Source organism: Mercenaria mercenaria, chromosome 13, assembly GCF_021730395.1.
Source record: "Mercenaria mercenaria strain notata chromosome 13, MADL_Memer_1, whole genome shotgun sequence".
Lineage (NCBI taxonomy): Eukaryota > Metazoa > Mollusca > Bivalvia > Venerida > Veneridae > Mercenaria > Mercenaria mercenaria.
The window spans coordinates 6,258,849-6,402,556 of record NC_069373.1 but is presented as its reverse complement, the minus strand read 5'-3'; the positions used below and the strand labels follow the sequence as shown (position 1 = coordinate 6,402,556).

The following is a 143,708-nucleotide window of genomic DNA, read 5'->3' as shown; positions in this document are numbered from 1 at the left end:
AATGAAACTGTCAATTCTTTGAAATACATGTATCTCAAGCTTTTGCAAAGAATTGAAACCTTTGCTAATTCATAGATAAATATCTTACGCGTCGATAAATACCAGCATGACCCTATGGTAACGAATACGCTTTTAGGAAAATGTGTTTTTCAGAGACATATGTGCCGATTACACTGTCCCACTATTCGATATATTACTGGCCCATTAATCGCAATTTTTAAAATCCGGACAGAACGCTTAGTCGAAAAACGGTATGCCTATTCAAAGAACTATAAAAATAATTTTATACTTCTTTGGCCTATTCAAAACTTCTTTTCATTCTTATATTTCAATGTTTTGACTTTGTTTTATGATAACCAAAAGTTAAAATATAATAGTTATAACTTCTTTCGTTTTCGTAACAGTCATGGACCAGTTTAAATGCTATTACTGCAGTTTCGATTCCACTTTTCGTTAGTGTTTATTAGTAAGCATTTATCAAAATAAATTGGTCTAGCACGGCGCAGCTGTGCGCCTAACTCAATTTGGTAAGTGCGTACTAATAAACTCTAACCTGCATAGTGTTTGAAATTGATTTTTGCAATAATGACTAGATTCGTTACACATAAATCACTAGCGCATAATTCATTTAATCGTTACGTGGCACAACTCAGTGTTTGATCAATTTTCGGCATCTCAGAGACTTGTTCGGACTTTACGACGGGAACTTTATCATCTCTCACAGAAAAAAACAGTTGCCGTCGGCGCGGTAACTGGTAATTTCTGTTTATTTTAATATCCGGCTCTAAAGAATCGCTGATATCATTCAAAATCAAGCAGATCGAAGCTAACACCCGGCCAGTTCTTTTTCGTTTTCATTCATAATTATTGAGTATTCGCTACAGAACAAACTGAAAATGACCTGGCTCCTAGTGATTACTTCAGTTGATCTACATGTATAAATAATATGAATAAAGCTACCACCGTCTTGAAAGATAGATGAGCGGGACTCTTTTCATTGCACACTTTGACTGTACAAAGCAACCAGGCAGACAGTGCGTGTGTCTGTAGGCGGAGCTTAAATTCAAAAAGTAATTTCAAACACTAAGTACAATACCTTGAGTGACATTGACCTTGGGTATAATGGACACAGGGACCCAGCAGAAAAAGGCTTTGTTTCTATGCTGCACAATGTTTACGCGAAGTTACAGTAAGGAATAAGCAAAAGTAAAAAAGATGTGACGAAAAAAAGGTTGCCTTAAGACTTTTAACCAAGAAAGCCAACGCCGAAGCCGGGGCGATTAGAATTGCACCCCTATTCCCGAATAGTCTAGCTGAAAATACAAAGAAAAAAATAAAGTGTCCTGTCACACTGAGTGAATAAATATATATTTTTTCTCGTATGTGAGCGGAAACACGTATAAACATTCATAGCGCGTGTGTCTGTATGCGTAGCTTAAATTAAAAAAAAATAATGTCAAACACTATGTGCAATACCTTGAGTGACATTGACCTTGGGTATAATGGACACAAGGACCCTGCATAAAAAGGCTTCGTTTGTATGCTGCACAATGTTTATGCGAAGATACAGTAAGGTTTAAGCAAAAGTAAAAAAGATGTGACAAAAAAGGTTGCCGAAAAAATTTAACCAAGAAAGCCAGCGCGGAAGCCGAGGCGAGTAGAATAGCACCCCTATTCCCGAACAGTCAAGCTAAAAAAAACAAAGAAAAAAAGAAAACAAACAAAGTGTCCGTCAAACTGAGCGAAATAAATATATATTTTTCTTGAATGTTAGCGGAAACACGTATAAAGATTTTATTTCTTGTCCAAGACAAGGACATCGTTGGTGAAACAGACTAATAAATACTGTTTCACAGTCGCAAGTAAAATACAATACAAAATTTATATTTCTAAATTCAAGGAGTACAGTGTATAGAGCCTGCAAGTCCAAACACTTCCGTCATTTCTTTACTGAATAGGCGTACAGTGTTTTGGCGAAAAGTGGAACAGTTTTTATATAAAGTTTTGCGACTAGGCGGCCAGTGCATAATTCAGATGTATGTTGAATTAAACAATATTTCAACTATTTAGAATTGTAAATTCATATTTGTAGGTATAAACTCATGTGCATGGATTGATAATGTAACATTCAGAAGCGGTTCTGACACGTATTTCCTTTGCACTTCCTAAATAACGGGCATTTTAGCCTGAATGCATCGTCTTTTGCTATGACCAGTTGTGTTTTTGGTGAAAATACTTTTTATTTTTATGTGTTAGTGTCTATTTAACGACAGTTTGTTGCAGAGACATTTATCATACATTGAAAAATATATACAAGAAGAATATTTATTTCAAATAGCCACAGAAAAACATAAAAATAATTACTACCGACAGCTTCCAACAATTTGAAAAACGAAAGTGAACGCCTAGTTATTGGTGACTTCCGTTTGGGCGTACAGAGAGTCTATACACTGTGAAGGTGTATATGTTTAAAGGTGTATAACCGGAACTTTTATGGCTAATTCCTGGAAATTATGTACATTGCCATAAGTTTCTTATTTGATAAAGTAGATCAAAGAGCTATAAAAATAATCATCACAAGCTCACCCACAAACTCTGTAAATTAGGTGTAAATCCAGAAACTCTAAATTGGATCAAGTCGTTTTTGCAAAACCGCTCGCAAAGAGTGACGGTTGATGGTCACACCTATCTGATGAACTTCCTGTACTATCGGATGTCCCACAGGGCTCTATTATTAGTCCTTGCCTTTTTCTTGCCTATGTTAATGACTTGCCTGAACCCATCAAAAGTAAGGCCCGACTATTTGCAGACGACACCATAGTATACTTGACAATTAGCTCCGAAACTGACGATCAGAACCTACAGACAGACCTACATAAACTTGAAACCTTGGAACGATACTGGAATCTGGAGTTTAACCCAGATAAATGTGAGGTACTAAGGATCACCAGGAAGAAAAACCCTGTTATTTTCCTTTACACACTGCATAACACCACACTTAAAACCACTGACTCAGCTAAATATCTAGGGATGACCATTTCTAAGGATTTAAACTGGAACCAGCACATAAACAACATCACAGCAAAAGCTAACAATTCACTCAGATTTATCAGGTCAAAGAAGCTGCTTACACTACATATGTGAGACCACAAAAAAACAAAGACAAGTATCAAACAGGGAATGTCACGCACCAAAAACGCAGCCTCCCCAAAACGAAACCCACAGCACGCAAACGTGCACACCACAAACACACACACGCAGGCACACCCGCGCGCGCGCACACACACACACACACACACACAAAGCCAACACATGAGGACAAAACGAACAAACAAAGGAACACAGTGGGGCACTGCCTTGGAACGGTCAGGGGCAAAAACACCACTGGGGAGCTTAAACCGGTTTGTGGTGCGCACCCAACCTCACTCTTACCCCCCCCCCCCCCCCCCCCCCCACCACCACCATGTTCCAAAGACACAGGACAGTGTAGTGAATAAAAGTAATCCCCTCCAGGTGAATCTCTAACACACGTAATGGAAACAAAAAGGCATGGCATGTAAAACACAAAAATGCTCGTGTATAAATATATAAAAAGCAAACCTTAAGAACATAAAACGTATGTACTCAACGCCTTTTCAGAAGACAGAGCAACAAGAGAAACACTCTTAAGGGCCCGACGAAACAGGCCAGAAGACAGATATCAAAACAGTACAGTCCTGGTAGGATTTAAAAACTGCTTATCATAGAGTCCTCCCCCTCTTCCGTCAGACATAATCAAAGAGGGAAGCGTAGTGTCCAACTGTAAACGGGTTGAACACTAAACATGTGGTATGTCTCAAAACAGGTTGAGTACTGCTCAGTTGTTCGGCACCCCTGGCAGAAACATCTTGCCTATAAGATCGAACGTGTCCAGAAAGCTGCGACAAGGTATGTTTGTAATAATTATGATTTCACCAGCAGTGTAACACAAATGATAAACAATCTCCACTGGAAAACTCTAGAACATCGAAGGGTCAATAACTCTCTCATATTTCTTTATAAAATTCAACACCAGCTTGTTTATGTTGACCATGATCACCTCACCCCGCTAGAAATTGGAACTTCCTCAGACCCCAGTCTTGAACTCAGTATCACCTAAACTCCTTCTTTCCTAGAACTAGACGTTACTGCAACAGTCTCCCTGGTCATATTCAGTCTAGTCCCAGCCTCAATATCATTACCCAGAGGCAGGTGACGGTCATTCCCTAGCTCATAACTTACTATTTTTATTTTTAACCTTTGCACTGTATTTTTATCTATTATATATGTTTCATTTATTTCTATTGAAACAAAGCCAATTCTTGCAAATCAACTTGATAGTTTTGTCAAGGAATAAACATGGCTTACATTTACAATTTTTGTGCCAAAAACGATCGTTATCGAGCAAAAATCCAAACTTTTGCGTTTTATCATCTGGTTTAACAGATGTGTGCTTTCGGAACACCTGTGTGAAGTTTCCGGGTTCTACATTATTCCTGAAAAAATATATTAGCCTTTAAATAGGCATGGTCGAAAAAAAAAAGGACTATCGAAAATGGCCGCTAGTGCTGTCGCTGAACTCGGATGTTAACATTTATAGACTATCCATTAAATCCGATGATATTGAATACCTTTGTGTATAAAAAGTATTACTGGCAGTGATTTGACGGAAACGTAATTATTTCATAAAGCGGCACTTTCATTTCAAGAGACTTTATGAATATATTCCTCTACACCCGGGCTGAATCGTAACCTAGTACACGCGTTCTTGCCATTTTTCAGCCATGCAAAGGCCAACCATATAGTTTTTTTTTGCAGTTACACCGAAACAATACAGTACATATTGCCACTTTGCCAGCTTTTGATGGTGGAGGAAAACCACTACAGGTGCCTCTGGGTTACTATAGAAAGTAATTTCACCCCGGGTTTTGCAAGTGCAAATGATTTCTTCTGGTCGTCAGTCCTTTGAATTTCGTTTGAAGAATTCAGTATCTTTAATGAATCTCAAATGCCCGTTCTTGTTTTGAAAAGTGTTCTTAGTGCAGTGCTAGATACGTGTATAATCTTATTTGCTTATACATAATTATTTAATTGCTCCTTAAGTTAATCTTCTATTTTGTTTTATTCATAAATACCTATTCAACAAATACCAGTTTATTCATAGTCTAAAACTGCAAGTTGTTGATGTATAGGCCTACGGGCAAACGGTTGTAAACGATCGTTTCAAATCTAAATAAGCAGTACTTTGCAAAATCTCACATGACTGTTTTAAAGAATAGTGTTCATTTATCAAATCAGTTATTTCTTAACATGCCAGCCACATGTAGCTTTAATCAACATTTAACAAGGTAGATCGGAACTCTTCTTTGCTTGTTTACGATCCAGGATCCAGAAATTTATGTCACAAGAGTTACTCCCCTTTTGTGCAGTTTACGCATTTGCTCTTTCTGTCAACAAGGTCTTGCACTGTTATTTTGTACAAAGCTAGATATTGTGCATTGTTTTACATACATAATGTCTTTTTATATAAAAATAGATGCTTTAGAGACCGGGCCCGAAAGTGCGACCTTAATGTTCAAGCAAGGGTGATGACTCTTGCATGTCTAAGATCATTTGGCTGTAGTAAACATTTGTGTAACAATCTCTCGGGGAATAATAAAGTCATACGCCGGACAAGAAATGTTGCTTTATAAATCTATGGAAAAACATGAATATATTTGAAATTTGGTCTATGCATGTAAAATTGCCAGTCCGACACAAAATACTTAAATATTGGAGGTGGTCATTCTTGATTGGGCCTCACATATACTTGTATTATATGTAGCACATGTTTGAAGTTTAAAAATCAGTGCTTAAAAATCAGTCCATGCATGTAGAATCACAGCCCGGACAAGACACTGCGGGCGGACAGACGGACGAAAGGAACTAAGAAACTTTTAGACCCTAAACCAAAAGGACAAAGATAATGAAATCAAGCAGAATTACTCGACATGGCAATAAGGACCATACATAAGTATAATATTATATAAACTGTTTACTGCTCCCAAACAAAAAAATCAAGTAACAAATGGTATCAAAATCGTGAATAAATGGTGAACAAATCGGGATTTGCCGATTTATTAACACCATTTGTTTACGATTCATTTAATGAATCGGAAGCAAATCGGGTTTAGCAGAGAAAGTCCCTCCCTAGTTCATTGCAACTAACTGATTTGTTTACCATTCATTAGAAACAGATATTTAGTGCAGTACCATTTATTACCGATTCGTTAAAAAGTAAAGTTGTGACTTTTTGGGCGGGAAACATGAGTATATTGTCAGCCATCTTTAATACATTTTGGCGGGATAACTGAAATACACAGAGACACTACATGCATCCTCTAAAATACTGGAATTTTAACTGTTATGGAGTAAGTGTAAATGTTTGATTGTCTAATATAGTTGTAAAAGGTCATGTTTAAGTGCATACATTAACTCTTTACACTATATTTGAAGCTGCTAAGTTTTTAGGAAATAATTACAAGATTGTCATATGTTTTCATGACAACTTTAAAGAAATTTTATAAATTAGATCTGATGCATATGTTCTAATATGTATCATATTTTTGAATTTTGCAATTGCTATACTGTAAATAGAATCTATATATTTCATGTTGTTTTTTCCTTACTAGAACATTTAGTTTGCCATTTTTATAGTTAATGCAAAGAACTATAAAATACACAGAATGGCAACTTGGGATAATCCCGCGTCATCTCGTGTTAGCGTGTTATCTTATTTCAAAGCGTTTGCCGACTTGATCAGTCATGATCAAATCAACAGACGCTTACTGAAGTATAAAACTGGTTGTACGCCCGGCACGTAATAAAGCAATTTGAGTCCTTTTTCAAACGAAAACTGTTGATTTCTCAGGCTTTCAATCATAAATTTATTCCTTCCCCGTGTAGAAAATACTAATAACATTAGAAATGCACCATTATCATGATAAACAAATGATCCGAAAGTAACCTTATTTCAAAGCGTTTGCTGACTTGATCAATCATGATCAACAGACGCTTACAACGAGATCTCATTCAGTTGTCACGGGATGTTGGCGAGATTTGCTCTATATGCCTTTCAAGTTGCCGATCTGTTTATTTTATAGCTCTTTGGTTAATGCAAAGAAGTATAAAATACACAGAATGGCAACTGGCTGTAATCTCGCGTGAGCTCGTGTCAGAGCGTGATTCGGCGTTATCTTACTAAAAACAAACATCGGCGAGCATGGAGTTACAATTTGTACCTTTAAAACTACATTTAAAATACATGTTAGCTTCTAAAACAAAATTAGTTTAATGAGAAATGGTCTTAAGACACGAAGTACAGGGGTTTTTTTACCATCGAAAGAAGCGTGGTCATACGGTGATAATTATTTTACCGATGAATAATTGCTTTCGCATACAAAATGGCGCGTGGAGAAAGCGCCACTTCCGGTAACGAGATCTCGTTTTTTTGTCACGGGAGGTTGGCGAGATTTGCTCTATATGCCTTTCAAGTTGCCAATCTATTTATTTTTATAGCTCTTTGGTTAATGCTACCATTTCTAGAGAATTACAATTCGTCCTCAAACTTTTTGTACCCATGCTTTCGTCCCTTAAAAATAATGTTGAGTTATTAGTACGATTCATTACCGATTCATTAGCACGATTTATTACCGAGTTATTAGTGCCACCGATTTCCAAATTCCTTTCATTTCAACTTCAGCATACCCGATTTGTTACCGATTCATTATTTAGCAAAACAATTTAAAGTCCTGATTTGTTACCGATTTATTAAACGATTTGTTTACCGATTCATTAGCTCATTTGCATACCATTTGAATCGTGATCAAATCGTGAACAAATCACCCGATTTGTTTACCATTTATTATACCGATTCATTCCAATCTTTTTTTTTGTTTGGGTGACTGCAAGTATACACTTTTTACACTAATGAAAGACGAAAGAAATGGCAAAACACGGATAGATAAAACAGATACAAAATATACATGAAGAAGAGACACTACGGGGCACACAACATGTCTACAAGACAGTTTTTTTTTTACTTTTAATAGCTGTTTTCTCGATAGCCGACAGTTGACTTCAACGACTGCCTATCGCAAAAACAGCGGCCGTTTTCGACAGTCTTTTTTTTTTCGACCATGCCTAGTTAACGGCTAATATATTTTTTCAGGAATAACGTAGAACCCGGAAACTTCACACAGGTGTTCCGAAAGGACACATCCGTTAAACCAGATGATAAAGGTTTTCACATGTTGTTCATAAACAAAACAATTTGCTCAAAACTTTGGATTTTTGCTCGATTTTTCAAACTAAAACAATTGTTGGCAAATATCTAAAAACATAACGATCGTTTTTGGCGCAGAAATTGTAAATGTAAGCCATGTTCATTCCTTGACAAAACTGTCAAGTTGATTTGCAAGAATTGACTTCTTTTCAATAAAAATAAATGAAAAACTTTACCTACCGATTTACAGCTGGGTTACATTTCCAGCGGATTTTTTTTTGTCCAGCGGGCGTCAGGTTAGCCGGTTATCCAGTGTGATAAATAGTCCTCCCCAATATCATTGTAAGAATCTAAGTTTGTTTCCAAGTTTATTATTAAATTCTCAGTATGTACATAGCATAAGCATGATATTCACATTCTGATAAATAATAATAATAATTAAGACACATGATCAATAGAGGACAACTCTTATTCAAACAAGAAATATCTTTAAAAAAGATGATCGGCGAATTGTAATAAGGAAAGAAGTTTATGAAATTTTCATCTAACATTTTTCAAATTGCAAAACTAAACACCGCGCCTTAACAATTTAAATGGTTCTCTTTTAATTTTTCACAGAGGTTTCGTAGGGTTGCAATTTTGTTTCGTTTCTCCTTAGACGAATAATTACAGCAGTAGTTTGATGAAGATTCATCAAGCGGTTCATGAGAAGAGGTCATTAAATGTGTTTATATTTTTAGCTAAATTGGTCCCTATCCCCATTTGTAACAAAATAGCAGGAGACCTTACGATATTGTTACACACCAAGTTTGATAAAAATCCATTACATTTTAGTGGTTAATGCGAAGAAAGGCATGTCTACTTTTAGCTACAGTGGTCCCTAATAGGGCCCAAGTTCCTATATAAATAAATTTGAAAGAGGACCTTGTAATGATGCTCCAGACCAAGTATGACAAAGATCCATCAAGCTGTTCATGAGTCGCTGTCTAAAGGCATTTCTAGTTTTAGCTCTAGCAGCCCCTAAAAGGGGTCAAATGTCACAAATGAACAAAGTTGGCTGCGGGCCTAATAAAAATGCTACAAATCAAGTTTGATGAGAATACATGAGAAAAAATCAAGTAAAGGAGTTTTTATTTTTAGCTTTAGCGGCCTCTAAAATAGGCCAACTGATCCCGCTTTAACAAATGCATATTCGCTATTCATGAATCTTTGGACAATGACGTCACACCTATAAAAAAGTGAAGGTCAAGGGACACCTGTATTTATTTCAATATTTCTGTTACATAAGCAAAGTTTGACCGTAGTCGTATCACGTAGACAAACTGTATGCAGCGTACCTTCATTTCAGTGTAATGAGATTCAGTCATTATATAGCATATATATAATAAAACAGATTTCAACCGAGTTCAGTATTTACATACCATACTAAAGAAAAATATTCATATATAATAAATCAGTTAAATAATTTATAACAAATATATCAAAGCAAACAAGTACTCATTATAATGCAATCTGAATAAGTCACAAAAACAAGAAACATTTTCATATACAGACGACAATTGTAACAACGAAAATCTTTTAAAAAGCACTTCTCTACATAGAACCCAGTAGGCATTTGACGTCGGTTAGACGTCGTATAGACGTCGGACCCCGACGTCGGATTAACGTTGGATTTTGGTCGGATTTGCAAACCGTTTAGACGTCGGATCCCGACGTTGGCTAGACGTCGCAATCTGACCATTTTCCAACCAAACTCTAACCACTTTCCAACCAAAATCTGACCAAATTTTCAACAAAATTTGCAATCAAACAAGTAATCAACACATGTATTTTATCATCTTTATTTCACATGATAGCGACATAAGTCTAATATCAAAAATTCAAAAAAGGTTATCCAGTAATTGAAACTTTCAAGTTTAGTCATGACACTCTGCATGATTCTTCAACTCCGCTAAAATTCCCATCTGAAATGTATAAAATTTGACAGTTTCATCATTTCATAAAATTTGAAAACTTATACAAGTATGCTAGAGCTATTACTAGAACATAATTGCTACGTGCAAAACAAACATGTTTTATTTTAAATTCTAAAAGAAATCTCTATAACCTCATAAAATGTAATGAAGTTTTATGTTAAACGCAATTGATTTTTAAAGTAATAAACATAATGCATCACACTAAAAAGAATAACTATAAACTAAGTACAATTTTCAAAAATCTGCTACTCACGTTGCGGATCCCTTTGTGTAAAGTATTTATAAACTTGCTCTATCTTATCCCACAAAATATCAAATTACCGGAAGACTTGTGTAAACCGATGCAGGCTTATCTCGCAAAGGGCATGTTCTATTCTCTGGCCTGGCCTGGCCCGGCCTGGCCTGGCCTGGCCTGGCCCGATGAGCCCAATTTTCGACTGGGCCGGGCCAGGCCAGGCCAGATTTTATTGTACATAGAGAAAATGAATGGCATAAAATCTAAATATACAATTACAGTAGCAGGCAGTATTAACCTTTATTGTTTACTTGCTGCAGGTCAAACAAAATGAGAAACCAGTCCTCTGGGGAATCATTAATTAGCCGTCATTCATCTTATTTGAAATACAGATTTGCACTGAAGAAAATGGTGTAACTAAATGATAACTACCCATTTTGTCTGTGATCAAATTATTTAAAGTCAACTTTAACACTTGTTTTTAAAACTAATCGCTAATTTCATTGATAAGTTTACCTGCTGCAATATAACTGAATATGTGTATGCAGTGAATGCATCTTTGGGAATTGTAATTACAGGTTGTGTCCCTACTATCCTTAGCTGACCTCTTAACTGTTCAGTTGAACTTTAATGTATGTTTGGTTTAATTACGCTGATGTTCAATTCATGGAAGAGTAATAAAAATAATATTCATTGTGGGACCTCTAACTCATTGTCAGGGTGTTGGCATTTTAGATTATTGATATTTTTCTTGCACACAAAATAATGGTGCATTGTGTTTATGTTATTTCTAAGTGATATATTTAACGCTAAAAGATGCTCTTGAGCCTGTTTCACAAAACTTTGTAGGATTTTTTTTCACATATTTAGGTCAATATAAAAACATTTTTATAAAAATATTCAGTATGTGTATAACCTAAACTACAAAATTTATTTATCGCTTCCCCGTATCATACTATCCCAGATCCTAGAACGGAGATAGCATATATTTTAGAAATTGAAAGTTGTTGCCCGTTAGTATTGACAGGTGCCACTCATTAATCTTCGCCAATATTCTCTGTCGTTTTCTTTATTTTACACTATATTTGTAACATGAAAATATCTAAATTGACCAAAATAACATAGATAGTTTACCAATGGCACAGTGGCGTAGTGATAAATTCTGCGACTTTCACGCATGTTACCGTGGGTTTTGATTTCAATTCAGATTGCTTTCATTAAATCAATATAATGTAATTTTATCGATACTGTTTTTATTCTTACAACATTTTATGGTAATAACTTGTATGTAGAAGAATGTTGAATAATGTGTATTTCTTTCAATAAATTACGATAAGTGACAATTTTCCTGCATTCTAAGTTTACAGATGAAATTTAAAAGAAAATGATAATGAAAATGGTCAAACAGGTGTCTCGGACTCGCAGTCCCGAGATTGGTAGCTGAACGTTTTGTCAGCACAACTATATCTGCATGTACGGACTAGCGGTAAAGAAATGTTTATATTTTATTTGGTTTTCAATATTTATATTTTTATTTATGTTTGGACTCCGAAACTTTATTTACGAAAGCATACGGAATATTCTTGAGTGCTAGTTCAATAATTTCGGACAATACTAAATAATCCTCAATAGACACAATAGTAATAATTAGTTAGGTTATTCAATTGGGGGAAAACCAAGCCACCAGTCAAGAGTCAATTGAGGTTGAGATCCCCTGATAATTGTCATAACAAGTAATCAGGCATCACCTTTAAATTAGACTTAATAGTTATGTTAGCTACAGGCTTATTCCCAGGTGTATAATTTTACAGAGTGGGAATTCAAAATGTATTTATATAATGTCTGAAATATCCAAACTTATTCCTCAATTAATAAGCTCAAAAGGCAGATTTTAAAGATGCTATAGAAATCGCTTTCACCTTTTACGAAATTGAAATCTATGGCCTGGCCTGGCCTGGCCTGGCCCGGCCCAGTCGAAAATTGGGCTCATCGGGCCAGGCCAGGCCAGGCCAGAGATTAGAACATGCCCTCGCAAAGGCATGACTAATAAACAACATGTGTAGAAGAAGATCCTTAGGTGAATTTAGAATAATTTATACATGTGTATAGAATGCAATTTTTTCCTGAACAGTTTTAAATTGGTAAAAAAGGAATCCGTTTCCGAAAATAGACAATCTCATGCGATTTTGTAACATAATTAATGATAATGTTTGATGTGTGAATGACCTATTATTTATAAGCGCATGTTCAGGCATAACTATCTTTAAACTATACTAGCAAAATTACACCAGTTAATTTAAGATTAAAAACAGATTTTCTAACCAACCTAATTCCAACGTCTCCTAGACGTCTAAGTCTGACGTCTATTAGACGTCGTGGTTATGACGTTGGTTAGATGTTGGATTCAGGTCGCCGACGTCGCGATCAAAATCCAACGTCTAACCAACGTCGGTACGACGTCAGGTGTTTACTGGGAAGACTCTTATCACATCCTTATTCATGTGATACGCAGACCGTTTTCAGCTCTTTCTTTAATTTGATATATGTTGGTATTTGAACAGGTTTTTATCATATTTATTAAACTTACTTATCATTTTGAGATATATCAATATTCTTGCTAAATATACTGAGCGAAAGTTAGCTTTAAAACTGTGAACAGCGTCGTTTAGGATAAACGCTTTGTCTACATTTCACTCAGCGTAGCACAATCAGCAGAGTGAAACAAATTGACACTCAGAGAGTTGCATAAATCTTTCATTTTGATAAATTATCTATAATGCGTTATCAAGTAGTGATTTGCAAACTGAAGTCACGTGGCATGGGTCTGTCAAGGTCACCAGTTCGTTCTTATAACGACATTCGCCGAAAAAGTGAAGGAATCTGAATAAATCGATACAGTAATTTACTACATCTTATCAAATTGAACACAGGCGCTTGAAGCTCTGTCAATAGATATATGCATTACCATATCCCATCCACCTAATATACTATGAAGAGATCTAACCTGCACATATATTTCATTGATAGAGCTTCAAACACCTGTGGTTTGAAGTAGACTATCAAAATTATAAGAAAATATTCATACTTGACATTCTGTTCCTAATGTACAAGTTAATAATTTGTCAGTAAAAATTATCCCCGTATATGGTATTAACAATTATAGGACTGGTATTTTAAAGAGGTGCGAAAGACTGACCAATTAATCAAAATGGTATACAGGTCTGTTTCCTCAAGAAAACCTTTTGAAGGTATACCTACTTATAAGGATTTTAATACTTTTATGTCAGTGACTTAGTCATCTTACTAAATATTAGGTTTTGAATTATGTAAATGTATAAAACTAGTGTATAGATCAAATTGTCTCTTATATTTCAGTATAGAAAGGCATACGTATTTTTGTACTGTTTATCATGCTATACATAGGAAGAGACATAAATAAACTATTCGACTTGGCTATAGATAAATAGTCAAACATATTCATGATATTGCATTTTATATTAATTTAAAAAGTTTACCCAACTTGAGCCTAAAGACCTAAAAAAGATTTCTAAACAATTATTTTAATATCTGCATTTTTTTCATGAATAACTGCAATAAATTATTACCAAACTAAACTAATTAAAGTTCAAAAGCGAAATACATATTAATTTAAAGAGGCAATATTCAGTCATAATTGCTTAGAAACCGAACATATGATGTCAAAAATTCTTATTCAACCATAGAATCAATTCCAGCAAATCACAATATTTCATAAGCAGTTCAACGTTAGTTTTTTTATTTGTGTAATAAGTTTATTTATAGTCGCCACCGGTAACCCATATGGGCCACCCCTCTGTCTTAGTGGGAGGATAGTGCAAGATACAGAAGACGCTCGAATTCCAGAAGCTTCCCTGGTTCTTTAGCGTGCAAGGTGTAAAGAACCCATACACGGGACGCTTATCCTAATGTTATTAATTTTTATTTGGAGGAGCGGGGGCTCGAACACCTGGTTTCGTAGTCAAACAGTGTTACCACTGCGTCCGCTCATAATGGAAATCCTGATCATGCTTTACCTAACACCATTAGCGTGAAGGGTGTTACACATTTCATTACCCATTACCAACTTTTAGTAACATCGATCTATCGGAAAATCGATAAATTTGCCTATATAAACAAAGAAGGAAAAAATTACTTAAACTTAAATAGAAAAAGTTCTATTTTGAAATCAAAAATTCGATACCCCACAAATCAAAGAATAATTTATTCCGGATATTATGAATATTTTTATAAAAAATATTTTAATATTTGGTTGGTCCTTTTTGACTTTAAATAGACTCACCTCAGTTCATATAGACTCTGTAGGAAACGGGTAAAAAACTGACTTTTTCAAATATAACAGATAAAATGAGATATTTTCCGCAAATAATCAAAAAATCGATACCCCTAAAAATGTTGAAAAATTATTCAGTTTCCGTTATGTGTAATTTGTTTTAAATTTAATAATTGCTTGTATGGTCCTTTTTGCACTTTAGTGTGTACAGTGAACATTTCTTAAAAAATCCGGCTTTTCCCGCCGTTATCCGTAAGTACTCGGAAGCTGTTACTGAAAATATTGTCGTCTGCTAGCATGACTTTGTCAGTACAAATAGTTATAAGTCAAATGGTTTATCGCGGCCAGAAATTTGTACAAACCGGACAGAAGTTGCGAAATTGTCATTTGTGCAGGAAAGAAACGTTTACCATAATGTCCAGTACTGGACAGGTATAGTGACCATGCACGGACACAGCCAATTTTCTCAGAGGGGGTCCGATCCCCTGCCCCCCTCCCCACCCTGGAAATTTTGAAATTTAGCACTTCATTTTTTGCATTCTGGGACAGTTTTATGGACTAACCTGTTAAATTTGGGAAAATGATAAAATCAAGCTTTCTTGAAGGTAAAATTCTTAGTTTCTTTTAGATAAATAATATGAATTATGTCGGGGTCGTATGTAGCAGCAGCCGCATATACTTTACATGCATTCCTATAATGTTGCCTTTTTCGAAAAACATTTTCTTTCCTTCTTGTCTTCTTACCTTTTTAAAGATTTTCCAGAGGGGGTCCGGACCCCCGCCCCCCCCCCCTTCTGGAGCCGCGCATGGTGACATATCATGCTTTCTGTTTATGCAGGTAAACTTGTGTTTGGTTAAATTTCAACAGAGCACAATTGTCTGAACAGTGTACAAACTCATTGCTGTTTTTTCAGGCAAGGGTGGAAAAAAGGTGGTAGACAATGAAAGCAGTAACATTTATTTAAAAATAAAATAAACAATGAGACAAACATTTCCAACATCTTTGGACGGCAATCTGATCACCTCGGCCTTTATGCTACGCGATAGACGGAAATACACGGAGTATACGGAAATGCCCGATGTTGCACGATTGCTTTGGACGGTTCAAAAATCCCATGTTAAACGTACGATAAAGCCCGAAACGCGTGAAAATGTTCCGAATGTAAATCGGGTGAAGTAGGCGCTCTATGTATAGAGTTTGATTATGCGTCTAGATTGTTTAAACTGGGCGAGTCTACTTACTTATTACTTGAGGATGAAAAAAACGTGTTTTTAAATGTTGCTCTTAAACAAGGGTGGCGGTTGAACTACTAAAAGTACAACAACAGTTAATTCACAACAAATCGTACGTTATGTTTTATAATCAGTAGAAGCTAGTCGTATTTACGCTTATGAGACCTGTTTCACCCATAAGTAAAGAATTCACAGGTCCATCATGAAATATCATATACTTTACCTATTCAATATGATCGCGGCCTCATCGGCGATCAATAACTCAAAGCCTATGAATTGTAGGCAACTTCACAACAACAACAACAACAAAAAAAGCAACAACTGAGATTGTAATTAGACAAATAAAAACAAATTAATGGTTGAACTCAGAAACGCCGAAACCTATATCCGCTGTTGTTTAAAATAACCCTATGGAGGATTGAGTGTTCAATTCGCATTAAATATACAAATGCTTTTAATTTTCATCGAACCGTATTCGAGAATTCTCCAGTAACAAGGATGTAAGAAGATGATGTTGAATGAACCCCTCAGAGGTCTTAACCCGAATAAAGCTTCTGTCCCAGAGTTTATTTAAAGAGCTTCACACTGAGGTTACACCTTTACCTACACTTATTTTCAGATCTCCGTTAAAACAGGTATGGGGCTTGCTGTATTGCACCGGTGTTCAAGAAAGGCTCTAAATGTAAACTAAGTAAATATAGGCCTCCCTAACATGTACTGCAACACATCTTTGTATAATCGATTATATCCTTTTGTGATGAACAGAACATTTTCAGCTCACAGCTTCACACGGTGTACATGTATGTTCATTACCAAATTTGCCGGAAGTTTTCGAAATTTAACGGACAAAGCATCTAAATTAGAGAAATAGTTATGAAAATTTGACGTCTTCAATTTGTATTGTTGCGTAATAACGCATTGAGGTGAAGAAGTTGTAATTCAGCGACGTCTGGTGGAACGCCAAACGTTACGCTTCGCAACGTCGCGTCATTACGTTCTATAAAGCTGGTTGAAACAAAATAGCGTCAAGCGATGGAGGGCGGTACACACAAAATAGCGTCAAGCGATGGAGGGCGGTACACCGGACGTTTTCGTTTTCATTCTCGGCTGGATAATCTTATGGTTAAGCACTATAATATACTGTGTATGTTATTCATATATATTTTGAAGACAGCTGATGTGTATAAATTTTATTTATCATTCAGACATTTTATATCATTTGCTGTATTACATACAACCATAGCAGTTACTAGTAGTATCAAGCGCATTGTCATAATAAACATGAAAAATTAAGAAAACCATTTGATGTGTCTGTTCTGTTTTGTATTGTAGGTAGTAATGATATACTGAACAAGAAATATCTTTAAAAATGATGGTCGGCGAATTGTAATAAGGAAAGAAGTTTATGAATTTTTCATCTAACATTCATCTTTCATCTAACATTTTGCAAAACTAAACACCGCACTTTAACAATTTAAATGGTCCTCTTTTAATTTTTCGCAAAGGTTTCGTAGGGTTGCAATATTTTGTTTCGTTTATCCTTAGACGAATAATTACAGCAGTAGTTTGATGAAGATTCATGAAGCGGTTCATGAGAAGAGGTCATTAAATGTGTTTATATTTTTAGCTAAATTGGTCCCTATCCCCATTTGTAACAAAATAGCAGGAGACCTTACGATATTGTTACACACCAAGTTTGATAAAAATCCATTACATTTTAGTGGTTAATGCGAAGAAAGGCATGTCTACTTTTAGCTACAGTGGTCCCTAATAGGGCCCAAGTTCCTATATAAATAAATTTGAAAGAGGACCTTATAATGATGCTCCAGACCAAGTATGACAAAGATCCACCAAGCTGTTCATGAGACGCTGTATAAAGGCATTTCTAGTTTTAGCTCTAGCAGCCCCTAAAAGGGGTTAAATGTCCCAACTGAACAAAGTTGGCTGCGGGCCTAATAAAGATGCTACAAATCAAGTTTGATTAGAATACATGAGAAAAAATCAATTCAAGGATTTTTTTATTTATTATTTTTATTTATTTCTAAAATAGACCAACTGATCCCACTTTAACAAATGCATATTCGCTATTCATGAATCTTTGGACAATGACGTCACACCTATAAAAAAGTGAAGGTCAAGGAAAACATACAATTGTAATCATTTCAATATTTCTGTTTCATAAGCAAAGTTTGACCGTAGTTATATCGCATAGATAAACTGTATGCAGCGTACCTCCATTTCAGTGTAATGAGATTCAGTCATTATATAGCATATATATAATAAAACAGATTTCAACTGAGTTCAATATTTGCATACCATACTAAAGAAAGATATTCATATATAATAAATCAGTTAAATAATTTATAAAAAATATATCAAAGCAAACAAGTACTCATTTTAATATGCAATCTGAATAAGGCACAAAAGCAAGAAACCTTTTCATATACAGACGACAATTGTAACAAGGACAATCTTTTAAAAAGCACTTCTCTACATAAAAGACCCTTATCACACCCTTATTCATGTGATACGCAGACCGTATTCAGCTCTTTCTTTAATTTGATATATGTTGGTATTTGAACAGGTTTTTATCATATTTATTAAACTTACTTATCATTTTGAGATATATCAATATTCTTGCTAAATATACTGAGCCAAAGTTAGCTTTAAAACTGTGAACAGCGTCGTTTAGGATAAACGCTTTGTCTACATTTCACTCAGCGTAGCACAATCAACAGAGTGAAAGAAATTGACACTCTCGTCCAATCAGGCAGAGTGTTGCATAAATCTTCCATTTTGATAAATTATCTATAATGCGTTATCAAGTAGTTTGATTTGCTAACTGAAGTCACGTGGCATAGGTAACGAAAACGAATTTAGACGGCGTCGGTTATTGTTTCCGAACTCTCTATCGGTATTAACTTGCTCAACATTTGTTACTGACAACATCTCAACAAGTACCAAAAGCGGGTACGTCCATTTGTCCCATGTTCAAAATCGAAAACTTTAGTCTGACTGGTTGAATCTTTCTATACAACTGTCTGAGTTTGTTTAGATGCAATAGTTCCAAAAGATAAATTCAAGCAAAATATTATTACAAGTAATTGGTGTCGCTAAACCCCGAATATGTTACAACTTCACACGCTGCATATTATTCCTACATGGTTTAATGTCTCTATTATTTTTAAGATATATGCAACAAGAATCTTGAAGCATTTAATCAGATACATGCGACGCAAACTTTTATGTATATTTTCGACTACGTCAAGGACCATAACACTGGTCTGACTGTGTGAGATCAAATTAAAACATTTTATCACATGCTTGACGTCGCGGGAGTGTAATGAAGCCATTAAATAAAAATGATAATACACTAGTGTAATAAAGCTTTGACGTGGACGTCATTTATAGTATTTGAAACGTCGGTCAAATTTACTTGTTTATATAGTAAAAGAAAGTAGAATTTTTGATGTTTCGACAGGAAAGGCTAACATGTGATAAAAAGAATATATATTACATTTGTGACATTCCGCACTGAATTTATTAAACTCGTTGAATAAAATTGATAAAATGCTCGACAGAGCCTCGCATATTATTATTTTATTCATTTCGTTTAATAAATTCAATATGAAAAGACACTCATGTAATATCCTCTATATATACTCAAATGGAAATGCTGATAACAATCCTGCGAGGTTTGATAACTCTGGGTCAATACTCGACACTAATTCGGACGTACGGACCGGCGAGGGCAACACTAATTGCGAAAAAAAAAACAACAACAAAAAACGGCTTTCCTTTTACCGCGGGATACAATGAAAATTCAGATTATTTCCGACTGAATATTTGTATATGTACATGTGTATGCACTTGCTTATTTGTACTTTGTCTCGCAATTGTACAATCTTTTGAGTAGGTTACTTGAACATAACCACATACATTGACGTGATAAAGACAACTATGAAATATAATGATTTGTAAATACAAGAATGAAAATATGTTTCTAAAAGTATTAGATTTTTAAAAACGGAATGGCTAAATATCTATTTGGAAACAGCATACGCCGTTTTATATAGTAATAAGACGTTTGCGTAACGTCAGAAAAAAGCGGGAAAATACGCAACGTCAAACGCCGCCCATAGCGCCATTTGAGACTTTATCATTTTTTGCGACTTCGTAGCTCGAAAACGAAGTCGGTAGTCAAGGACTTTTTTCATTATTTTGCTGAGAAATGCCTTTAAAGTAATTGTGTAATTTTTAAAGAAAATCTATGGACCAGTAAATGCATGCTCCCTATTTATACAAGAAACGTCACTTCCGTAGAGGTAAGATTTTGGAACAACACATGCTAAGATTTATGGCTACAATTTAATTAATCGGATTTGGTCAGACTCAAACTTATCACTTAACAAATTCGTGTGCAGTCGATGTCGCTGTCGGCTAACATTTATCTGGCAGAAGTGTATTTTATTGATTTATAAAATGATTTTATTATGATATTTTATGTCAGAAAAATGCACGAGAAAAGGGGGGTAGGGGAAAATTTATGACAATACTGCGAAAACGAAGTCGATGACCCCCGATTTTTGTTTGATCATTTTACAGTAAAATAAATTTATAAGATAATATCAGTTTTTTAAAGAAAATCTATGGACCAGTTTTTGCACACTACTTTGTCATTCTGCAGGAAAACAATAATTTCATAGAAAGATTTTGGCATGGTTTTTGCATAAAGTAAGCATTCCTTCGGCGAATAGTGGGAGTATTTATTTGAAAATTACATCACCGTATAGGTTTCGACTGGCATATTATATAAAATAGAAAAAAAAACTTTTTGAGTAAAATGAACGCCCCGAAACTAAATTAATCGCCATGAAAACGGAAACGTCACAACTATTTCCGACTAGGCTAAAACGTGAAATTTCGACGTCATTTGCGTAAAAAAGTGTGCATTTGACCTTTTCAATAATTGAACATCGGATGAAGATCAACTTTTGCTGTTATTTAGGTATGTTATCAAGGATGCAACTTGTTTTTGAAAATCCCGCTCATTACACCTTCCTTACCTTAAAGAAAGTTTTGTCCATGGAACTTGATGATTTATTTAGTAAGTCAAGCACCCTTTTTCGCCTTTGTAATGTCAGTGATATCGAAGCTATTGTGATTTTTCTGATGCCTCAGTTTGCAGAAAGTATTTGTTTACCAATTAGCATAAGATTTTTACACTTTATGACCAGTTTTAGGAGGTCAGCTGTGATTATAGGATAACATTATGTATGCATGCAGAGAAAGGCAACCTATCGTCAAATAATTCAATTAAATACGACGCTGTTTTATTTTATTTTTTTTATCACGAATAGCAAGTTGTCGGAATATGGCACCCAATTTTGTTCGATTTTATCCTTGTTATTTATGATTTCGCCATAACAATACAAATTGCAGGGACAGAGGCAGTAAGTTTGAAAATTCTACAAATTTGCGTTGATATTAGTGCGAAAAAATCATAAAAAGTATACTTTTTCAGTAATGTTAGGAAATTGAAGATTGAATGTACTGCATATACTTTTCACTTCATCAATTTTTTTTTTGACGTGAGGTGGGGGATAAAAAAAAGAGTAAAATTCCAGTTTCAGGACACTAAATTTTGAGGCAAAATAATCTAAATTTCGTGGCAAAATGGCCCAAAATGCACACATTGCGCGTATTATCTGCAAATGACTGGCCTAAAACATAGGTATATTTCTAAAGCATGTGACCAGACGAAAATAATGGTGGTAAGAAAAGTCTCTCATAACGGTTTACGTTTTTAGCAAATTTGATCTGAATCCAGATGGATGTATGACCCTCTCCGTTTCTTCCGACTTCTGTTACCTCAGGAAAGATTTTAGACCCGACCGTCTATACAAGGTGCAAGCATTCATCATTTATTTTACGCAACAATTACTCGTCCGCTTCATACAACATAATAAATAACCGCCTTTCAAATACATTTACCAATTTTCTTTTTAAAAAAACAGGTACCCGGGCCCCAGGCCACATACGAAACTGGCTCCTGCCAATTAAAGAAAAATCTGATGTGCCTGATATTTAAAAACTTGCGGCGTTTCCTGGGTCTATAACGAAAGCATTTAAAATGATTTTTTTTTAAATAACTTGCACACCGCATTTTCGCCTATAATAAATAATGAATTATTCATAATCTAAGGCATACTCTATACGACAGCTTGAAAGGGGCCCCAATAAAATTGTTTAAATACAGTTTCTCGCTGTACCGATGTGTCTATAACTATATAGGCCTACTATACAGAACGTATGTACTTCTGTGGATAACGAATGAGGTGCCAGTAAAGGAGAAATTTAGATGCTTGTCAACACTAACGTAACATAGAAATACAGGAAAACAAGACAGATACAGAACAATCAAAGTGTTAATATTTTCCTAATAAAAGAAAAGAATGTACATGTATGTATTCATTCTGTTTATAGGTACAATACTAAAGCTATTTTCTGCGTAAAATAGAATAAGATTGTAAATAAAATCTGGAAGGTAGATCCCTCGGAAGCACCGAGAACAAGGCAAACAGTGAAAATTGCACACTCGATTTGACGGAGTCTGTTCATGAGCAGTAATGGCAAATGCAACACTGCCCACGCCATCTAGCACCGCCGGGCTTAAGCAGTATTCAATCTTCAAATCTAAATGAATTTAAATCAATGGACCAGAAAATACATTCTCGCCAATAATAAAAACAATTCCGCACCCTCTTCTACTAAATCTACATGTTTACTAGCGGAAATGACGGTGTACTACTTCTGCACAGATTTGTACGCGTAAAATAGCGCAAAATGACTCGGATTTCTGGTGATTTCACCGGTGCTGGAAATCTCCATCTTATGAAGGCAGTAAACAGTTTTCAGAGCTTCTCGGCCTAGAGTCGTCTACCTAACTTTCAAAACCTCACACAAAAGTCTGTAACCACACACCTGAAATAAAGATATTGCAACATTAACATGACTGTATGTCTATCGTTACAAACCATCTGCAATACATCCCTAATATCTAGTTTTCTGTTTACAAGACCTGAATTTTGTGCTCTCCCGGTCGCGGAAACTGATGACGAAGCTAAATTTGCCAATTTTCAAATCGCTGTAGAAAATTTCCTGCAAATATATGTGCCATCCGTACCGTTTTTTCACTATTCCAGTTTTCCTGAGGCCCCTGCTAAAATGACAACTCCACTTTAAGCTAGCTCAGCGGAGGCATGTATTCGCATCTACCGTGAAGTCATTACGTCATAATGTCAAGATCAAGCTTAGGCTACTCAACTAATTTTTTTTAAATAAATGAAACTCAATTCTACCCGCTGAAACTTCAATTCTAGCAATTATTATTATCTAGAAGTTCAAATATGCACTTCATTCCGTAAATTGCCTCTTATTTGTAAATTTGACCTGGCCAATTCGACACTAACAGCTGGAAACTGTTTACTACCTCCTATAGTCCTGGGTGTAAGATGACTCGCGCTGTAAATGACTATAACGAAGTACATCTGCGTAGTAGATCTAGATTTGTGTAGTAATAAAGATGTTTTACGTAAAATGGGATAAAAATCAAACACCTTGTTAGTTTCTCTTCGTTCCTTATAACATAATTCTCGATTATAAAAACGTATTTTTACGGAAAACATTACGTTTCACTGCAGATGATAAAACAATACAGGAACTATGTCTATGTCACACAATGACGTATTGCATGTTTACACGTAAAGTTTCCGCGCGCTTTTAGTTTAATATACTACTATAAGAAAAAAGTGCAATGGAGAAAATCATTTGTTCGAGTTTATTTTAACTATTATTCGTTGAATATGGCATGCAAGAAATAGATTCAATCGCTGGTGGTCGGTACAGATAGATGAAAATACCCAGCTCTCGGGTAACTGTTTAACCGGTTACTTGGCAGAGCCTTCTTACCGTCAAGAACAGTTACTAGTACCCTCGAGTCGGATATTCGCATCTGCACCTACAACCAGTGGAAGAATCTTATAAGTATTATTTCTATAGCAAAATGTACACCCTCCACCTTCTTTCGATAAATGTTTTGATAAAAAATTGCGTTGCTTGTCCCTTCAATTCTGTATAATTCCGGCTAACTTGGTTACGACCATACACCATGCTTCAGAACAATTAAAACGCAGAATTTTGCGAATCCCAGCTAATAGGTTTCACAGAACTGAGCCATAACAATCTCGAAGAAGGTCGCTGATTTCCAGTGGAGTTTCGTTTCTACTGGAGTTTTTTTTTCCAACGGGGCTCGGGGTGGTCTCTTATCCAATGAAAATACCACTACATTATGCAACAAGAGTATGACAAAACGACAACTGAGTTTGTTCTAACTATAAATTTGTTAACCGATTTATCTGATTGATTGTCTCTGATAGGGATTATGTATTATCATTTAATATGTTCTGTTTTAAATATAAACAAAGGAAGGACAGCATTTATTTAATTGTATTAGTTTAACTCAAATATTTTCTAGCGGAGAGTTATTTTGATTATTTAAAGGATTATTAAAATAATTGTGACGAGTGTACACGTACCTCAAGAGAACGAGAATCGTGAAAAGTGCCGAAATACTTGAAGCAGTGTGTAAGAAGTTTTATTTCTTATTTTTTTCTTCACTTGACAATTTACAAACACTTTGAAGTCTTACCAGAATTCCGGCGCAGTTTCCGTTTGAGGCAACTTGTTTTTATTCAATATTCTATATAACGAGCTAATAGTCCAAATAATAGGACGTTTTGGGACAGTGTGATAACTTTTGACTGTCGCTGTCTCGTCAAAGGGATGAAAACTATAAAATAGCAGTCATCCCGATAAGCCAAATGAGTAAGGCTATATAACGAGGTGCCAGATTGCAAAGTTAAGATGTGACGCAGATTGGTACCGCAGTATTGCATTCAGTCTGGACTACTCCATCTAGAATGATATTCAATGGAAAAAATACATATGTTAAACACATACAACATTTCTCGTAATCAATACCCATTTGATGCTGATAGATAACAGGATTCAGCTCGTACCTACGACCCATGGTTTCAGCCTAGTGCTCTTGTTCAAGATCTATATATATTGCTTGAAAGAGAACTGGACACATGCACAACATACAAACAACACTAGAAATGAATACGAAAACCTGTGCGGAACAAAATAAACCGAAAACCCTAACGCGTGATAGGTTATAAGAGTTTTTTTTCAAGGTCAATTACCCATAGAATACAATCAACGTTTTCACACAAATATTAAGCACAAGCTAAAATGGATAATAAAAATAGTGCTGAAGATGAAAACGCTTGGAAGGAGACAATCAAGCTTAAGGAGACTAAAAATAAAACAAACAAAAAACTAAAGAGGAAGAATCAAGAGAAGGTACTGAAAGTCAGGAAACTTCTTCAAGAACGACTGGCCTCAAAACTGGCATTCTTTCAAAGCATTGATGCAGCAGAACATGAAAAGACTCCGCGGCGACATGGTAATGGTATGCACGGCTAATTTCATTTCAGAAGTAATATATCCTAAACAGTGATTTGTCGTTGGTTGGAGTATATACACCACGAGTATATGGCAAGCCAATTGTCCAATAATTACGTGAACCCCTGTTCACGGTCGAAAAACTAGAATTAACGATCGATAAACTAGGTTTTTCGAACGTAAAACTAGGTTTTTCAAATACTATCCTATATTTTCGAATGAAAACATCATATACCGGGGGTAAACCATAGTTTACGCTCGTGAACCCAGGTTTACGTTCGATAAACTAAGTTTCTCGATTGAACTATGAATTTCGGTCGTTATCCTATGTTTACGACCGTAAACTTGGGTTTACGAACGTGAACCTACGTTTACGAGCGTGAACTATGGTTTACGACGTTATCCTTTGTTTTCGCTCGAAAAAATAGGTTAGTATTTGAAAAACCTGGTTTTACGTTTGAAAATCCTGGTTTATCGAACGTAAACCTAAGTTCACGTTCGTAAACCCAAGTTCACGTTCGTAAACATAGGTTCACGCTCGAAAATATACTAGTAGGTTCAGGTCCGTAAACTATGGTTCACGGTCGTAAACATAGGTTCACGTCCGTAAACATAGGTTCATGGCCGTAATCCCATGTTCACGCCCGAAATTCATTGTTGATTCTATAATCCTAATATATCGACCGTAAACCATGGCTTACGTTTGATAAACTACGTTTCTCGATTGAACTATGAGTTTCAGTCGTTATCCTATGTTTATGATCGTTATCCTATGTTTACGCTCGTAAACCCCGGTTCACGCTCGTAAACCATAGTTTACGAACGTGAACCTACGTTTACGACCGTGAACTGGGGTTTACAATCGTGAACCTACATTTACGAGCGTGAACTATGATTCACTATTCCTATGTTTTCGCTCGAAAATATAGGTTAGTATTCGAAAAACCTAGTTTTACGTTCGAAAAACCTAGTTTGTCGATCGTTAATCCTAGTTTTTCGACCGTGAACTAGGGTTCACGTAATTATTGGACAATTGGCTTGTCATATAGTTACAAATCGATAAACACGGTTTTACGAAGGTAAACTGTAGTTCACGGCCGTAAACCTAGGTTCACGCTCGTAAATATAGGTTCACGACCGTAAACATAGGTTAACGGCCGAAATTGATAGTTGATTTCATAATCCTAGTATATTAATCGTAAACCATGGTTTACGTTCGATAAACTAGGGTTCTCGACTGAACTATGAATTTCGGTCGTTATCCTGTGTTTACGACCGTAAACTTGGGTTTACGAACGTGAACCTACGTTTACGAGCGTGAACTATGGTTTACGATGTTATCCTATGTTTTCGCTCGAAAAAATAGGTTAGTATTTGAAAAACCTGGTTTTACGTTTGAAAAACCTGGTTTATCGAACGTAAACCTAAGTTCACGCTCGTAAACACAAGTTCACGCTCGTAAATACAAGTTCACGTTCGTAAACATAGGTTCACGCTCGAAAATATAGGTTCAGGTCCGTAAACTATGGTTCACGATCGTAAACATAGGTTCATGGCCGTAAACCCATGTTCACGCCCGAAATTCATTGTTGATTCTATAATCCTAATATATCGACCGTAAACCATGGTTTACATTTGATAAACTAGGTTTCTCGATTGAACTATGAGTTTCGGTCGTTGTCCTATGTTTACGATGGTTATCCTATGTTTACGCCCATAAACCATAGTTTACGAACGTGAACCTATGTTTACGACCGTGAACTGGGGTTTACAATCGTGAACCTACATTTACGAGCGTGAACTATGGTTCACGGCGTTATCCTATGTTTTCGCTTGAAAATATAGGTTAGTATTCAAAAAACCTAGTTTTACGTTCGTAAAACCTAGTTTATCGATCGTTAATCCTAGTTTTTCGACCGTGAACTAGGGTTCACGTAATTATTGGACAATTGGCTTGCCATAAACGAGGGCGTAAAGCAAATCACTGTTTGAGATTCTTACACATTATCAGGGATTATCAAGATATTCACCAAATATTTGCTCGTTTTGTGTGGTTTTCTTTTCCAGCGCTCCACTAGCTGTGACGTTCAAGAGTGCATGTGTTGCATAATAAAACACATTTTCAGCCTTCTTCGTTTAATAAGAAAATAAATCGAGTTGTGTTTAAATATCTGATATGTTACAGTTATAATCCTTAGTCGCACATTAATGTACGAATGTTGGTATTTCACAAAACCACATGATTTTGCCTGTAAGTTACTTATTTTGTACATGCGCTTGTCTTCTGTAATATAAAAATATCTCACTGGTTGAACGTGCGGCTCGAGGGTAGCTGTTTAGGTGGTAACGAGGCTTTGACGAGTGAGCGCGAAAGAGTTGCCTGAGCGCCAGATATTTCCATCCGCACCTTCAACCAGTGATAGATTCTTTTTCCTGCACCTTCAATTACTAGAAGTTAGAAGTCAAATAAAGCAAATGATTTTCTTTTAAGCGCTATTTTATTATAATAGCGTATGAATTTACGCATTCATTCATAAATGTCAGCACCTGAGTCGTCTTACAAGAGCTTTTCAAGAAACGGCAAAACACGGAAAAATCCTGTTTGGCGTGCAAGGAAGCTATATATTGTGTAAATCAGTTAACAGAAATTTGGTGTTAACTAGGAGAAATAGCTTTATTTTATATCATTCGTAGAAAATACCAACCTAAATGATATTTATTTATGATTTTTAGGGGGTATATTTTCCAGATACTGCTATGTTGATAGTATAATGGCATTGTAAATGCCCCTTTTAATGAATCTGCTAATGTTTTAACACTCTGGCCTTTTTTTACAGCAGTCAAGAAATCTGAAGCACTTGTTTACGACAGCACGGGCCATAACGCGGCCGAGCAGCAGACGACAAGTAAGAAAAAATAAGGATACTGACTGTTTGCATGGAGGTTTTTACAGATTTAATGAATTAGACGCTGATATTCAAAGAAATAAAGACATTTGCGTTTATACAACAGCTGCTAAATATGTTTATTGTTGAAACCAATATGAGAATTTATACGAATATAAACACGGACAGTTAAAGGAAACACTAAAATTTGGAACTTTGTAATATTTTTTTATGGGTCATAACATTGTAAAATGTTTCTATGTGACTAATCTACTGATTCTCGATATACGGCCACTTATGAGACATCTCCGCGAGCAGCAAACATGAAGTTGTATGCGGTAACTTGTATCATGGCGACATCGGCTGTCTATCCATAAATACAGAAATTCTAAAATTGAAGATTAAGTATCAAGGATAAATATCACTATATAAAATAATAATTTTCTGAAAAGAAGTATATTTTAATACAAGGAAAACAAGGTCTTCTGCACGTCTTAAATAGTCTTTTTTATTATGTTATCAAAGTTTCAGACTTCAGAAGCAAGTCAACATTAAAACAAAAAATTGTAAAATATAAAGCTGATTTTATTCTTACATTTCTGGAATTCGTATGTACTTCAGTAGACATTATCTACTGTTTAAACTCCCATAACATTCTAGCGTCTTCATTGGTCAAAAGTGGTCACATGGTGACCCCCTATTTCTGTGGCAGGTCAGAAGATTTTCATGACGTTTTAGGCTATAAATAAGTGGTCGATAAAACATTTGTTTGTAACCCTCCAAGGAAATATGTGGTGTCAGTATGATAAATATGGGGACCCGGCTAACGCCTCGCCCACATATCATACTGACCGCACACATTTCCGTGGAGGACCATTAACAAACCAATTATCCTTCAAAGTTCTCCGGCGTTCATTACAAGACAATAAAATGTCTTTTCCATTTGAAATGTCAACAGTTCTAGTGATCGAAATAATGCATTGACTGGTAAGGAGCTAACTCATAATGTTACAGAAAATAGAATATTTATTATTTTACACCACTCATTTTATTTACTGACTGTTTCAATATAATTAGCGATATCGCTTTCGTTAATAAATAACAATCATTAATGTAATTAATACACATATAGAAAAATGAATTGTCTGAAATGAGTATTTGAAACTCAAAAGTAACCAACTACGATTTTTTTTTAAAAATGTATTCTTATTGTCCATTTACACACACCATTTATATATGAAACGTTTTTACTGACATTTATTACCATTTCATTATACATATATAGCCCTTCTTGTTTTGCTGTTGTCAAATGTTGTTAATATTTTTTACATTTCAATAAACTTTAGATTTCTTTGTTCTGTCAAACCTGTAGTATGTCCTTCTGGTAAGGCGTAAGATAGGCTACACGTGGCCTGGTGCTCTACACTGGCAATACGCTTGACTGACATCCAGAGGTCTGCGGTTCGAATTACGGTCCAAGCACTGGAATCACTGGAAATTTCAGAGATGCTGTTGAGCGATTTTGTTCTAACCAGGATGCATTTGTCGAGAGAGCTAAGACGCTTTCCCAGGTGAAAGCCCCGGATGCGAATCTCGGCTAGTTCCATTGCGCAAGGCACTTTATCGCGATTGCCTCAGTCGACGCAGTTGTAAATGGTCACCAGCAAATTGCTGGGGGTGAGGTATAAACGGTTTTAACTGTTCTTAAGTAGAGTCGGTCCAAAGTTATGCTAAGAGCTTATGTAGCGACGGTAAATGAAATTTACCTTTCCCTTTAAAGATGGGTCATTTACACTGAGCACGTTAAATATCGTCAAAGTTATCCGAACAGGCCTCTCTCTCTCTCTCACCCCCCCCCCCCCCCACCTCTCTCTCTGTGTACATGCGTGCGTACATCTCTCTCTCTCTGTACATGCATACGTGCATGCGTGCGTGCGCATGTGCGCATGTGTGTTCTAGCTCTGTTTCTCTGGTCAAATGCTCTGTATCTGCACTGAAGAGGATAAATTTCACAACCTGAGCGGCTGCGTTTGCGTGTAAAACACAATTTGAAAGCGTTTATCATGAAAAGGGTTTTATACAAATTTCGTGTAACGATACCACTAACAGATAAAGACATAAACAAACTGATACTGCTGAAAAAGTCTCCCCGTACTTGGACTCAGTAGTTATATCTACAGGTCAACTGAGGTTATACGAGTTCTTTTAATTGTTCTGAATGATAGAGCTCCACTTAAGCCGGGGCTAATGGATGCGAGGCATGTTGTGACTTCTCATGAATAGATTCACTAAAACAAAGCCAGCTATTTACTTTGCTTGGTTGCGCTGTAGGCATCATAAGAATGGCTTCAGTCTTAAAAATTCTATTTAGACTTTTTGCATATCTTTAGCTATTTCTGTGCTCACAGTGTCTTCAAACTGATACGAAACCCTATGTGATTTTACGTTTAGTGACAGTACATGTATTTCCGATCGACAAACTGAAACGCGTAAAAAAGAATTATCTGAATATTGTAAATTTTACAAAAGTCGGATACATTCTGGTACCATCTTGGGGAATACCACAACATGATCACGATTCTCCGTTAGTTTCTTGTTCCCAATTTATACTGAAACAAATGGAGATGTGTGTGCGTGTGTGTGTGTGTGTGTGTGTGTGTGCGCGCGCGCGCGTGTGTGTGTGTGTGTTCGGGTCTAACGTCTTTTTGAGCAATTTTTCAGTCATATAAATGACGGTGTTTACATGTAGCAGTGAGCACAATGCCCAACTTCATAGTGCTGACTCACTGGAATATTACGCCGTAGACACGTGGCATGATACCCCTGCCAGTCACATTATACTGACACCGGGGCTGACCAGTCCCAGCACTATCCCCTCAATGCTGAGCGCCAAGCGAGGAAGCTGCTAGTTCCATCTTTTTACGTCTTTGGTATGACGCGGCCGGGGATCGAACCCACGACCTCCCGCACACTCGAAGCGGACGCTCTACCACTAGGCTACCGAGGCGGTTAAAAAGAAATGGAGGATCTCAAAGGAAATCGCTGAAGGCATATGCAGGTTAGAGTACGTAGATGTGGGCGACAACCTTAGAGTATAATTATACGACAACTACAGTCAAACCAGAAATAAAACATCTATCAAAAAGAATATTTTTCGCTTATTTCACATAAAATACCTGAAATATTACAATGTTCCTACAAATTTAATTTTTCGCTTTTAAATATTTAACTTTTTCACGGGTTAAATTACTTGAAATGACTCCAAAAAAAACCTTAAAATATAATTGATAATTTTTGACTGACGTAAAAATATCAAATGACAAAATCATGTTTCAGATTGTCCATGATATCTGTTTAATATCACCTGATCTATTGTTATGTAGTTCAAGTTCTTAACTATTGACATTATACATACGGCGTCCTATTAGGGCCATTGTACTATTGTTCTTTCTATAGGTACACGCGATGCCACCACAATACGATGATACGAAGCTGGTGAAATTAAGGCGCTAAGACACGACGGCGAAGGCGCGATACTACGATGACACAGTGGTGACCTCATATTGACAAAGACGCGACATTATTTCGTTATCACGCCTTCGCTCTGTCACCATAATGGTTAGAGAACACCAATTATTTTCCCATAGAATTCCATTATAACATTATGACGTGTACGGCTTTCCAAGAACTATCTTACTGCCACCAAAATATCGCACGGAAAACATATGAATAGTGATGGTTTAAACATATCTTTTTGCATACAAATTAACATTATAACTACATTTCAAATACAGACTTAACAACGATATATGCAAAAGGGTTGGGTAACAAGTTCTCTAAACATTATTACATAATGAGATGTGGCTACATTAAAATAGCTTTACAAAATTTTTAAATGTTTTATTATTGAAGAGAAAAGAACAAAAATAGAAGGAAGAAAGAAAGTAAAATGAAATCTAGTGAGATAGAGTACAACATATATTTTATATTTCATATAGCACTGATATTTTAATTGTTGCTTTGTAGAATTCGTTGTTGTTTGTGTAGTTGCAAAAACTAAATCAAGATAAATTTGGATATAAAATGCACTCTAGTATTTCAATGCTCTAAACGCTTTGAATCCTTGATTAATGTTTGAACACTTCTTAAAATATAGGTATTATCGTTGGCTGATAAAGAGGAGTTCCCAAAAAGTAAGGTTTACATATTTAAAGGGTGGTAGTCCTTCGCCGACTGAAACATATCTATTCTTGACTTGTAAAATTAGGACACTGAAAAAGATAGTGCTCAAAATCTTCCGTATGATATCCACAACTACAGCTAAAATCAGCTGTGGATAGTGAATGAACAGTGATACTTTACTCTCATGTGAATGAGGTGACTCCCTGTTTACATGGTTGGCATGGAGGGAGAAATTAGTTTGATAAAACTTTTTTTTCAATACACATAAAATGTAGCAATCTTTTTTAAAATGGACATTAATAAAATTCTGTTAATGCAGTAAAAATGTCAATTTTGAAAAAAAAACAATACTTCTTGGGTTTGTATGCGAAAGCGACAGCACGGTGACCACAATGGGACATCGTAAATTCAAGATGTTTCTTCCGTCCTATTATCATGTTTGTTTTAGATTGTTAATATAACATATATACTTATATGTATAACACAGATTGATTTAAACAATACAGACAATGGATCAAGTTTATATAGTGGCTGATTTGTGCCATTTCGGTCCCGCCGAACGTGGTCACGCCAAATGCCGCTACGACAGAACGACATAATGCAATGGCATAACATCTGCTACCATCTTGCTATTTAGCGGTCGAAGTGAAAATAAATCGGACGACGTAGTTAACGGGAGGGTAAGAAATAAAGAATTATAGCTCGAGTGGGACATGAATTATTGAGTGGTAGATGAGATAAGATACCATTATAGCTATTGTGGGACATATTGCGAAATATCAAATACATATTATATATGTAATATCTATCAATGAAAAATATTGTTCTAGAACTTTGAACTAATATATAATACCTTCTCCACAAACATCACAGGTCGAGTAGAATCTATAAAACACGGACATGGTGCTAATGTATAATATTCTGTGTAATGTTCAGATATTCAAGAACTGGAGTATGCAACTTGTAGAATACTTACTTTGTGAACCCCCCTACCAACCAAACCACCAGTGTTAAACTCGTTATACTCAGTGTCGAAGTTATTTATGTAAACATTTGAGTCCATATTACACAAAAAGTATATTTTGTTCTGCACAAGTCCTGTATGCCTGTACAGATGCCCATATTCTTTTGGAGTCGATGTGAGAACTGTCCACTGTTTTGTTTCTAAATCAAAGACTTCATTGACATCGCAGTTTGTAACCAGACCAGGTGAGTTTTGTTTAGCTGTGTACCCGCCTAAAACATAACACTTCCCACCAAGTGTACTCATACTGTGACCTTGACGGCAGACTGACATACCTGGCAATGACTTCCATTCTGCAAAATCATCTTGCAAGCAAACGAAAGAGGAAATCGGCTCTGTATCCTGTATTCCTCCACTAACGTACAAACCATTTTGGCAGTGGACAGCTGCTTGGTTGAAACACCCATTTACCAAACTAGTAATCGGCTGCCATGCATTTTCTGCGGGGCTATACATTTCGACAGAGGAAAGAATTTGCTCTTCGTTAGCTGTTTGATATACTCCACCAATGACATACAGTCTATTTTTAGAACTGCACATTGCAAACGAGGCCCTAGCCTGAGACATACTTTCCACTTCAGTCCACTTTCTTGTCCTTGTATCATACATAAATACACATGCACGGCTCGTGCAATTTTTGTCATAACCACCAGCAACAAATAGGAAATTGCCTATGGTAGCTTGGTTCATGGTAGTGTAATCGGCTGTCAAACCTAGAATAAAGATCAATTAAAGATTTTATTTTACGTTTTAAATTACAGCAGTAATTGTGTGTTTAAAGACATAGTTCTAATGGCTTCTTAATCATTTATCTTTAATTAGACGCAATATGGCTTGACACTCGTTTATGTCAGCAGTGACATTAAAATAAAGTGCTGATTTGAATATTCAGTGATTTTTCTTAATTATCGGAAGGTTTATTTATTTAAAAAAAGTCAATTAGACATGAAACGAACTGGAAGATCCATTTTAATAGGAGTTCTTTTCTATTATAAATTACAAATTTCTTGTTGGGCTAACCTTATCTTGGTTAGCAATAAAGCAACATAATCAATGATCAATGTAAGTGTCAAAGACCTTTGTTAAAGTCTCAGAAAGAAGCAGTGCCACTGGGGCCAATTTCAGGACTAATTAAGAATCAGCCATTTAGGAGCTTGAGTTTGAGAATAGCCCTCAAGACTTGGTTTTATAACCTTGGACATTTGTCATAACACTTGTAGAGAGCCACGATTCTCATCAACAACATCATAACATCAATGCATCATCATAATTTACAGAGACATGTTATAGACTTTAATAGCGTGTACTTAGTTCTTGAAAAGTTGAGAAGATATTTTCAAAAACAATGTCAAGGAATAAATAAATATAATACCAGAGGGACCCAGCTCTTCAACAAACCACGATGCTTCATCTGTATTTGGTTCCTTATACCCAAACATATTGCTCTCAGTCCTATCGCTTTCATCACTGAATGCCGACACCACCACTACCTTTTTTGAGCCACGGCTCAGGTATTTGATGCCTTCCGTTAAACACTGCCCGGGCACATTTGAGCAATAAAGCTTGGCATCTTCGACCTATTCATGATAAAAACACATATGTTGAATAAAATGCTCATATTAGATAGTCTTTCGGTGACTATGTTGTTTTGCAAAGCATTCCATCTATATTATAAAGCCTATCTCAATATTATACCTTTCGAAACTTTTCACATGTTTTACTCGTCCGACTGTCAACCCACAATTTCAATTAAGCAGAACACTTTATAGTGTTGTTATTTGAATTTTGTATCTCGATAAAATTTTGGTGCTCTTTACTGCATGGATAGCTGACCCGCGAGACAAAACTTTGGTGCTCTCGCTCTTTACTGGATAGCTGACCCGCGTGACAAAACTTTGGTGCTCTTTACTGGATAGCTGACCCGCGTGACAAAACTTCGGTGCTCTTAACTGGATAGCTGACCTGTGTGATATAATTTTGGTACTCTTTACTGGATAGCTGACCCTCGTGACAGAACTTTGGTACTCTTTACTGGATAGCTGACCCGCGTGACAAAATTTTGGTACTCTTTACTGGATAGCTGACCCTCGTGACAGAACTTTGGTGCTCTTTACTGGATAGCTGACCCGCGTGACAAAACTTTGGTACTCTACCGGATAGCTGATCCGCGTGACAAAACTTTGGTGCTCCTTACCGGATAGCTGATCCGCGTGACAAAACTTTGGTGCTCTTTACTGGATAGCTGATCCGCATGACAAAATTTTGGTACTCTTTACTGGATAGCTTATCCGCGTGACAAACTTTGGTGCTCCTTACTGGACAGCTGACCCGCGTGACAAAATTTTGGTGCTCTTAACTGGATAGCTGACTCGCGGGACAAAACCTTGGTGCTCTTTACTGGATAGCTGATCCGCGTGACAAAACTTTGGTGCTCTTTACTGGATAGCTGATCCGCGTGATTTCGGTGCTACTTTCTTGAAAGCTGTTCCGCGGGACAAAACTTTGGTGCTCTATACTGGATAGCTGATCCGCGTGACAAAACTTTGGTGCTCTTTACTGGATAGCTGACCCGCGTGATTTCGGTGCTATTTTCTGGAAAGCTGATCCGCAGGACAAAACTTTGGTGTTCTATACTGGATAGATGATCCGCGTGACAAAACTTGGTGCTCTTTACTGGATAGCTGATCCCGCGTGACAAAACGATTGTGCTTTTTACTGGAAAACTGATCCGCGGGACAAAACTTTGGTGCTCTTTACTGGATAGCTGACCCGCGGAGCAAAACTTTGGTGCTCTTAACTGGATAGCTGATCCGCGTGACAAAACTTTGGTGCTCTTTACTGGATAGCTGATCCGCGGGGCAAAACTTTGGTGCTCTTTACTGGATAGCTGACCCGCGGGACAAAACCTTCGATGCTCTTTACTGGATAGCTGATCCGCGTGACAAAACTTTGGAGCTCTTTACAGGAAAGCTGATCCGTGGGACAAAACCTTGGTGCTCTATACTGGATAGATGATCCACGTGACAAAACTTGGTGCCTTTACTGGATAACTGACCCGCGTGACAAAACGTTGGTGCTCTTTACTGGAAAACTGATCCGCGGAACAAAACTTTGGAGCTCTTTACCGGATAGCTGATCCGCGGGGCAAAACTTTGGTGCTCTTTACTGGATAGCTGATCCGCGTGACAAAACTTTGGTGCTCTTTACTGGATAGCTGATCCGCGTGATTTCGGTGCTCTTTACTGGATAGCCGATCCGCGGGACAAAACGTTGGTGCTCTGTACTGGATAAATGATCCGCAACAAAACTTGGTGCTCTTTACTGGATAGCTGACCCGCGTGACGAAACTTCGATGCTCTTTACTGGAAAACTGAACCGCGGGACAAAATGTTGGTGCTCTTTACTGGATAGCTTACCAAAATTCAACGTCAGAAATTTAGACTTAGGACTTAATATTGATACTTCTTTTTGTTCTATTTTCTTTGTAAAAAAAGTTTTGACGAACTTGTGCAACTTTGCAAGAATTTAGCTTTTCTTACATATACATTCAATGGTGAAATGAATAAATTACTCACCTCTTTGCGGATGTCTGACATAGCTAGTATTTCATCAGGTACGCTTTCCAGCTCTTCTGCTTCCATGATATGAAACCTTATCAGGCGTAATAATGGCAGTAGGTGATCCTTTCGTTTCTTTTTGTTTACGTTTACCCATTTCAGAACATACTGAAACACACAAATTAATATGAAAGTACAACCTCTACGGAATAAATGGTTATCATCATCATCAGCAGCAGCAGTAGTAGCAGCATTGCCTTTACTACTATTATTATCATCATCATCATCATCATTATCATCACCATCATCATCACAATTATTATTATGATTTTTATTATTATTTATACATGTATTATTGTTATTATGGAATTATGAGATATGTATAGCATTGGCATGAACTTATTTGAAAATCAAACCAGTAGTTTTTCAATGTTCATATTACACGCATGTGACACCGTTAAACGTCGCAACACCGCCATATGTCGCAATCACCGTTAAATGTCGCAATGTTGACGTTAAATGTCGCAACCACCGTTAAATGTCGCAAAATCGTCTGCCGCTAAATGTCGCACCTTTAACGTTAATGTCGCAACACCAACGCTAAATGTCGCACAGCAAAATATGGTAAGTTCAACAGTCTTTACTTAGAGACAAGATTGGATGAGTGCATTCTTGAATGCATGAGTATGCAATGAGTGCTGAAATGGCATACCGTTCAGAACTGCACGCTTGCTTTTCAATGGTTCCGCGCCATACGTACGTTTAGTGTTTTTCCTAGGCATTTTCAACGTCGATATATATTTAATATTTAAAGGTTTGAGTACTCGCCACAGTAGTAAAATTATTCCAGGACTACGTAATTCTATGTGCGGTAGGTACGAGAGGGGTCTCTGTCCATATTTTTTTGGTGTGGGTGGGTGGGTGGGGGGGGGGGGGGTTCTATGCTATGTACAGGTATGAAATGTCGGCCTGTGGTGCATTTTTTGGTCTATATTTTGAGGTACTGGAGGGGTACACACCCTCATTTTAGGGGGCTTAGGGGGACCTCCCCCTGAAACATTTTGAAATACAGGTATGAAATGCTTGGCTCTAGTGCATTTTTGTTATAAATTTTGATGTATGGGAGGGGGTACCCGTGTCATTTTAGAGAGGGCGGGTCAGGGGCTCTTCTCCAGGGAAATTTTGAAATACAGGTATGAAATAATGACCTCTGGTGCATTTTTTCTCTTAATTTTAAGGTAATGGAAGGGTACTCCCCTCATTTAAGGGGGGAGGGGGCAGGGGTTTCTCAAGGGAAATTTTGAAATATAGGTATGTTGGCCTCTAGTGGGCAGTTTGGGTCTAAATTTCGAGAAAATATTATTTCAAAATAGTTGTGTGCAACTCTGATGAGTATAGGTAACTTTTCAGCCAACCCAGGGGTGGTGGTGGTGGAGAGAGAGGGGGGGGGGGTTGGGGCTCAACCCTGGTCACGATCCGGGCCTGTTACACAACACGATGCTCAACAGTGCGACACTCGGCACACGATGAGCGACAATACGACGCGACATCGTGACATCAATGTCGCGCGTCGTGTCACATGTCGTGTGTCGTATCATACTGTCATGCTTCGTGTCGCATTGGCGTGTTTCGAGAGCATGACATCTAATCACCGGTTCACGACATCAAATCTCGATTGCACGACAACTCTTTTCGAGAGCACGACTTCTTATCTCGAGTTCATGATTTCTCATCTCGAACAAACGTCTCTTATCTTGAGCGCTCGACATCTTATCTCGAGCTCGCGACTCCTAATTTCGATTGCACGACACCTTATTTCAACTGCTCTTGATAAGTGTAAAAACAACAAAGTGTGCGTCCTATAGGCCTACATACAACCGTACTTACAAATATAACATTTGTTTTAAACAGTTGCCGACAACTTACCTTTACAGTACCAAATATAACAAGAGATAACAAGAGAAACGCAATGCGGAGCAATATACGCCCGAAGGTATGGCCTTTTACCCTTAAGTGTGACCTTGGCCTTAAAGCGAGCCATCCAAAACATTCGCTCTGCACGTCGTCTCGATGTGGTGAACATTTCTGTGAAATTTCTTTAAATTCCATTAAGCAGTTCAAAAGTCACAGAGCGGACATGAAACAAAGTCATATGAACTTTGACCCCTAAGTGTGACCTTGACCTTGAAGCGAGCAATCCAAAACATGCGTTTTGCACGTTGCCTCGAATATGTGTGTAAAGTTTCTTCGAAATCCTTCAAGGGGTCCAAAAGCTACAGAGCGGATACGAATTTGCTAACGGACGGACGGACAGACACCGGTATCATAACATAATACGTCCCATCGGGCGTATAAAAAGCGAGTGGCTTCTATCAAATATATAGGCTAAACTAGCCCAGCCGAGCCCAATCTGTTTAATTTCAGTAAAAGCTGCTACAAAATATATTTTTGTAACGGGAAAATGTAAGATATATGCCACCAAAGTATCGAACCCCAATGTGTTGAAAGACATTCAGTCGCAATTTGATGCACATGCGAGTAATGTGAACTGAAGCGATCATGTTAAGCCAGTTCATAAACAGGGACGCACAGGAGAGACTTGAACCTGTCCGTGTCACTTGTTATATACCCGCAGCCAGTTAACCTATACAGTGTAACTGTGTTTTATCCTATGTGTCCCTTTGTACATTATTCAGGTACGAGCGGGCATTTTAATTTTTTTTATTACTTTTAGTTTCTTAAAATCTCCAGGCTTAGTCTCAATCTCCCTGTGCTCACACTATCCTCTTTTTTTTCTCTCTCTCTCTCTCCCCCCCCCCCCCCCCCCCCCCCCCACACACACACACACATAAACCCCCTCCCTCTCCCTCTTCAAAAAGTGTAAATATATTTTCTATTAATTGTCTTGGTATTTGTGTCATAGATATTTCTGTCGATTGTCTTATCTGTAACCGCGAGATTGGTCTTACACTGAACACAAAACAAAATTCTTACCTGTAACAGTGAGAATTCAGACATCTCTGTGAAGACATTTCGCCGCAGAAAATCAAGAAGTTTGTCTTTTGAACAATCCTTGAAAGGCATTTTGCCATTTGCAAACTTGGTTAGAAAAGTACCAAAACATTTACAAATTTCGTCACTGACACCATTTAGTCCATATTGCCCAGCAAGTTTGACTGTAAGCGGATAATCTACAACGCTAAGACAGTGTATCATGAAGTGGCGACAAGCGTCCAGAACATACTCAACTTTAAAGAATGACGCCGCCTCCAAAATCTCCGGGAATAAATTCTGTTCAATTGTTATACATCCATGGTAAAAGTATTCGAACATTGCATTAAAACCATTAGCGGTTATTTCTTTAAAATAAGTTTCAGTTCCATCTTTACCCTGATTATAAAACATTTCACCAAAATACTCATGAGCATCTTTTAGTACTGCTTTATGGCCTACAAACGTTGCCTTTGCTGCTTTTCCTACTATTATTTTCAAATCACCTCTAGTGTTATATAAGTGTGTGTGCTTTTTTGTGAATTCTTTATTGGTGTATTTGGCCTTGTTTTCAGAAATTTCAGTAAATTCCAAAGGTTGTTTTTCCTCAGCGGCTATGCTGGCTGCCATTTTGAAAGTATCTTCTTAAAATCTGGGTTGTTTTTTTTTCTTCTGAAAGTACAACAAACAATTATAAATGATAAGGTATATATTGTATTTATATTTTCCTATTGCCCTTGTTAGGAGTTCCCTCTTTGTTTATTTGTGTCATACAAGGGACTTAGTCAAATGAACTAGTATTGAATTGAACACGAAAACATCAAGTTGATTGAAAATGTCTGGCAATGCCAGACCTGTTTATTTTTTAAAACATATGTTCATAACTTGCTAATTGGTTAATTTTCTATGATAAGGTATATATTGCCTCTGAACTCGCAACTGTTGGGTTAATAGGTTCGAGATCTACTCGTATCGTCATATTCGGAAAATAAATTCAACTGGCTTGCGGATACTTGATATGGCTCTTTACACTGAAATAAGGCTATTAGACTAACAGCTGGTAGAAATGAAAATAGCCACACGTTTTTGCAGACAACCTGCTCAAGGCCCGTCGAGTAAAATGAATATAAAGATTACACGTTACATTTTTATAAGATTACATTATTAAAGTGAACAACAGCTACCAATGTAAGGGGCATTAGAAACAGAGAAGGGTAGTCAGTTTAAACAGAAGATATAGCTGAAACTAATATGAGTTGGCAGGCGGAACAATGAACCTTCTATATGTACCATCATGGAAATACAGAAGAACCAGTAATTTTGTTGCGCGTTTTTAGGGTCTAAACGTGACGTTTTGAAATAATTTTCAAATATTAGAAATGAAAATAAGACTAATCATACAGGTTTGTTTTGTTGTTTGAAGGAGCGGATATTCCGTGCACATTTATCTAACAATGATGGAAAGCACGGAAAAAAAAGCGTGGTTACTATGACAAGCAGACATTCCGTGCACATAAATAATAGCGAACGTGAATCACGAGCTAGTCATTATGAATATGAAAAGTCCGATTTTCTGACTCTGACTTTCTGTCAGTTTTCTTCTTGATGTCATAAATTTGATTACTCCAAACTGAGAAATATTTTCCAATTTATAATAAATTCTAATTATACATAAAGAAATCCGATGAAAGAAAAGTTTAACATACCTGAATTTCGGACAGGATTTCGCATGTACAATCGTCCCAAAGTTATTTTGTTCGTATGGTAGTACTTTACTCCAATAGTATTCGGTTCTACACAAGGTAAACATTCAACTTGAATATACTTGAATTTCAGGTATACATATGTAATACAGACATAGGAAATACAGATCAATATAATTGCACCTTTACTAATCCTATTATATATGTTCTGTATTTACTAAAGTGCTTTTGATACAAGCAAAACTGTATTATCTGCACTATAAAATGCTTACTGGTATTTCATTGTCGTTATTGATGAGTACAATTTCAAAATCAAATGAAAGCAGGTTTTCTTCTTCTTCTTCCCGTTAAGGTACTTCACATTTAATAAATGTATTTTCGTACCGGCGCAAATGTGGTGTGAGGACATCTATTTACAGTGATATATTAAAAGAGTCTCTAATAACAGTGCATTAAAAATTTTAAAAACTAAAAACGCCGCTCTTCTAACGTCGGATTGTGATGGTCTGGATCTGGGCCCTAAAGCTGTCCAATGATGGAGCATGGACCACTTGTGATGGCAATGAGTTCCAGATCCTAATACCGTCCGGGAAGAATGACTTCTGATACACAGGGTCCTAGCAAAGGGGACCAAGAATGTGTTCTGGTTGCCCCTGGACGAGATGATTGGTATCAGTGTAGTACTTGGAATGTCTACCAGATGGTAGACAATTCTGTACATCATGACAGCTTTGGCATTGGCTCGCCGCTCTTGGAGTGATGGCCAGTTGAGTTGCTGTAACATGTCTGATACACTGCTGGTAGTTCTATAGTCCGAGAACACCATGCGTGCAGCTCTTCGCTGCACCATCTCTATTTTGGAAATATTGTCCGCTGTATGTGGATCCCAGATGACACTACCATATTCTGTGAGTGGTCTAATGAGAGTCTTGTAGCATAAGGCCTTTGTTTCTTTAGGGCACTGCTGGATGTTACGTCGCAGGAAGGCTGATGTTGAGTTTGCCTTCTTGGTGATCTGGTCGATGTGGTGGTTTTAAAAGGTATATCAAACTCGTTTTCTGTTGCGCAAAAAGATATAAACCATTTTCCGAGTGAGTCATTTTCCACTCAATGGATCTCTGCTTATAAGTACCGGCCTAAGTAGAATATTGAAACTTCTGTTATTTTTATTAACAAAACCGTTTAATGAATTCCACATCTGTAAAATCATTTTCGGTTATTTTGAGGACCATCGGTTTAAGCTGTTGCATTTACCTCCCTTATTCTGTGAGTCGGCAAAAAGTACTAGAAGATATAAACGGTAAATACATGTGTTGAACAGCAGCGGTAGAAGAACGCTTGTCACCAAGCATCTTGTACGTCAGTTCTTATCAAAGTCATTTTTTTAATGTTCACACCTTCTGAGTCTGCTTTGCCTGCAGTCCGCTCACCTGGATAGATTATCAAGTACAGCAAAGAGAGCACGGTTCAAAGCGTAAGAATTCTAACTTTTAGTCTTGTATTGTTGTTGACTAAACTCCTCTTTTGCGCTTAATTCCAACAGTTTCCTTGTTCCACTTACCCCTTTCTACCCCCTACCTCTTCCTCCCCTTTTTCTGTAGTTTGCATAAAATTAAAATGTACTTGTTGGATTTTTGAAGCAACCCGTTTATAATATTTTTCCGTTACAGCTTTTTTGTTGTCGTGGACCTACTTTGCAAATGCGTGGCTGTGGTGCTCTGTGCTTCCTGGAAATCTACCCTTACCTTTTATCTACTATTATCACAGTAAGTCTCTGACAGCCGATTTCTTATACTTTGACAGATAACTAAGGATCTGTCGTTTGTTACTGACGGATGGACATACAAACGAAAGAATGGACACAAAAAGGACAAGATCTGTGTATTCTACTTATTGTTTTTTTTTTAAAAATCCCAATTTGCATGGAACAAAGTCTCCCGCTCTTTAAGTTAAGACAGAATCTATGAGTCCTGGCTGTCAGGAAAGACAGATGGGCAAACGGACGAACAGTGAAAATAGAATAATAAGCGTGTTCCCCAAATATGCCTTTTACCTACTTTCACTTAATTTCATGAAAAAATTCGTTTGTCTATTTAGATTTTCGCAGTCATCTTTCTGGACTATTTGTTGGCACACGCGGCAACCACTTTTGTTGCCATAGCAGACTCATAACACGAACTCCGGGACGCCTGATTCATCCGAGAATCGCATCTTAAGTCCTATGCTACAGGCGATTTAGAAAACAAGACAATTTTCTATGTTTCTATAACTTTTAATACTTCTGCAATACAAATATCATTAAGCAATAACTACATTTTTAAAAAAAAATTAGCAAGTATATATAACATATAGATATCACAACCTTACAATCAGATCATATTATATAACAAGAGCTGTCCGTAAGACAGTACGCTCGACTTTTCTCAGCGCTTGACTCTGAATTAGAGCTTTGCCAGTAAAAACTATAAAACTTTAACCAAAAAATTCTATGTTACAATGGGGCGTAACTCTTGTCAAAATTCAAATCAGAGTTATGGGGATTGTTTCTCCTGGTGTAGACTTTGATAGTTAATATCTATTTTAAATTTCAAGTCAAAAGCTTTATAGTAACAGAGATATTTGACTTTATCAAAACCTTTAACCAACGACCCTGGCACCGCCAGGGTGAGTGCAATAGCTCTAATTTTTCTGCGAAAGGTCAAGCTAAAAACAAAACAGTCAACATATGGAATGAACAGTTATAAAGTACAGTTGAAACTCTACATCTCGAACTTGCTTATCTCAAAATTCCGTATATCTCAAAGACATTTTCAAGGCCCTTTCCAAAACATGTGCACAAAATATCATTTTAAGTTGAATTTCGGTTACCTTAAGTCGAACACTTAATCCCTAGGAATTCGAGATACCAAGTTTCAACTGTTTTTGTTACAGTATGTATCTTTTAACAAATATATTTCAAACAATGCCCTTGTTAACATTATACCATTATTAGCCCATCCAACATCGGGGAAAATATTATTACATACTAGTATACAATGTGACATTACTTCAAGGGCCTACACTTTTCATTGCATTTTGTGAAGAACACTCATTTTAGAACCACACATTTGAACAGCTTCTGCTCAATTCTGCCATCAATTTGAACTCTTTTGGCAAAGAATTTGGTAAAAAATGGCAGAAAGTAGGGAAAGCCCTGACTTCCAACTCCAACATTTGTTTGCATGTAACAATTTTCAAATTCTTTTATAACTTAGTGTTCTTATACCTATTTCTTAACTAAGGTATGTACTTTGTAAGGCTTGGATCAAGGTGGCCCATTCCCAAACATTCAGCTGAGAAGTGACCTATACTCATCAAAGTTCAAAAATGCATTAATTAAGAAATAATATATCTCACTGTGTGATTTGTTATTGAATAAAATCACTGTTTGGAGTTCAGATGCAAACGAATTATATCACGAGGGTGCAGCCAGAGTGATATAATAATATGCATCTGAAAGACAATGATTTTATTCAAAAGCAAATAAATAAATGAGATATATTATTTTGACTTAAACACGTTACCAAGGATTTTAAATTACATCCTTAACAACATCCATTAAATATTTGCCTGTTTTCCGTTGGTTTCACTGGTTGGCGAAAAAAGAATAAGGAGGCCCGTTAAGATATTCAAGAAACTAAAACACTAACTTACTGGCAGCAACCAATAGGGCAGAACTGAATCAAAGAAATATATATTTAGCAACTAAGCTCAAATTCTTACATCTTATTAAAACTACAGGTACAACTTACTGTACACTGTGAAATCATTTATATTCATTGGGGGACTAATTTTCATGGATTTTGAGGTGGAGTCAATCCAGAATTAAATCCCAATGAACAAGGCAGTCTGAAAGACAGCCATATCCCCCACCACTGTTATGGATAGTGGAAGGGTTGATTGTATTGGGCAGACATTGTTAAGTATATTTTATAGTCCATGTATGATGGCACCAATGAATTTAAAAATCCTTTAAGGGGTTTAGGAGATACAGAGCGGACACAAAATGGAAGGCTTAAACCTTTGACCTTGAGTGCATGGTGACCATAACTTTGAGCCGACATGGCTGACTCATAAGTTCAGCATATCATCTTGATGAGGTGATCATTTGAGCCAAGTTCACACAGCGGACAACAAATGGAAGGCTCAAACCTTTTACCTCGAGTTGTGACCTTGACCTTGAGCCAACATGGCCGACTCATGAGTTCTGCACATCATCTTGATAAAATGGTCATTTGACCAAAGTTTCATGAAAATCCTTTAAGGGGTTTAGGAAATACAGAGCGGATACAAAATAGAAGACTCAAACCATTGACCTCGAGTTGTGACCTTGACCTTGAGCCAACGTCTCTGCAAATCATCTTGATGAAGTGATCATTTAACCCAACTTTCATGAAAATCCTTCAAGGGGTTTAAGTTATGGATGGACGTCACGGACAGAAGGACAGACAGGGACCATTCCTATAACCCCCCACCACTCGTGGCGGTGGATAATCAAATAAAATTCCCATTTATTTATATATATATTATTCATTATACCAGAATTATATAGTGCCTTTTTTTATGATAAACGCACACAAAGGCACTTTACATAATGCAAAGACAGCCACTCAGCACGTCAAATTCATCCTCTCCTAGTACAGACACAGCGATCTGACCAGAGGGACAGAGTGAGACACTTTTAAGCCCCAACAAACAGAGAGAAATCCTTATATACAGGCGTGTCCGGCTAACTTAGCCTAGCTCTTTGCGAATAGACATTCTGATTCTTTCACGTGCCTGATATATAGCACCGATACATGCGAAGCCAAAGACAGTATTGATCTCTTAGTTAGGTATAAGACATTCAGGAGCATCTCAGATATTTCCAGTGCCTGAACTGGGATTCGCTCCCTGGGCCTCTGGACTAACAGTCAAGTGTGTTACCACTAGGCCACCTAGATAATATTAAGCTAAAGTTGAAATTCATGAATTCATTTACCAATGAAACAGTCAGAACCCCTGAGCTTAGTGCCCCTGAAATTAAATGATTTCTCTGTAATGTGAAAAGTAAAAGATGTGGCATGATTAAAAAGTGTTCCCAGTACATCATATAACATTTAGATATAAGAGATTTTTAAATAAAAAGATAAATACAAAAATCAAATATTCCTTGCATAACATCATAAATATGAAGAAATAAAACAATGAAACAATTCTTAAAACATGATAGCTATATTTTTCTCAGTACCATAAAATGTATATTTAACAATTTTTAACAAAGAACAACCATGATAAAGGGCTAATACAGCCCGAAAGAAAGCGGATTAGATCAAATTACAGCTATTTACATTCAGTTTTGGGTTATCCTTTCCACTTCTCTTTCTTATGGTCTAACAACAAAACAAAACAAGAGCTCGTCGAACACGAAATGCCCCCCTTGATGCATTCAGTAATTGCACAAGGAACAGAAATTATCTACTCACTGTAAACACAAATTCCATTTCGGAACACAAAACTATGCAAGTGGCCCAAATTTGAAGCCTGTACCTTCAGAAATGTGAAAGTAGGTCACTAGGTCAATCTCAAGATCAAAGTTCATTTCAGTACACAAAACTATGCTTGTGGTTCAAATTTGAAGGCTGTAGCTTGAGAAATGTGAAAGTAGATCACTAGGTCAAAATCAAAGTCAAATTTTATTTTGGGACAAAAAACTATGCATGTGGTCCAAATTTGAAGCCTGTACCTTCAAAAATGTGAAAGTAGGTCACTAGGTCAATAACAAGGTCAAAGTTTTTTTCAGTACACAAACCTATGCATGTGATCCAAATTTGAAGGCTGTAGGTACAGAAATATGAAAGTAGGTCACTAGGTCAAGATCAAAGTCAACTCATGTCAAGGTTCATCTTGCCACTCAAAACTATACATGTGGTCCAAATTTGAATGATGTAAGTTATGGACATGAAGATTCTAAGTTTTTCCCTGTATAAGTCTATATGAACCATATGACCTCTCGGGCGGGGCCATATTTGACCCGAGAGGGATAACTTGAACAAACTTGGTAGAGAACCACTAAATGATGCTACATTACAAATTACCAAAGCCATAGTCTTTGTGGTTTGGACAAGAAGATTTTCAAAGTTTTTCCCTATATAAGTATATGTTAACCATGACCCCCACGGCGGAGCCATATTTGACCCTAGGGGAATAATTTGAAAAATCTTAGTAGAGGACCACTAGATGATGTCATATACAAAATATCAAAGCCCTAGGCTATGTGGTTTTGGACAAGAGGTTTTTCAAAGTTTTTTCCTATATAAGTCTATATAAACCATGTGACCCTAGGGGTGGAGCCATATTTGACCATAGGGAAATAATCTGAACAATCTTGGTAGAGGACCACTAGATTTTGCTACAAACCAAATATCAAAGCCCTAGGCCCTATGGTTTTGGACAAGAAGATCAGAAACCATTTAACTGTTCCTGGCCAATGTAACCTTGACCTTTGACCTAATGACCTCAAAATCAATAGGGGTCATCTGCTGGTCATGACCAACCTAACTATCAATTTTCCTGACACTAGGCCTAAGCGTTCTTGAGTTATTGCCTGAAAACCATTTTACTGTTCCTGGTCACTGTGACCTTGACCTGTGACATACTGACCTCAAAATCAATAGGGGTCATCTGCTGGTCATTACCAACCTCCCTATCAACTTTTGTGACCCTATGCCTAAGCGTTCTTGAGTTATCATCCGGAAACCGTTTTACTGTTCAGGGTCACTGTGACCTTGACCTTTAACATACTGACCTTAAAATCAATAGGGGTCATCTGCTGGTCATTACCAACCTCCCTATCAACTTTCATGATCCTAGGCCCAAGTGTTCTTGAGTTATCATCCGGAAACCGTTTTACTGTTCAGGGTCACTGTGACCTTGACCTCTAACATACTGACCTCAAAATCAATAGGGGTCATCTGCTGGTCATTACCAACCTCCCTATCAACTTTCATGATCCTAGGCCCAAGTGTTCTTGAGTTATCATCCGGAAACCGTTTTACTATTCAGGGTCACTGTGACCTTGACCTTTGACATACAGACCTCAAAATCAATAGGGGTCATCTGCTGGTGATGACCAACCTCCCTATCAACTTTCATGATCCTAGGCCCAAGCGTTCTTGAGTTATCATCCGGAAACGGACTGGTCTACATTCCGACCGACCGACCGACAGACCGACCGACCGACCGACCGACATCTGCAAAACAATATACCCTTCCTTTTTCAAAGGGGGGCATAATAACAGAATGTGAAACTCATGTAAACAGCCATCGTAACAAAATTATACGACATGCAATACCACATTGTAGGCACTAAAGTTATACCTGCACAGCTAAAATTTTGTCCAGGCAAGTAAAGCTACAGTTGCCTTATGGGCAGATGCTCTTCAAAGTTGAATTTCAGCCCTGTACCTTTACTTTTATGCCCCCTTTATGCTCTATAAATATGATATATATATATTGTTTTGTCTTGATCACTTATCTGGTCATATTCACTTATAACTTTTAATGTTTTAACATAAAAATGTGCTAATCTTTCCTTTAAAGTACTTTTTGCTTGTTAATTTCTGTTTTACAAGTGAACCTGCCTTTGTGGCAACCTGTATTGACAGTCCACCAGTATTAAGGAGTCGCTGCCTTAAGCATCCAGTAACATTACATCAAAAACTGATCTGAGTCGTACCATGAGAAAATCAACAAAGTAGCTTTATGACCAGCATGGTTCCAGACCAGCCTGCACATCCACGTAGTCTGGTCAGGATCCATGCTGTTCCCTTTCAAAGCCTATTGCAATTAGAGAAACCGTTAGCGAACAGCATGGATCCTGACCAGACTGTGCGGATGCACAGGCTGGTCTGGATCCATGCTGGTCGCAAAGTTCTCATGGCGTGGCTCATTTTTTGTTTAAATTTCAACTCGTCAGAAGCAGCGACCTGCTGCAAGTGGCCAGAGTGTGGTTCCACCCACAGTTGGCATTAGCTCATGAGCTTATGTTATTTTTAATATTTAATCTGACAATAAATAAAGCTTCTTGTATCCTGTATTAATATATCTGAACCCTAGCTCAAGTCTCTGCAAAGCCAATTTAGTAAAACAAGCAAGCCACACAAAAATTACTTAGCAAAGTAAAGCTATTGAGACTCTTGTTTCCATAAAACTAACTATAGCACACATGAAAAAAATTAATTTATTAATTCATCAAGTTATGTGGCCAAACAGCTTATGTGCTTAAATCTTAGTAAGACTATTTTCTGTGTTACCATGAAAGGTGAGAGGTTCAAGTCCCATAGGTAATACATTAGAAGCAAACTTAACAGAAGTATGAAACAAAAGATATGTTCAATATATGAATGCAAATAATGCATAGTCATATACCACATTATTTATATATAGAATGTAGATAAAATTAAGTGAAATTTTCACTTAACCACTTTGTGATATACACTGTACTATAAGGATCTTACATGCCTGTCTGTGTAAAATGGTTTTTTCCCTACTCAAGGGACAGTGTGGAATTGGAAACTGAGCGTTAGTTAGGTATTTTATCTAAATCTCCCGAAGGTTGGGAAAACAGATGTTTTACACAGGAAGACATGTAAGATCATTTTTCTTGCCTATCACGCTCAAAACAGATTATGGTGACAACTTCTCCTAAGTGCAAGCAATTTTAGACAAGGTTTTTCCGTAGGGAAAGAGGAATATCTACCCCTGACGTGTGCTTGGACAAATGTATACTTTCCCTGCTGGATAGGCAAGAATATGACATCTGTTGATAATTAAGACTTTTTTGCAAAGCAAAAATGTAGTATACTGGTACTGCACCATATTTAACTTAATTACTGAAATGTAAAATGAGCCGTGCCATGAGAAAACCAACATAGTGGGTTTGCGACCAGCATGGATCCAGACTAGCCTGCGCATCCGCGCAGTCTGGTCAGGATCCATGCTGTTCGCTAACAGTTTCTCCAATTCAAATGGCTTTAAAAACGAACAGCCTGGATCCTGACCAGACTGCGCGGATGCGCAGGCTGGTCTGGATCCATGCTGGTCACAAATCCACTATGTTGGTTTTCTCATGGCACGGCTCAAATGTTATTTTTTCTGTAAATAAGCTGACAAAAACATGTGCTTCAGTTATGCAAAGGAATTTCAGGAGGCCTTGACAGGAAATCATACTTAGATGAAGATACCCTATCTGTGTATGTCATAGTTGTGAAAACAATAATTTTTTCTCAATAATTACCTCCCTTACACTGACATTCTTTACACCTGACAGGTACCCGATAAATTCCTGCCTGAAGCAAGGGTTGTTATTCTTTGCAATCACAGGTACAACATATCAATATCATCTTACAAATTATCTACTGATGTAAACAAAACTTTAAAAAATGCATGTTTATAAAATTGCAACTAAGATCTTAATAAATACAATCATTTTAGGAAGTTTTCATCCTAAACAGTACCTAGCTGTCATCTCCATACTGTTGTAACAACATCTCACATGTCCACACAAACTGCTGCTGTAACAACATCTTACATCTCCACATAAACTGTTGTTATAACAGCAACTTATATATTCTCATAAACTGCTGTTATAACAGCAACTTATATATTCTCATAAACTGCTGTTATAACAGCAACTTATATATTCTCATAAACTGCTGTTATAACAGCAAGTTATATATTCACATAAACTGCTGTTATAACAGCAACTTATATATTCTCATAAACTGTTGTTATAACAGCAATTACATGATGAATGGGCATAAAGCAGATCTTAAGTTTGATGTCTTAAACTGCTTGTCTAGCAGTAGGTACTTCATTTTTAAACAGTGTGAAAACAAATACATTTATGGTCACTACAGTGAATATTATTTCTGAAATCTTTTGATCACCTTGGCACTTTTATGGCTGAGGATAAGCCACTTGCAGAACATTACATTTTTGTATGCCATGACCAACAAAAACAATTTGACCAAACTCTTGTTTTTCTGTGTCAAAGCTACACATGTATACATCTGAGTCTCTGTTGCATAAAAAGTAAATTGTGTTTCCGCAGAAACCTGTATGGCGATAGAGGTGGCCTAAGTCTTCAGGTGTTGATGTTAGCGATGTCCATTGTTTTGTTTCTATATCAAACATATCATTGATATTACAATCTGTAAAGCCTGATGTGTTCGGTTTTGAAGTATACCCGCCAATAATGTATATTTTGCCGCAATGTCCAGTCATGCTATGCCCTTGGCGTGCAACAGTCATATCTGGTAATGGCGTCCAATCACTGGCACCTTCTTCTAAACTAAACATTGAACATATTGGAATGGTATGTTCAGGCAAATCGCTTATTCCACCACTTGTATACAATACATTTTCACAGCTGACTGCTGCTTGATCAAATACTCCGAAAGGAAGGTCTGCAAGTGCTTTCCAGGAGTTGTCTTCTGGGTTGTACATTTCAACAAATCTCAAAATCTGTTCTCCCCCCTCGATGTCACCCATTGTATGGTAAACCCCACCTACCGCATACAGTCTATTTCTAGAACTACACAAAGCAAAGGAAACCCTTGGCTGTAACATCATAGCCACTTCAGTCCAATGTCTACCTTGTGGGTCATACATGAATACTCGAGAACAGCTCTTGTAGTCTTTGTCATAACCACCAGCAGCAAACAGGAAGTTGCCAAGCTTCGTCTGGGTCATGGAAGAGTAGTCAGCATCCAGTTCTGAAAAAGAATGTTTAATCTTTTCTTGTTTGGTACTAACAAGTCACCTGATGACATTAAATAATTCTAACCAAATGGCCTGGTATTGTATTACAGGTAACTTCCACCTGTTGTTTTGGCAAACCCTCCGGTGAGGTATTTTTCCTTTTTATATGCACTGTGCTTACTAAGTACTATTATTTACAAGTGCATACTTCGTTATATAGACAAGTGTCTGACAGGTGCAGACTAGGTGAAGAGACAGATATTCAGATACAATGGTACCAGACCCTAGCTCTTTTTGAATAGACCCCTTGGTTCTTTAATGTGCCCGTTGTATAACACCGATACACTTAATGACTGCCTGTGTTTCTGACAAATACACCTCTAATTCGGTGGGAAACACTAACAAGAGGGTCATGATGACCCTGAATCACTCACCTGAGTAATATGAGCCACAAGTTTCAAATGACAAACTAATGCTAAAATATTAGAAAGTAGGTCAGTAGGTCACATTCATGGTCAATGAAAGACAGTTTTAAGATTGGTGTGCAAAACAGTACATGTCATCCAAATTTCAAGGCTGTATCTTAAAAAACAAGAAAGTAGGTCAGTAGGTCAAGGTCACAGTCAAGTTATCCCCAATCGCTTGGGTCATCAGTTAATTATAATTAAACAGTCTAGGAAATATGACCTGATAATTTTTTAAGTATTTTTTTTTTATATAACTCATAATTATAACAAATGACCCCCAGGGGGGGGCCTCTTTTCGGGGCATAATTTGAAAATAAATTGTTAGAGATCCACCAGGCAATGTTGCATACAAAATATCAAATGCCTAGGCCTTGAACTTTCAGACAAGAAGATCTTAAATTATTTTCCTATCTAAGTCTATGTTAAACTTGGTACCCCCACGGCAGGGCCTCTTTTCACCCTAGGGACATAATCTGAACAATTTTGGAAGAGAAACACTAGGAAAGGCAACATACTTAATTTCAAAAGCCTATGCCTTGCAGTTTCAGGAAAGAAGATTTTTAAAGTTTTTTTCCCTATATAAGTCTATGTAAAACATGAGACCCCCCGAGGCAGGGCCTCTTTTCACCCCAGGGGCACAATTTGAATAATTTTGGTAGATGACAACAAGGCAATACTACATACAAAATATCAAAGGCCTAGGTCATGTGGTTTTAGACAAGAAGATTTTTAAAGTTTTTTACTATATCTTGTGACCCCCGGGGCAGGGCCTCTTTTCACCCAGGGGCATAATTTGAACAATCTTGACAGAGGACCATAAGTTGATGTCACATGATAAATATCAGGGCTCTACGGCTTGCGGTTTTGGACAAGAAGATATTTAAAGTTTTTCCTTTCGGTTGCCATGGCAACCAGAGTTCTGCATGGAATTAAATTCTTTGAACAATATTGAAAGGGGACCACCCAAGAATCATTCATGTGAAGTTTGGTGTAATTCTGCCCAGTGGTTTTCAAGAAGATGATTTTTTTTAGAAAATGTTGACGGACGCATGACTGACGACGGACATTGAGTGGTCACAAAAGCTCACCATGAGCCTTTGGCTCAGGTGAGCTAAAAAGCATTCCTGAAAATTCCCAAGGCATCTTTTGGGGATCGAACCCTGGACATCTGGATTGGAAAGCCAGCGTGCAAACCACTGAGCTAATCCATCCATGAAGTTTGTACAGCTGGATGGCTTCATTACATAAATGGCAGCTCAAACACACATCAGTTACAAACTTTGGTTAAAATACTGGAAGCTTTAACCACTCTTACCATGTATAACAAAACAGGAGAATGTCATCAGTAAGTCATGCATGCTCACTAAGCGCAGTCTTTACCTGTGGGCAAAGGTTTGCATGTGACCTTGGCAGTAAATACCCAATCCTTGTATGTGACCTTGGCAGTAAATACCTGAACCTTGTATGTGACCTTGGCAGTAAATACCTGAACCTTGTATGTGACCTTGGCAGTAAATACCTGATCCTTGTATGTGACCTTGGCAGTAAAGACTGAATGCTGAATGTGAAATGACTTATGATTCTTCATTAGAATATTACAAATGCTTAAAAGATCAAAACAGTGACAGAAATTCTGTCAAACTAACAATATAACCTACAGATGGACAGCATAATTACTACATACAATCCTTTTGGGGCAAAGAAATAAATACATACCAACACGTCCAAGCTGTTCTATAAACAAATCAGAGTCCTCGTTCTCCAGGTCCTTGTATACAACCGTGTTACTTTCCGCTTCATCATCAAACATTGAAATAAAGACTACTTCCTTTGATCCACGGCTCAAATATTTGTCTCCAACCTTCAAGCACTGTGCTGGTATGTTCAGGGAAAACGTCTTGGCATCATCTATCTGGTGTAAAAAACGATCTTGTTAAATTAAATATAGTAGGAAAAGAATTATGAAAGTAGGGATAATGTATATGTTTTGTGTTATAACATGTGGATTGGTTGGTGCCTGAAATGGTTTTGTTTTTAACAGTTGCTGTGTTTTGAATTTTGATCCACTGATCTGATAATGAATAGGGGCTTTTCACTGCTTTTAAGCAATGTGCAATCACAGGTTAAAGTATTTTCAAACTATTAAGAAATTATTTCGAACTAACAGTCTTTGTGGACATTTGTAGGCCTCTGACTAATTGACCTTAAAATCAAACAGGTTTATTCACTACCCATTAGCAATTTTCCTGCCAAGTTTGTGGATTGTAGGTCAATGCATTCTCAAACCATGCAAACAAGAGCACTGCCTGCATGTGCCATCGCTCGTCTGCAAGTGCTGGACAATATATAAGAAAAGAGTTATAGTTCAGATTTTCTAAGTACAAAAAGGGCAATAATTCTAACAAAAGGCAGGTTAGTGTTATGGTTCTTGGCTTACATAGTCCCCTAATGATGATAAACAAGTATGCAGTGTTTCAAAGCTGTAGCTCTAATAATTTTTTAGTAAAGGTGACCTGAACAAAAGTTTTAACCAAGAAACTCAAATTTTGTAAACACAAAAAGGGCCAAGATTCTGATAAAATGCATATCAGGGTTATGGTTCTTAGAATACATAGTCCCCTTATGATGGTTAACAAGTGTGCAAAGTTTCAAAGCTGTAGCTCTTGATAGTTTTTGAGAAATGACGGACCTTACAACAAAAAATTTAACCAGAAACTAAAATTTTTTCAGTACAAAAAGGGCCATGATTCCTCACAATGCATATCAGCATTATGGTTCTTGCCCAACATAGTCCCCTTATGATGATAAAGAAGTGTGCAAAGTTTCAAAACTGTAGCTCTTACAGTTTTTGAGAAAAGGTGGACCTAAACAAAAATTTGAACCAACACCGACGCCGACACAGACGATCAAGTGGCGACAATACCTTGTAGATTTTTTTTCAAAAATCAGACAAGCTAAAAACTGAATGAAGACTATTTTTGTATTATGAGTAACTGTAACACTGGCCTCTGACTCCATGTCTCTACTCAGGTCATTCACTGCCTATGACTAACATGCCTTTCTTGTTAGAGCATCATAGCTCAAAGCATTCTGACACTAAATAGCTAACAGAAAGACGGAAAGACAGACAGATGTGCTACCAGCACCAACACCACCGCATAATATTTATCTTTGCATGTATAGAAGTAGGGATATAACCCAAGAAAAGTTTAAGATGCCTCCATTTGCTGTAAGTGTCTGGTGCTATATTTGCATATTTTTAACAGAGTCAAAAGCCACAAATCTGAGTGAAAGCTTCACATGCTGAATTCCTATAATGTTTCAAAACTAGGTCAAATTCTTTTTAAGTAACATGCATCACAAACTTTTAGGTCCTTTCTGTTCTCAAGTATTGCTGGATGAAATCTATAACAAGAGGACCATGATGGTCCTGAATCGCTCACCTCTTCCCACATGACCCAGTTTTGAGTATGACATCGTTTTTTCTATTATTTGACATAGTGACCTAGTTTTTGAGCTCATGTGACCCAGTTTTGAGCTTGACCTAGATATTATCAAGATAATAATTCTGACCAATTTTCATGAAGATCCATTGAAAAATATGGTCTCTAGGTTTTTCTATTATTTCACCTACTGACCTAGTTTTCGAAGGTACGTGACCCTGTTTTGAACTTTACCTAGATATCATCAAGGTGAACATTCTCACTAATTTTCATGAAGATCTCATGAAAAATATGGCCTCTAGAGAGGTCACAAGGTTTTTCTATTTTTATACCTACTGGCCTAGTTTTTGACCGCACATGACCCAGTTTTGAAACTGACCTAGATATCATCAAGGTGAACATTCAGATCAATTTTCATGATGATCCATTGAAAAATATGGCCTCTAGAGAGGTCAAAAGATTTTAATAATTTTAGACCTACTGACCTAGTTTTTGACCGCAGTTGATTCAGTTTCAAACTTGACTTGCTAGATATCATCAAGATGAACATTCAGACCAACTTTCATACAGATCCCATGAAAAGTATGGCCTCTAGAGAGGTCACAAGGTTTTATTATTATTTGACCTACTGACCTAGTTTTTTATGGCACGTGACCCATGTTTCAAACTTGAACTAGATAACATCAAGGTGAACATTCTGACCAATTTTTATGGAGATCCATTCATAAGTATGGCCTCTAGAGAGGTCACAAGGTTTTTCTATTTTTAGACCTACTGACCTAGTTTTTGGCCGCACATGACCCTGTTTCGAACTTGACCTAGATATTATCAAGATGAACATTCAGACCAATTTTCATACAGATCCAATGAAAAATATGGCCTTTAGAGAGGTCACAAGGTTTTTCTATTATCTGACCTACTGACCTAGTTTTTGATGGCACGTGACCCACTTTCGAACTTGATCTAGATATCATCAAGATGAACATTCAGATTAACTTTCATACAGATCCCATGAAAAATATGGCCTCTAGAGTGGTCACATGGTTTTTCTATTATTTGACCTACTGACCTAGTTTTTGATGGCACGTGACCCACTTTCGAACTTGACCTAGATATCATCAAGGTGAACGTTCTGACCAATTTTCATGAAGATGTCATGAAATATATGGCCTCTAGAGAGGTCACAAGGTTTTTCTATTTTTAGACCTACTGACCTAGTTTTTGACAGCACGTGACCCAGTTTCGAACTTGACCTAGATATCATCAAGATGAACATTCAGACCAACTTTCATACAGATCCCATGAAAAATATGGCCTTTAGATAGGTCACAAGGTTTTTCTATTATTTGACCTACTGACCTAGTTTTTGATGGCACATGACCGAGTTTTGAACTTGGCCTAGATATCATCAAGGTGAACGTTTTGACCAATTTTCATGAAGATCTTTTGAAATATATGGCCTCTAGAGAGGTCACAAGGTTTTTCTATTTTTAGACCTACTGACCTAGTTTTTGAAGGCACGTGACCCAGTTTCGAACTTGACCTAGATATCATCAAGATAAACATTCTGACCAACTTTCATAAAGATCCCATGAAAAATGTGACCTCTAGAGTGGTCACAAGGTTTTTCTATTTTTAGACCTACTGACCTAGATTTTGACCGCACGTGACCCAGTTTCGAACTTGACCTAGATATCATCAAGATGAACATTCTGACCAACTTTCATGAAGATCCCATGAAAAATGTGACCTCTAGAGTGGTCACAAGGTTTTTCTTTTTTTAGACCTACTGACCTAGTTTTTGACCGCACGTGACCCAGTTTCGAACTTGACCTAGATATCATCAAGATGAACATTCTGACCAATTTTCATAAAGATCCCATGAAAAATGTGACCTCTAGAGTGGCCACAAGCAAAAAGTTTACGGACGGACGGACGGACGCAGGCACGCACGCACGGACGGACGACGGACACTGCGCGATCACAAAAGCTCACCTTGTCACTTTGTGACAGGTGAGCTAAAAACAAAGTTGCACAACTAAACATGCGTAGTAACATTCCCATTTGCTTGACGACTCTATGTCTAAATATTTTTAAGATACATGCGACACAAACCTCAGATGTCAGACAGACATCTGGTTGAACACAGGCAAGTACTTGCCCACACTTCCACCAGTTTTTGGGGAGGCAAAAAAACGGACATGAAAGTCTCAATAACATGATGAATTATGCCAAGTTTCATTTGGATTGGATGGAAATTGTAGAAATCCAGTACAAAAGGAAATGTGATGGACAGACTTACAGATGGATGTAATTGTACAGAAAAAGTCAAATCTGGAAGTCCCCCATCCTCTCCACCAACAAAAACAACAAAAGCTGTCCATCAGACAGCCAATGCTGGACTATTTGAATTATTGTCCAAGAAGCAGGAAAATATTACCCTAAATGTTAAAACAATCCAGTATCTGCATTAGTTTTGGAGATATTAATTTGCATGCAGAACTTTAACCAGAAGTATTAAGTTCAAAAGAGAACATAATCTGGCCAAAATGCAGGTCAGAGTCATGGGACTTGATCTTATCATCTAGTTTTATAACCCCGAAGACAAATGTGAAGTTTCAATTCAATATCTGCATTTGTTTCTGAGGTAGTAACTTGCATGCAAAACTTTAACCAGGGTTTTCTAAGTCCAAAAGGGGGCATAATTTGCCCAAATACATGTCAGAGTAATGGGACTTGACACAGTGAGGTTGGTAATTCACATAGAAAAAGAAAAAAATTAGTAAGTTTCAAAACTACATGCCTTTAAATGATAGCAGTATGTACTTGCATGCACAACTTTCACCAAGTTGTGACACAGACACCACAACCAAGGTGAGTAGAAGCTTAAAATTAGTGGAGCACAAGTTTTGCAAACACTACTTTAATCACCTCTGGCTTCCAATAAGCATTCACCTACTACTTGCCATAGCCGTCATTTGAGAGCAAACATTTTGCAGTATCACCCAATATGTTAACACTTTGAAATACTTTGAAGTAGGCCTATCTGCCTCAACAGCCACAAACTGCAAACAACATGACAGGATCTGGCAATTTTGAATGATTCAGATACATTTCAGACATAATTATAAGCATTCTGAAATGTTCAAAATATAAATTTCTGTTGGGTCAATATACTCAAAATGTTAAAAGATACTGGTATTCAGACTAGTTTCAGATATTTTAAGAAAAATACTCAGAAAAATATTTTCATGAAGGAAAAGTGTTGGTTTTACCTCCTCACATATCTCTGGAAGAGCGAGAACTTCTGGCGGAATATCTTCTAGGTCTTCTAAGGACATGGTATGAAACCTAAGTTGCAGCAACAGTGGTACAAGGTGCTCCTTCCTTGAGTTTTCATCTACCTTCACCCAGTCTAGAATCAACTGTAAAATATACTGAACATAAATCACCAGTCTATAGTACTATATGACCAATCTATATCTTACAAATGTTTCATGGGCTAAGTCAAAAACTTAAAAATAAAATTGTGAGAATTAATTTCTGATGTCATGCAATGAAAAAAATATTGAACGATTTACTGGTCAATAGTCAAAACTACTGACTAGCAAGTCATTCAATAAGCATAATACATAATGTATAATGGACATTACAATATTAAATGTCAACATAGACTTTATATTATTTAGAAACAAAATTAATTAATCTAACAATCACTGAAGGTTTAAAAACCTCTATCGTTAATTAGTTCTTCTCACATGGGAACAGTTAATCTTTCTAGTTTCATCATGGAATTTCTAACATAAAAACACTATAAATAATTTATATCTTGTTTTCATCTGTGGTTTGTTTTGTCCACACATAAATTGTATTAACTTGGACCAATATACATGGTATTCCCTTTAGTTCATCGCTATTTCTAGATTAATTTATATATCAAGCCCTGACTTTTCATGCTACAATTCGGAAGTCCTTGTGTTTTTACACTGTTAACAATGTTTTACCTAAAGCTGTGGTTTTCCATGTGGTAACCCATACAAATCTTTCACACTGTTAACCATGTTTTACCTAAAGCTGTGGTTTTCAATATGGTAACCCATATGAATCTTTCACACTGTTAACCATGTTTTACCTAAAGCTGTGGTTTTCCATGTGGTAACCCATATGAATCTTAAACACTATTAACCATGTTTTTACCTAAAGCTGTGGTTTTCAATGTGGTAACCCATACGGATCTTTCATACTGTTAACCATGTTTTACCTAAAGCTGTGGTTTTCCATGTGGTAACCTATACGAATCTTTCACACTGTTAACCATGTTTTACCTAATGCTGTGGTTTTCCATGTGGTAACCCATAGGGATCGTTCACACTGTTAACCATGTTTTACCTAAAGCTGTAGTTTTCTATGTGGTTACCCATATGGATCTTTCACACTGTTAACCATGTTTTACCCAAAGCTGTGGTTTTCCATGTGGTAACCCAAACAAACACTGTTACCCATTTTTTACCTGAAGCCTTTGTCTTCCATGTGGTAACCTTTTTGTTTTTACTTTAAAAGCCCCCGAGTTCCAATGTGGTCATGGCTACACATATTGATTTTCTAAGCTATACCAATTTTGCACCTCTATCCCTTGTTTTCCATACGGTTACCTATTTTCAACTAAAAGCCCCGATTGCCCATGTGGTTATATCCATATTGATTTTCTATGCTGTTACCAATTTTTTACCAAAGCACTTGTTTTCCATGTTTTTACCCAATTTTTAACCATAAAGCCTGTTTTCTATTCTGTTACCCATTTTTGATCTAAAGCCCTTATCCATGCTGTTATAAGTGTTACCCCATTTTTACCTAATGTCCTAATTGTTCATGTCATAACCAAATATTAAATTCCTGATTCTCCATGCAACATCGATTTTGTACCACCTCGTGTGTCTGGTGGTAGTGCAACCACTCTGAGTGCAAGAGGTTGTAGATTCGCCCCCTGGTTGTATCATACCAAAGGCATGAAGAATGGTACTAGTATTTTTCTCGCTTGGTGCTCAGCAATAAGTGGATTGTGCAAGGACTAGTCAGCCTGGGGTCAGTGTAATGACTGGGTGCGGTATCATGTCAACCATGAACAACTTCAACAAGCATATTAATTTATACCTAAATCTCTGATTATTTCATGCATTTACTATTTTTACAAATCTAAAAATCAGCCAAAACATTATGAATTATCCATATTAAGTAAATGTGTGAAATCTATGAACTTTGCATGGATAAATTTACCTGTAGAAGAAAGATTTCAGACACCTCAACATACATGTACTCCATAAGGAATTGAAGCAACAAATCTGCTGAACACGTCTGTAGGAAAGTCTCTTTCTCTAGAAGCGCTGGAAGATTCTGACCAAAGTACTTGAAAATTTCCCATCTTAAATCTCCTAGTGAAAACTTGTCAGCTAAATGCATTGTGAGTTGATAGTCTATCAAACTTAAATGGCGAATCATGTAATCGCAACAGATGTCTAAAATCCATTGGACATGAAAAAATCTAGCAGCTTCTAAAATATCTGGAACTATTTTGGCTTCTACAGTCACATGACCATGGTAAAAGTAGTCCAACATGGCTCCAAAACCTTCTGGACTAATTTCTTTCAGATCTATCACCGTTTCATCTTTCTCTTTCATTTGATGACTAAACATAGCTGCAAAGTAATCACTTGCATCTGCAAGGACCTTTTTATGTCCTTTGAAGTTTGATTTTCCCACAGTTAGCTTCACATCACATTTATAGTCATACATTTTAGCATTTACTTTTTTGTAGTCATTATTTATATATTTCAATTTGTCTTCCGAAATATATATAAAATCTAGTGGTGATTTCTCTTCAGCCACTTCACCCTCGGCCTCATACACTGCGTTCCCATTGATCAATTGCTGCCCAGTTGCCATACTGAGATTCAATTCAGTTATTAGATCTGAAATAAGATTTATATAAAAAACCATTAAAAGACTATAATTCACATCCATGCAGTCTGATCATGATCTGCACTGTTCGCCATTCAGTCAGTATCTTTTTGGTAAGCACCCCTTTTAACAGTCAATGGTACTGTCCAAACTTAAAGATGGACAAGTTCACTATAGAAATTTAACTGGGTAAGGGTAAGTAAGTGTCTTGGTGTTTGATATATTGATCACACTGACACCTGATTGCACAAGAAAATTAGCTGTTTTGATTGTTATTTTGTTTAGACAACAATTCAAGAATGATTTGTGTTCCTGTATATTTTGAATGTTTATGAATTCAGTGAAAAACTGACTTTAAGTTTAAACTTTGTTCATTTCTCTGTATACAACACTGTGAACACAAATGTGTTTAAGTCTTAACACAGTAGGCATATTTCAATAATATATAGTTTTTTCACAGAGCACATTTTTCATTGGTTGCCCAGACCAAAATGTGTAGAACATAAAAATTTAATGACTACAACAAAGAAAATTTGTTTGTTTAATATTTTCAACTTATTAACAGTAAAAGTAAAAGTACAAAACTTCCCATTGACTTAAATTTAATAGTAGCAAATATTCATATTGGTACATCAGTCTGTATTAAAGAAATTTTGCAGAGCTGTCTGTAGCTATATAATAAATATTCATGCAAAGTTTCATTACTCTTTATGGTTATTAACAACAGTACAAAAAGAATATTTAGCATATTAGAGTATAAGGTTTCAATGAATATTTCAGGACCTGTACCTTCATATTCACTCATGACTTTGATCTTATACTTAACCAAACAAATATGAGCCGTGCCATGAGAAAACCAACATAGTGGGTGTGCGACCAGCATGGATACAGACCAGCCTGCGCATCCGCGCAGTCTGGTCAGGATCCATGCTGTTCGCTAACAGTTTCTCTAATTGCAATAGACTTTGAAAGCGAACAGCATGGATCCTGACCAGACTGCGCGGATGCGCAGGCTGGTCTGGATCCATGCTGGTCGCACACCCACTATGTTGGTTTTCCCATGGCAAGGCTCATATCCTCTATTCAATAAAAAAAGGCTTACCTTAAGTAACTTTTAACCCTAAATAACTTATTTAACCTTTAATTCATCAACCAGTTGAGACTGAAAAATGTCCACAATTTTTGAATGACATCATTTGGTTGCTCAGACGACCCTGAGGCATTTAGGTGGAGGTACATTTATCTTAGCTCATTTATCAGTTGTCTGTACTTACTTTCTCATATTTTAGGTTCTGCAGGGTACAGTGAAATCATGGTTTCAGCAAAATGGCTGTTTCATTGAGACCAGTGAGACACAAGTTGCTGGATTTTTTTAGGGGACCGTGAAATCATGGCTCCCATTAAAAGACTTTTTTGTTTGTTTGTTTTGGGTCGATCTGTGCTCTCTCTATTGAGCTAAGTGGATAGTCTCCATAAAAAGGCTTAGTATGGGTATTCCCTATTCCCTGAGACTTACAATTTATTTTTTTCAATTACTTTAAAAACACAGTTTTTGCAAAGCGGTTAAAATTTCATTGAGACACAAACTTGTGTATATTTTTGATTTTATAAGAATAAACAAGTCTTTTGATTTGTTTTTCAAGAAAAGCAGTCCACTCAAAAGCAACATCGCATGACAAATGCCCTCTGATAATGCTTGATAAAATCAAATCAAAAAGTCCAAAAAGGGGCATAACTCTGGAAATATTGCAGGTAGAGTTACATAAACTTCCACAATGACATAAATTATCACTTTGAGCAAATGCAGCAAGTTTCAATTGAATATTTCAAGTAATAAAGAAGATATTGGACTTCATAAAAAACTTAACCATTGCAGATGCTGATGCCAAGGCAAGTGCATTATATATATATCCCTCCCTATTCTTCTGTCAACCTAAAACAAGAGGACCATGATGGTCCTGAATCGCTCACCTATCCCCACATGACCCAGTGTTGAACTGAGTATGACATCATTATTTCTATTATTTGACATAGTGACCTAGTTTTTGAGCACATGTGACCTAGATATCATCAAGATGAAAAATTCTGACCAATTTTCATGAAGATCCACTGAAAAATATGACCTCTAGGGAGGTCACAAGGTTTTTCTATTATTTGACCTAATGACCTAGTTTTTGAAGGCAAGTGACCTACTTTTGAACTTGACCTAGATATCATCAAGATGAACATTCTCACCAATTTTCATGAAATATCTCATGAAAAATATGGCCTCTAGAGAGGTCACAAGGTTTTTCTATTTTTCGACCTACTGACCTAGTTTTTGACCGCACATGACCCAGTTACGAACTTGACCTAGATATCATCAAGCTGAACACTCTCATCAATTTTCATGAAGATCCATTGAGAAATATGGCCTCTAGAGACGTCACAAGGTTTTTCTATTTTTAGACCTACTGACCTAGTTTTTGACCGCACCTGACCCAGTTTCGAATCTGACCTAGATATCATCAAGATGAACATTCTGATCAATTTTCATGAAGATCTCTTGAAAATATGGCCTCTAGAGAGGTCACAGGGTTTTTCTATTTTTAGATCTACTGACCTAGTTATTGACCGCACGTGACCCAGTTTCGATCTAGACCTAAATATCATCAAGGTGAACATTCTCACCAATTTTCATAAAGATCCCATGACAAATATTGCCTCTAGAGAGGTCACAAAGTTTTTCTATTTTCAGACCTACTGACCTAGTTTTTGAATGCACGTGACCCAGTTTCAAACTTAACCTAGATATCATCAAGGTGAACATTCTGACCAATTTTCATGAAGATCCATTGAGAAATATGGCCTCTAGAGAGGTCACAAGGTTTTTCTATTTTTAGATCTACTGACCTAGTTTTTGACCCCATGTGACCCATTTTCGAACTTGACCTAGATATCATCAAGTTGAACATTCTCACCAATTTTCATGAAGATCCATTGAGAAATAAGGCCTCTAGAGAGGTCACAAGGTTTTTCTATTTTTAGATCTACTGACCTAGTTTTTGACCCCACGTGACCCAGTTTCGAACTTGACCTAGATATCATCAAGGTAAACACTCTGACCAATTTTCATTAAGATCTCATGAAAAATATGGCCTCTAGAGAGGTCACAAGGTTTTTCTATTTTTAGACCTACTGACCTAGTTTTTGACCGCATATGACCCAGTTTCGAACTTGACCTAGATATCATCAAGATGAACATTCTGACCAACTTTCATAAAGATCCCATGAAAAATGTGACCTCTAGAGTGGTCACAAGCAAAAGTTTACGCACGCACGGACGGACTAACGCACGGACGGACGACGGACGCCACGCGATCACAAAAGCTCACCTTGTCACTTTGTGACAGGTGAGCTAAAAAGAGGCAAACACAGAAAAACAATATGAGCATGTTAACTTGAATAACTTCATCCTGATGACAGATACCAAGTCCAGTTTGATCTAAATGAAACTGTTAGAGGAGCTGAGTACATAATTATGGTAGAGATGAAGATGTAATATGGCTAGGTCCAAAAAGGGCCATAACTTTAAAAAAATCAGACATTAAAATGTCCCAATATTACGCACATGTCCAATTCATGTTAACAATTATAACACATTTTCATTTGAATAGGATCGAGACTGTAGGAGTTGATTACGCAAGCAAGTGTGAAGAATTACTGGGTGGACAGTTCAAACATTATATCCCTCACTGGTCTTTGACAATGGGGGCATAAAAAAACTACCAACAAGCATCAAGTTTTCCTACTAATGAATTTTAAATATCAAAAGTTCTGTACATTGATCTGCACACTATAAAATTTAGTTACTGACAATAATGATCATTGTGCACTGTGCAGACTGCGGCAACAATATATACTTCATTGATCAATTCTGACTAACACTGCATCAAGGTCGTTAAACTGCAGCATAATGGAAACACATGACCATAATCCAATCAATAGCTGGTTGGAAGGAAAAAAGAGTATATGTATACATGTATGTTGGAGACAATTTTTGACAGTAAAAGAAACCCTGGCAGCCAGTATAAATAAAATTAAGTTGGTGAAGAAATATTGTAGATTATTTTAAACCCTCTCTAGTAATATTGCAACCTTGGAAAAACAAAGTTATGTGGGATGATGTTCCGTACCACTGTCCAGTTGTTTAAACCCGCAACCTCCTGACTGAGCAGACAACACCCACACTATCAGAACACCGATCCCCTTCCAGTTATACACATATTTATCATCTGGTGATCTAAATAGCCTAAAGAAAACAATTAGTCATTTCTGTCTACCTTTATTTTTTTGTTAAGTCTGCCATTCATTTGAAGTCTTAAGCCATCTTAAGGTCTCAAGTATTTTTGTAAAGTGCACAAATATTAAACTGCCTTATACAAAACAGCAGGATAAAGACTAGGAAATCAATAACACCAAATCATGTCATAAAATAACGTAGGCGAACCATAAATACGGTGATTCGACAACAAGATTAGACTTTAGAATGTATTTTAAAGCTGCCTACATTAAATTTTCTTCATGCTGGTTAAACAATTCTCATATAAAACATTCCATGATTGTGTTATATATTACCATATATCTTTACATTTAGAACCCTGTGAAGTGTAACTTAAAGGCTCCTACGGTTAATGGTTTAACATTATACACTTCAGTGATGTTCATTAAGATATTTCATTTACCAACCTCATTTTTCAAAAGGGGAAGATACATATATACAATAGGTAGTAAAATAGGAACATGCAAGTGTAACAGGTATTGTAACTTGTAACGTACAAGGGGGAGATGCAATTGTAACAGTTACTGTCATGTAAAAGGGGAAGATGCAAGTGTAACAGTTACTGTAACGTAAAAGGGGAAGATGCAAGTGTAACAGTCATTGTAACTTGTAACATAAAACAGATGCAAGTGTAATAGTTATTGTAACTTGTAAATGTGAAGATGTAAGTAAAAAGATATTATAACTTTACAGTGAAAAGTCAGATGCAAGTGTAATAGGCAGGCATGGTAACTTGACTAGTAAAACGAATAGATGCAAGCATAACATTTATTGCAACTTGTTAAGTAAAAGGGTGAGATGCTAGTGTAAAATTAATTGTAACTTGTAAAGTAGAAGATGCAAGAGTTAGTTATTGTAACTTGTACTGTAAATGAGAAGATGGAGTGTATTAGTTATTTTAACTTACAGATTAGTACAGCAGTATAGAATCCAGAAACACTGCTTTGACAGATTAACTGACAGCTGTTACGCAACTGAAATACTGTTGAAAAAAGGTGCTAAGACCAAACATTTGCTGTAAGTTAAAACTGTAACATGGTGTAATAAGTTACATAAAAGTTTGACAAGGCTATAGATTCTTTTATTGCAATGTAAATACTAATATTAAATCTTTTTTATTTTATTTATATTTTTACTAAATTATGGATTAAACTTGTAATGTGAGAATAAAAAATCCAAATAGTTATAAAATGGATATAAACTGAATAGGAATGGATGACTAAGATCAAAGGTGACATTTAACACCACAGTTTTACACATCAGGAAGTGCACTTAGTGGTGAAAATGACACAGTAATTGTAACAATTGTAAGGTAATTTGCTTTTAGAGTTTACAAATATCTCCACCTTCAATGTCATCTTACATTTATTCAAGTTATTTACATCTGTAATGAAGAAAATAGGAGTAAATCTGCTGAAAGAACAGACCAAATCTTCAGTATTTGGTTTGTCCTCATTATTACGCTGATAGTGAAACAAGTTCTATAACTTAAACTTGTCTTGATATCTCATTCCTAACAGTATTCATCAAAATGTAAGTATGGAATGTAATGGCAGTCTGATTTCCGACTGCCACTGACAAATTTTGTATATAGGTGTAAAAATGTAAACGTATAGAGTTTGAATTGCATCCCTTTATACAGTTACTGGTTCCATTCAGTTATCAACGGTTAGTTAAAGTTGGACAAAATGTTTGCGACTCACTTTTGCAAACAAACAGCATATAGTATCTACAGTGTCAAAAACTACCATGTAAAGCATAAAAAATCTGGTATGTTAGAAAGTATACCCAACCGGCCTACACACCTCCCTCCTTGATGATCTAATGTCATATATTAGGCTTTAATGAATTAATTGCTTGATTACCCATTCGTGATTTTCATGTCAGCTTAAACCTTTCAATTATTTTTCTATATATTATTTTTTTGTAAAAATAATAGATCTATTTGTATAGTTGTTTTACCACCCATTAAATTAACTGTGTATATTTTGTTTTTCATATTTTGTGTTAACATAGTACAGGGTGCTATTAAACAATGAAAATAAAAAAATCCTTTACCACCTCCCCTTTCTTATGATAATTTAGCAACACCTCCCATTTCTTCAGAAATATTTGCATGATAATCTAGCAGTTAATTTATAATGGCCTTATCATTATTTTACTACAACAATTAAGGAAACATCCTTTTCAGTACTTTATACATGTGCATTGATTAAAAATAAAATGCAGCAATAGACTTCAGTGTTATTTTAATCTTTATAGTATACATACATATTATGTGCATAATTAGACACATATTTATAAATAAATTTACATATTCATATCCAATATACATACAATAATGCACTTTAAGTCAATGCATAAATTTATAAACACTTCTAAATTTTAAGAAAAACCATTGTATCGAAACTTATATGCATACTGTTAGGACATAAACATAAAATAACCTTACCAATAACTTGCTATCAAATCCTAAATAAATATCCAGTCTTGATCACTGCCATATACAGTGTGATCACCTTAAAGTCCCTCGTTCACGTTTTTCGCTGTTTGCCAAGTGAAAGCTCAATACATCAGTGTGACACTCCTGTTAAACCTGCAGCAATAATACAGTGTTTACGTTAATCATAGTATACCAGTCAGAAATAACATTCAGGCGCGATACTTTATCATTTATATACCACCACACAGGTACAGGTAAAAACACAAAATGCAAATAAGTCTACATTTCATATTAAAACATATGTAAACATTTCATTTAAGGCTATATCAAATTAGATCTCTGTTTAAATAGCGTCCTAGGGACAGTCTGAGCAAAAAAATATTTTTAAATAATGAAAGAACAGTTATATTATGAAAAAATGAAAGTATTTATTCAGTTATATGCTTAAATCGTTTCCTTTTTAAGGTACTACCTTTGTTATCCTAGGTTTTAATTTTTTTCTGCAATTTGCTTTAAATATATAACACAATCAAACCTGTATTAAGAACCCAGCAATGAAAGTGACACAATCTGACTGCTTAAATTAGGACAAGTTGAAAGTGGACCTAAAAGTAAACTTGGGAAGTTAACTGACTGGCTGCTCAAGGCAAGAGACTCCTAAATACAAGTAGAAACTAAGACAGGTTAAATATTACCCTGCTAAATTTCTAAAATGGACTGGTCTATCGTTCAGGTTTGGCAATACCATTTATTATTCAAAGGGGTGTTCACTGAAATTTACTAACTGAATAGCGAACAGTGCAGACCATGATTAGCCTGTACGGATGTGCAGGCTAATCTTGGTCTGCACTGGTCGCAAAGGCAGAATAACTTGCCGCCAGCAGGCTAAAGGTTAAATATTAGGTATAGATAAGTTTTCATAGTTATACTTAAAGTCAGTCAGAGAAAAGCCATGTTAAACAAGCGCTGTACATAAGACAGCACACTTGACTTTTCTCACTGCTTGACTCTGAATTAGAGCTTTGCCAGTAAAAACTTTATAAGACTTTAACCAAAAAATTCTAAGTTAAAAAGGGGCATAACTCTGTCAAAATTCAAACAGAGTCATGGGGATTGTTTCTCATGGCACAGAATTTAATAGTAAATAACTATTTTAAGTTTCAAGTCAAAAGCTTTAATAGTAACAGAGATATTTCACTTTATCAAAAACTTTTAAAAAATTCTAAGTTAAAAAGGGGCATAAGTCTGTAAAAATTCAATCAGAGTTATGGGGACTGTTTCTCCTGGTGTAGACTTTGATAGTAAATAACTATTTTAAGTTCAAGTCAAAAGCTTTGATAGTAACAGAGAAATTTGACTTTATCAAAAACTTATCGAAAAGTCGAGCTAAATAAGCATGCTTAAAAAACTGAGAACAAGTTTTCTTTTGTTATAGATCTAGCCATCTATTTCATTAATTTTTACTGTTTTCTAAATTGGTAAATGTATTTTAGATAACATTTTATTATTACCTATAGATGCCTTTCCTTGTGTAAAAAAATGTTATAGATACAAAAGATTCATCAACACAATTTTAGTGCCTGCCTAAAAGGTAAAAAAAGACAAAACAATGGAAATGTTAAAACATAGATCAACTCAGGTATGTATGACCAGTAAACTGTAATGCTTGAACATAGAAACAGTGTAACTTTATTTAAAATGAACTACCTGTTGTTAAAATTTTATGGAGAATTTATCACCTACAAAATTCCTCATATGATTTTATTGCAGTAAAAATTCTGAATGCTGCTTAAACACATTTTGTACAAGAGAATGCAATCATTGTTGATGTTGACCAGCATGCATATGTTTCTGCATAATATATTTCTATAATCAAGGTGTGTTAATGTGAAGGTGTATCGCGTCATGCAAATATGCACATTAAACTCGCATGACATTTGAATAATGTGTTGGTAGTAAAAGATAAATCAAACACAGTGATGCACTTTTGTTAATAGCAATGCATTATAAATGCAAACACTCCTATTTAACTTCACATCAATGCATGATCGTGGTGGTGGGCATGACTGGGTGGAGAAGTGAGGTGGGGGATCGGTACAACTTTGCATGTTGATAAATATTCATGGAAGGTCTGAAAAAAAAAAAAAATTAAAACAGGAATGAAAAAAAAAACAAGAGGGCCATGATGGCCCTATATCGCTCACCTGTTATCATTGCACTTGAGGACAAGAAGGTCCTCAGAAAAAATATCTAAGTCCAAAAGGACAGGAACAACAAAGGGAAGAAATTTAACCAAAAAGAAAAAAAAATCTTACAAGGTATAGATATGTTAAAATACACCTAAAAATTGGAGGTACCATCCATGTTGTACCACAGACAACTGGTCTCGTGTTTTCCCTACGGCCAATAATAAACAAGAGGACCATGATGGTCCTGAATCGCTCACCTCTTTCCACATGACCCAGTTTTGAGTATGACGTCGTTTTTTCTATTATTTGACATAGTGACCTAGTTTTTCAGCTCATGTGACCCAGTTTTGAACTTGACCTAGATATTATCAAGATTAACATTCTGACCAATTTTCATGAAAATCCATTGAAAAATATGGTCTCTAGAGAGGTCACAAGGTTTTTCTATTATTTGACCTATTGACCTAGTTTTCGAAGGTACGTGACCCTGTTTTGACCTTTACCTAGATATCATCAAGGTGAACATTCTCACTAATTTTCATGAAGATCTCATGAAAAATATGGCCTCTAGAGAGGTCACAAGGTTTTTCTATTTTTATACCTACTGGCCTAGTTTTTGACCGCACGTGACCCAGTTTCGAAATTGACCTAGATATCATCAAGGTGAACATTCAGATCAATTTTCATGAAGATCCATTGAAAAATATGGCCTCTAGAGAGGTCAAAAGATTTTTATAATTTTAGACCTACTGACCTAGTTTTTGACCGTAGTTGACCCAGTTTCAAACTTGACCTAGATATCATCAAGATGAACATTCAGACCAACTTTCATACAGATCCCATGAAAAGTATGGCCTCTAGAGAGGTCACAAGGTTTTTTTATTATTTGACCTACTGACCTAGTTTTTTAAGGCACGTGACCCAGTTTCAAACCTGACCTAGATATCATCAAGATGAACATTCTGACCAATTTTTATGGAGATCCATTCACAAGTATGACCTCTAGACAGGTCACAAGGTTTTTATTAACCAGGTTTTCGTTGAAAACCTGAGTTATTAGATTGGGGTAGATGTCGGTCGGTCGGGCGGGCGGGCGGTCGGGCGGTGGCGGTGGCTTTTAACTTCCCTTAGTTGTAACTTATATTGTAACTTTTTTATAATTGACCGTAGGGAAAAACCAAGACCACTTTTCTGTGGTACAACATAGTTGTTACTTTCTAATTTTAGGTGTATTTTAAGGTATCTCTACCTGGTAAGGAGTTTTTTTGTGGACTTAGAAAAACAAAAGAATTACAATGATTACTAAACAACCACAATATTAAAATTACATCTGCAAATACAGGTGCTAGAGTAAAGAAATTTGCTGTGACGGGCGTATATTGTGACATTTTGTCACTCTTGTTTATTCTTATGAAAAGTGTTGAAAACCTGGTTTCGTGGCATTGTCGCATTTCTTGTTCTATTTTTAGACCTACTGACCTAGTTTTTGACCGCACATGACCCTGTTTTGAACTTGACCTAGATACCATCAAGATGAACATTCAGACCAATGTTCATACAGATCCCATGAAAAATATGGCCTCTAGAGAGGTCACAAGGTTTTTCCATTATTTGACCTACTGACCTAGTTTTTGACGGCACGTGACCCACTTTAGAACTTGGCCTAGATATCATCAAGACGAACATTCAGACCAACTTTCATACAGATCCCATGAAAAATATGGCCTCTAGAGAGGTCACAAGGTTTTTCAGTTATTTGACCTTCTGACCTAGTTTTTGATGGCATGTGACCCACTTTTGAACTTGACCTAGATATCATCAAGGTGAACATTCTGACCAATTCATGAAGATCTCATGAAATATATGGCCTCTAGAGAGGTCACAAGGTTTTTCTATTATTTGACCTACTGACCTAGTTTTTGAGGGCACGTGACCCAGTTTCGAACTTGACCTAGATATCATCAAGGTGAATGTTCTGACCAATTTTCATGAAGATCTTGTGAAATATATGGTCTCTAGAGAGGTCACAAGGTTTTTCTATTTTTAGACCTACTGACCTAGTTTTTGACGGCACGTGACCCAGTTTCGAACTTGACGTAGATATCATCAAAGTGAATGTTCTGACCAATTTTCACGAAGATTTTTTGAAATATATGGCCTCTAGAGAGGTCACAAGGTTTTTCTATTTTTAGACCTACTGACCTAGTTTTTGAAGGCACGTGACCCAGTTTCGAACTTGACCTAGATTTCATCAAGGTGAACATTCTGACCAATTTTCATGAAGATCTTGTGAAATATATGGCCTCTACAGAGGTCACAAGGTTTTTCTATTTTTAGACCTACTGACCTAGTTTTTGAAGGCACGTGACCCAGTTTCGAACTTGACCTAGATATCATCAAGATGAACACTCTGACCAACTTTCATAAAGATCCCATGAAAAATGTGACCTCTAGAGTGGTCACAAGCAAAAGTTTACGGACGGATGCACGGACGGACGACGGACACCGCGCGATCACAATAGCTCACCTTGTCACTTTGTGACAGGTGAGCTAAAAAGTTACTAAAAATAAGCTATTTATAGTAACGTAAAAGGGAAGTAATAAAAAAAAAAAAATATTGTAAGTGGACAAAAGAAGGATCTACCAAATAAATCTGTTGACATAAATAAAATTTCAGATCAGTATCTTCATTAGTTATGGAGATATAACAATTTTAATTTAAAATAAAGGGAGGTAATTTGACATAAAATCAGTCTATAGTTATCTACCCTGATTGTCTCAGTCCAACTAATAACAACAATGAAATTTCAAATAAGTCCTGTAAGTACTTACTGATATAAATCCATTTTGATTACAATCAGGGGAGGTAATCAGATATAAAATAACTGGAACCTATGATTGGATCTGATTTGTCATGGAATCCAAGATTTATTGTTGTTGAAGACATTTTGGAAGTTTGTATCAAATAAAACCATAAATGAAGTCTCTATATGGCTGCAAAAGCCAAAATAGCCAATTTTGGACCTTTAAGGGGCCATAACTCTGGAACCCATAATGGAATTTGACCAGTTCAAAAAAGGAACCAAGACCTTGTGGTGATACAAGTTGTGTACAAGTTTGGTTAAAATCAAATCATAAATGAAGCTGCTATTGTGCAGACAAGGTCAAAATAGCTAATTTTGGCCCTTTCAGGGGCCATAACTCTGGAACCCATTATGGAATCTAGCCGGTTCAAGAAAGGAACCAAGATCTTATGGTGACACAAGTTTTGTGCAAGTTTGATTAAATTCAAATCATAAATGAAGCTGCTATTGTGCAGACAAGGTCAAAATAGCTAATTTTGGCCCTTTCAGGGGCCATAACTCTAGAACCCATACAGGAATCTCGCCAGTTCAAGAAAGGAACCAAGATCTTATGGTGATACTAGCTGTGTGCAAGTTTGGTTAAAATAAAATCATAAATGAAGCTGCTATTGTGCAGACAAGGTCAAAATAGCTAATTCTGGCCCTTTCAGGGGCCATAACTCTGGAACCCATAACGGAATCTGGCCAGTTCAAGAAAGGAACCAAAATCTTATGGTGATACAAGTTGTGTGCCAGTTTGGTAAAAATCAAATCATAAATGAAGCTGCTAATGTGCAGACAAGGTCAAAATAGCTAATTTTGGCCCTTTCAGGGACCATAACTCTGAAACCCATAATGGGATCTGGCCAGTTCAAGAAAGGAACCGAGATCTTATGGTGATACAAGTTGTGTGCAAGTTTGGTTAAAATAAAATCATAAATGAAACCACTATCGTGCAGACAAGAAATTGTTGACGCACGGACGGACGGACGCACAGACGACGGACGAAGGGTGATCACAAAAGCTCACCTTGTCACTATGTGACAGGTGAGCTAAAAAACAAGAGGACCATGATGGTCCTGAATCGCTCACCTCTTCCCACATGACCCAGTTTTGAGTATGACGTCGTTTTTTCTATTATTTGACATAGTGACCTAGTTTTTGAGCGCATGTGACCCAGTTTTGAATTTGACCTAGCTATTATCAATATAAAAATTCTGACCAGTGTTCATGAAGATCCATTGAAAAATATGGTCTCTACAGAGGTCAAAAGGTTTTTCTATTATTTGACCAATTGACCTAGTTTTCGAAGGTACATGACCCTGTTTTGAACTTTACCTAGATATCATCGAGGTGAACATTCTCACTAATTTTCATGAAGATCTCATGAAATATATGGCCTCTAGAGAGGTCACAAGGTTTTTCTATTTTAATACCTACATGCCTAGTTTTTGACCGCACGTGACCCAGTTTCAAAACTGACCTAGATATCATCAAGTTGAACATTTAGATTAATTTTCATGAAGATCCATTGAAAAATATGGCCTCTAGAGAGATCAAAAGATTTTAATAATTTTAGACCTACTGACCTAGTTTTTGACCCAGTTTCAAACTTGACCTAGATACCATCAAGATGAACATTTAGACCAACTTTCATACAGATCCCATGAAAAGTATGGCCTCTAGAGAGGTCACAAGGTTTTTCTATTTTTAGACCTACTGACCTAGTTTTTGAAGGCACGTGACCCAGTTTCGAACTTGACCTAGATTTCATCAAGGTGAACATTCTGACCAATTTTCATGAAGATCTTGTGAAATATATGGCCTCTACAGAGGTCACAAGGTTTTTCTATTTTTAGACCTACTGACCTAGTTTTTGAAGGCACGTGACCCAGTTTCGAACTTGACCTAGATATCATCAAGATGAACATTCTGACCAACTTTCATAAAGATCCCATGAAAAATGTGACCTCTAGAGTGGTCACAAGCAAAAGTTTACGGACGGATGCACGGACGGACGACGGACACCGCGCGATCACAATAGCTCACCTTGTCACTTTGTGACAGGTGAGCTAAAAAGTTACTAAAAATAAGCTATTTATAGTAACGTAAAAGGGAAGTAATAAAAAAAAAAATATTGTAAGTGGACAAAAGAAGGATCTACCAAATAAATCTGTTGACATAAATAAAATTTCAGATCAGTATCTTCATTAGTTATGGAGATATAACAATTTTAATTTAAAATAAAGGGAGGTAATTTGACATAAAATCAGTCTATAGTTATCTAACCTGATTGTCTCAGTCCAACTAATAACAACAATGAAATTTCAAATATGTCCTGTAAGTACTTACTGATATAAATCCATTTTGATTACAATCAGGGGAGGTAATCAGATATAAAATAACTGGAACCTATGATTGGATCTGATTTGTCATGGAATCCAAGATTTATTGTTGTTGAAGACATTTTGGAAGTTTGTATCAAATAAAACCATAAATGAAGTCTCTATATGGCTGCAAAAGCCAAAATAGCCAATTTTGGACCTTTAAGGGGCCATAACTCTGGAACCCATAATGGAATTTGACCAGTTCAAAAAAGGAACCAAGACCTTGTGGTGATACAAGTTGTGTACAAGTTTGGTTAAAATCAAATCATAAATGAAGCTGCTATTGTGCAGACAAGGTCAAAATAGCTAATTTTGGCCCTTTCAGGGGCCATAACTCTGGAACCCATTATGGAATCTAGCCGGTTCAAGAAAGGAACTGAGATCTTATGGTGACACAAGTTTTGTGCAAGTTTGATTAAATTCAAATCATAAATGAAGCTGCTATTGTGCAGACAAGGTCAAAATAGCTAATTTTGGCCCTTTCAGGGGCCATAACTCTAGAACCCATACAGGAATCTCGCCAGTTCAAGAAAGGAACCAAGATCTTATGGTGATACTAGCTGTGTGCAAGTTTGGTTAAAATAAAATCATAAATGAAGCTGCTATTGTGCAGACAAGGTCAAAATAGCTAATTCTGGCCCTTTCAGGGGCCATAACTCTGGAACCCATAACGGAATCTGGCCAGTTCAAGAAAGGAACCAAAATCTTATGGTGATACAAGTTGTGTGCCAGTTTGGTAAAAATCAAATCATAAATGAAGCTGCTAATGTGCAGACAAGGTCAAAATAGCTAATTTTGGCCCTTTCAGGGACCATAACTCTGAAACCCATAATGGGATCTGGCCAGTTCAAGAAAGGAACCGAGATCTTATGGTGATACAAGTTGTGTGCAAGTTTGGTTAAAATAAAATCATAAATGAAACCACTATCGTGCAGACAAGAAATTGTTGACGCACGGACGGACGGACGCACAGACGACGGACGAAGGGTGATCACAAAAGCTCACCTTGTCACTATGTGACAGGTGAGCTAAAAAAACAAGAGGACCATGATGGTCCTGAATCGCTCACCTCTTCCCACATGACCCAGTTTTGAGTATGACGTCGTTTTTTCTATTATTTGACATAGTGACCTAGTTTTTGAGCGCATGTGACCCAGTTTTGAATTTGACCTAGCTATTATCAATATAAAAATTCTGAGCAGTGTTCATGAAGATCCATTGAAAAATATGGTCTCTACAGAGGTCAAAAGGTTTTTCTGTTATTTGACCTATTGACCTAGTTTTCGAAGGTACATGACCCTGTTTTGAACTTTACCTAGATATCATCGAGGTGAACATTCTCACTAATTTTCATGAAGATCTCATGAAATATATGGCCTCTAGAGAGGTCACAAGGTTTTTCTATTTTTATACCTACAGGCCTAGTTTTTGACCGCACGTGACCCAGTTTCAAAACTGACCTAGATATCATCAAGTTGAACATTTAGATTAATTTTCATGAAGATCCATTGAAAAATATGGCCTCTAGAGAGATCAAAAGATTTTAATAATTTTAGACCTACTGACCTAGTTTTTGACCCAGTTTCAAACTTGACCTAGATACCATCAAGATGAACATTTAGACCAACTTTCATACAGATCCCATGAAAAGTATGGCCTCTAGAGAGGTCACAAGGTTTTTTTATTATTTGACCTACTGACCTAGGTTTTTTAAGGCACGTGACCCAGTTTCAAACTGACTTAGATATCATCAAGGTGAACATTCTGACCAATTTTTATGGAGATCCATTCACAAGTATGGCCTCTAGAGAGGTCACAAGGTTTTTATATTTTTTGACCTACTGGCCTAGTTTTTGACCGCACATGACCCTGTTTCGAACTTGACCTAGATATCATCAAGAAGAACATTCAGACCAATATTCATACAGATCCCATGAAAAATATGGCCCTTAAAGAGGTCACAAGTTTTTTCTATTATTTGACCTACTGACCTAGTTTTTGCGGGCACGTGACCCACTTTCGAACTTGACCTAGAAATCATCAAGATGAACATTCAGACTAACTTTCATACAGATCCCATGAAAAATATGGCCTTAGAGAGGTCACAAGGTTTTCTATTATTGACTACTGACCTAGTTTTGATGGCAAGTGACCACTTTCGAACTTGACCTAGATATCATCAAGATAAACGTTCTGACCAATTTTCATGAAGATCTTGAGAAATATATGGCCTCTAGAGAGGTCACAAGGTTTTTCTATTTTTAGACCTACTGACCTAGTTTTTGATGGCACGTGACCCAGTTTCAAATATGACCTAGATATCATCAAGATAAACATTCAGACCAATTTTCATACAGATCCAATGAAAAATATGGCCTTTAGAGAGGTCACAAGGTTTTTCTATTATTTGATCTACTGACCTAGTTTTTGAGGGCACTTGACCCACTTTCGAACTTAACCTAGATATCATCAAGATGAACATTCAAACCAACTTTCATACAGATCCCATGAAAAATATGGCCTCTAGAGAGGTCACAAGGTTTTTCTATTATTTGACCTACTGACCTAGTTTTTGATGGCACATGATCCACTTTCGAACTTGATCTAGATATCATCAAGATGAACATTCTGACCAATTTTCATGAAGATCTCATGAAATATATGGCCTCTAGAGAGGTCACAAGGTTTTTCTATTTTTAGACCTACTGACCTAGTTTTTGATCGCATGTGACCCAGTTTCAAACTTGACCTAGATATCATCAAGATGAACTTTCAAACCAACTTTCATACAGATCCCATGAAAAATATGGCCTTTAGAGAGGTCACAAGGTTTTTCTATTATTTGACCTACTGACCTAGTTTTTAAAGGCATGTGACCCAGTTTCGAACTTGACCTAGATATCATCAAGATGAATGTTCTGACCAATTTTCATGAAGACCTTTTAAAATATATGGCCTCTAGAGAGGTCACAAGGTTTTTCTATTTTTAGACCTACTGACCTAGTTTTTGATGGCACGTGACCCAGTTTCGAACTTGACCTAGATATCATCAAGTTGAACATTCTGACCAATTTTCATGAAGATCTTATGAAATATATGGCCTCTGGAGAGGTCACAAGGTTTTTCTATTTTTAGACCTACTGACCTAGTTTTTGAAGGCACGTGACCCAGTTTCGAACTTGACCTAGATATCATCAAGATGAACATTCTGACCAACTTTCATAAAGATCCCAAGAAAAATGTGACCTCTAGAGTGGTCACAAGCAAAGTTTACGGAAGCACGGACGACGGACACCGGGGGGGGGGGGGGGGGGGGAAAGATGGGGAGGGTGTGTGACCAAGGCAAGGCAGTGACTAAGTGTGGGTACACAACTTCACATGTTTATAATAAATGTTCATGGAAAAGAATGAAAGAAGTTTAATGAAATTCTACCAATTTGTTGGTTTGTTATATACAAATCTGTGGATTTTTAAACAATTAAAGGGCAATAACTCTAAGGAAAATTGACCAATTAAAAAATAAAATGACGGGCATCATTGAAGTGCGTTGGTTCATATTTCTTTCAAGTTTCATGAAATTCTACCAGCTTGTTACTGAGAAATGGCTGCAGACGTGGAGTTTTCATTAAATCAAGGGCAATAACTCTAAGGGAAATCGACTAATCAACAAAAAAACTTGACGGGCATCATCGCAGTATGTTGGATCATGTTTATTTCAAGTTTTATGAAATTCTACCTCCTAGTTATTGAGAAATGGCTGCGGATGGACGGAGGCACAGACAGACAACGCCATTTCAATACCCCCCCCTCCCGATTTCATCGGCGGGGGATAAAAAATAAATCATGATTGAATAGTGTGTATATGGGTATGAAATGAATGGATGACTATAAGGTCTGCATGGTGGCCAAACCAGGCCACCACACACTTCAAATACAACTATAAATTTCATAAAAGAATGAAAATTACTAAACTGCAGTTTTTATCCTGTATTTATCACTCTTTAACATAAATCTTTCTGTTTTATGATGTAAAATAGATAGTGAAATGTTGTTTTTTTTTCTATCACATGTTTATCTACTAAAACTATTTTCTAACAAACATAATACTAGTCAACCACACCCTTTGCTAATGCACACAGTTCTTTTTTTTTTGTTTTTGTTTGGTTTAACATCGCACCGACAAAATTATTGGTCATATGGTGATTTTCCAACTTTGATGGTGGAGGAAGACCCCAGAACCCCTCCATGCTTTATTTCATCATGGGCAGGCATCTGGGTAGAACCAATGAACACTGACCCGTAAGCCAGCTGGACGGCTTCCTCACATGAAGAAATTAAACACCCAAAGTGAGGCTAAAACTCAGGCTCAAACGCACATTCGTGAGGGGCAAGTGTTTCAACGTGAGCGACAGTGATATTCCTAACCTAAACAATTACACTAAACATGTAACATATAAAATAAAGGGACGAAACATTCTTTCATTCAAAGCACAATATTCATGTGATTCAAGCGATTAGAAGCCGGAAGTTTTTCCGTTTGATAATAATTTTCCTGTATGGAATTTATACATGTTACTTTTTGGATCACTATCCAAGACTACTTTCTGCTATAAAGTTACCTCTGGTAAATAGAGGCAATTCCAAAGCAAAAAAAAATCTCTAAATTCTAAACTTTAAAATGTAAATTTTCAGGTTTTCTGCCAAATTGCTATTTTTGTAGGTTTAAATGTGACCAATCACACAGAAATACATATTTAAATAAGTTTCAATTTTTCCCAAGTAACACAATCTAAGGAGATATTTTCCGTTTTAAGTGGCTTTCCCAAAAAACTGAATAAAAGGGGCTCTGAATTCATAAACATTACAACTTCATTCTTATTAACTATATATTTTACAATTTGTTATTAGTAGCGAGTGCTGAAAATGGCTGTGTTGTATTTTTGTGAAGAAAACTATCTACCCTATGCAGGACTGGAAAGCATTATCCCTGCTTGCAAGTCAGATGCTCTACCAACTGAGTTAAGCAGGCTTCTTACTCAGAATCCTGGAATCACTACACAAGTTAACTATTCACTTTAATTTTGAAGGCTTTATATCTGTTCAGCTCATAGTCCTTGCTGTGACTCTAGTTACCTCCCCTGAGGTTCCCTCCACTGAGTCACAAGCAACAACTAAATGAAATTGGCATAATTGAGCTTCTTGTTATCGGGACATAAATGTTAATACACTGGTGATTTAATTGCCAAAAGAAAAAACATTTCTGAATAGCAAATTTTTTGTTTTGCATGGATTTGCACAAAGCATATGACACATAATGACCATCATGCAATATCCAAAGGAAGTAACCAACTGACCTATATCACCGACTCGTTTTTCGCCATTGATGAGGTTACATCTTTATTACCTCACTATAGGCACATATCATTCAGTGTCACATACCAGTGCCAGATAGAAGTTATTGGAATGCAAATGGCTTCAGGCAAATTCTTTTAAAATGCATTTGAGCAATTGCTTTCATGAATTTGTCTTTTATAAGGAACTACTATTTACTGTCAAATTCTGAATACAAAAACATTTTTGTGGAGAGGTCTAGCTCCACATCTACTAAGTTTTGTTTGCCTGCAATATGCTCTTATGAACATCCCGGATAAACTTTTAATGCCAGGACAAATTGAGCACAACTTCAAACTGTGTCTATTAAATGTCTTCTGTTTACGCATATATTTAATGACTTTTATTATTTATAGATTTTATGAAAAATAAGTTAAAAGCACTTATCTATCCGCAAGATAAATATATTACCTACAGCAAATTAAAAGTTTTTCCCCATTTCTTATATATTCTAGAGCTTATAATTTATGTATGGCTGGGAATCACTTTTCAGACATGGCCGACTTGGACGTAAAGTGAGTATTACATTATGACACAAGTTGGACAAAGGGCTGCAAATACTGCATACCCTACATAACTGACCACTCCAGGAAGCAACTTAATTGCCATTTTTAACTCATCATAGTGGGGAGAAAAACCATCAACCCACGGAGGACTCTCTAGAGTCCAAATAGTAGAATGTTCCAGGTTGGCGTGGTAACTTAAAAGGGACAGCATACATGCAACTATAAAATATCAGATAATAAAATAAACATATTGATAAGATTAATAAACTCTAACCCTATATAGACCCCTGGTTTTGCACGATGCTCTACAAATTTACTAGCCCAACTAATTGCGCACAAAGGGCTCTTTGATATATAAAGACTAGCAGATATAAGGTAAATGTCAGTCTCTGAAATCTGTCTGCCTGGATTGCAGTAGAAAAATTGAGACTACCAATTTACCAAATCTGCGATTGAGCTAACCATGCTTCTGATTACACAGAAACTTTAAATCCCTTCTGTTGCAATTTTCTTACATGTATACAAAGATCTATTCAAAATAAATTCTATAATTTGGTATTTTTAAATGTCAGGCCAGTCAAAACTAGAGCATAGATGCTTTGGTCTGTATTAGCAAATTACAGTTCATATATAATTAAAGAGTGTGATGACTGTAAAAATGAATTATGTTCCTTTTTAACATCTGCTTTTTATTGCCCCTACTGGAAAATAAAAGTACATTATGAAACTAGTGTGTAGACTGTGCTAACAAACTATGTTTTTTTTAAAATATATGGTATTTTTAAATGTAAATATTGATAATATAAATATATGTCAGAATGTACATACCAATTATATTATGACAAAATGGAATAGAATTAATGCAAGGTAATTCATAATATTAACGGATTAAAACCAAATTGGGAAAACAAATTCAAATGGGCCCATGACGCGACAATGCTTATCATCTAAGACTGTTCTGGCTTCTATTCTACATGAACTACATGAATATAACCATGAAGATAATGCAAATGTTATTTCAGGCGAAATCGGTACGAAACTGTCAAAGTCGAACCACTACTGGTACGAATCATAAAAACAAACATTCTCGTTACAACATAAATATAGATCTATCATGTTTCTATACTGCAATGCAGATAGGTGATAGTTCTTAAGAAGGTAAAATGTCAAGGAATGTTCATGACAAACCGATAAAAGAAATCAAAATAACGTTTTGGTATTCCTACCCTATTTCCAGAAGATTTTACAAAGTTTACTCCCTTTGATATCTTCAGATGTATACACAAGTTCTCCCCCTTGATCCAAACTATCGTAAAGGTTACACTATACCAATTCAGTTTCTTCTTTATTTCTTATGCGGCAATTTTCCTTTGATCTTTACAGTATGTTAAACATGGTAACACACAATATACAATGGAATCTTAAGACCTCATTTTCTGTACTTTAGAGCATTCCAATTATATGAAAACCATATATATAATCATTTAGTATATCATGTCTTCTTATAAAAATGATAAAATATTGACATGTTATATGATACATATATAAGGAAAATAATCTGTTCTGAAAAACACCAACCTCTGAAAATGTTTATGTTGTCATGAAAAAAGCCGTTTAGCAATTACGCGTATGTAGACATTTTTTTGCAATGCATAAAACTAAAACCTGGAAATTCTCAATGAAAACGGTCTAGACTCTGTCTTTTCTCAAGACAATAAACTGTCGTGAATAAAATAAGCCAATATATAACTGCCACATTCACATATGACGCATTATACCAGATTCCATCAACAGCATGGAACTACATATTGGACTAGGCCTATTTCACATGTTACACTGAGTAGTCACTTTCTGTTGATTGTAACCCACCATAGTTAACCTACCACTTGCACGGGTCCAGTAAAAAAAACAAAAACTTACACTGGACTGAATAGGACTAAATACAATATTGGTGTTTTGGTTTATAAAGCATTAAATAAGCTTGCACCATCTTATATTTGTGACACTATTGAAATTTATGACAATACATACTATAGCCTTCGTTCTAATACGAAATTTGATCTACAGCACCTTCGACCTATAAAAAACTTTCTTAAACGTTCGTTTTCTTTTATGGCTGTAGACATTTGAAAAGATATACCTTACTCAATTAGAAATGCTAGCACAGTAAATTCATTTAAATATTTACTTAGAAACTTTCTTTTAATTGATACAGTGTAGAGTTATATTATGTGACTGTTAACATGTGTTTATCTTCTTTACAAGTCTGCTCTATGGAATGACTATGACATTTTCATTTGTATGAGTAAATGGTTTGTGTTTGTTAGAGGGCCTCATTGAAAATAAGATTTGTATGTCATTTATGAAACTTAATGAGTCTTACCCTCTTTAAATAAAGAATTTATTATTATTATATATTATTATTATAATACAGTTATACTGTTTGCTCATATTCTCAGGGACCTAATTTAACCGTCCGGTAAAGTTTCGTGACATATACAATAGGGTTATTATAATTGTAGCTCGATCTGGGATGCTGTATTCGGCTCGAGCGGATTTTGCCAGGGCGCACAAGCGCCGAATGTGATCCGACCTTGCAAAATCCACGAGAGCCGATCACAAAATCCCAGATCGAGCCACTATTATAATGACCCTTTTATTATATACTTCCATCTTTTTGTTTGTTGTTTAGTTATGGAAAGAAATCTTCAATGTTTGTCACTGTGTGAAGTTTTTATGTGCGCTATTTATAGAACTGTCAGACCATGCATATTAAATAAAAGTAGTCCGGCAACATACAATACAAAAGATACAATACGGATTTTTTTTCGGCCTGTTCATATTTACTTGTGAAATACAAGCCGACTTTTTGACAGAATTTATGTAGGTATATAATAAGTACGTTTTCTTGCATTTCCGCCCGTATTTTAGGGTGAAAATTTCCTCCAAAATTATTACAATTAATGAAAAATAATGTATGTATGTGGAAGAAGCACAGGTTGGGTTTACTTGCGGATGTCACCGTTGAATAGCTAGGCTACGAGATCATGAATTATTTGTGCTACCAACGGAGGGTTAGGGCCATCCCCAGCAAAATGTTTAAATCTGCCGGATGTCAGTGCGGTATATCAAAGGTAGTGCTATATTCTGGAAAAAATAGGACAAATGTAGTGATTTTTTTTCTAGAAAAAGGTAGGGTGGTAAGAATCCCCCCTCACATGTGTTTGGCCAAATTAAACTTTTTTTGCTCATTGTCGGTGCGAAGTTCTTCATAAATTGGCAACAATTACGTTATTGTAATTGTTACGGTTCAAAGAGTTTATGTCCGTCAATGTTGTCGTTGTCTGTTTAATTAACCATCGGGCGTAGGGCAACAGTTTTAGTTATTGACCGGCAAACCATTCAGTATGTAGGGATAACGCATGTTTTTTTCGTGTTATTACATCTGCAGAATCCCGAGGAATTGGTTGGTACCCGAGCCCATTAAAGCGTAAAACGCGTAAAACCCAGGTAAATGAATATATTGTCCCTCAACGTCATTAAATTTCCATGGAATGCGCGGTAAAGTCTACGTCGTTTTTTCACGTTGACATCATTTCCTTTTGAATTATCCGTTTTGGGTCCGTAATACGTTTACGCTTTGCCACGGAACGTGCATATATAAAAAGGTGTTATAACAGCACGTGAGCGAGAGATTCTCTCTGTTAACACACGTTTTCTCTCCTGTTAAAACACACCCGAAAAGTGAAATAACAGCAGTTATGTGCTAGAATAACCATTTACTATATATCGACAGCAGACGATAATAGGTTCTCGAGTAACTCCGGAGATCGCCCACATACATCATAGAAGAGTCCAAAATATTTTGAAAGTCTAAACTGTTTTAATCTTCTAAAACATCCGACTGACCCATTTCGTATGACAGCTATTTGGCTAGCTTTTCTCGAGCCCCGCCCCGCCCCCGTCCCCCACCCCATTCTCATCCATCAGAGGTTCGCCAGAACTAGGGAACCATGGCAGACCTCTGGCATGCGAGAATGCGCGCCACTGACTACCACGGCTCACACAATAGTTACCTCCCCTCATCTGAATTAAAAATAATTACTACATTGACAACAGCGATAATTGATATGACAGGTTGTCTTTGTCTTAGCGTGACCTCGGTTGACTGCTCAACGGTAAAAACACGACCATATTGATGTTTTTGACGTGTACGTTAAATAACGTTAACGGAATGTTGCTGCCGTATGGCAACGTTTATTTCGGACAAATTAAAGCAGTTTAAACAATTGAACGGATATGTAATGTAGACTGAGTTTTGGAAGCTGTAATACGACATGTAATTGACATTTTCTTTTTGTGAACAATTTGCAGTATGTTTATACAGAAACGTAACAAGGTATACGCGACTTACGTTTGGTAAAGTCTGAGCGAATTCATAGAATGACACATGAACAAAGGAGTTTTTTGAAAAATATATAGAATCGTGGTTTTAAGGCTGAGTTGTACCATGTCTTCGTGATTCTTTAGGTTGTATATGCTATCGTGATTCTTAATAAGACTTTCTTTGTGGTATTATGCCTTCTAGAAAAATGTTAAGCAGACGGCAATGTATTTTTGTTATTGTTGTTTTACCAATGTTAATTGTTCCGGCAATGTTTATCTTGAAACACGCCGACGGCGGCCTGGCGGAGGTATTTATTCCACCGAAACGTGCCACTAAAGATAATGTGGTTAGGAAAGCTATCCAGAGGGTTAATTTAACAGCAGCAGGTAAATTTTACTGCTCTTGCATTTTGTCATGCTATTCACTAAAAATATTAAATGTGATGACGGACACTTTTTGTGACATCCGTACAAGAAAAAAAAATGCATGAATAATATGGGTTATGCCCATTCAGTTATTATCGTTGTTGTTTGTTGTGTCGACTTACGTTATCACATGTATTGTGTTGGCTTACGTTATCACAGGTTTTGTGTGTTATGTCACAGGCGCTTGAAGCTCTATCAGTAGATATATATGCATTATCACATCCCACCCACCTAATATACTATGAAATAGTAGAGATCTACGATCTCTTCAAGAGATCTAACCTGCATATATTTTTTATTGATTGAGCTTCAAACACCTGTAGTTATGTCGACGTACGTTATCACCGATGTTGTGTGTTGTGTCGACATACGTTATCACTGATGTTGTGTGTTATGTCCACTCACGTTATCACCGGTGTTACGTTTTGTGAGGACTTATGTTATCACTGACGTTTTGTCGAATCACGTCATCATCGGTTTTTCATATACTCACATTATCAACGACGTTGTATCGACTTACGTTATCATCGGTGTTGTATAGACTTACATTACCATCGACGTTGTGTCAACATACTTTATCACTGGATTTTGTTTACATATGTGTCTGTTAATACATTCATTTACAGCCGGCACGGTATATCTGTTTAGGCTGCAAAATGTGTTGTGTTGACACATTTTAATGGATATAGAGTTGACTTAGGTAACGACAGACGTTGTGTTGGCATGTTATCGCCGCTGTTGATTTAATTTACAAGAGATGATGTGATAGCGCGTTATCACGGGCATTGAGCTGACTTAGGCGACGGCAGACGTTGAGATGACTAGCCATTTCTAGGGTTACGTTACCATTCATTGTTTCTCTCACTTTGCCACCGTTGATGTGTTGCTCCCACGACGATGATTTGACAGACTGCCGCCGACGTTGTGCAGATAATGGATTCCATCCGACGCTACGTTTTTTTTTTTCATTTTGCACAACAGTGTCGTCTGATTAAAGAAAAATGCTCCGTCGTAAACAAGAGTGCAAATAACTGGGCATGTCTATTTATATTTACATGATGGCTTACACCGCATCTTTTTTTCATTATGTTAATTCAATGCGAATAAAAACTTTGTACTATTTATAAGATGACGTTGTTAAATTACGTTTTCTGTTCCGCTGAATGGTTTCAATTAATTCAAAATGTGAAGTTTATCATTCAGATGATACATTATGCAAAAATTAAGGTTTTCAATGTATGAAAGTTAGATACAAAACTAAAATCAGCCGGTTTTATGTATAAATGTTGAGTGTGCATTTGGGATGACGAGATGGAGGATTTTTTTTCTGTTCAATGTGACTTTGAGCCTCTTCTTTGTCGAACTACTACTTAATTGTCGATATAGGTGTCTTTATATTTATTTGTAGGGGGTTATAGAGGAAAAAAAAGAACCTGAGTTGGTATGCGTTTGTCATAAACATGTAAAATATCCATTAAGAGTGTTCAATTACGTTCAACTGCAGAACGCCTTACATATATGTACACTGTCCTTAAAAATCGACAAAAACCCGTCTAATCAATTATTAATTAGATTTACAGTTTGTCTGGGGATTTGGGAGCACTGACAACATTAAACATATTTAAGAATTACATAATTAACTTGTACACCGAACATGCAAAAGACACTTATTTTCAGATTGCTTGAGGTGAAATTTTAACAGTTGCGTTGCTGTTTTTTGTGTCAGCTTACATTACCTCTAACCCCGGGGTAATATATAGTATTTACTTATAACAGATGTATAGTCACATTAATCATTTGTATATGACTGTAGTAACAACTGTTTCAATGTTGTTTGACCGGCAGCAGACGGCTTCATGTATGATTTGGCTTAGGGATAGTACATTATTTTTGCGAGAGGGATGTAAGACTGCATCAAACTCATTTCGCACAGAGCTCATCAGAGCTTTATTAGCATGAAGCTAATGGATGTATGCGGATGACGATGCCTTTTGTTCGCATAAAACTCATCTGTTTAACTTAAAGATGGTTGGTATTTCATTCTGCTAAAGATTTATCTAAGGAAAAAACAACCCATTACAAATAATTAGATCCATATTACAAATATATGTTTTACAGCTTTTCATAAAATTTGGTAAGTATCCCCCTTTAATATGAGACAATTTAGCAAGGCAAGTATTTCCTTTGATCCAGTTTTACATTTGCATTTGATATATATCTGGGTATTTCAACAATCTGAATCAAAAGGCAAAATTATAAACTGCGTGTAGCTTAGGAATTCATTTATGTTCAATGTTCTTGGTAGCGCAAAAGGGAGGTAATTATAATTTTACAATGTTTCATTTCTAATGAATTCCGGCTTTGCAAATCTTTGCCTTTCATTATTCAATTCTTCTTACATTTAATGCATTACTTAGGCAAAGTTTGTTTTCACCTTTGCTAAAGTAATTCTATGTAGGTCGTGCAACCGGGATAGGAAAACAGGTCTCTTTAAAAAAATCACTACTAGTAACATTTTAGAAATGCTAAATTGAATATAAATAAATGTAAAAATCCAAATGTTAAAGCCTCAGACAGATCCATAATTGGACAAAAAAAATAAATTAAACACCTCTAAAATATCAATATTTCGACTATTGAAACCGAAGTCACTATCGCGGAAGCAGAAAACACGATGCTTGTTCTCACCATCCTAGCTGCGTGATTTCGTGTTTTCAGTTTCATTGTTTAGTTTATCTTCACGGATTAGACTTCCTTCATTGCGGTTTTGGTCATCGTATCGGGAGAACATTTAAAAACACGGCGGTCTGTCATGGACGCCGCAAATAATTTATTTGTCTATCGTTTGCATAAATCTTACTTTGTAACCGCATGTAACTCAACAGTATATACTGTTGGGTTCATTAATGACACTTCACGGAAATATGTGGGGTCATTATGGTTAATGGGGATCGGCGACAACTGGGGAGGCGTTAGTCGAGTCCTCATTATTCTGGCCCCACACTTACAGACCCAATGACTGATTTTTTCATCGAGCACTTATGTTTAGCTTGTACCGACATGAAAATCTACTGATTCCCCCATCCCCAAGAGAAAAATAGGAGGTTAGCATGTGACCACATTTTAACCAAACAAAATGTTAGAATATTAAAACAAATGAGACGTATGCTACCGCTGAGCTTGATTCGAAGCCCTACGAATCTGCTGTAAAAAAAATCTATTGTTGATATGTTACTTCGCAGAAGAAGCATCACGGTTTTTAAAAATTGTTTCGACCCAGTTGTTACTGAACTTTCAAAGGGGTGGACTTTTTTGTCTGAGAACGCGTCTATATTTAGAACAAAAGAACATGGGGAAACTCGTCCTGGTCAAAATTCCTCTCATAAAATTAGCTGAATGTTATTTCATCTCGTTATACAGAAAGTATAAACACATACTTTTACGAGATCAGGTCTAGTGAAAGATCTATGCATGTTACAAGCATCACAAATGCAGCTATAGCGCATGTTCTACACGTCCTTTACACAGATATCGCCATATTCAATCTTGTTTACAAAAGCTGTAATTTTGAGACAACAATCAGCACTAAGGTCACAAGGACATATATTAAACTCGTGTCTCCTGTCAGTTCAAACTGTTGTAACATATGTGAATAACTGAATCGTTTAGACTTCACTTCGTAACAGCTGTTTTATTCGGTCTCTCGCTATATATCATGTGGACAAAATAACAGCATCTTTCTTTATATGCCAGAAACTCCGACTCTTATCGGTCAGTACGCGGAGGTGTTGGTCCTTGGCGTCGTAAGGACTGTGTTAACTTACAATATATACTGAACAAAACAACTAACTCGCCATTTGCTATTTTGCCAATTATGTTAAACACTACTTTAGGTACAGTTTTTAAGAAAGCGTACACATTGGCAAGAATTTCTTCTTTTTAAATAACATACCAAAAATTAAAAAATATCAGATTACGTAAAGTTTTAGTTTTATTCCTTTTACCATCACATCCCAGTTTTGAAAAGTCACAAAAATACAATAAACTGTGTCGTTTTAGAAAAGTAGTCATTATCATACAACGGTGTAGATTTAGTTCTTTTTACTAGGCTAGGAAATGGTAACATGTAACTCGCATATTAAATACTATTTTTTTCGACAGGGCACAGCAATGACGTTATTTTGTTTTTATTTCATTTTCTGCCTTCAGAACGCTTTACGCTAGTTTGTAAATGCTAGACATTTTAGTATATTTTTGTGTCTTTTCAAAGATGGATTGAAGTGGTAAAATAAGTAAATTGAGGTGACAACATTGCTATATTTTGTTGCAATTTTGGTATGTACTCAACAACATTAAAATGTTAAAAAGGTATTTCCAGATTATTTTAAGATATTGGCAAAATGACAAATGGTGGTTTAGCGTTTTTTCTATGTAAATTTTCAAGGCCAACAGTCTATTATAATGATTAATATTGATTGATTACTAAAAAGGATTTCAGTTTTGTTTATGATATGGGTACATCTGCTTATCCTAATGTTAAAAGCTTACGTACAATCAAATATATCAAAAGATCCTTTGGGAACTGGCATAGAACGCAACCAGTCAACGCAATAGCAGACAAGGTTTGTCGTCTGTTCATGAAAGGTAATGAAATGGGCAGCTACCCTAATGCTCCCTAGCACCTGGTTAAGCGGAATTCTATTTCAGTAAAACTGAATGCTCTCCATAATCACAAAGGACCAGAAAATATAACAACACTGTGACTAAGTACGTGAAGACATTTTACAGCCGCCAGTAGACACTTAAAGGCTATAGCTACCACCATGTCTAGATTAACTATACAAGTGAAATATAATTGTGGGCGTGGAGGGTGGGGGGGGGGGGGGGGGGGACAGAAAAAAAATAAAACTGCTGATTCAGACTTAGAAGGAAGTACACTATTATTTTGTTGACCGCTCATGTACATCTTTCGTTCCATAGAAAACGGTTTTGACATATTATTTTCTTTTTTTTCAGTCCAAACTCAGAAGAAACCACAGATGAAACTTAAACCAAGAAAATGTTTCGACTACATCTGGACTGGTACGTGCCGCGACACATGTTTCACGTACAATATCCAAGCAAAACAGCGACAACGAAAACAACAAATATTGAAGTGCGAAAAGAAGAAAACACAGTTAAAGATCTTATATACAACAAAACAAAAATACGTATACAAGATTCCGTTCCAAGATCAATGTCTCCGTAAAATTTTAGACTGGTATTGCCGTGACAATAAGAGGGTTCCGAATATTGTTCATTACGTTTGGTTCGGAAAGAACGAATTTAATTTCATCCATTTTCTAAGCTTTCTTAGCGTGCATAAGTTTCAAAACCCGTGTCTTATAATGGTTCATGCGGACAAAATGCCGAAGGGAAAATTATGGCCTTACTTCTTGCAGATTAGTTCAAAGGTCGTTCAGGTGCACCGGAAGCAGCCAAAGAAGATCTTCAAGAAAAAATTAGCCTCTATTCAACACAAAGCAGACATTGCAAAACTTGAAGCTTTAAAAGGTAATATATTCTCCACAGAATCATATACCCAACGCCAATGAACAACTCCACCTGACTTTCACCCATTTACTAATTATAAAGATATAAGAAAGATCACTTTTATTGAAGTAAAGAACAAACAAATTATTATTGAGCTCTTTTCTAACTTTATCAAATTGCTAAAATATTTATTCATTATATAACAGTAAAAAATGCGGCTTGTATTTTGTTAATGAATCGAAACTACAGGAATCAAAATTCGTATTGCACTAGGTTGAAACATAAGTGCTTATTTTGCCTTCGCCTAATATTAATGACATGGTTAATAAATAAAGCTCTTTTCATCATCACTTAAGAAAAAGTAGGTGGGAGTTTATAAATACAACTGAAATTATCTATCTCGAACTCGCTTATCACAACATTCCGACTATCTGAAAGACATTTGCAAGTGCCGTCCCGAGAATTCGTGCACAAAATATCAGTTGAGCCGTGCCATTAGAAAACCAACATAGTGGCTTTACGACCAGCATGGATCCAGACCAGCCTGCGCATCCGCGCAGTCTGGTCAGGATCCATGCTGTTCGCTAACAGTATCTCTAATTCCAATAGGCTTTGAAAGCGAACAGCATGGATCCTGACCAGACCGCTCTGATGCGCAGGCTGGTCTGGATCCATGCTGGTCACAAAGCCACTATGTTGGTTTTCTCATGGCACGGCTCAGTTAAAGTCAAATTTCGGTTATCTGGAAGTAAAACCCTTGATTTTTTTTTGGAATTTGAGATGGCGAGTTTCATCTGTGTTTTATATAAACAACTGCTTGTTCTGGGGTATACTCGGCTGTTGTGGATTTTACATTGTCGCATTTAACGCTCTAATAGGGTTATTGTTGCAATAACTTGTTTTGCAATGTCGTGTTCGAATTAAAGCGAAATTTGTCAGGATTGGGTCCCATGAGGTGCTTGTGCCGAGTGTGATCCGGCCTGACAAAAATCCACGAGAGCCGAATGCAACATTGTAGGTCAAGGTACAGTTTTAACTTCTATACTGCTGTGTAAGTCAAATACAACATCCCAGATCAACAACATACAATATTTCATTGATGTTAACAGCCATGTGATCAAAAATAGTATAACAAAGGTATAGTCACTTTGCCTTTTGGAATATATTGAAAACGTATTGCCATCCTTCACAATGTACACAGCTTTAAGTTAATCACTCATTTAATTTGTTGTTACATTTATTTTCAGAATATGGTGGCATATATCTAGACACTGATCAGATTTTGTTGAAATCTGTCGACAAGTTCCGGAACTCTGACGTCACAATCGGAATGGATTACGGAACGGCGGCTGCAAACTCGATCATCATTGCCAAAAAGAATGCGTTATACATAAAGTATTGGCTTGAGAGTTATCGCTCTTACAGTCGAACAGATGGAAATAAACACTCGCAAATGATTCCATTCAAACTGGCAGAAAAGCATCGGAATTTGGTGCAAATTGCGGGCGACGGTTTTTCGTTTCCAAACGTGCACCAGCTATCAAGTCTTTATTCTAAAAACGTGTTCTGGGGAGATAAATATGGTATGCACATGCATTTGAAACTGCATGATAAATTTTATTCAAGTCGGCTGAACATGAATACGATAAAAAGCATGAATACAACTGCAGGGGCAGTTGCCAGGCATATATTGTATGGGAACACGGACCCATGTTCAGCAAAAACTGTAATTCAGTGAAAAATATAAGCCGAAAGCAAATGCTTGGTCGATAATCGTGTTTATACCGGAATAAATATATGCCATGAAATCCCACAAATTCTAATACAGAGATTAATGGAAAAACTGAATTATTCCCCTTTGAACAGAGGGTCGGAAAATAATAAGATAGAACACTTTTCAGCAAGATAAATAACAGCTAGCATAGTACAGTCAAACGTGTACATAAAGTTCATGCATGGGGATGCTAATCGTCCACATGTTAAATAGTTTTGTTCAAATTGCACATGGTTGAGTAATCCATTTACATTTTACTACAGACCAGAAGAGTTTTAAAAGAAATTGTTCAAATTTCACATGATACACTAATTGCATAATGTATGTCATTTTTCATTATATTTTAACAATTATACTTCGCATGTAATTTCATATGTATAATGTTGTTTGTCAAGTTTATGTAAACACAATTTTTGCTTTAAACTGTTCATTACTTTAATTTAGTACAACTGCATCATGCATGTGTTTTTCTGTACATACTATATCATTTCGTTTCACATATTTACTTCCAAGTTAGTTATCCCTCGTCAGGCAATATACTGTATTATGTATAATAAAGCTTTGAATTGTTTACTGTAGGGATAATACACGTTTTTTTGTGTATAAACGTCTGCAGAAGCCCGCGGGATTGTTTGTGACCGAGACCGAAGGTCGAGGTCACAAACATATCCCAAGGGCTTCTGCAGGCGTTAAGGTAGTTCTGCACGTTTGATAAACCGGAAGTGATGGCGTAACGTCATTTATCCGGAAAACGTAGAATAAAGCCTGGATTCGGCGTACGGAAATGAAAATAATTTTATGAATTAATTGAAATATGTGAGTAAATTTATTACAGTGGCATTGTTGCTATATTTCTAAAGTCAAAATATGATATTGAAACATATAACACTTTAAAATAATGAAAATAATGTCTTAAAATTAGCGTGAAATGTACGGTTCACTTTAATCATGGTCAGATATCTCAAAAATAAGCACACGGACCTATACATTTTATTTCACGAAAGTATAGACCATGTGTTTATTTACAACTGTGAGAAGTTTCATCAAAATCCACATTATAGAAAAAATTCTATTCGCGAAAATGTTATGAAAGTAATGATTTTCCCATAGACTCCCATTATGAAATATTGCGTGAGGTCCAAATTTTTCAAATCAGTCTAGCAAAAAATCAAGCACACGACCCTATCTTTTTTATTTGCTGAATTTTCTAGGTATATTCTGAAGTTTTGAAAAATCAGAGTTTAATCAAATTCTACATTGTAGAAAAAATTTCGATCCAAACGTGCAGAACTACCTTAATACACAAAAGAAACGTGTATTGTCGCTATTCTTGCATAAAAAAACATTACACGATGACTAAATGCATTGTTTTCATATGTGATGACTTGACGATTCCGGTACATTTTTTATTTACCATTCTTGTTGTTCTTGGAAACGGTAAACATGTTTTAAATATCCATAACCGGGGCACACATAACAACAACGCTACTAAAAGCGTGATTTGAAGGTTTTTGATCATCTTATTTTTATTTTTAGTTATTACAAACGTTACATTACACATAATTTTGCATATAACTAATGAATTTGATAAACAGGAACACAATATATTTTAAGAATAACAACTTTACATTCGAATTATTTTGAGTACGAACAAACAGAGTACGGATGAGTACGAAGCTAGTGACTAGATTTCGAGGTTTATTATATGAATTCTGCGAACAATCAGGTTAAAACAAACCGACTGATAGTAACAATAATCATTGATATAATACCTAAAAACGGGCAATAGCACAAGTTACACGCGATACTTATTTATTCACAGTTATTTACAATAACTGAACAGACGCTTTGTAAAGGGAGTAAACTCTAAGAGAAGCTAGTGCGTACATTGATGGGGCAGTACGTTTGGGGCTGAAAACTGATAGAGCTAAACATACTATGGATTACATAGTGTCTATAATGCTACAAGAAGAGGTTATTATAGAAGAAACAAGATGCAGATGCCAAATATCAGTCTGCGCAGAAATACATACATACGTCCCTGGCAAAGCATTTCAAAAATAAAAACCATGTATTAACAGCACGTGAATTGCGTTGTTTGCACACGATTTTTCTCCCGTTTATACATGGGCGGATCCAGTGAAAAAAGTAGTTTTTATGCAAGAATGGATATTAGGGTAGAGAACACCAATTATTTTCCGATTGCCTTCCATTATAACATTATGGCGTGTACGGCCTTCCATATATTGAAACATGTATATCCAATCACATTTTTTTTCAGGAACTGTCTTAGTTCCACCAAAATATCGGACAAAAAACATATGAATAGTGATACTTTATTTAAGTAATTTTCGTGTGAATGAGATGACCCCCTGTTTACATCGTTGTCATGGCGGGAGAAATTCATTTGATGAAACTTTTTTTCAATACACATAAAATGTAGCAAATTTTGTCAAAATGTATAATGAAATACTGTAAATGCAGTAAAAACATTCCATTTTGAATAAAATAATCACTTCTTGGGTTTGTTTACATGACTGACCAATCAGAACGCACAGATGCTACCTTATTCCCAGGTATACACTTACCTCATTCCCAGTAGGTTACCTGTACTTTTTTGAATTGGTGGTCTCTGACCATTAAGGCCACATGAAAAAATGTTATCATCATCAAGCGATATTTGTCATTTTTGTATTGTAACCTGCTTGTTTCTCCTATATAGGTATTTTGGTGACCTTTGTGTCACTTCTTAGATTTTTAACATTTTTTGTATTTCAATCTTAATAAATCATTATAAATCATTCTAATATGGCTAACAATGCTTTAATCATCACAACGATGTTATGTTGACGTCACGTCAACGTGACATTTAGCGCCATGTACGCATCAAGAATTTCATGAAATATTTTACTTAATAACACGTTTTTAACGAAGTTCCACATTGCACAAATGTTTTGATTAATTTATACACATACTGAATTAGTTATTCGCTTTGCTGAATAATTCGCAATAATTTTCGCTTGAACTGAATTCTGCCGCAAGACGTATTACCGTTTCCGGTGCTGGTGTGTTTTAACAAATACCTACTATTGGCGCCATGCTTGCGCGAAGAAACAGTTCCATCATATTTGATATAAATTTTACAATAAAGAAGATATTAGAATCAAAATAATTTATAGAAAAGCAGTGCTTTATCACTATATATACACTCGGGCGGTTAACGTCGTCCGAAATAATTTCACTCGGGCTGCGCCCTCGTGAAATTATTACGCCCGACGTATAACCGCCCATCGTGTATAAATAGTGATAAAGCACTGTTTTGCTATAAATTATTTCTTAATTGAAAGTCACGAAGTAAGTATCTAATTTCTGTCTCATTACTTACTATATACATAGTGTGTGTTTAAAAACGAGTATAATTTACTTATCGTGGCATATCAAATTATCTAGGTAACTTTCGCGAAAAGATCTTATTATACCAGTCCGTTATTATTTGGGTATCTATAGTTTACAAAGTATCTAGTTAAGCCGACCATATTATACCCGTAAGCTTTATTTTTTTGTTTGGTTATCTAGGAATTGAATTACATAACTCGAAAAGTCGTCTGCTAGCGAAAAGTCTAAAATTAGGGGAAAACTCCAGTTTAATATAGAGCTAACGTTCGGAAGTAAGGTAAACATTTTCAATGATTACATAACTATGTCACATATTATCGATGTAAGATTCGCGAACAATATATACCAGGTTGATTAATAGTTATTCGGAAAAAATAAAAAAAATCTTCTGATGGAGAAGCGGGTACATTTTTCATCAAGCGAGCTGGATATTTGTTTTCTCATTCTAACTGATTTAAATGAATCTACTGTAAAGCAGAAACAGGTCAGTGAGAATGGTATATTTGCAGATAGCCTATAAAAACTAATAAATTTACATATTTTTCAATGTATATATTTACAGATTTGGTGTATGTAATCTGCTAAAGTTATATTTGTCTTCAAAATGATCGTTTATGGCATGCATAAATAATAGGTTTACTGGTACTGATGATAAACCCGAACAGAAAATGAGGTTTTTTACCTGTAACTTTTTTATTTCTACAAGTTGAAATCTATGGTCGGTATCAAAATAAAGCTTAACCTTTGCTGAAAACTTTACATAATTCAAATTTATATTTAGTAAGCAACTGACTCGCACGAAGTGAGGGCCTGAAAGGGGTATGTAAAAAGGGGACTTTATGAACGTTGACTGATGATAAATTCGAACCCTTTGTCATTTACAAAATTTTCTTGGTATTATTATATTGAAACTTTCCCCAAAAAGCTGCAACAGTCATTCCTGATCAAGTAATGAAAAGTTAACAAATGTCAGGCCTTCATGTTTCGACAGTGAGCATGCGCAAAAAAACACTCTCTTCCCCAGTAATTTTGGATAAATAAATTTTATACAAATTTATGTAAGTCATTTATTTATACAGAATATTTACCCATTTTGTTTTTGTTTACACCAGTTGATGTTGTAAGTGGAAACTATTAGATGGTGTGTTCAATTTTATAATTAACCGATTGCAATCGAATATTTCCAAGGTGTTCGACTTTATCATCTGTCCGGGTTTATAATCCATTTTTGTTTACTTTGATTTTTAGCTCACCAGAGCACAAACTGCTCAAGGTGAGCTATTGTGGGCGTCCGTCGGCGTCCGGCGTCCGTTGTGCGTCGTTCGTCACCATTTGCCATGTTAACACTCTAGAGGCCACAGTTATGACCCAATTCTTTATGAAACTTGGTCAGAATATTTGTCTTGATGATCTCTAGGTCGAGTTCGAAACTGGGTCATGTGGGGTCAAAAACTAGGTCAGTAGGACAGATCAAAGGAAAATATTGTTAACACTGTAGAGGCCATATTTGTGACCATTCTTGAAACTTTGTCAGAATGTTTATCTTTTTAATGTTTAGGCCAAGTTTGAATGAAGATTATGTGGGGTCAAAAACTAGTTCACCAGGTCAAATCAAGGGAAAAGCTTGTTAACACTCTAGAGGCCACATTTATGGTCCTATATTCTTGAAACCTAGTCAGAATGTTTATCTTAATAATCTTTAGGCCAAGTTTGAATCTGGGTCATGTGGGGTCAAAAACTAGGTCACTAGGCCAGATCAAAGGAAAATCGTGTTAACATTCTAGGACCACGTTTTAAGTTTGAAACTCACGATAACAGGCACCGTGTTCACAAAACATTTTTCGGTCTCAGCTGAGTTTGAAATTTTAATATCAATTTTACTAAAACTTCAAGGTTAAACTCCAAGTAAGACTAACTATCAATACTGAATAGTCACTTGAAAATAGTTATTAATGTAAAATTTACTTTTAAACATGCTGTTTAGATATAAATGACAAATACCGTTTCATTATCAAACTCGGCTGAGACTGAAAATGTTTTGTGAACACGGGGCCTGGTCAGAATGTTTGTCTAGATGACCTCTAGGTCAAGTTTGAAACTGGATTATGTGGGGTCAAATACTAGGTCTCTAGGCCAGATCAAAGGAAAATCTTGTTAACATTCTAGAGACCACAGAATTGGTCAGAATGTATGTCTTAATGAAATCTAAGTAAAGTTCGAATATGGGTTATCTGGGATAAAAAAACTAGGTCACCTGGTCAAATCAAAGAAAAACTATGTGTGTGCAATAGAGGCTGCATTTTCCTCAGAATACCAAACTCAGAACGTTTGGTATCATGAAGTATTTTATGATTTCGAATCTGGTTTATGTAGTTTCAAAAACAAGGTCATTTGGTAAAATCAAAGGAAAAGCTTGTTTACACTCTAGAGGCCACTTCCTTGCTCCAGTCTTCACGAAACTTTGTCAGAATGTTTGTTTTCATGATATCATGGACGGGTTCTAATCTGGGTCATGTTGGGTCAAAAACTAGGTTTCTAGGTCAAATCAAAGAAACTGCTTGTTTACACTCGGGCCACATTTTTGGTTTAATCTTAATGAAAATTAGTCAGAATATTTGTCTCCATGAAATTTCGGATGGGTTAAAATTGGGTCCGGTTGGGTAAAAAACTAGGTCACTAGGCCAATTAGAAGAAAAATCTTGTTTACACTCTAGAGGCCACATTTTTGCTCCAATCTTCATGAAACTTGGTCAGAATGTCCTTTAAACATCGGACGAGTTTGAAACTGGGTCATCTGGTTCAAAAACTGGGTCACTAGGACTAACATGTTTACACTGTTATGGTGTGTTACTCTGGTGAGCGACCTAGGGCCATCTTGGCACTTGTTTTTGAATTTAGTAAATTTAAATTTACTGGTTTTATCAAAGTCAACAAGAACTGAAACTCGTTAGTCTTACTTACAAACTCAATAAAGAATTTTGTTACTGAGAATAGAGCGGCTTTTTTCTGCAACCTCTTAGCATAACCTAAGATATACAAGGGTCCAGTCCTTTATAGCGTACACCGTCTGGGATACATACATCACACAGTTCCAACAATTCATTTCACCAGTCAGTGATGGAATTCAGGTGCACTTATTTTTCCCAACAAATGTTATTATTAGGTTATTTGTTACTTTAAGTTATATTAGGTGAAACCCTGCTAAACACACTTGTTATTATTAAATGTTTTCAAAGATGGTAAATGATTCAAAATCAACTACTCTAACCACTTGGCTGTAAAAATTTGTAGTCGTATTTCCAGATCGTATGATTTTATACATCTTAGGGGATGAAGTGATAACTTCTGTACAGTTATGTTAGATCTAATAAGATTGAAGGACTCATGTGCATGTGTAAATGTTGAGTTCTGCTCAACCCGGGGCTAGAGGGTGTGGACGGTAGCATGCATTTCCACTACCGTCCATGAACAGGCTCAATCAAACCGAGGTTGCAACATTTTCGTTTTTGTCCACTTTTTCCACTTTTCTCTATTCTACAATCCCCACAAAACAGAAGAAATGATAATACTGAATCCAAGCACGTGGCGTGCAGTCTACCCTTCATTACGAGTGCATTTCAGACTAATAAACAGTGAAATTTTGCTCTGAACATTGTTTATAGCCGCTTTCTTAGGGAACGTTTAAATTTAGTGTATACCGATGGAGAATATATTAATATGCATACGCGTTCAATCATTTCTAAATAATGTTCCTATTTGTCCCATATTGTACAGGTTTGTTTCCTGCATCTTTTCATGCGTTTTTCATAAAACACAAATAAGTAAGTAACAAACATTATTACGTACGCTTAAAGACTTATTTCATGGACACTAAGACAAAATTACACAAACAGGCTTCCATTTCATACACTATTAAATATGCATGCACTGTTATAAAGTTAAGACACGTAGCGATATGAATTAATGACTCATTCCTGTTACGTTATAAAAATAAAATGATACTGCGATATGTGAGAGGGGTTCAATAAGGATATAATGGACTATAGAAATAAAGAATATGTGAACACATAAATGCAAGATGGAAGTAGGGACAAGCTAGACATGTGTTAAACGTTTATCGGAGATATAAATAACTGTCCGTCAAGCCACACTAAACAAGGGACAGTTTTAACACATGGAAGGGGATATAAAAAGTACGGATAAGTTGGAAGATTATCTAAATGATGTATTTAGGTATGAAATAGAGTTCAAGATAGACAAGGAGGAAGTTAAGTTCATACAACTTGGTATCGAAAATTTGGTTGAAAAGATTGTGAGAAGCATTTTGAAACATGCCAGTGATGAAATACATTTCCTGCAACACGACGATCAGCACCGAATACTCAGTGTATCGGGAATTCCTTTGATAGAAAGGGAAACAAAAGAACGGATACTAAAGGTTGGAAGCTTCTATGAAAACACAAAGAATAGCTTCCCGGATGAGTTTGATTTTATGGTAATTTTAAAAACATTTGAAATTGATAACGATTACGGAGAACGATTATATGAAATACCAATTCCTTTTATTCTTACTGGGGTACGGACAGAGATTGCTAGAATACTAAAACAAAAAGAAATTACAGACCATCTTAGATATACAGAGAAACAATCTAAAGGGAAAGAGAGAGTAGTTTCATTTGTGTTAACAGAAAAACTGGCTGGACCTTCTCTTAAATTGCAGTTTAAGTATCGCAACTTTAAAATGGAAGAAACTAAGATTTATGTAGACCTGGTTCCAGCGTACGAAATATATGATCGGATGGCTGAAAAGAGGACAGAAGACATATGCGATCTTCCTGAATTTAGGCATGAACTTTTACGATCTGGACGATATCACTATGTAGAAGACAACATTACATTTACCGAGACTGAATTGTACTTTATGACTAAAGTGCTATCAACAAAACACCTCAGAGTATATAGACTTTTGAAATTCCTGATAAATGGACACAATGACGGTACATCTCTAGAGGAAGAATGCTCAAACCAGGAAGTGATTTATGTTCATATAACCTCTTATAAGATTAAGGTCACCATGATATATCATCACTTCAGTTGTTGCCATAGTGACGATGATACAATATCTGCATGTGTATTAGACCTGGTATCAGCATTAGCCAACAGCTACGAAAGTAGGCCGGCTTGGCCTCGATTGGTACGGAAATTTAACAGACCGTACATTGGAAAACATGTAAACCATAGCAAAACCGTTAAATACAGAGAACTTGCAACAGGAATTTTGAAGACTTCAAAGAAGTCTATGCTTTCACTGCAAAATTCTGAAAAGCCTTACGTGTATGAAAATACCTGCATACCACCATTCGCAAGGTCTTTATTACAAGTGGTAATTAACTGTGAATGGCCAGAGAACTCAGGTAAGTACGTTTGTTTGGGTTAAAAGAAAAGATCTCTTGATGAATAAGGCAACATAAACAGTTAAGAACTGCTAATAGAAACAATGTTTCCTTAAAATATTTTTGGACATATTAAGTAAGTCAGTTATCAATGACCTACATGTTTATAAAGTACTTGTAGAAATCGCACCAGACAGTGGAATTAACAAGAGATAACATGATAGTTCAAAGGCTGAACTTATGAAATATACACAGATCGACGTCATAACTAGTGATATAGGAATAACAGACAGCCTTACATATTGCCATAGCAACATCAGAAAAACAGCCATTTAAGAAAATTTGTTAAACTAAGCGACATAAAACATTAATGCTTCCTGTTTTAGATTCCAGAAGTAAACATGAAAAATAGCTAGATTTTAATCAACGCAACTTTTACAAAAAGCAAATCTGTAAGAATGTGAAGAAGAAATCTTAATTGTACAATGCTTCAATTCAAAACACACGTAATTTTGATGTGACTGGACAATTTTTCAAAAACTCTTGAACTCACGTTATAGTATGATATGTGTATTAAATTTAATGTCAAAGATTTTAAGCAATATTTGGAAATATAACTGAACTGAAATCTGAATATCATGATATAGCTGTTTTGTTTCCAACTGTAGGATAACATTGTATCTCAGATTATATCTTTTGAAAGGACATTATGTATCTTTTCTTTCAATTTCACGTTTCAATTGTTAGCTTCAAGAATGTAACAATCGTAGTGGCACATACATAATGTATTAGGTAAGTTGGCCTAAATTACATCCAAAACTGAGCCGCTCTTGGTAAAAAAAAAACAATCGTCATTCCAGACATTATTTGCATTTCAACTATTTTCAGACACGTCACTTTTCTTTATAATCTGTCTGACAAACTTAAAAAGAGAAACTATGAAACAAAAGTACAAAAAAAAAAGAGAAAACATTCAGCCACTGAAGTTGCATGCCAGCTGGAATCACTAAAGAAGGTTCCAGTCATCCGTTCCCCACCATGCAGTTTCAATCCAGGTACCTCCATCTGTCACAGCAATGCCACTGATTGTACCTGTATTTATAAAGATGAATTACCTTAAAATATCTCTTTCTTATTAACTGTAGAAATATGACTATTGAGTTTTATATTGCAATACACATTAGCACATGTCTACGATATTAAAGCACAGTGTAAAGATATTTCGATCACTAAAACGTTTTCATATAATCTGATGAGAATCACTCATAGAAACATACCTGTAAGTGACATGCTGCCTGGTCCGTCCATACCGTACGTTGCATACATGTCATTGAAACTTTGTCCTCTCGTATCTTCATACGGGAAAGTTTTAAATTCCGTGTATCTGAAATTCATAATTTACATATTCTTAATGCGGCTGTACAGAATATCGACATATTTGAAGCAAAATTAATCAAAACACGGTAGATCTTTCAGTACTTGTAACGATTTTACACACATTTTTTAAAATCTTTATTATATTGTTTCACATCCCACTTACATCGAAATAAAACATGAGGTATGGAATGTGAATATAAATCTTTATTATATTCATATTCCATAAAGATTTATATTCATACTCCATACCTCATGTTTTTATTTCGATGTAAATGAGATATTAAACCTGTTTGACGCCATATAACCTGTGTTGGTGCGCCGATAAACCCAAATAAATATTATTATATTCATAATCACCCTTAGAACAAAATAAACCACCGTATGAAAAGTATTCCATTAAGTATAATCCTTAACTTTACTCCTTTCCTTTCTGTGTCACTTTCCAAACCCTAAAATTTATACAAATAATTATTCAAATGCAGAAGTGTTGAAGAAAACAGGATTCTGTTCAGAAAGGACACAAGCAATGTACGAAATATTGGGACTCGTTATATTTGGACTACTTGTGAGTAGACCTGCGTAGGCTTATAAGCGTAATCAAAATTGATTTGGTAATGATCAGCCTGATGCGTAAAATATTCGTATTCTAGTTCACCAAAATTATTTAGCTTGCGGCTGCTATCAAAAAAGCTCCCAGTTACACTTTGTATTTTCTTAGGGGTTTATGCATAACGAGAATCTAGGATGTGCTTTCCTTACTGGCCGAACCATTTTATCAGAAGTATTTGAGTACGACATTGAAGAATGAGGCATATTAGATACTTATATACCTTTAAGCTAGGTTTCTGATTGACGCATGCCTTTTTGTTACAAATTTAAGAAAATGACATAAGTTACTACTTATATTTTCTCCTTATATGAACTTCTGCATTAGAATGTAATTCTTTATCAGATGCTGTTAAAATTGGTCCTAGGTATTCATTAGTTTCTTTAGGTATTTTATGTATACAACCAAGCAACGATAATGAATTGAAATTTCGCGCTGAAAAAAATCTACCGTATAATATGTTTACAATATTCATACGTATATCTTACCCAGCCATGGCTTGCAGTTCATTAAAGCATTCGTCTGTAAGTGCATTCCAAGTAAAACCATCGTCTTCACTCACAAGAAGGGTGACATTGTCATTAGCTTTTCCAATCACTATTGATGTATTGCTGACAAGCGCAATGATATTACTTAAGTTGTCGTCAATTTCTAGAAAGAAATTTAAGTGAATTATATGTAGTCAAAAATATAAAAGGTAAGGGTAGATTTCCCGGAAGCACAGCGCACCAAAAATACAGCTTAGAGTAATGCATCGCAAAGTAGCCCACAAAAAAAAAAAAAAAAAAAAAAAAAAACTGTAATGGAAAATTATTGTAGACAGTTTGCTTAAATATCAAACAACAAGTACGTTATAAATATTTGCAAAATACAAAATAAAAATGGGGGTTGGGTAGTAAGGGTTAGATAAAAGGGTCGGATGTAGGGGGAAGGTGGAGCAAGAATGATTATTAAGCAGGGAAAGCTTGTCAAGTTTGTCCTAAAAACACTTTTGAGAAATACAAACAGTTGTCTTAAGTTAGCATCTGGTCTCTCAATTCAGATAGAGATGGAATTTGTGTATTAACATTATTCCATATAAGTCAGTGGTAGGGGTCGTGTTTCAGGTAACCTCTGATGGACAAACTCAAACAAACCGAGTGTACTATTTGAATCTTCCCTTCCAATTCACATATCTCTGCTCAAAACTTTCTAAATTGGTGTGTATCATTTAGAATGTGAGTTCATTTGTTTTGGCAACTATTCTACAAGAAATACAAAAGCTAATATATGTGAAAATGTCATTTATTTTTCCAAAATGACGAATAACTAAATAGGACAATTATAATCCTTCTAAATTGACTAAATTAGCAATTATAGCAAAATTATTTACCATTCAAAATTGTTAATCGGTTGCTAAAAACATAGGTGGGCTACATAATACGCCACAAGCAATATAATTGCGATTTTGTTGCTTGGTTGCGTTCTATGCTTCCAGAAGATTTTTTCACACATTTTACTATTTTATAAACTGATTTGATGCTTTCCCTTGAAAACAGACATCTATTCAAATAAGATACTCTTTCAAGAGTAAATTAAAGTTAAAGTAAAATAATACAATGATTTTTTAAAAAAAAAGTATGATGACAAAATGCATATTTCAAACAAAAAACAAAAATACAATAAAGTGGATGCGTTGGATTCTGAAATCACAAAAAGATTGAGAGCAAAGTGTTATCATTACATTGAAAGATACTGACTCTTGTGCTCATGTAAAAAAAGACTATAAAGGATGAATGTGAGCAAGACAGCTCAGATATAGTCCTTAACCCTTACCCTGCTAAATATCTAAAATGGACTGGTCTATCATTCAATTTGGGCAATACCATTTATTATTCAAAGGGGTGTTCACTGAAAATTTACTAACTGAATGGCGAACAGTGCAGACCATGTTCAAACTGCACGGATGTGCAGGCTGATCTTGGTCTGCACTGGCCGCAAAGGCAGAATCACTTGCCGTCAGCAGGCTAAGGGTTAAAGCGAAAGAAATCAGAACTATATATTGCAAAAACACAAACACACACATACGAGTATACACTTGTAAACAAAAAAGTCGTAAAATCGTCATAATTTATATCAATTAAACATAATTATAAAGAAATGAAACAGATCTTCTAAAATTTAATATAAGATGATACCTAGCCAAGACGCTCCATTATCATCCGAGAAAGAACAGTACACATCTCCGCTGCATGTAAAATATTCATAAAAGTATGAACTACATATAATATTTAAGTTTATCAATGCTCAAATGATCTCAATATTTATCCGCAATCAAGACTGAAAGAAAGGCAATTTTCAAAACGTTTAGGAATGATTTGTAATGCAGACACCTATGACCAAGACGACGGAATCTTTTTCTTTACATCAGAACGATATGAAACTAACTTCTAATCAAAGTTATCAATTACAAATGTAAAATAGAAATGATGACAGAAAAGCTAACTTACCCAACGCTCTCAAGCCCGCAGACAAAAATGTTGCCCTTGGCACTATCAACAACGTAGCTTTGCTCAGTTACGGGCGTGACTGTTTCCGATATTGTTGAACAGTCAACTGGAAAAATTATAGATACACCTTTTGGTCATTATGAAATTTTCATTAATTAAATCTAATTGATAAAGAAACACAATTCAAAGAAAATTATGTAATTAACGAAAAGGAATGAGCTGTAGCGTCAATATCCTGTTACAGGTTTATATACATTCATTTTGAAACGGATTATATATGGTTGTAACAAGACTTTATAATCCCAATGTATGTTAAAATAGACAAGTACCCTAGGAAAAAAAAGCATTTGCTTTACATATCATAGATTATATTAAAGCTTTGTTTAAAATGTGTCGACCACATTTTCCGTTATGAACATAAAATACATTAATTTCTTGTTAAATCCAATTTCTAATAATAATAACTTACTTAAACATTTGTCAAATGTTTTAATTTTGATGATTGTTTTTGATTACATTCCTTAATGGCATTAACTATAATAGTTCATGTGCAGTATTAAAAGGAGTGCTTTTCTAACCATGTAAGTACGCATAATATCTGTTTGGAAAGCTGAGTCAACTGTTTTTAAGATAAAAAAAATCATTATGGACCTTTAATATTAACATAATTTGTATTTTTATTAATTTCGTTTTCGTTCAGTAACGTTGGTTGTGTTTTAACGGAAAACGCGTAAATATCAATACTCTTCAGAATAAATAAATAAATTAATTAATTAAACCATGTCAAAGACGTGTTGAATAAAATATTAGCATCTCGTCCACCTACCTGTCGGTCCTGTGTATTTTAGACCTTTGAGTTCCAAACGAAGACCAAGTAAACATGGGCCAGAAATTACCCTGACGTATTGCGCATTGAAGCGTTCAGTCTCATTTAAATCTACGTCATACACGTCACTTACAGAACCTGCACCACTTACACTCACTTCAAATACCTAGAAGTTTTTATTCAAATGCGATTTTTACTAGTTATATATAATTTTAATGCAGTTCACTTATAATATCCAAAAACGTTTCCTTCAATGAAAATATAAACACATGTGGCGTTCCTTGTACCCAGGATTTTAACTGATAAAAATCATTGAAATATATTTATCATTTCGATTCTAACAACGCATTTCACAGTACTAACTTTTCAGTGTAATACAGCATGAAATGTATTAAACCCAACGGAAGTGCATTCTTGAAGTCACAAAGTCTGATTGGCTGAAACTGTTGACATACGTTCTAGTATAAAACTACTGTTCTTCGGGGTGTTTTAATAGGACTGTGGTGGCTGATTTCTGCCATTTCGTGTGTTCGTGTCGGCGTGGCGAAATGTCGAAGTAACGAAAGGTCGAAATAATGCTTATTTGTCGTGTGTTCACCTTTCGACTTTCGAGGCGAATACACGAAGTAACGAAACACTGAAGGCAAAATAACGAAATTCCAGAGGCGAACACACGGACTTTTGTATTAATCACTTTTTGTATCGGCGGGTATTAAAACTTCGTTATTTCGCCTTCAATGTTTCGTTACTTCGTGTATTGGCATCGGAAGGCGAAATGCGAACACACAAAAATTGAGCTGTTTTCGACCTTTCGTTACTTCGACCAGCCGACACGAACGCGTGTAGGGTCTGCCTTAATACACTATAGTAATGGCACAAAATTGGGCGTAATGTATATATGAATTTAATACCAGAACTGAAATACTTGAAGAGTGACATATTTTATTGCATATGAAACATTTTCTTTCATAAATTGAGAAGATTTTTTTTGAATAAATGGTAAAACACATTATCTAGATAGCATCCAAAGTTCAGGTCGGCGTAATGACATGCCCCGTAAGACTGACAGAGGCTTAATGTATGTACAAATTTAATACTAGTGATAAAATATCTACACAATGACATCGTTTATGGAATATAAATCATTATCTTTCGTTTTAGAACAAATATTATTTTATAAATGGTAAAACACAAGATTTAGATAGCATATTCATTTCAGCAGCATATGTGTAATTGTTATGTGCATGCCTACCGGAAGGCAAATACACGAAAGGTCGAAATTGCACATTTGTCGTGTGTTTGTGCCGGCGCGTCGAAGTAACGAAAGGTCGAAAGATCGAAAACTGCTTATTTCTCGTGTGTTCGCCTTTCGACTTTCGAGGTGAATACACGAAGACACGACAAAAGAAGGGCGACAACACAAAGTTTTGATACCCGTCGACATGAAAAGTGATCAGTACAAAAGTTCGTGTGTTCGCCTTTGATATTTCGTTATTCCGCCTTCAATGTTTCGTTACTTCGTGTATTCGCCTCGAATGTCGAAAGGCGAACACACGACAAATTAGCAGTTTTCGACCTTTCGTGTTTTCGTGTATTCGGCATTTCGACCCGCCGACACGAACAAATATGCATTATTTCGACATTTCATGTTTTCGTGTCTTCGACATTTCGCCTCGCCGACACGAACACACGAAATGGCAGAAATCAGCCACCATACAGGAGAGAAAACATGTGTTAACATGGAGAGCTTAAACGTATTCGATGTTTCTCATTACAGATCTGGTGCAGTCGTTCTGCGCATATCACAAAATCATTATCATGGGGGCGCACGACAAAAATACGCAAGTTTTTACATGTCCGCACGCATGTAATGAATGATATGAGTAATACACTGACTAAAGGTTAGGGTTATTATTACCATTGTTACAGAATATATACATTAAAGATACTCTTCGTTCCGATCGCTTGAATCCGGTTTATACTGGTGTTTGGTATATATAAAGCGTGCTTTTCAAACAGACGCCGCTAGTTGATCAAGGGTGTACGAGGGGCGTTCAATATGTAATGTTACTCTGCATGTAGTTCCGTAACCGCTTGTTATTTTTAGATGCGGTTTTCGGCACATTAAAGAACAATTTATTAGGAACACAATGTTATATAAATTATAAAAATTGGTAGATTCAAAGTTAAAATATAATCATTTGAGTGAGGTGTACTCGGGTATACTAGACAATTTTATGTCCAAAATATTGTGATTGTAACATGCAATTCCTTGATTGTACTATTCAACAACTAGAACTATAGTTCAATTTTAGGTTTAAACAGATAAAACAAATCATGACTTTCACAAACACATATGAAAACTAAAATAAAAAGTTTATAACAGTTTTAAATTGAGTGTGTATATTTTTACTCGAAAAATGATAAGGTGAGTACAATAAGCCTCTGCAATTTTGTCAGGGGCGATAATCATCGTTTAAAAAATTCTTGTATTTTAAGTTGATACTAGTACCTTAATTCTCTATTGCGAAACTAGTTCTTACAACTTAGATTAATCGCTCTCAATACATATTCCAGATGGAATCAACCTCGAGTTTAGATATTTTAGTTGTGTTGTAAAACTAAAAATGAAATAAATAGTTTAAAACAAACGCAAACTCATCACAAATTGCTTTACCTCGCAGAAAAATGATAGAATTTTGTGATTTTACAAGTGATTCTATTTTTCTGAGATTATTGATATCCAGGACAAACCTAAATTATTATTATTGTCCAGTATACCTGAGTACACCTTACTCAAATGATTATATTTTTTACTTTGAACCTACCGATTTTTATAAATTGTATAGCATTGTGTTACCAATAAATTGCTCTATAATATGCCGAAAACCGCATCTAAAAAAAACTAGCGGTTACGGAACTACATACGGAGTAACATTACATATTGAACGCCCCTCGTATAACTTTGAAAGTGCACAACATTGAATCAGATACAATTTAAGAAAGAAAGACAAAAACATAACTATTTAATACAAGATATTAATTTTGGGTAAATTATCGCATTGGGGTATGGCATGCATAACTGAAACAGATTACAGAGAACATAAGCATGGAATGAAGAGATAAGTTAACATTTTCTTGTTCACAACTACTTATATTTGAACGATAAAAATATTGGCCTCATACCAGTAAAAAGTCGGTCGTAGAAGTTGTAGTAGTTAACCGCTACAGGTACTTGCAGCTGTAGCAGTTGTAGTAGTTAACCGTTTCAGGTACATGCAGCTGTAGCAGTTGTAGTAGTTAACCGCTTCAGGTACTTGCAGCTATAGCAGTTCACTGCTGTAACTGCTGTAACTTCTGACTGGCGATTGATTTGACTAAACCATCACCTCATATATGATGTTTTGTCAGTTAAGTACTTATGCAAATAAACCTCGGCATTGTATAAAATATGTTAAAGAACCTCATACTATAGAACAAAAAATGACGAAACGAAAAACCCATACCATCTGAGATATGCCAGTGTGTGTCATGACGTCATACCAGATCACACCGTCATCACTGAACTGAAGCTTGAAAGAAGCCACGATATCCTGATAGCTGTTTGTTGTAGACTGTAGCTGTAGACCAGTGATATACGCCGAGGTTCCAATGTTTATCTAGTACAGACATGAATAGAAAATAAGACCGAACTTTTGGCGGTTGGAACATTTTCTTAAGTTTGTATTTGAACGCTGAATGTGTTTGAGTATTACGTGTGTCTATATCTAAATTGTTCCATATTTTAATACACGATGGTATTACTGAATTAGAATATATTTCGAGACGTCGAGCAATTGTGGCATACAAAAATGTAGTTTTCATTATTTCTTAAATTGAATGTATTAGGACCACGAACTGTTTCTGGAAAAATATCTTTCAAGTAACCAGGTAATTCGCCATTATTGTATTTATAAACTAAAATTAATTTCAGCATTTTTCTCCTGTCCGACAATAATACCCATCCAATTTCGCGAAGAAGTTAATCTAAAGAAACAGATGTAGTTAAGCCGGTTACTATTCGCGCAGCGTCATACTGAATACTATCGAGAATGTTTTTCTCGTACAAAGTACAGCTATCCAATACTAAGGAGGCATATTCAATAACCGGTCTTAAATTCGATATATAAATTTGATTAAATGTATGACTTGTATTAAACAGGAAACATACCTTTAGTACAACAAAGGTATGTTTTTAAAATATTTGTATGTTTTAAACAGGAAACATATAACTTTTTTTTATTAAATTCATTCCGAGAATGGTGAGAAATGACAAGGGACGTGTTTTTTGTGTGTTTTTTTTTTTTGCTTTCCAATTCGCTAAGCACTCCGTGAGAAAAGCCGAGTCAACTAGATCGGTTGTCCCTTTTTCGCCCTACAAAGCGAGTATTGCAAACACTCGATGAAGGAAACACGCATATGCGTAAATAGAAAATACTTATGGCTTTTAAAATATTTGAGATGTATCAGAACACAACCTGTAAATATTCATCTGTACAAAAAGGAGCTCCTCTGACGAGCGGTTTCCATCCAGACCCCGTGTTCAGTCTTGCTTCCTCCGGCCTATTTGTGTCAAGGTAGGACGAGGCCGTTATCTGGCAGTTTTGAATCACTCCACTTTCCATTCCTATCACATTTGGTGACTCTAAAAAAGCAAGGATTACCTTATTTCGGGCGGAGTTTACTTTTAGTATATATTGGACAAAATAGTTCTATCTTGCGTTTCTTAAAAATCTCAGATGGTACCATCCGGGTTCCATACCGAGTCAGACTTATTCCTTAGATTTAAAAAATCTTATTTGTGCACATGATTTTATACGCGCATAACTATTAACATGTGAACATATAAATTGTACGCCATATTTGTTTGCACATGCACGTACTAAGCAAGCAGTCATATCTTCAAAACAGCATTAAAGTAAAGCAGACTTTCGATCCAAAATGGTACGATCGTAACCCTAAACAAACCTGTACTGAAGCCAAACTCGTACACAAGCAGCTGGGTGTACATTACTCCAGTGTCGGCTCTGTCTGGCCTTTGGGCGCCTCGAGTTGTCATGTCTACAGGCAAAACAGTTTCAACATAGTCCATTCCCATTGGCAATTGTCGCGCGGGGTCAAGAATAAGATTGAAGGAAAATGATACATTGTCTCTAAAATCTATTTCAGCAATCTGAAAAAAATCAAATATTAGAATTAAAATTTAAAAGTTATGAATAATTTAAGCTAGTGGACTCGTGCTGCCAATCGTCGATTTCCGTTCGAGTACGTTTTATTCGTGTGTTATTTCGGCATCCTCCGATTTTTACAGAAAGCCATACATGTTGAGTTACATTGACGGCCGAAGAATTCCGAATTGCCTAACGAGAATATTTAAGCCGCACCATGAGAAAACCAACATACTGCATTTGCGACAAGCATGGATCCTGACCAAACTGCGCGGATGCAAATGCACTATGTTGGTTTTCTCATGGTGCAGCTCATTTAATCACAAAGAAATTTCCGCGTGTCATTACGGGTCCACTACTTAAAAACAATTATATTTTACCCCCGAGCTAACTGCATGGCATCAAACTGATATTACAGATTTTAACAGATATATAAATATTGGAAGGCGGTATTTTATGCAGTATGCATGACTCATTGGCAATAGACGTGACGTGCAGTTTATTGACTCCGGGCCAAATTGTTGTCGGAGGTTACTTTAGTTCAGGCGAATCTTCATTTTTAGTCGTATTTTTTTCGAGATTGAATTTGTTATAAAATCATTTTAATACCAAAGTCGAGTTTCTAAACATCCTGTTTAAATAATGAGACATACCGGATGAAGCTGACAATTAGTTAGTACTTGTCTGGCTTAGGTATAGACAATGTAAGTAATTAATTAACTATTTAGATGACATTTTCACAAGAAAGTTAGTCCGGTAAGGCGTTAGAGTGAGTGAGTGAGTGAGCTGGGTTTTACGGCGAATCGACACAAAAAGGTCATATATCGCCGGGTAGGCGTTAGAAGATAGATACAGAAGACTATCCAGTTCCAGTAGATTCCCTAGTTAATGCATGTGTTAGGCGTGTGACACACAAATGAGTCTAGATCAATCAAATATCATTCTAGTGCCTTACCACTAGACCGCATATCAGCTACTCTGTTCCATTACTAGTATTCTTTGTTGGTGTTTTAGCGCCGTTTCTCAACAGTATTTCTAACAAGTGTTCCTGGATCCTGTACCAGTACAAACCTGTTGTCCGCAAGTAACTGCCAACTTCCACCATGAATAAGCGGTGGAGGACGAATAATTTCAGACACAATGTTTTTTATCAAATCCTTGCGCAGAACATACGCCTCGTCTGTGGATCGAATTCACAACCATGCGATCCGTAGATCTGCGCTCTCCCTAATGAGCTAAGTGGACGGGCTCTCTTTACTCCTGTGACAGAATTGTCTAAAGTAGATGATATTTACCGAAAAAGACATTCCAGGCTCTGGAAGATGAGATATTTGGGTGACATTTGCATCTTGGAAGTCAAACACAGTGTCAAAACCAATATAATATGGCAGGTACACATTTACAAGAACATTTTGGGCATGCGCAGTTGAATTTTCATGTAGGTACAAGTTGACTATGCCTGTAACGTTGTCTCTGAAAAGCAAATATTCAATTAGTCCAAAATATTTGTCAAAACAATTATTTCATACCTGCTACGAACTCGGCGTGCACCGTGTATTGGTCCACAAACAACTTATACTGCGGTAGTTTTCTTTTCGGGTTTAACGTCGCACCGACACAATTATAAGTCATAATTTTTATGGCAACATTCCAGCTTTGATGGTGGAGGAAGACCCCCCAGGTGCCCCTCTGTGCATTATTTCGTGCATTATTTCATCTCTAGCGGGTGGCTTCCTCAAATGAAGAATTCAACGCCCCAAATGAGGCTCGATCCCATATTGATGAGGGGCAAGTCCCCTATACTGCGGTAGTACACAGAAAACGTGCCTTAATTTTAACTGATCTTTGACTGTTTATAGTGTTCAAATTTAAAGGTTTAACAAAGAGGATTTTTTTCTTATAATAAGTACGTTTTATCTTATGATAAGAAATAATGCGATGCAAATCCTATGAAAAATATACTAACACTCAAATATCGTCTATTTTTGCCTTTCAATTTACTTACATTTTCTATTTCCAACTTACCCCGACGTCTTATTAATGTAGTTGGTTAGTGCAAATAGAAATATCAAATGAGGTGCTTCTATGCCGGTTATTTGTACTTCAACATAAACACCGCCTGCTACAGATAATCCTGAAGCGCCATCTAGTGTCACATTAATTGGAATGATACTTCCTTGCGTATTTGCAACATGGTCGGCAACCATTACAGTAATCATAAATACAAGCTCATTCATTCCGGTACTGTTTGTTTCAACATATGGATTCCTTTCTGTCATGCCTATGAAACAGATTAAAACACATGTTAAAAGAAGAATTTGGTACAGTTCTATATTATGGAACTCATTACAAGATGAAAGACGAAATTGGACCCATCTTTCGATATTGGTATATTATTGTTAATAAAATCTATAAGAAGACCCTTTGGCAACATGTAATTCAACCATACAAAATAATACCAGAAAGAACATTTAACAACAAAATCAAGAAGTATTTTTAGGTAGTATATAACACATGTTCTTCATGACGATTTCACAAAAAATATAAAGACTAAAGTACATAGTATTAGCGTTAAAGCTAATTCAGATGAGTGCACAAGAAAGAAACAAACAGATACCTGTATGTGTAACTGGTCCGACTCTATATACAAGACGTATAGTCTGTGAGTATGACACAGAGTCATTTGACAGCAGTGTCAGAGTTCTATTTTCCAAACACGACAAACTGGGTCCAACCCAAGCGATTGTTGCAGATTCAAGGAATACTGATGATAAAAACAGATCGCATGAAAATTTAACAAATCAGCCACATTTCTTCACATAATTATGCCAGTTACGATACCTTATATATTCAACATAGAAGATAATTGTTTCAAGCATTACTATCACCGACAATATATAATGATGCATGTATATTGTAATGTGACAGGTACAACAAATATTTTTAGATAATATGTATGAGAAAAATACGTTATACGAGACAAGGTATGAGGTAAAATACCTGTATATGTATGACAAAATTACATTTATTTTAGGAAGGCATACAAATCAAAAGTATCCATTTTCTCTGACTTACCTAAAGAGTTTTCGTTTATGACAGGAGAAGTGATGCTCAGAGTAAATGTGTCAGTTATTTGCTCAAACACTGCCGTAGCATTCATTTCAACTCTTTGTCCAATAAATCCTTGCACGACACTTGAGTTTGAAAAATAAATATTCCCCGCAGCCTGTTGAATAGGAATTATAGAAAATAAACACATTATAACCCACCATTTTGGGTAAAAATATTAAATATGTAGTTTCTCCATTATACTTTTTCACAATAATTTCTTCAAAATAACCGTATTGCAATGAATTAGGATACTGGAAATACTATATGAACGAAGAAGTTTAGATATATGAAACTAGTTTATAAAATTCGGATTCTCAAGTTATTTTATTTATCAAATAGTGTTTTAATTATCATAATTCGTAGTTTTTGTTACAAATGTACTTTCCACTTTCTGATTATAGAGAAACATTGAATAGTTCGCCTGTGATATGAATAATTATGTGCTAATATCTGGCCGAAATGCAAAACTTGAAGAAAAACCAGATCGAAATTATTTCTTGGTGGTAGAAATACATTGTAATAGGCATACCAAAGAAGGATCAGGTGTCGATGCTACAGTGTATACCATCGACTCCGTCACCTTCACATTTGGAGAGGTTGCATCATAGAACACTTCAACAGTTAGTGTGAGCACATCGCCTACTGTGACAGTAGAGTAGTCCGGAACGCATACAGCCACTTCAAACTGAAACTGTGTAACAGATCAAAAACTAGTGTCAGACTAAACTTCAAGTGTAAATAAAGTAGAACTATTTGCAAAATGATTTAGTTTTGTATGTAAGTTAGATGTACATATAGTTATGTTTAAGTATATTTTGAATGCTAAAATTATAGAATTATTTAACTGAAGAACGAAAAGTATCTTGCACAACATTTTAAAATAGAATGACTTTGTTCACTGACATACAAAGTATAGTAACATCCTACATTATGCGGTAAATAAATTAACGAAATGAATTGACGTACGTGAAAGATCGGGGATAGACACAAATGTGTTTGTTTCTGTTTAACAGAGGAAGATATAATTTTTGCGTAATAAAGATCTAAAACACATTGATACATACATTATTTTCAATACTCGTTGAAACTGTACTTCCATTAAGATTCGGAACGCTTCCAACATTGATGTTTACTTCGTCATAGAAGCTGTTACTTGTGGTAGAAATGTAAGAAGGATAGACAACTGAATCCATACACAAGTTGTCTCCTATTTTCATCAACTGCACGTCACATATTGTAGCTAACCCTGCATCAGTAGTGATTGTCACGTTATAGATGGTCACTGATCCCGGCGGAGTTACCACATCAACACTAAACACTATAGCAGAACCAATCGCAACCGTTGTCACGTTGTCGACGGTACCAATTAAAATCTGAGGTGATACTCCCTAAATACCAAAATAATTTAAAATTCACAAATACTTGATATTGTATCCGTATCTTTAAAATTATTACCCTCACATTTTTTGAAATTTGCTTTACATTTTGAAAGGTATCCTCAAACAACCTATTTCCGACCACAACCTATTTTTGACCGCCTAAGACTTTGTATGATAAAAATATTTACAAGCCAAATTTATTAGTTGTGTTTTTTTTCACTGTTTACAGCAGAGACAGAACATGTTAGGAACCTATTCTCCTTCAGTTTTTGTACTTTGAAGTTTATATAAATTCCTTTTATGTAGCAGTACCATGTTTTCATGAGGTATTTCTTATTACTAAACAACTTGCATGTTTTCTTGGCTACTACTTATTCTTACTTAAACCAATATCAATATTTATATATCTTCTGCACTGAATGTATATTCATTAACACATGTTTACTGCCAAAAATGTGAAGCATACTTTTATTAAATTATTTTGACAACGCAATCCTGATGCCTGTCCTTGCAACAGTTTTCTTCATTTTCTAAGCATTTTGAAATATTCGGAGCGTCAAAAGCTTAGCAATTTAATACATTGTCATCTGTGACAGCTATCAATGTAGCAGATGTGACACCCTGGTTCTCTGGAGTTATTGAGCACATGATATGGTTCTTTAGATAATGCAATAACTTTTGTCTGCTATTTACTTTACCTTCCCCCCCTGTAATCTAGCTGCCAATTTAGGCAAATGTACCTACAATATATTGATCTGCCATGTTGGTTTTGATAAATGTTGCCAGACTTGATTTGTGAGTGTTCTATGTTTGCCATTGTGTAATGAAACTACAGTAAAAGTTTAGTGCTGTTACTTCTTGTTTGAAGGAATATACCACCCTTGGTCGGATTTAGGTTGTAAATTTTCAGCATGACTTCCTAATGACAGCTTTCAAAATCATCTTGCCAAGGATTCGATCAGTAAGAAACTTGAAACTTAAATGGTATGCATTTATAGCACTTATGCTGATAGAAAGTGTGAAACAATAAACCAAAGATTTGGACTTGTATTTGTACAACACTGGACGTTACTTGTTAAGCAGTCGGAAACTGGTTGTGCCGGGATATATTGGTAAATTTAATAAAATCTCAAAATTTAAATTCATGCAGTAATTTTACGACCACATCTACATGATAAAAGTATAAGCGTGCATGTTTTTGTCACAAGCTGGCTAATGTAATACAGCTTTGTTACAAATAAATAGATTCACTAGAACGGTTTTCTAATATTCGTGTCATCTACGTTTGTAAAGTCGTTTTTTTCACTGATTAACACTTTAGAAACGTCCAGGGTATACATACCCCAAATAGCCAATCTCACATAGATTGGTTATCGAAAGTGCTCTGATTAACATTTACTTTTATGTCTATAAATATTTGTCAATTTGTCAACATGATCTTCACTTCGAGTCTCAGGCACCACAAGTGAAATTTGGCGTTCTCATTTTTAGCAAGTTAACAGTGCACTTTTTGGAAGGAAAATATCTTTTTAATTCTAACCAACTTTTCAATTTAATTGTATTTTGTATTACGAGCACATTTATCTACATTTTGATTAAAATAAACGCCTATTTGAGTGTTACAGACATAGGGTGCAGCCTGACTTGTTAGTTGAGGTGAAGAAGAATCCTAAAAGGGCGTTTGGGCCAGTAACAACTGTTAAAAAGATAAGAGCATGGTGTCTATTACTGCTAACAGATAATTCTATAATAAAACTGAGTGACGAAAGATCAGAGGTGACCTATACTTGTCTGAAGTTAAGTGGGTGTTTGTTTTTGGTTTTCTTGAGTTTAGAGTCACACTGACACATTTAGGTCGTATGACGACTTTTCCAAGCTTTTGATGGTGGAGAAAGACCCCAGGTGCCCCTCCGGACATTGTAACAGGCACGGTCATGCAGCTGGGTAGGACCACCGACCTTCCGTAAGCCATCTTGATGGCGTTTTCACAGGAAGATTACTATACCTCAAGCTAGGTTTTGAACCCACATTGGTGAGAATCAAGGGATTCTAAGTCAGCTACTACCATCACTCGGCAACGGAGCATACCCCATCCCCGCTCACTTCCCCAAGGGATTTTGCTTGACTATACACTAGCCTGAATAATCTAGTAAGTTTTTCAATGTGAGTTTGAAATGAGCTGATGGCAAAGTTTACAAAACATTACTAGACGGGAATCTTATGTTCTTTGTTCAAGTATTAATTTCGAGAAAATATTCAAAAATAAGTTCATTGCTTTCAGATGTGTACTAGACATTTAAGAAATTGTAGATTAACAGTCAGCTGGTGTTACTGTACATGTATCGAATAGCATACATATGGTTTTGGTGTATGACATCGGAACTAAAGTTTCACTGACATTTTCAAGTGCTAACTTTAGCCCAGTAAACATCCGTTGACATCCCTTGACTACAGATGGGGCATATATCACAAACTATTGATGGGCGATTTGTATAAAGAGGCAGAAATAATAAATCATATACTTTACACCATTGCATATTTTCTTACAGGTGAAGGCAGTGTGTTTGAAACAGTATCGATGAGTTCAGATAGTGGAAATACCAACTTATCATCAAGGTAAATTTCTACGTTTAGAAACAAAGTGTCAGCTACAGTGACGTAGGATGGAACTCGTGCCAGAACCAAGATTTCAAGCAAGGTGCCTTCAGCGACTGTCACATTCTGGTTGAACTCTAGAAAAAATAAATAAAAACAAATTCAAATTTTGAAATACATGTCAGTGTAACGAGTTCAAAACACTTTAACTTAGGAGTAATATTTTTGAATCTAGAGAAAACATTGCTTTGACGATTCGGTTGCCGTGTACGTCTTTCCGAAGCAGTCGCTTTACATCGTTTTGCATTGTGTGATAACCTTGATTAAGGAATCGAATAACCGACGTATTTTTGACCTACATTTTACTTTGCTATTGGTAATGAATTTCTGTAGAATGTCCTCAAGTTTTCTTAAATTATTCCCGAGGTCAGGCTCATTACAAGAAATAAATATGTGCTTCATGCATACCCGTGTTAATCACTATTGGAATTTCAAAGAAGATGTGGTTGTCCAATTTTGACACGATCCCAGCGTCCTCTTCAAGACAGGTAAAGGCGGGACCTGAGGCAAGATAGCAGTGAAAGAATATTATAATTACTTTTATAGTCTTGCACATGATGTGATAAATGTGTTTTTGTCTTACGAATATTCGGACATGCACAAAACTCTAACGCACCAAAATTTTTGTTGCACTATTTCTTTTTCGTAATACTAATTCATCTAATTTCTAATTACAGAAGCTTTTCTGTTCAAATATATAGAAAATTAAAGGAGGAAATTAACATCTGGGGAAGGGCATTCGCCATTTTTTCTAGAATTAAATCATTTGGTTGTTAAGACGTATATACATAACTGCAAGAACGTGCTTAATATAGACCAAACTTATGTTAAACATATAAAACAAGAGGACCATGATGGTCCTGAATCGCTCACCTCTTCCCACAGGACCCTGTTTTGAGTATGACGTTGTTTTTTCTATTATTTGATATAGTGACCTAGTTTTTGAGCTCATGTGATCCAGTTTTGAACTTGACCTAGATATTATCAAGATAAAAATTCTGACCAATTTCATGAAGATCCATTAAAAAACATGGTCTCTAGAGAGGTCACAAGGTTTTTCTATTATTTGACCTATTGATCTAGTTTTCGAAGGTATGCGACCCTGTTTTAAACTTTACCTAGATATCATCAAGATGAACATTCTCACTAATTTTCATGAAGATCTCATGGAAAATATGGTCTCTAGAGAGGTCACAAGGTTTTCCTATTTTTATACCTACTGGCCTAGTTTTTGACCGCACGTAACCCAGTTTCAAAATTAACCTAGATATCATCAAGGTGAACATTCAGATCAATTTTCATAAAGATCCATTGAAAAATATGGCCTCTAGAGAGGTCAAAAGATTTTTCTAATTTTAGACCTACTGACCTAGTTTTTGACTGCAGTTGACCCAGTTTCAAACTTGATCTAGATATCATCAAGGTGAACATTCTGACCAATTTTCATGAAGATCCATTCAAGGGTATGGCCTCTAGAGAGGTCACAAGCTTTTTCTATTTCAAGACCGACTGACCTAGTTTTTGATCGCAGTTGACCTAGTTTCAAACTTGACCTATATATCATCAGGATATACATTCAGACCAACTTTCATACAGATCCCATGAAAAATATGGCCTCTAGAGAGGTCAAAACGTTTTTCCATTATTTGACCTACTGACCTACTTTTTGACGCCACATAACATACTTTCGAACTTGATCTAGATATCATCAAGATGAACATTCTGACCAATTTTTATGGAGATCCATTCACAAGTATGGCTTCTAGAGAGGCCACAAGGTTTTTCTATTTTTAGACCTACTGACCTAGTTTTTAACCGCACATGACCCTGTTTCAAACTTGACCTAGATATCATCAAGATGAACATTCAGACCAACTTTCATACAGATCCCATCAAAAATATGGCCTCTAAAGAGGTCATAAGGTTTCTCTATTATTTGACCTACTGACCTAGTATTTGATGGCACGTGACCCACTTTCGAACTTGACCTAGATATCATCAAGTTAAACATTCTGATTAATTTTCATGAAGATCTCATGAAATATATGGCCTCTAGAGAGGTCACAAGGTCTTTCTTTTTTTAGACCTACTGACCTAGTTTTTGACCGCACGTGACCCATTTTCAAAGCTAACCTAGATATCATCAAGATAAATATTCAGACCAACTTTCATACAGATCCCATGAAAAATATGGCCTCTAGAGAGGTCATAAGGTTTTTCTATTATTTGACCTACTGACCTAGATTTTGATGGCACGTGACCCATTTTCAAATCAGACCTAGATATCATTAAGGTGAACATTCTGACCAATTTTCATGAAGATCTCATGAAATATATGGCGTCTAGAGAGGTCACAATGTTTTTCTATTTTTAGACCTACTGACCTAGTTTTTGAAGGCATGTAATCCAGTTTCGAACTTGACCTAGATATCATCAAGTTGAACATTCTGACCAATTTTCATGAAGATCTTGTGAAAGATATGGCCTCTAGAGAGGACACAAGGTTTTTCTATTTTTAGACCTGCTGACCTAGTTTTTGAAGGCACATGACCCAATTTCGAACTTGATCTAGATATCATCAAGATGAACATTCTGACCAACTTTCATAAAGATCCCACAAAAAAGTTTACGGACGGACGGACGGACGCACGCACGGACGGACGGACGGACGACGGACGACGCGTGATCACAAAAGCTCACCTTGTCACTATGTGACAGGTGAGCTTATAAACAGACATATGCCACGCTTTTTGCAACATAGTTTTTTCTGTAGGTTTACTAGCAAACGTGTTTGAAGTTACCTATGTTTCCAAACAACATGTTACACGCGGGATACTCGTATGTGCCATTCACCCAGGCTTTCACTTGTACTTTGTTCACGGCATCTTGTAGGTCGAGCGTCACAGTCCAGTTGGCAATGTCACCCAACATCAGAGGACCAGGACTACTTACATTTGCAATTGGTGGAGATATGGAAAACTGTTTAAATTAGATGTATCACAGATGGGTGAAATATATAGAAAACACGACTCTTCGAGGGCATCAACGTACTATGGCTTTGAACAAATAAGAATAACAGTTAAGCATATGTTGTCCTTCGAAATATTTGCAAGACCTGATCCCTCCTAATAGACGACGTAGACAGAAGAATAGCAAGAAAATAAATATTTACAGCGACCATGACAGCATATATGAAGAAAAAAATATAACATGAAAGAAAAAGGTAAACTACGGTGCCCCTAAAGTGACATGTTACACACTTCTTTTCCAATTAGGTAATGTGAGACTTTTTTTATTTCGTTTAAATGAAATCATTTCGTTTAAACGAAATCATTTCGTTTAAACGAAATAAGTTATTTCGTTTAAATGAAATCATTTCGTTTAAACGAAATAAGTTATTTCGTTTAAACGAAATCATTTCGTTTAAATGAAATAGTTATTTCGTTTAAATGAATTCATTTCGTTTAAACGAAATCATTTCGTTTAAACGAAATATCTTATTTCGTTTAAACGAAATAACTTATTTCGTTTAAACTAAATGATTTCGTTTAAACGAAATAATCATTTCGTTTAAACGAAATAACTTATTTCATTTAAACGAAATCATTTAGTTTAAACGAAATAAGTTATTTCGTTTAAACGAAATAAGATATTTCGTTTAAACGAAATGATTTCGTTTAAACGAAATAACTTATTTCGTTTAAACGAAATGATTTCGTTTAAATGAAATGATTTCGTTTAAACGAAATAACTATTTCGTTTAAACGAAATGATTTCGTTTAAACGAAATAAAAAAAAGTCTCACATTACCTAATTGGAAAAAATGTGTGTAACATGTCACTTTAGGGGCACCGTAGTAAACTTATGAATTTTATGCTACTATTTTTACATTAATGATAATAAGGTTATATTCTAATCGTTCAGGTTATATCTTTTACTATAAATGTAGAATATGACTTAGTTAAAATACCTAAAATATTGTAAAATTACATTTTTGGTTCAGCCTGTCTTAGTGATATAGGTTTAAAAAGTAACTAAATACACATCAGATTTGTTGTTATAATTTTAAAAGTTGCATTCGACATACCAAGCTTTGTTCAATTCCTGTGAATAAAAGGAATGCCGATTCTGTGTACGAGTCTAGGGTAACGTTTGCTGTCACGGTGTAGGTCCCTCCGTTTGTAAAATGTGACGAGTTAACAACTATGACGTCAAACTGTATAACAATTTCACTTTCAGAATCATTTGGTTCATTGCCATTGTTTTCGATTGGTCCAAATTCTATAGTGGCATTTAAGTTCTGAAAATATGGCAAAATAAAATATACAGCTTACACGAATTATTTCGGAGTATTTGAGAACTATATATAATACTGTGTAACTTTATGCATAATATTACTTCTTACACAGGTCTTTATCGTTACATTATTTTACTGCATTTACATTCATATTTGATCTTTTGAAGAAATATGATAAATATAATTCATAAGATCCTTTGGAAATGTAAACTTACCTTTTTGTCGCTCTTTTTTTCCTTCCCAATATGTTTTGTCTATCAAATAGGAATTACTCATTTATGTGTAAATATGAATAAGCAAATAAGAACTAACGCTTGGATCAGAAGGTTAAAAGTAAAATAATAATAATGCTCTCACGTTGTATGATAGATGAGTGCCGCTTGTCGTGTCCTTGTCAAATGTCGGTAAGTAGTCATTCGGCTGAATTCCAACAAAATTTGATCCGACACTGATCACGCTCATAGAACATATAGACGTAACATCACTCGTGAGTACTGATGACGTCATATTGTATGACCCGACGGGAACTGTGATGGTAAGGTTGAAAGGAACTTTATCAGATATTCGAATATCTGACATATTTATCCATTCTCCAGTAGTTTGTAGAGTAACGTTGAGATTAGATGCCTAGAAATTATGAACAAACATCACTAAATAAGGTATGGTAGTTGGAAGTAATATTTCATAAAACTCTAAAAAAAATAACAGAATTTTCAAGTAAGAAAATGTCAGTTCCACATGTTTCGTGTGGTGCATTATGTTTACAGACTATTTACTTCCAGAAAAAGGTTGAACATTATGGAAGTATTGAAAAAATCTTTGCAAAGTACAGCTCATTTTGATTCTTAAGTAAAAGTTTTTCTTTTTTCTCGTTAAATCAAAATTTAACAGATTAGATTTATTTTATTTCTAAATGGTTTTATAAGGGTGACATTTCTAAAATTGATAAATTTTCTCTTTATTAACAACGGAACAACAGACGGTTTTGGGCACGTTTTTGTTAAAAATATGTATAAACTGCACTAAATTCTAACATAACAATTGACAACATTGAATGCAGTGCAGCGGCAATTTTTAAGACCAGGACAGCTGATGCCAGAAATCGCATTTTAGCGGGTTTTATTTTGTGATGTATATTCATATACAACGACTAAAGAAAAATCATTTGGTAAATTCATTAAAGGTTTGTATATTTTTCATAATAGTTTATAATATATAAACCTACACATGTCTGGAAAAGTCTTTTTAGTCTCTCAACAGATAAAACAAAACAACTAATTTAGAGCTTATGAATATAAAATGATATAGGTTACTGAATGGAATAAAGCAAATATGTGACCAAGGTTTTCAAGTAGCGGCAACTAAACTACACTCCAAACTTCTAATGCCTTTTCAATGATATGCTTTTCCTGCTGTAGGGAACCATAAACCAGATTTTTGATATTTGTCGTCAAATTAATTTTATGACCTATTTTGTATGGTTGAAATGTGTCTCATGTGTTAGAGCATAAAGACAGGTATCATTATAATTTTTTTTTCAGGTTTGAAAGTTGTAATATGCCTCCGTGTTCAACTCAAATGAAGTCCATATCAGTAAATAGTGCCATTTTCCGGCCCAATAAAGACCATTTTCATGACAGATAAGAAGTTTTGTTGGTGCTTGATTGGAAAGAGAAATGCCTGCGGATGATCTTAAGCCAGGTTATATGCTTTCGAGCTTGTGTCGAAGCTGCCGGGTAAAATGAAAGAGAAAGTATGTATTTCCTTATGAATGGCGTTTTCATCAAGTGTCTTAATCAGGTGAAAATGATTTCATTGAATTATAGTTAACCCAATATTTTACTAATGACTAATAAAAGTTTTAGTGCATTAAGACAGACCTTCTAGACAAGGGTAGTATCACAAGAAGATAAAGACTTGAAATGTTGACAAAAAGATGTTAAACATTACTAGTTTTAAATAGATAATAGTGGCGGGTCCATTTTTTACCTTCTAACCAATTTCTAAAAGAAATTAGAACTTGTCCTTCTTATGCCATTCCAAGTTGATTAGTAGTTCGTTGGAACGGCCGCATCAAAGATTTGATTTTCGGGGAAAAATTCCCCTGTCTGCATGTACAGAGAAAATCTTCGATTTTTTTCTTAGACTGTGCGGTCAATAAATAACAGCAAAATGTTCAGTAGACATGTTTTACACTACTTTTACTTAAAACCTGACCCTGATCTCTTAAAATTTGGATCGCTTCTGCGGTCAGGGTTAATCCTATTGCTTTTCTCTGGAAAATTAACAGAATATTAGATGTCAAAACAAATTTCTTTTAGACTTGGAAATGAAGGCACCCTGATTTAAACTTCTTTTTCTATTTATAAACATTTTACTACAGTAGAACCAGTAGTTTGATGCTATCAGAATTTTACTCTCCCAATAGTTAAATATGTCCAGTCTAATGACGTAACTGTAACTCTGTTTAGACGTTTTCTTGAAAAATATACTAGTATTTTAAAAAGTAGCAAGTAGCGGCAACCAACTACGCTCAAAACTTCTAATGCCTGGCAACAAAACTTAATGAAAATATTTGTTAGGAAAGAATAAGTGCACCTGCATATTCAGCCTAAGATTCCATCTTTACGAGTAAAGTTATAGGCAATGCCTTTGTTGCAATACCCTGTTGGAAGTCTATGTTGTAATTTAATAGTTTCGAATAAAATATACATTAAAATACTGAACGCTTTATTCTAGTTTACATGATTGAAGTTATTCACCAGCAGATTTGGCATTGGATTCAATCAGTAAGTACAAAGTCGTCATTGTTCTTTTATTTGATAAAGTTTGATTTTTGATTACAAAGCATTATACTTGCCATACTTCAACAATAATAACGAAGATTGTACATATATATTGAAACTACATGGAGTCTTCCTACATTAAGCTGTTGAATAAGTATTGTCTTTGTCCTGCACTGAGGTATTGTTTTGAAACATGTTATAAAATTAATTGAAATAACTATAAAAATAGAAAAAAAATTATCTCGCTCGCTTCATTATAAATGAACCCGCCTCTCAAAAAGTCAAAATTTAGGGGAAAAAAATAAGATAAAGATTGCGCGCTCGCTCTGTATTTATTTTCTTAATTTCCCGACGAATTAGTAATCAATTTGGCATAGCCTTACCGCCGCCGCACGTTTAAGTCTCTTTGAGCTGATACATTTTAGGATTAAGAAGTATTTCATTTTTCAATGAAATTATAAAAGTTGTCTTTCTTACCGGTGCCGCGCGTTTCACTCTGCTTCTCTGATGCTCCTCCGCAGGAAACTCTGAAATATAAGGCATTTTGTTCAATTTCTTTATGAACATATAATTAAAAGTGTGAGTTTGTTTTTTACTAAATAAGTTCAGCAGAATCGCTAAGACAGGCAAGTATTGCGTTTTAGTAACATAAATCAAAGTACGAATACTTTCTTTAGAAAAACTGGCATATTTACAATGTTAAATGGTAATTCATGTTTTTTGAAGGCATTGGCCTCCAGATTTTGGCTGAAAATGACCTTTTTGTAAAATTGAAGTTTGGTCATATTATGCGCATTAAAACATGAGTTTTTGTTTCTAAACTATCTTTAAAAATGCCAAATCAAGGAAAAGAACATACAGAGTCGGGAATGGAATTAGTACTTAATGAGCGTTAACATAAAAATTTATAAGGCACTTTACCTCCGGACACTGTTGCAAACGCTTTTCAATTTTAAATGGAAAAAAACTAGTTAAAACAACTAATTTTCATGTGTTTCCATAACAGATAATCTGTCAGTAACTAAGTTTCAAAGCCTTCTTAAGAAATTTAACAACAATTTCCTGATATCTATTTTTTCTCTTTTAGCTGTCGTACGAACTGGAGGTCAATGCCTTTAAATGAACAAGATAAAATCTGTTTATTGACGAACGGAATAAAAAATAGAAAACAATACATCAATTTTCTTAAGAAATATTCAGGCAATAATCTAATCTGGAATACGCAAGTAAGGACTCTTTATTTAAATAGTAATGAACTGATTGCCAACAAAAAGCAGGCAAGAAGAATTATTGTTTTTTAATGAGAATCGCTTGAATATTTCGTCCACTTTTTTTCATGAATCACAATTTAGTCTTACCAGCAGATTTCTCAGTCCGACTTCAAAACAGTACGGTAAAAGTTGTGTCATTGGAAGTATACGAGTACACGTAATTGGCATTTCCTCACGACACACACGTAAATAGGTAATTAATTCCGAAAAGCTTATCATAGCATAGAAGAAATTATACATCAGATAATCTAAAACCAACTATTACAAAAATAATCAAAACGTCAGAATATTTACTCAAGATATAACGCTAAAATGTTACAAGCATTAAAAAAAGTAATATAAAAAACTTACGGTTTCCATCCAGAAGAAGAATGTCTTTATAGCAAAGTAAAAACACAACGGCGAATAAAACAAATTTTATTATACTTTTATCATTCTTCATTTTTAAATGATCACTTCTTCAGAACTCTCAAAATTATTAAAAAAACCTGACCCCAAGTTCGAAATTTCAAGACAATAATTTTTGGACCTAGAATATAAAATGGACGGTACATTTAGGACAAGCTAAATAATTCATTTGTCCAATAATATATAATGCAATGTCCAGCGGTTACATTATTCAACCAATTAACAATTGAATTAATTGTTTATTTCTAACAATAAGCAAATATGGGTATATCGATTCTGAATATATTGGGGCCACATTTAAGTAAACTAAAGGATTGGCATTATCAAATATAATATCCAGCAAACTTTTAAAGAAGTAGAACAAAAAAAATCATACTGACAAATTACCGATAGTGCTTTTTGTTTCTTTTTTCTTTCAGGGGGCTAAGTACATGAAAAACTATTTCATAATGACTTTTGTTTTGTCTTTTACTTTTCATATATTTTAAGCTTTATCGTTATAAACACTAGAAAGCAGCCAGCTTATATTTTATCGGACATTCCAAACACAGATGACGTACCGTTGTATCGGATCTTTGGAGCTCGTTTGGACAAAAGAAAATAAACACGACAAGAGTTTGAAAATGAATATTACTATAAACGATGATCTCGTAGAGAAAACAATGTAAATATGAAATAAATTTATTGATTCAGACAATACAACGCGATAACGAGGCAGCTGTAGTTGATTTGGGACTAAAAAGGAACGTATGATTAGGAGAACGTCATTTCTTTGATATGAATCAATACCCTTCCGAATTTGATCTGACACTTAAATCAATAGTTTTACACTTATATTTCGTTCTTATTACTTATAAATTGTAGACTTATATTATATCTTCATCAATATTTACAAAGTAGCTATTGGATCTCTTTATTTACGTCAATGTTTAGCTGAGAAAGCCATTTCACATTCTTATTATCTGTTTTTATGATTTATGTTATTGCTGCTGATTGTGACAGTGCTTTTTATGAATGCCTTTGCGACTAAATATAAGTCTTTACCTCCTTATTTTAGTCACTATATACCATGTCAACTTTATATAAACCTTTACCTGTTTACTTTGGTCACTATACCCCGTCAGCTTAATACAAGTCATTACTCACTTTCTTTTGTCACTATACATTGTACACATCATGCTTTGGTCAGTATATACTGCCAACTAATATAAATCTTTAACTTCGTTGTTTGGTACAAGTCATTACTCACTTTCTTTGGTCAGTATACCGTGTAAACATCGTACATTGGCCAATATATCCTACTAACTTAATGTATGTCTTTGCCTTGTTTATTTGGCCATTTTACCTTGTCAACTTGAAATGAATTTATAAGCCTTTACCTACTTATTTTAGTCAATATACGTAAGCAGTTAACTACTTTCTCCAGTCACTATATGCTGTCAACTCAATTTAGGAGTTTACTTACTTACTTTAGACACTTACTTTACTAATCATCTGTCATTATGTCAAGAATTTTGATCTAAGTTCAAGCTCATACATATATAAATCTGCTATATACAAAAACATGAAATACACATGTTTTTAGAAAAAAAGAACTAGAAATTGCGTTTTAAAACAGAGCTTCATTTAAATCCCCAACAAAAAGTGATGGCATTTAGGTTACAGACCTATATATATTTACATGGATTTACTATTAATTAAATGTTTTGAGTCTTTGTGACTATCTGTAACGAAATGCACTTCGTTTAGGTACACACAAATCAAACGAAATGCTTTTTAAAGTAGATCAAAATTTGGTTCTTAAATTGAAAATGTAAATATTCAACCTAATACTAGTATACAATGTATATTTTCTAATCTAATTTATAGCTGGTAGTCTTTAACATAAGTCATTTTGTAGGTGGAGGTATTATACTTATGTGTGTAAACCGGCTTGTAAATCCTAAAATATAATCGAACCTTGCAAAGTTTGTTAGAGACTTAAGAGAGTCTTAAAGAACAATATGAGAAGGTAATTTTTGGATATAGAATAGTCGAATGAGCCGACCATGAAAGCCAATACAAACTGTATTTTGACGTCATTGTTTGGAAAATCAATTTGTAAACATTTATTTAACATTTTTTAGTAACGTGTTAAATCTCCCTTTATTACCTACTTGATATGTTGGTAACAAAACAAAAGTATTCAGAACACACAAAGTTACTTTATTGCGGGAAATATGTCACAGAATGTTACTTTGGGACTGATTATATCTTCTGAATCTAAATATAATAAAAACGTAAATTTTATTTTATTTTTTCAAATATTGTAAAATACTTGTCAATTAGTCTCATGCGGAAGAGGAATTAACATGTTCATTATTATATCATATCCATATCGATTAAAAATATTTGTATCAGTAAATGGCAAACTGGCGCATATTAAACTTTAACATTCATACAGGAGAGACGCTTCATTTATTGCGCATTATAAATGTTGCTTATTTCCGTGTGGAGATATGGGCCAAAGGCTGAATCCGCATCATACACAGGTGATAATTCATATTTGATACTTCTGTTTATTTTTGAAGCGGAATTTCCTGTTAAAGAAAGTGATAAGGCGCGGTAAATCCCTCGGCTGTTCAACAACAAAGCTAGGTCTTGGGGATGGCTTACTAAAATATTCAGATCTATATCTATTGTAATATTTCAAAAAAGCGGAAAAAGAAAAATAGGTAAAACTGTAGAGAAACTAAAGAATCTCTGAAAGAAATCTGGTAGGGACTTTAATGAAGACCTTATTAGTCCTCTACTGGTTGAAAACCAGTTTTGGGGACTATCGGAATGCGCTTTTCCGTCCGTCATTCCGTCCGTCCTTCCGTCCGTCCGCAATTTCGTGTCCGGTCCATAACTCTGTCATCCATGAAGGGATTTTAATATTACTTGGAACAAATGTTCCCCATGATGAGACGACGTGTCATGCGCAAAAACCGGACCCCTAGCTTAAAGGTCAAGGTCATAATATGAGGTCAAAAGTCAACAGAGCTTTTTTCCTGTCCGGTCCATAACTCAGCCATCCATGAAGGGATTTTAATATTACTTGGCACAAATGTACCTCATAATAAGACGATGTGTCATGCACAACTTTCAGACCCCTAGCTCAAAGGTCAAGGTCACACTTGGCAGTCAAATGTTAACATGGCATGAACAGTTTCTGTTTCGTGTCCGGTCCATAACTCTGCCATCCATGAAGGTATTTTAATATTACATAGCACAAATGTTCCCCATGATGAGATGATGTGTCATGCGCAAAACCCTGACCCCTAGCTCAAAGATCAAGGTCACAATTGGAGGTCAAAAGTCAATAGGTTTTTTTTCCCTGTCCGGTCCAGAACTCTGACATCCATCAAGGGATTTTAATATAACTTGGCATAAATGTTCCCCATGATAAAATGACGTGTCATGCGCAACACCCAGAACCCTAGCTTAAAGGTCAAGGTCACACTTGGAGATCAAAGGTTAATGGGACATTTTTCCTGTCCGGTGTATAAGTAATAGAAAGAGCATTGAAACTCGAGGGTAAACGATTTGTACGAGGGGGCGTAGCCCCCGAGTATAAATCGTTTACCCGAGAGTTTTAATGTTCTTTCTGTTTTGTATCATAGCCATCAATATATGGTAGTTGTAGGCGGTCTACATTGCCATATACAGCAGTTCAGTGAGTACTTAAAATCCTTGCTTTACAAATGTGTAAAGCCCAGGTAAAATAAACCAATGTGAGAGCAGAAAATCAATAAAATACTCCTTGCTGTCTACTGTTCCAGACATGCTGACATACTTCACTATCTACAGTGCGGTAACTAGCGTGCGGTATTAAATACCTGCACACTTTAGTTACCACACCCTGTACTCAGTGTATATGAATTATCTGCACCAAATTTGTTAAGAAAAAACACCGAGCTATGATACAACTTTGTCATGCAAAACAGGATTTGAATATTACTTGGCACAAATGTTCACCACTATGAGATCATGCACAAGAACTTGGTCCCTAGGTCGAAGGTCAAGGTCACACTCAGATGCCAAAGGTCAGATACAAGAATGACTTTGTCTGGAAAACTTCTTCTTCATGCATTGAGGGATTTTGATATAATTTAACATAAATGTTCACTATCATGAGACAGATTGTTGTGCGCAAGAACCAGGTCCTTAGATCAAATGTCAAGGTCACGCTTAGAGGTCAAATGCCAAATTCAAGAATGACTTTGTCCGGAGCATTTCTTCTTTATGCATGGAGGGATTTTGATGTTACTTGGCACAAATGTTCACCACCATGAGGCACTCTTGTTTTCTAGAGTTATTTTCATTTGTTTTACTATAAATAGCTTATGTTGTAACTTACTTATTACAGACCGTAGTGAAAAATCGAGACCAGTTTTCTGTGGTACAACATGCATGTTACATCCAATTTTTAGGTGTATTTTGACCTATCTTTACCTGGTAAAGAGTTTTATGTGGACTTATATGGATATTTTTTTTTACTATAAATAACGTGACCTTTTTGATAAATATGCTATATGAAAACAACTATAGGGTTTTATATATACAAATTTTAATCCAAGTCTTGTTTATAGCATACTGTATATATAGTACAATATTGTTTATACATCATTGACAGATATCAGTTCATTATGCTATACTGCAGTAGAGACAATTAGGTGCCTTCCAGTAGGGGATTTTGTATTGCATGGCAATACTTCATTCACTTGTTTGTACTGCGATGTAGCATATGGGGTAAATTGTATTACAATATATAGGTATAAAAACATGTCTGTCTTAGAACATGCATTCATTACAGCAAAGTATGGCTATATAATCATAATTTGTTCATTATTGATTGACCAGTTACAAAGAAGCATTTAACGTTAGGAATATTTGAAATGTATGACACTACTTTCATAATCTTATAGTGTGACGACTTTATCGAACTTATTTTGTACCAAACTTTATTTCCCATATTTTGAGGATGTACTGTAATAGACTGTTATATGACTGTGTACAATCAAGTTATAAATTTACATATTTACGTTGTATTTCTTCTTGTTTTCTTAGTTGTTAATACACGTGAATCTTTAACCCGTGTGTTCACAATTTTTAATGAAACTCTAATGGCCCATTACGACATGTACAGGTGAAAATTCCAGTTCTCACACTATTGATTGGCTACAATATTTTGCACTTATCACACAGTCATATATATAAGATACGTTACCGGAAGCCACCCAAGAAATGTGTGCGATTTGATGAGACGTTAGAGTGTTTACTATTCCAACAGACACCGCAATGTAAAACTTTTGTCGTTTTAGAGAACTATAACCAGAGTATGCAGCATTGAATCCATTCAGATAGTTTTGATGAATAGGATATAAATTCGTTAATAAAGCTGTTCAAAGCTGAAGTTTAATTACATTATGTAATGGTTAACCCTACTGATAATACTTTGTATTGTGCGCATTTTGTTAAAAAGATTATACATCAAAACGATTAGACATGTTGTCGCCACCTTTTCAATTTATGTACCTCAGAACGGTTCTAGGCACGTATACACATTTAAGTAGAACCACCGACCTTCCACAAGCCAGTTGCCTCCACGCATCAAGATCTGACCGAGGTTCGAACCCATGAATTCATGGAACAAATGACTCTAACTTCTCGGTCACAGGAACCCTTTTATAAACACCTATTATTATATTTTACGTAAAGTATACTTAGAAATAAGATTTATTAGAATTGCAGCCAAAGAAAAAAGATAGTTATCGATACAAATATCTATTTACGTGCATGTATCTCACAACAGAAAGAGAACAAAGTAAAAAGAAACTGATGTACCATCAAAAGGTATTTTTTTATTTTTTGAGAATGTCTTGAGGTGTAACAAGGATAGTTATATTATATTTATTGTTACCTATAGAGAATAATTATTCAGGGGGAAACATTCATAAAACTATACACAACATTATAACATCCGGTGCACGTGTTCATACAGTCTTTATGTACATGCGTAAAGTGATAGTCTAGTAACAGTAAACAAATCTGTATAAATATATGTACTAACAATTACTTGCAAAAGAATAAATAATGTTTCCGTTATTTAATTACAATTATTGACAAATGAATAAATGCTGTTTTCTGCTATTTATTTACAACTACTGACCAATGAATAAATGCCGTTTCCATTCTTTAGTTACAATTACTGACAAATGAATAAAAGCCGTTTTCCATTATTAGTTACAATTACAGATATATCAATAAATACTGTTTTACGCTATGTAATTACAATTACTGACAAATGAATAAATGCTGCTTTCCGTTATTTAATTACAGTTACTGGCAAATAAATAAACGCTGTTTTTATTTAATTACAATTACTTGCAAATGAATAAATGCCGTTTTCTGTATCTAATTACAATTACTGGCAAATGATTAAATGCTGTTTTCTACTATTTAATTATAATTACTGGCAAATGAATAACTGCTGTTTTCTACTATGTGATTACAATTACTGGCAAATGAATAAATGTGGAGGTATGCCTCCAATAAGTCTCGAATCGTTTTGAAGAAAGAAATATCTTCGTTTTGAAATAATATTTTTTGATATTATAGAACTGATAAAATTCTGCATTAAATTTTATCAAGAAGATATCTTACAGTATTATTAAATTTAATTTTCCAAAATCTGTGTCAAAATAATTAACCCATTATTTATTTAAAATCATTCTGTCGTTTATTCTTTGTGTCATATTACAAGAAAAAAAGAAGAAATTAATGCTTTTCGTATAATGATTTAAAAAACTGGGTTAAAAAAAGCATATCAGTTTTTGGTAAACATAATTGAATGTGTGTACACGTGTGTATAATTGCCAAATGTTACCTACACTGGCGGCTCATCAAGTAGAATGTCGGTGATTGATCTGGTTGTAGGATAGTGCAAGTACGCTTATACATGGACCTCTTAGTTGGAGCATTGAAATCGTGACCGCAATTTTCATAGTCTTGTATCTTACTATTTGGCCATTGCGTCCCGTAGGAATTGACCTGTGTTTATCACTTCAGAATTATTGGATCAGATCAAAAATCTTAAAAGAACAGTCATAAAAAGTTTGAGTGATGGGAGTTAATTTTGGACATCGACTACTTTTGAGAGGAAAAATCCCGACTTTAATCCATGAATTTGCAATTTGTCTCAAACCTCTCACGCTGTTGTCGTTTTATTTTTATCTGACAACGGAACCTTGTTTTGAAATTGTATACGCAGAGTCAAACTATAGTTTAATTGATTTGCACGCAAGTGTCAGTTATAGTACATACGTGAATTTATTTTCGGGTAACAGGAGAAAAAATAATCAAGATTTTTTTCTTCCAACTGGCTGCTTTTGAAATAAAATTACAAGGGCATACAAATTCAATAGTTTAATTATCGTCAAGTTCATCTGTGCTTTGATCTGTGGATATAAAGTGGAAAACTATTTGTCACATGACATAAACGTTTTTAAACATGTAAGGAAATATAACTTGAGACAAATAGAATTCGTCGTGAATGAGTGATTTGGGTCCAATATAATATTATTTTAGTGACCTTACGGCAAATATAATTTTAACAAGTCTATACCTAATGTATAATATAACATACATCAGTAAGGCCAGACTTTAACATGAAACTGCTTTTGAAAATATCAAATTTCATAACATAACTCACATAATTGGGGTATTATACACTTATTAAACGGTAATTGCGGGCCCAAAATGGTTATTAGTACGACTAAATCTATATTTACACGATCGAGTTGCACAATAACGTAACGATTGCTCAATTTACGCTCAATTGTTTGAATCAAAACTCGACCGGAATATCCGAATATATCGTTATAATCTAGAATGTACATCGACATTGCACGTCCGCCCAGTACATGAATCTTAAAGATGTTGGTTTTTTTTTTTTTGGTCAGAAATGTAGAACTTATTGCAACTAAATGGCTAATGGATGTCTCATACTTGCTCAGTTTGATAAAAGCTCAATCTGTTTCATATGACTTGTATCGTATCGAACATTTCATTCATTGAATTATATTGTCGGGCATTCTTTTGCATCGAGTTATTTAGTCTTCGCTTATATTGGTCGTAAGGTTTATAGTATTTGGACAAACTCTGTATTTATATTTTGGGGTTGTAAATATTGTAATTTATGATTATTAGTTCAATAAAACATTTTACCTAGTATGTTGATTTTTCCGGCCGCATGCCGGTATTGAATTAATATTTACTTCCAGTAAATACCTAGGGTGAAGGTCATTTAACAGCCGATTAAAACTGTACATTTTGATTGGTGGATGAAAAATTCCACAGGGTTTCGAAAGGAATAGATAATATTTTCTAAGGGTGAGCTGTATTGTTAGACAGTATAATCCATTGAAAGACTCCTGTGGAAATAGCTTACATCGTAAACCTGAATGTCCTCGGTAGTGAAACTGCGGCAGAGTTCGACTACAAACCTTCTGGTACAGTCTTCTCACCTTTAGTCAACTCGTCCCCCAGTCAACTCGTCCCCATTTTGTTCATTTGGTATCTCTTGACGATTTCAAATTGGTCATTTTGTTCTCCACTTTTCGGCCCCTCCTTTTTGTCTTATTTTTTTTGCAAAGTTTCCTAGATTATGATTAATATTATTATGATGTAAAATGTGTTTTCTGTAAAATATATTCTACGTAAAAAAAATGAAAAATTTACTTTAAAACTACATTTTGTTTTGCTTTATTAATACTCGATCGTATGCAAAAGTGCATAGTGCATGCAGGTTTCTTAGCTTAAAGTGTGCATTGGCTAATGCGGTATCATTTTAAAGATACTTCTTGTTTCAATGAATGTTAAGACCCATTCTATTTTTGGTGTAATAGAATAAATATTGTTTCATAGAGGGCGATAAGAAAACGGTTCACCTTGAAATAGGAATCTCAACCTCGGCATATTCATATCTGTCGAAGTTATCATTTTTGGATTCTTTTCATACACGTACTAACATAAGGCATTCCATCATACTGTACTATCAGTAGTTTGATTTATAAAGCCAGAGGAACATTATTCACTTAAGGGCAATGAAATTATGAAAAAAAAGAACCAATGTACATCTTGAGGATAACCAGTTTCTCCTTTTTCTACTGAGCACAAGAAAGGGAGCTACTGGTACTACTTTTAACGTTTTTAGTATGACACGACCAAGGAACGATGTAATGGTTTCTAATAAAAAATAAGAATTGGTTTATATACATGTTTTATCTTTGTTTGCTTGTACTTTTATCTTTTATTTTGGGTATTAAGATTGAAAAGCATGTATCAAATGATTGATTGTTAACCGAGTTTTAATCCGCGGTGGGACAAAACTAATCTGGATTATTCTGTATTTTCTTATAGTTTAGGCCAAATGCAGGGCATTTATATACATAAATTCATCATGTAACATTAACATACACTGATTGTTAGTTAACGTACTGAAGTTTCCTAACTATAACATAGATATCTGGATTTTTTTAGACTTAACAAAGGCTTGAGACGTAACGATAATTTGTTAAGTATTACTGTTTTGAATATATCAACTACCGAACATTCTACAACAAAATGGATATTATTTTCTCATATTATTAAATTGAAAAAAAAATCATTTTAAACTATCAGTGTAATGGAAAAACGGAAGTTGTTAAAATTCTATAGCATGCTGGTTTAAATGAACAATAAATCATTCTTAAAAGATACGCTCTTAATTTATGAGAGTTCATTGTGACATGTTCTAATAGCCAACCGATAGAAATGAAGATAAATATCAAATAAATGTACATTTAAACTAATTATTATGTTTACCATTCTATTTGTTACTATATGTTCATATCTACGATGTTAAAATTGATCACTGTTATGTCAATAAAACGTAGGGTGTATTGTATTTTAATGAGCTTTTAGAATTATTGAATGCATCGCCTGTGAATGGTTTTTAGACCGAACAATTAACTAAAACAAGTGGTGGTAACTTAATACGCATAATAACAAAGACAGAAAAGTATATTTATATATATATAAATATATTTATAATACTTCTTTAGACATTTGTAATTTAAATATCGGTCTCAAAACAAAAGCCAAGGACTAGTTTATTGAGGTCATGTGTTAATTTATACAACATGCCATAAACGGTGTTAATCTATTTTACTAATGAGGGGAAGCCTTTTACTTTTTCTCTAAAAAGGCAAATGGAATTTGAATTCATGCAAATAAGATGTTTATGGTGACGATTAATTAACATACACGATGCAAGTGTTATCACTGAACACGTGAAAGAAATATCATTCCGGAAGCATGTATTGCAATATTAATTTATGTGCGCATGTGTTTCGAGAATTGATGTAGAGTGACAGTTATAAAAAGATCATGAGGAACTACAATTTGACCAAAGAGAGTACTGCTATGGAAAATCTAAGCAGCAGCAAGAGAAAGTTTATAGAAAATTGGCGACAGAATGTCAGCATGTTTATGGAAAATGGAACATTGTCGAGTAAAATTGTGAGTGACTCGAACGTATGGACACTATAATGGCTAGTGAATATGAGGCATTGCCGGTAAGTAAATAATGAATTAATTGGCTATTGCCACTACCGCCAAATGGCGTTACGCTGAAAATATGAGGGCATTGACGGTAAGTAAAATAAATGAATTAAATTGCTTATTTGCCACTACCGCCAAATGGCGTTACGCTGAAAATATGAGGGCATTGACGGTAAGTAAAAAAATAAATAAATTAAATTGCTTATTTGCCACTACCGCCAAATGGCGTTACGCTGAAAATATGAGGGCATTGACGGTAAGTAAAATACATGAATTAGATTGCTTATTTGCCACTACCGCCAAATGTCGTTTCGCTGAAAATATGAGGGTTTTGACGGTAAGTAAAATAAATGAATTAAATTACTTATCTGCCACTACCGCCAAATGGCGTTACGTCGAATATATGACGGCTTTGACGGTAAGTAAAATAGTTGAATTAAATTACTTATTTGCCAATACTGCGAAAAGGCGTTACGCTGATAATATCTGACGGTAAGTAAAATGGAAGAAATAACACGATTATTTAAATAACTTATTTGCCAAAAGTCTGAAAACCGGTATACTAGTCTGTTTAGTCGAAAATAAAACAAAGCCTTTAGACAAATTGATGTATACAGCATCAGTATATTTTTAAATACGCGAAAAAATGTTACTGTGCCATTATTAATATGAACCTGTATGGATATGATGAGGAAATCTAGGCTGTCGGTGTCATTCTAAGGAATACAAATGAGATTTGTTGTTTTCATCTAAATTGGTTAACAATCAAAATTTATTTATTTCGAAGAAATGTTGCAGAGATTCCGCTTCAATCTCATATAGTCAGAATAGTTTTAAATGGTACGAGAAAAAAATTTCCTTACATGTAAAACTTAACTAGCGCATTAAATTCTTTTATCTTATTTTTACGAAACTTCCAACTTGTTCACACCCTTTTAACTATGTATGTTTTTTTTTAAAAAAAAATGTTCCAACTGTACTGAGGCCTCCTACAGATTACTATGCTGAGAATACTTGGGGTGTTTTGAACCGTTTTTAACTGAATACGAGTAAAGGTGCTAGAGTTATGATATTGTGCACCACACTCATCCTCATATTCATGTACCATTTTCACCAAGTCCAAAGTCAATCCATGACATGGTCCGGACAAGTAAAATACAGGGGAAAATGAAAAGGAACATTATTTAAAGTTACTGACGCTAGAGTTATGGTTATTGCTTATTCTTGCATAAAAACTACTTTTTTCACTGGATCCGCCCATGTATAAACGGGAGAAAAATCGTGTGCAAACAAGGCAATTCACGTGCTGTTAATACATGATTTTTATTTTTGAAATGCTTTGCCAGGGATATATGTATGTATTTTTGCGCACACTGATATTTGGCATCTGCGTCTTGTTTCTTCCTTAACAACCTCTTCTTGTAGCATTATAGATACAGTGTAATCCATAGTATGTTTAGCTGTATCTGTTTCCAACCCCAAACGTACTGCCCCCATCAATGTACGCACTAGCTTCTCTTAGAGTTCACTCCCTTTAAAAAGCGTCTGTTCAGTTATTGTAAATAACTTGTGCTATTGTTCCTTTTTAGGTATTATATTTATGATTTTGGTAAGTATCAGTCGGTATGTTTTTATCTAATTTCTCGAAGAATTTATATAAACAGCTTGGAAACTTGACACTACGTTCGTACTCATCCGTACTCCAACTGCGTGTCCGTACTCAATATAACTCGAATGCAAAGTTATTATTCTTGAAATTGTGATCGAGTCCACCAAATTGTGAAATGATATGAACAATTATTGGTAATTTAATGTTTGTAATAATGAGAGATAAAAGATCGCTTAAAAACCTTCAGGATGTGCTTTTGGTAGTGTTGTTTATTTCCGGGCCCTGGATACGGATATTTAAAACATGTTTACCGTTTCCAAGAACAACAGGAATGGTAAATAAAAAAATGTACCGGAATCGTCAAGTCATCACATATGAAAACAATACATAAATCGTCGTGAAATATTTTTTATGCAAGAATAGCGACAATACTCGTTTGTTTTGTGTATTAACGTCTGCAGAAGCCCTTGGGATATGTTTGTGACCTCAACCTTCGGTCTCGGTCACAAACAATCCCGCGGGCTTCTGCAGACGTTTATACACAAAAAAAAAACGTGTATTATCCCTACACTGAACTCATCCTCGTTACCGCCTACCAAGTACATTCCAAGTTGGCAGTCAATCTGTTTCATACTTTTAAATTACGCTCAGGATAAGACAGACAGACGGACTGACGGACTGACGAACGGCTCATTTGGTGGGGGTGGGGGGCGTGCTGCACAAATATGTATACATTGTATACAAATGTAAAAATGGATATGTAGGATATTGCATAACGACCTTATTCTAGTCTTTTTTAGATTATCATTATTCGATAAGAATGTATTGTGTCTTTAAATTGTATGCATAATCTTTAAATTTAGCTCCAAAGTAGTATATTCGTAGACAGTTTGTCTTTTTTATTTTCTTTCGTTTTGTAGGTTAAGCAAAGTTATCATTTACACAGATTTTATTGGTGATAATTTTGATAATTATGACAAAAACTAGTATAAATTATGTTTTCTTCAAGATTTATTGTTCGGTTTAGAAAGTATGATCAAAGTCCATTCTGCTGATATTTTATTATAATTTACGGCAGAGTGAAAAGTAGTATTTGGTCATATCTTTAAGGGAATTGAAATATTTCTCGAATCTTACGTTTTCCTATTATTGTAATTATCATAAATACTATTACGTGTATATACCATATTTATATAGCGCTCTTTTCATGATAAACACGTTCAAAGGCGCTATACATGGCACTACTTTCACCCATGTTGACCCTAAAATAATATACGGTTTCACGAAGTTAAAGAAAAATATGACGCTAAGTATCGCTATACAATGTTCCCAGCATAGTGCTATTACTAATATAATCTTGACATATACATGGCTAGATATCAAAACTAATTTGATTTTTATTGAATGTTACAGAATATTTGTAAAATACTAAGATTTTGAAGAAATGTCTGAGGCGGAATCTAATAAAAGGAAGACTTTGCGAAATTTGACCATTTGAGAAAACAATGATACATTTTAAATA

The 143,708-nt window shown here is 35.5% G+C and overlaps 6 protein-coding genes and 2 long non-coding RNA genes across 9 annotated transcripts in view; 4 read left to right on the top strand and 4 right to left on the bottom strand.

Annotated features, from left to right (window-relative positions):
- The first annotated feature begins 24,471 nt into the window (after positions 1-24,471).
- Positions 24,472-29,800, top strand: LOC123528962 (uncharacterized). Its single transcript, XR_006682055.2, has 2 exons — positions 24,472-25,569; positions 28,400-29,800. It is a non-coding gene; the product is annotated as an uncharacterized LOC123528962 (long non-coding RNA).
- A 2,380-nt stretch (positions 29,801-32,180) lies between these two features.
- LOC123529548 (kelch-like protein 9) lies at positions 32,181-40,863 on the bottom strand. Its single transcript, XM_053520674.1, has 4 exons — positions 40,205-40,863; positions 37,229-37,378; positions 35,026-35,230; positions 32,181-34,366 (listed from the first exon to the last, which is right to left on the bottom strand). Exons 1-4 carry the CDS (start codon positions 40,829-40,831, stop codon positions 33,570-33,572), a joined length of 1,779 nt encoding a protein of 592 aa, XP_053376649.1. The 5' UTR covers positions 40,832-40,863; the 3' UTR covers positions 32,181-33,569.
- Positions 40,864-44,156: 3,293 nt separating this feature from the next.
- Positions 44,157-83,918, bottom strand: LOC123530020 (kelch-like protein 26). Of its 2 annotated transcripts, none has more exons than XM_045310703.2 (6): positions 83,858-83,918; positions 69,325-69,468; positions 61,871-62,562; positions 59,872-60,021; positions 54,870-55,065; positions 44,157-52,700 (listed from the first exon to the last, which is right to left on the bottom strand). In XM_045310703.2, the coding sequence occupies exons 3-6, from the start codon at positions 62,534-62,536 to the stop codon at positions 51,883-51,885; spliced, it is 1,830 nt and encodes a 609-aa protein (XP_045166638.2). In that variant the 5' UTR covers positions 62,537-62,562; positions 69,325-69,468; positions 83,858-83,918; the 3' UTR covers positions 44,157-51,882. The 2 variants fall into 2 exon arrangements, with proteins under 2 accessions (XP_045166638.2, XP_045166637.2); XM_045310702.2 differs by lacking the exon at positions 83,858-83,918 and adding an exon at positions 71,023-71,153.
- Positions 83,919-86,785: 2,867 nt separating this feature from the next.
- Positions 86,786-95,406, top strand: LOC123528939 (uncharacterized). The gene is made up of 3 exons (XM_045309021.2): positions 86,786-87,404; positions 92,460-92,996; positions 94,223-95,406. The coding sequence occupies exons 1-3, from the start codon at positions 87,209-87,211 to the stop codon at positions 94,711-94,713; spliced, it is 1,224 nt and encodes a 407-aa protein (XP_045164956.2). The 5' UTR covers positions 86,786-87,208; the 3' UTR covers positions 94,714-95,406.
- Positions 95,407-96,050: 644 nt separating this feature from the next.
- On the top strand, positions 96,051-99,202 carry LOC128547816 (uncharacterized). Its single transcript, XR_008366663.1, has 2 exons — positions 96,051-96,926; positions 97,394-99,202. It is a non-coding gene; the product is annotated as an uncharacterized LOC128547816 (long non-coding RNA).
- A 5,173-nt stretch (positions 99,203-104,375) lies between these two features.
- Positions 104,376-115,508, bottom strand: LOC123530551 (lactadherin-like). The gene is made up of 10 exons (XM_053521051.1): positions 115,340-115,508; positions 113,845-114,049; positions 113,355-113,521; positions 112,344-112,496; positions 108,838-109,003; positions 108,012-108,117; positions 107,700-107,749; positions 106,011-106,173; positions 104,816-104,922; positions 104,376-104,630 (listed from the first exon to the last, which is right to left on the bottom strand). The coding sequence occupies exons 1-10, from the start codon at positions 115,349-115,351 to the stop codon at positions 104,545-104,547; spliced, it is 1,215 nt and encodes a 404-aa protein (XP_053377026.1). The 5' UTR covers positions 115,352-115,508; the 3' UTR covers positions 104,376-104,544.
- A 557-nt stretch (positions 115,509-116,065) lies between these two features.
- LOC128547653 (uncharacterized) lies at positions 116,066-117,261 on the bottom strand. Its single transcript, XM_053520702.1, has 3 exons — positions 117,120-117,261; positions 116,662-116,808; positions 116,066-116,325 (listed from the first exon to the last, which is right to left on the bottom strand). Exons 1-3 carry the CDS (start codon positions 117,202-117,204, stop codon positions 116,066-116,068), a joined length of 492 nt encoding a protein of 163 aa, XP_053376677.1. The 5' UTR covers positions 117,205-117,261.
- Positions 117,262-140,779: 23,518 nt separating this feature from the next.
- The window catches only part of LOC123530026 (uncharacterized), a 6,278-nt gene continuing 3,349 nt past the window's right edge, over positions 140,780-143,708 (top strand). Inside the window, exon 1 of the mRNA XM_045310710.2 lies at positions 140,780-140,833. Coding sequence (XP_045166645.2) covers positions 140,819-140,833 — 15 coding nt within the window. The 5' untranslated portion in view covers positions 140,780-140,818. The remainder of the gene's footprint in view (positions 140,834-143,708) is intronic.

Excerpts from the sequence above, each read along its gene's own strand:
- LOC123529548 (XM_053520674.1), bottom strand. The coding sequence starts at position 40,831 with ATGGCAGCCAGCATAGCCGCTGAGGAAAAACAACCTTTGGAATTTACT. Across the intron at positions 37,379-40,204 it reads CTGAATTCTCACTGTTACAG|TATGTTCTGAAATGGGTAAA; the intron begins GTAAGAATTTTG and ends TGTGTGTTTCAG. Across the intron at positions 35,231-37,228 it reads TGTCAGACATCCGCAAAGAG|GTCGAAGATGCCAAGCTTTA; the intron begins GTGAGTAATTTA and ends TATCATGAATAG.
- LOC123530020 (XM_045310703.2), bottom strand. The coding sequence starts at position 62,536 with ATGGCAACTGGGCAGCAATTGATCAATGGGAACGCAGTGTATGAGGCC. Across the intron at positions 60,022-61,870 it reads CTGAAATCTTTCTTCTACAG|TTGATTCTAGACTGGGTGAA; the intron begins GTAAATTTATCC and ends TATATTTTACAG. Across the intron at positions 55,066-59,871 it reads TTCCAGAGATATGTGAGGAG|ATAGATGATGCCAAGACGTT; the intron begins GTAAAACCAACA and ends TTTTTACACCAG.
- LOC123528939 (XM_045309021.2), top strand. The coding sequence starts at position 87,209 with ATGCCTTCTAGAAAAATGTTAAGCAGACGGCAATGTATTTTTGTTATT. Across the intron at positions 87,405-92,459 it reads GGTTAATTTAACAGCAGCAG|TCCAAACTCAGAAGAAACCA; the intron begins GTAAATTTTACT and ends CTTTTTTTTCAG. Across the intron at positions 92,997-94,222 it reads AAAACTTGAAGCTTTAAAAG|AATATGGTGGCATATATCTA; the intron begins GTAATATATTCT and ends ATTTATTTTCAG.
- LOC123530551 (XM_053521051.1), bottom strand. Across the intron at positions 112,497-113,354 it reads GTACAGATGAATATTTACAG|ATAAACATTGGAACCTCGGC; the intron begins GTTGTGTTCTGA and ends TGTCTGTACTAG. Across the intron at positions 108,118-108,837 it reads AAAATACACAGGACCGACAG|TTGACTGTTCAACAATATCG; the intron begins GTAGGTGGACGA and ends TAATTTTTCCAG.
- LOC128547653 (XM_053520702.1), bottom strand. The coding sequence starts at position 117,204 with ATGAATGCTACGGCAGTGTTTGAGCAAATAACTGACACATTTACTCTG. Across the intron at positions 116,809-117,119 it reads CATAAACGAAAACTCTTTAG|TATTCCTTGAATCTGCAACA; the intron begins GTAAGTCAGAGA and ends TTTTATCATCAG. Across the intron at positions 116,326-116,661 it reads CGGACCAGTTACACATACAG|GCATGACAGAAAGGAATCCA; the intron begins GTATCTGTTTGT and ends TCTGTTTCATAG.